The sequence below is a fragment of the Hyla sarda genome, unplaced genomic scaffold (assembly GCF_029499605.1).
Source record: "Hyla sarda isolate aHylSar1 unplaced genomic scaffold, aHylSar1.hap1 scaffold_88, whole genome shotgun sequence".
Classification (NCBI taxonomy): Eukaryota; Metazoa; Chordata; class Amphibia; order Anura; family Hylidae; genus Hyla; species Hyla sarda.
Genome location: NW_026610908.1, coordinates 141,215 through 283,311, shown reverse-complemented (window position 1 = coordinate 283,311; position 142,097 = coordinate 141,215). Strand labels below are relative to the sequence as shown.

The 142,097-nt window shown below is 48.8% G+C and overlaps 12 protein-coding genes across 12 annotated transcripts; 7 read left to right on the top strand and 5 right to left on the bottom strand.

The window, feature by feature from the left end:
* Window positions 1-1,401: 1,401 nt before the first annotated feature.
* On the bottom strand, window positions 1,402-1,875 carry LOC130348355 (histone H4). Its single transcript, XM_056554757.1, has one exon. It carries the CDS (start codon window positions 1,741-1,743, stop codon window positions 1,432-1,434), a length of 312 nt encoding a protein of 103 aa, XP_056410732.1. The 5' UTR covers window positions 1,744-1,875; the 3' UTR covers window positions 1,402-1,431.
* Window positions 1,876-32,796: 30,921 nt separating this feature from the next.
* LOC130348332 (histone H1B-like) lies at window positions 32,797-33,498 on the top strand. Its single transcript, XM_056554737.1, has one exon. The coding sequence runs from the start codon at window positions 32,819-32,821 to the stop codon at window positions 33,476-33,478; it is 660 nt and encodes a 219-aa protein (XP_056410712.1). The 5' UTR covers window positions 32,797-32,818; the 3' UTR covers window positions 33,479-33,498.
* An 893-nt stretch (window positions 33,499-34,391) lies between these two features.
* LOC130348373 (histone H3) lies at window positions 34,392-34,802 on the top strand. The gene has a single exon (XM_056554773.1). The coding sequence runs from the start codon at window positions 34,392-34,394 to the stop codon at window positions 34,800-34,802; it is 411 nt and encodes a 136-aa protein (XP_056410748.1).
* A 2,087-nt stretch (window positions 34,803-36,889) lies between these two features.
* Window positions 36,890-37,356, bottom strand: LOC130348363 (histone H2A type 1). The gene has a single exon (XM_056554763.1). The coding sequence runs from the start codon at window positions 37,354-37,356 to the stop codon at window positions 36,964-36,966; it is 393 nt and encodes a 130-aa protein (XP_056410738.1). The 3' UTR covers window positions 36,890-36,963.
* Window positions 37,357-37,655: 299 nt separating this feature from the next.
* On the top strand, window positions 37,656-38,557 carry LOC130348340 (histone H2B 1.1). Its single transcript, XM_056554744.1, has one exon. It carries the CDS (start codon window positions 37,697-37,699, stop codon window positions 38,075-38,077), a length of 381 nt encoding a protein of 126 aa, XP_056410719.1. The 5' UTR covers window positions 37,656-37,696; the 3' UTR covers window positions 38,078-38,557.
* A 19,183-nt stretch (window positions 38,558-57,740) lies between these two features.
* On the top strand, window positions 57,741-128,301 carry LOC130348372 (uncharacterized). Its single transcript, XM_056554772.1, has 6 exons — window positions 57,741-59,540; window positions 83,980-84,019; window positions 103,135-103,532; window positions 106,472-106,641; window positions 126,939-127,053; window positions 127,960-128,301. The coding sequence occupies exons 1-6, from the start codon at window positions 59,255-59,257 to the stop codon at window positions 128,286-128,288; spliced, it is 1,338 nt and encodes a 445-aa protein (XP_056410747.1). The 5' UTR covers window positions 57,741-59,254; the 3' UTR covers window positions 128,289-128,301.
* Window positions 61,291-61,686, bottom strand: LOC130348361 (histone H2B 1.1). Its single transcript, XM_056554761.1, has one exon. The coding sequence runs from the start codon at window positions 61,669-61,671 to the stop codon at window positions 61,291-61,293; it is 381 nt and encodes a 126-aa protein (XP_056410736.1). The 5' UTR covers window positions 61,672-61,686.
* LOC130348331 (histone H1B-like) lies at window positions 101,544-102,245 on the top strand. Its single transcript, XM_056554736.1, has one exon. The coding sequence runs from the start codon at window positions 101,566-101,568 to the stop codon at window positions 102,223-102,225; it is 660 nt and encodes a 219-aa protein (XP_056410711.1). The 5' UTR covers window positions 101,544-101,565; the 3' UTR covers window positions 102,226-102,245.
* On the top strand, window positions 106,403-107,304 carry LOC130348339 (histone H2B 1.1). The gene has a single exon (XM_056554743.1). The coding sequence runs from the start codon at window positions 106,444-106,446 to the stop codon at window positions 106,822-106,824; it is 381 nt and encodes a 126-aa protein (XP_056410718.1). The 5' UTR covers window positions 106,403-106,443; the 3' UTR covers window positions 106,825-107,304.
* A 1,698-nt stretch (window positions 128,302-129,999) lies between the features above and the next one.
* LOC130348371 (histone H2B 1.1) lies at window positions 130,000-130,620 on the bottom strand. The gene has a single exon (XM_056554771.1). It carries the CDS (start codon window positions 130,391-130,393, stop codon window positions 130,013-130,015), a length of 381 nt encoding a protein of 126 aa, XP_056410746.1. The 5' UTR covers window positions 130,394-130,620; the 3' UTR covers window positions 130,000-130,012.
* Window positions 130,621-130,706: 86 nt separating this feature from the next.
* LOC130348370 (histone H2A type 1) lies at window positions 130,707-131,119 on the top strand. Its single transcript, XM_056554769.1, has one exon. The coding sequence runs from the start codon at window positions 130,707-130,709 to the stop codon at window positions 131,097-131,099; it is 393 nt and encodes a 130-aa protein (XP_056410744.1). The 3' UTR covers window positions 131,100-131,119.
* Window positions 131,120-132,880: 1,761 nt separating this feature from the next.
* On the bottom strand, window positions 132,881-133,349 carry LOC130348324 (histone H4). Its single transcript, XM_056554728.1, has one exon. It carries the CDS (start codon window positions 133,190-133,192, stop codon window positions 132,881-132,883), a length of 312 nt encoding a protein of 103 aa, XP_056410703.1. The 5' UTR covers window positions 133,193-133,349.
* Between the last annotated feature and the right edge of the window lie 8,748 nt (window positions 133,350-142,097).

The following is a 142,097-nucleotide window of genomic DNA, read 5'->3' as shown; positions in this document are numbered from 1 at the left end:
TTTCCCCGCGACAAAGACAGTAATGTAATCACGTGTACAGGGACGAGACAAAGCGAGAAAGTCAATCTCCAATGAGCGTAAACTATCGGGGTTATTGCTCCACCTACAAAGTTAACCCTTCATTGTCCCTCGTTATTTATGCTCTGTTTCCCCTTCAGTCCCCGGAGCGCTCTCTGCTTCACTAGTCCCAATCCCTATATACGCTTACACGGTGCACTATAGTAGAGCGCCCCCATATTTAGTCTCCATTCGGGGCTGCATTGGCTTTATATTACGTTTACAAGAAATAAGCCCAATTCTCCAGATGGATAAAACGCCATGTGCACAACCTATTAACTAAAGGGTTACATTAACCCCCAAATCTCTGGTAAATTAATTGTTTCCTTATATCTATCCATAGATCGTCTATCGCAGCAGTATAAATCGTTAGTTTATACAGATCAGATACATTGTGTTACAATAGCGACACCTGGTGGTGAGAGCTTTGTATTCTAATCTTTACATGTTACCAAATAGTAACAAGTATTTCCCAGGTGCTGATACAAATTACAGAGGCGCAAATAGATACAACTGTGGATGGTGACTAAAACTTATAATAACACAGCACAATAATTTCAGCTGCTCTTATACACCCTGCTTATCCTATACCAGATATAAGTGTCCTAAGGGGATCTAGAACAAATAAATGCATCTGCATTGTCCTCGATATAACATAAAGTGATGTAATGTAGAAGGTTTGTATATTAGGGTGAGGAGTGACATATTTATCGCCAGGATCCTGAATTATATCTCTTTGTTGGAGCTGCGGGGCAGGAGCTGTCACCTCTGACCGGGCTTCGGGAGTCTTCGGGCCGCCAGGAGAGGAGAGATGCCGCAATATAGAACATGATCCGGCGAGAAAGAGGAGGGAAGCGGGTGTCGGCTAGTAATGTATTCTCCGCATTGTACAGTGTTAGTACAGAACTCCCGGGCAGCGATCATAATCTGGGCCATGTAATGTTATACTACGGTCCCTCCACATGTTTAGGGGAAGGAGTCTCCACATCTATTATATTCATCGCTCTGTATAGAATCACATCTCCCACCTGATCTGCTACTAGTTCCCCCATCACTGAACACATCGGCCGATCTATATTTACAGCAAAGGAAACTATGGAGCTACTAAACTAAACACTTTGAGCACCATATACCGGAGCCACAGCTCGGGCCATTAAGATAAGATCCTTGCAAATCCCAAAATCGGGTTTCCTCTTCAATATGCAGCTTCTATATCTTAACCACGATTATTGTACAGACAAGGACAATACACTACGACAGATTTCCGATAACACAAAGCAGTGTAAACACAGAATTGTAGCTTTTCTATAGAACATGTGGGCGGCTCTGAGAAGAGCCTTTGGGTTGATGAGATGGAGCCGAGTAGAAGCAGAATTAACCTCCGAAGCCGTAAAGAGTGCGGCCCTGGCGCTTGAGGGCGTACACGACGTCCATAGCGGTGACGGTCTTCCTCTTGGCGTGCTCGGTGTAGGTGACGGCGTCACGGATGACGTTCTCCAGGAAAACCTTCAGGACACCGCGAGTCTCTTCATAGATGAGGCCGGAGATACGCTTCACACCTCCCCTGCGAGCTAGACGGCGGATTGCAGGCTTAGTGATGCCCTGGATGTTATCACGGAGCACCTTCCTGTGCCGCTTGGCTCCGCCCTTACCGAGACCTTTTCCTCCTTTGCCGCGTCCCGACATCCTGCTGGTTGAGAATTGAATGAATAAAGTTTGAGGCGCGGAGTCCTAGCTTATATAGCACATGTGCGGACCAGAAGGAGAACTTTAACAAGATGACGTCAACATGGGCGTTTCCTTTTACTGAATTTACATTACCGGCCCCTCCCCTTCTCTTTTGATTGGCTGAATACAGAATCGTTGGTGATTTTGAATTTCCCGCTCACCCTGTAATTCTCCGCTCTGGGAGAGAAGACAATTGTCCCGTGTTATGTGATCTCACGTTCAGGCGGCTCATTCTCAGGCTGCGGATGCCGGCACTCTCCGTATACAGTGACCGGGAATAATCACCAGGGCCCGTCCTGACATCTCCTGTTCTTATATAGAGGAAGAGGAGAGAAATCACCAAAGCTCCGGTATCAGCCAATCGATACTATGTATCAGGACTATAGCTCCGTACAGTGTTAACTCTTTAGTGTCCACATGTTCTGTTTCTTGTTTTATATCTGTACGGAGACTGCGGTGTGTAATGGCTGGGACTGTATATATTATATATAATTACACTGCAGTCACCATTCTATGTCCATTCTGATCTCTCACATATTGTCTCCGTTCATTCTCATCCTACATCGTCATTGACTTATATTTACCCATGAAATTAGATACTAACGAACTCTTAATTAATTACATCCAAATGTTCTCTTTGTAGCGTCAATCATCCTATTTAGTTCTATTAAGTTCATTGATGTTACTTTGATTAATTGGTCTTTTCACTCTCATTCCTAAATGTCATCTCCTGCCGGGGCTCGTTCCTACGATCGGTCTCCTATACGGTATAATATATTGGGTTACATAGAAAACTATTTACTGCCATGTTGTGGTAGCTGAACACAGTACAAGAAAAAAACGTTTGAATAGTCTTTACATTCTTCAGCCTTACCACTAGGTGGGGACAAAGTACAGTGCAGCCTCTTCTAGGGATTCAGGCGAGAAAGGAAAAGTGTTGAACAGTGTCTTCTGCCATCTAGTTGCCGCAGAGCAGATTTCAGCGAAGTTCAATATAAAGTTACTAATTTTGGCCAAGTTTCTTTTCTCATTCTGCTATAATTTTAGCCCTTAATTAATTTGATTGTAATAGTGTTTAATAGAAATATGTATTTTTTGTTACAATTTTTTTTCCAATCTCCTTTTTACATTAACCCCTCAATGATGTTGTATTTTTTTTTATATATTTGTTTTCTCTTTTAACTTTTCACAAAAAAAAAAAAAAAAATCTATATCTCTGTCAATGTTTCATCTACAGACCCATATGAAGGCTTGTTATTTGTGAGACCAACTACACTTTGTAATGGCATCCTTCATTTTACTACTAAGTCTACAGCAAAGCCAAAAAAAAGAGAAAATTATAGGGTGAAATAAACAAAAAAAAGTAAAAAAAAAAGTTTAAAAATGATTATTTATTATTATTATTTTTTTTTTTTTTGGGGGGGTCCAAGTTTAAGGGGGAGGGGAAGTGATGGCTGCACATTCACATGTCATACATTGTAATTTTCATACTTGTGCTGAGAAGCAATAGAACAATCAAGTGTTACTATACATTTCACTCAAACTGTACAAGCCAACTCGTCACTTCACGGTCACCTGATTCAAGTGAGTCCCTAACTTAACAACTTCTCCTTTTAATGACATGGGTGGGTGCTGCGGAGCATCTTGGTGTCACCCCATTAGGTTGGTGTCACGCCAGTGTGAGGTGATGAGGAGACTGAGGATAGGGTACGGGTTGGCTGGGTTGTGATGTATGAGGTGAAGAGAAGACTAAGGATAGGGTACGGGGGGGGGGGGGGGGGTTGGTGGCGGTGTATGAGGTGATAAGGAGACTGAGGATAGGGTACGGGGGGGGGGGCTGGGTGGTGGTGTATGAGGTGATGAGGAGACTGAGGATAGGTTACAGGGGGGGCTGGGTGGTGGTGTATGAGGAGAATGAGGATGGGGTGCAGGGGGGCTGGGTTGTGGTGTATGAGGTGATGAGGAGACTGAGAATGCAGTATGGGGGGCTGGGTGGTGGTATATGAGGGGATGAGGAGACTGAGGATGGGGTACTGGGGGGGCTGTGTGGTGGTGTATGAGGTAATGAGAAGACTAAAGATAGGGTACAGGGGGGCTTGGTGGTGGTAAATGAGGTGATGAGGAGACTGAGAATGGGGTACGGGGGGGGGGGGGGCTTGGAGGTGGTGTATGATGAGAATGAGGATGGGATGCAGGGGGACTGGGTTTTGGTGTATGAGGTGATGAGGAGACTGAGGATGGGGTACTGGGGGGCTGGGTGGCGGTGTATGAGGTCATGAGGAGACTGAGGATGGGGTATGGGGGGGCTGGGTGGTGGTGTATGAGGTGATGATGAGACTGAGAATGGGGTACTGGGTGGGCTGGGTGGTAATGTATGAGGAGACTGAGGATGGGATACGGGGGGGGGGCATGGGAGGTGGTGTATGATGAGAATGAGGACGGGGTGCAGGGGGCCTGGGTTGTGGTGTATGAGGTGATGAGGAGGCTGAGGTTGGGGTACTGGGGGGGGGGCTTGGTGGTGGTGTATGAGGAAACTGAGGATGGGGTGCAGGGGGGAGCTGGGTGGTGGTGTATGAGGTTATGAGAAGACTGAGGATAGGGTACGGGGGGCGGTTGGGTTGTGATGTATGAGGTGATGAGGAGACTAAGGATAGGGTATGGGGGGCTTGGTGGCGGTGTATGAGGTGATGAGGAGACTGATGGGGTACGGGGGGGCTTGGAGGTGGTGTATGATGAGAAGGAGGATGGGGTGCAGGGGGGCTGGGTTTGGTGTATGAGGAGACTGAGGATGGGGTACTGGGGGGGCTGGGTGGTGGTGTATGAGGTCATGAGGAGACTGAGGATGGGGTGCAGGGGGGTTGGGTGGTGGTGTATGAGGTGATGAGGAGACTGAGGATGGGGTATGGGGGGGCTGGGTGGTGGTGTATGAGGTGATAATGAGAATGAGAATGGGGTACTGGGTGGCAATGTATGAGGTGATGAGGAGACTGAGGATAGGGTACTGGGGGGCTGAGTGGCGGTGTATCAGGAGACTGAGGATGGGGTACAGGGGGGGCTGGGAGGTGGTGCATGATGTGATGTTGAGACTGAGGATGGGGTATGGGGGGCTGGGAGGTGGTGTATGAGGTGATGAGGAGACTGAGGATGGGGTACAGGGGGGGCTGGGAGGTGGTGTATGATGAGAATGAGGACGGGGTACTGGGTGGGCTGGGTGGTAATGTATGAGGTGATGAGGAGACTGAGTATAGGGTATGAGGGGGGGGCTTGGTGGTGGTGTATGACGTGATGAGGAGACTGAGGATATGGTACTGGGGGACTGAGTGGCGGTATATCAGGAGACTGAGGATGCGGTACGGGGGGGGGGCATGGGAGGTGGTGTATGATGAGAATGAGGACGGGGTGCAGGGGGCCTGGGTTGTGGTGTATGAGGTGATGAGGAGGCTGAGAATGGGGTACTGGGGGGGTTGGGTGGTGGTGTATGAGGTGATGAGGAGACTAAGGATGGGGTATGGTGGGGCTGGGTGGTGGTGTATGAGGTGATGATGAGAATGAGAATGGGGTACTGGGTGGGCTGGGTGGTAATGTATGAGGTGATGAGGAGACTGAGTATAGGGTATGAGGGGGGGGGCTGGGTGGTGGTGTATGAGGTGATGAGGAGTCTGAGGATAGGGTACTGGGGGGCTGAGTGGCGGTGTATCAGGAGACTGAGGATGGGGTACAGGGGGGGCTTGGAGGTGGTGTATGAGGTGATGAGGAGACTGAGGATGGGGTATGGGGGGGCTGGGAGGTGGTGTATGAGGTGATGAGGAGACTGAGGTTGGGGTACTGGGGGGCTGGGTGGCGGTGTATGAGGAGACTGAGGATGGGATACGGGGGGGGGGGGCATGGGAGGTGGTGTATGATGAGAATGAGGACCGGGTGCAGGGGGCCTGGGTTGTGGTGTATGAGGTGATGAGGAGACTGAGGATAGGGTACGGGGGGCGGCAGGGTTGTGATGTATGAGGTGATGAGGAGACTAAGGATAGGGTACGGGGGGCTTGGTGGCGGTGTATGAGGTGATGAGGAGACTGATGATGGGGTACGGGGGGGCTTGGAGGTGGTGTATGATGAGAAGGAGGATGGGGTGCAGGGGGGGCTGGGTTTGGTGTATGAGGTGATGAGGAGACTGAGGATGGGGTACTGGGGGGGCTGGGTGGTGGTGTATGAGGTCATGAGGAGACTGAGGATGGGGTGCAGGGGGGTTGGGTGGTGGTGTATGAGGTGATGATGAGAATGAGAATGGGGTACTGGGTGGGCTGGGTTTTAATGTATGAGGTGATGAGGAGACTGAGTATAGGGTATGAAGGGGGGGGCTGGGTGGTGGTGTATGACGTGATGAGGAGACTGAGGATATGGTACTGGGGGGCTGAGTGGCGGTATATCAGGAGACTGAGGATGGGGTACGGGGGGGCATGGGAGGTGGTGTATGATGAGAATGAGGAAGGGGTACTGGGTGGGCTGGGTGGTAATGTATGAGGTGATGAGGAGACTGAGTATAGGGTATGAGGGGGGGGGCTGGGTGGTGGTGTATGAGGTGATGAGGAGACTGAGGATAGGGTACTGGGGGGCTGAGTGGCGGTATATCAGGAGACTGAGGATGGGGTGCAGGGGTGCAGGGGGGTTGGGTGGTGGTGTATGAGGTGATGATGAAAATGAGAATGGGGTACTGGGTGGGCTGGGTGGTAATGTATTAGGTGATGAGGAGACTGAGTATAGGGTATGAGGGGGGGGCTGGGTGGTGGTGTATGACATGATGAGGAGACTGAGGATATGGTACTGGGGGGCTGAGTGGCGGTATATCAGGAGACTGAGGATGGGGTACGGGGGGGGGGGGGCATGGGAGGTGGTGTATGATGAGAATGAGGACGGGGTGCAGGGGGCCTGGGTTGTGGTGTATGAGGTGATGAGGAGGCTGAAAATGGGGTACTGGGGGGTTGGGTGGTGGTGTATGAGGTGATGATGAGAATGAGAATGGGGTACTGGGTGGGCTGGGTGGTAATGTATGAGGTGATGAGGAGACTGAGTATAGGGTATGAGGGGGGCGGCTGGGTGGTGGTGTATGAGGTGATGAGGAGACTGAGGATAGGGTACTGGGGGGCTGAGTGGCGGTGTATCAGGAGACTGAGGATGGGGTACAGGGGGGGCTTGGGGGTGGTGTATGAGGTGATGAGGAGACTGAGGATGGGGTATGACTCTGTCCATTTTGCCCCATATGAAGCAAAACACTGTCCGGTTGATGGCCTTGCAAATGGTGGTATGGGGAGGCCAGGCCTGTGCGGTATACTGGAGCACAGGCAAAACTTCACTCTGCAGGACAAGTGCCTTGCCTTCAATCGTGAGCTTTCTGGAGCTCTACAGTCCGATTTTAGAGTTCATCTTTCCTAGTCGGTCCTCTGCCGAAGTCCTCGCAGGTCTGGACGAGTGCAGTCACCGTACGCTGGTCAGCGCAGAAGACGGTCATGTCGTCCATGTAGAGCGAGCATTTCACCTCGTAGCGATCTGGTCCTGGTGCGGTGATCCCTCTGATCTATCCATTCTGCCGGATAGTCTCAGCGAAGAGCTCTATAACACAAACAAAAAGAAGAGGTGAAAGAGGGCAGCCTTGTCTAACCCCTGAAAGGATGGGAAAGGGGTTAGTCTTCCAGCTATTCACCAACACCGTGCTGTAAATATCAAAATACATGACGTTAACAAAAGAGCAACACATCTTCCCCAGACCTAGCCTGCGCAAAGCCCTGCCAATGAATGCGTGGGAGACACGGTCGAACGCCTTCTCCTGATCTAAGCTGACCAGGGCGGCGCGGCCACCGCTGTCCTGGATGTAATGGACCGTGTCTCTCACAAGGGCAAGGCTGTCAGCAATCCTGCGACCAGGAATGCCGCAGGTCTGGTTCGGATAGACGATCTGCCCGATGACAGATTTCAACCTGTTGGCCAGCACCTTGGCAAGGATCTTGTAGTCCACGTTCAGGAGAAAGATGGGACGCCAGTTTTTCAGGTCACATCTCTCCCCCTTCCGCTTATACAAGATCGTGATCATCCCCTCCCTCAACGACTGAGGCATTCTGCCCCCCACCACCATCTCCACGTACACCTCCAACAGGTCCGGACAGATCAGGTCACCCAGCACTACATAGAGCTCGGCCGGGAGACCGTCACTGCCCGGGGTCCTTCCAGGCTTAAAGGATTTAGCGGCAGAGAGCAGCTCCCCCACTGTCAAGGGATCGTCCATAGCTGCCGCACCTGCGGGATCAACCACGTTAGTGATACCTGACAGGAACCCCTCGGCGGCTTCGGGGTCGGATGACTTGGGGGTGTAGAGGTTGCTGTAGAAGTCGGAGACAACCCCCACTACCTCCTCCTTGCCCCTTCTCATGTGTCCGGTCTCACCTCGTAGCTCAGTCAGGGGCGTGTGGCCAGCATGGAGCTTCCTGAAAAAGAAAGAGTTACACTTCTCACCCTTCTCCAGGTTCTCCACCTTGGAACGAAAGACGATTCGCTTGGATTCCTCCTCAAAGTGCCTTTTCAAGCTCTTTTTGGTCTCCTCCAGCTCCTCCCTGATGTCCCAGCCACACTGGAGCAGGTCCTGCAGGGACCGCAGCTCGCGCTGCAGCTTCCTGAAGTCCCACTTCTTCGCACACGCCTGTTGTCTGCCTTTTGCCTGAAAGAAACAGCGGAACTCGACTTTAACATATTCCCACCAATCACTGATGCAGTTAAACAGACATTTGTCATTACGCCATACAAGGTACGCATCCCTAAGTTCCTCCATGACCTCCCTCTGCTCCAACAGGGCACAATTCAACTTCCAGGAGCCTGGGCCAGGTGGGAATCCATGGCCCAGAGTCCCCCAGAATCGAATGGCCCTGTGGTCAGAGAAGAAGCAGGGGACCATAAAGTACAACACCTTTCTGACTGCTCTCGAAGTGAAGATGAAGTCTATCCAAGAACGGAGCGAGCCATCGGGGTGGCTCCACGTATAGTTTACGGAGCCGTTCCTGATGGACCCACCAACGTCCTGCAAGGATGCCTCTGTCATCATCTCAATCAACAGCTTAGACGTCACGTCCAGGTTGGCGGATGTGCCAGAACTGCGCCCGTCTACCTCAATGGGGCAGTTGAAGTCACCACCCAACACTACTGCCCTAGTGGTGGCGAGCTCAGCCCGCAGGGCCTGGAGAACCTCCAGTCAGACATCCCTCTCAGGGGAGGCAAACACGTTGATGAGCCGCACGAGCTCACCCGCCCAGGAACCGTCTGCGACGAGAAGTCTGACACAGACGAGCTCCCGGACGGAATCAAGTGCAAAGTTGCCTCCCCTGATCAGGATGGCCACCCCCGCAGACCTACTGTCACCCCCACCAGACCAGTAGAAAGGGCGGTGAGGCCACTGCCTGGCCAGATGTTTGTAAGACCTAGAAGCAGACAAAGCACATTCCTGCAGGATTTAAACATCACACCTCTGAGAATCTAAGAACTTAAGGACAGTCTGAAATCTAAACCTAGCTCTAATACTCCTCACATTAATGCAGAAGATGTTGAGATCAGCCATGGGAATAAAAAGAGAGGTTAGTTCAGATACTAGTTACCACTCTGGTCGGGCGGGTCCTCTTCTCTGGCGCCTGTCAGCTCCTGTGGCTTCTCATAGCGCCCTTCCAAGAACTCGTCGTTGGCCGGAGTGTCTAGGATTTTCTTGACTTCTGGGTCCTGCAGCAGCTCCTCCATAGACTGAGCTTGGACTTGCTCCTCTTGGACCTGTTCCACTTGGGCCTGCTCCATCTCCTCCTCTCCATCTGAAGCTTGAAGGCTCTCGCAGACCTGCTCCATCTCCTCCTCTTCATCTGAAACTTGAGGGGTCTCGAAGGTCTAGATAATCTTTCTCTTGTGGGACTCATCTGATGTATTTTTTTTTTCAACTATCATTTTTATTGAGCGAAAAAGACAAAAGGGAATGAAGTCCACTCGCAGGTGGGGTGTTTGTAGTATGCTCAGTTTTTGCAATTCAAAACAAAACAGAACAACAAATGAGAAATAGTATACACAATTTCTGTTAACCTGACACATGGGGAGGGGGACGACATGAAATCACAGCATCTCGGGGGGGGGGAGAAAGGGGGACAAATATGATGAGCGAGAAGGTTAAGTGTAGGGGGGGGGGAGAGGGAGAAGCTGGAGTAATGCCACTATAAGCGGCAATCAATTTCAGGTGGGGATAAGTGAGCAGAAGGGTTGGGTAAATGGGGGATGGGGTAGTAGGCAGTAGCTGAGTGAGGGGGAAGGGAAAAAGGGGGGGGGCTGTAAGTGAATGAAGAGAAGAAGGTAAGCGAGAGAGAAGGAATAGGAGGTCAGGGTGGAAAGAGGGTAAAAGAGGAAGATGAGGGTGGGGTGAGTAGGGCGGGGGGATAAGGGCAGAGAGCCTAAGGGGGGGGGGTAAAGGGGGGGGATGAGGGGAGAGGGCGGGCCTCAGCAGCCATGGAGTCTCATGAGGAATAGGGGGAGTCTAGCCAAGGCTGCCAGGTCTTGAGGAATGAGTCATAGGATCTATTTACACGACTGGACATTACCTCAAACCTGCAGATCTGGGAAATTTTGGTGTACCAATCCTGCATTGAGGGGAGCGAGGTTTGCAACCAGTGTAAGGGAATCAGTGACTTAGCAGCCGCCAGAAGTTGGGAGATCAGAGTGTTGGATGCGGGGGTATAGGAGATGGAGGGGCACCCCAGCAGGACCGATTCCGGTGTGAGTTGAATAGTGGTACCAGTAATGTCGGCCAGCTTGGCCTCCACCTCCTTCCAGAACAAGGCTATGCTGGGGCAATGCCACCAGACATGTGAGTGTGTGCCTACCTGGGCTTTGCATCTCCAGCATAGACCGGAGGGGGCGAGACCGTGGGCATGTAGGAACTCATGCACCTTGTACCAGTGGGAGAGGATCTTAAAGTGATTTTCTTGCAGACGGACACATCTGGAAGGGCCGATCGTGAAGGAGAGAATACGATCCACCTCCATGTCACTCAGGGGGAGCTGAAGCTCGTCTCCCACGAGGCCAGGTAACCCAGCCTTCCCCGAGGCCTCGCCCGCCTCCAGGCTAATTTCGAGTCAGTAAGCCTCCATGGCCTATCCCCTGTGGAAAGCAAGAAGCTTTCAAATTCAGTAAGTGCTCTGAGGGGCAAATGTTTTTTGGCGAAAGCAGTACAGCATAAGACGATATGGTTTAGGTGCAGGAAGGTCAGATTTACCTCAGGGAATAGTTGGCATATATCCCCTGCGGCCGGAATCCCACCGTCAGAGAACAACTGCGAGACTGTAACCCCTGATAACCTCCTCCACAAAGGAGTAAAGGTGGGTGAATCCATCCCCACGACCACAGGAATAAAATGCGAAGGAAGAAGAGGAGAAATTCCAGGGGAGAGGAAAGGCGAGAGAAAGGACCAGGAGGAGATAATGCCCTCAATTAATAAATGATTGCTTTTTGCATTATATTTGGCGTGGGACGCAGGGGGCAACCAGACATCCGCTAGTGGGTCAGCATCAGCAGGCGCCTGGGGGAGAGTCAAACCACACGGCGCATGAGATGGGTGGGTGTACCATACCCATCGCTGGAGCTGAATCCCCCTATAAAGGTCACGGACATCCGGCAGCCCGATGCCCCCCTCCGACCTCAGGCGGGTGAGCAGTGTATGTGACATGCGGGCCCTTTTTCGCTTCCATACGAATCCGGAAAAAAGCCTTCTAATTGCAATGAAAAAGCGATCAGGAATTGCTATGGGAACCATGGTGAGTTTGTATGTGATTTTGGGGAGGACATAACATTGGATGACATTGCGTCTACCTAACCAAGAGATCAGGGGCAAATCATATTCCTCCAGAATATTTTTGATGTCTGTCAATAATGGAGCAAAGTTAGCATCGTATAAAGAGGCAGTTTGTGCGGTGATATGTACTCCCAGGTATTTAATATGCGTATCTGACATTTAAAATCAGATTGAGAGCGGAGCAGCCGGGATGTTCTAGGGGGCAAGGTAATGTTCAATAGTTCCGACTTCGATACATTCACCTTGAAGTTGGAAACTGCACCGAAGTCGTCAAATAGTTGAACCAGGGGGGGTAGGTCCTCCAGAGGGCTCGCCAATAGGAACAAAAGGTCGTCAGCAAATGCCAGCACTTTCATTTTGGCGCTCGGTGTGTGGAATCCACTGAGACCTGACCACTGGCGCACCCTCTGCAGCAATGTCTCCATCACAAGGATGAACAGAGTCGGGAACAGGGGGCAGCCCTGCCTGGTGCCGTTTTTTATGTGTAAGGGGGGTGAGATGGAGTCATTTACCAGTAGGGAAGCGGAGGGGGGAGAGTATAGGGACATAATTGCAGAAATAAACCAGTCTGGAAACTAAAACTTCCTTAGGGTCGCCTCCATGAATTGCCAATCAACTCTGTCAAAGGCCTTCTCGGCGTCTACTCCAAGAAGAGCCAGAGGCCGTCCAGAGAGCTGTGCCTGAGAGATAGCCTGCAAGAGCTTTTCAGTGTTGGTACGGCTTTCTCTACCTGGTACGAAGCCGGCCTGCTCCTCTCCTATTAGGTGGGGGAGTAATTTTTTGATGCGGAGGGAAAGGAGTTTTGCCCACAGCTTAACCTCTTCAGGACCCATGACGTATGCATACGTCATCACACCCTGGGTCTTAACCCCTTAAGGACATAGGGCGTATCCATACGCCCCCGTTTCCAAGTCCTTAAGGACCGAGGGCGTATGGATACGCCCTGAGCATTTCCGGCCCCCACCGCTAGCCGGAGGGGAGCCGGGGCCGGATGCCTGCTGAAATCGTTCAGCAAGCATCCCGGCATATCGCCCAGGGGGGTCAATTCAGTCCAGCGATCTGCGGCGGATTCCGGGTCAATCAGGTCTCCAGTGACCCGATGACCCGGAATTACTGGCTGATCGGGGCCGTCAGAGACGGCCCCGAACAGCCAGAGCCTGCAGGAGTGAGGTGGCACTGGTGCCACCTCACGATCGCCCTGATTCGTCGGCCGGATTACCGGCCGACCAATCAGGGTGCCTGCTGCGGGTGTCACTCCCACAACCCGTTCCGCCCCTCTTCCGGAGGACGTGAGCGGGTGCGGGAAGACGACCCCGGGTGCTGGGGACCCCGATCCCCGGCGCCCCTGTTGGGATCGGGGCCCCAGGAGCGACGGCGGTGGTGAGGGACTGACCTGCAGTGTGGATCGTTGGAGGTGAGTGACAGCCTCCTGCTGTTGCTTAGCAACAGCTCCCAGCATGCACCAAGGGCATGCTGGGAGCTGTAGTTATGCAACAGCAGGAGGCAGACCACCACAACTCCCAGCATGCCCTTATGGGCATGCTGGGACTTGTAGTTTTGCAACAGCTGGAGGCACATTCTTTCTATGGAAAAGTGTACCTTCAGCTGTTGTGTAACTACAACTCCCAGCTTGCACAATCAGCTAAAGTGCATGCTGGGAGTTGTAGTGGTGCATCTGGTGGTTGCATAACTACAACTCCCAGCATGCCCGTTGGCTGTCGGTGACTGCTGAGAGTTGTAGTTTTGCAACAGCTGAAGGCACACTGAGTTAAGTAGTAAACCAGTGTGTCTCCAGCTGTTGCATAACTACAATCCCCAGCATCCCCAGCCAATGTAGTATGCCCCCGGCTGTTGCATAACTACAAGACAATTTAGCCAAACAACAAAAACGGCAAAACAATATGTGCCGTATGTAGGTCCCGGGGGTACCAATAAATAGCCAAAAACAAAGAGACCCACAATACTAATATTATTTCAAAAAGTATAACAATCTTTATTAGACAATAAAAAACAGTTTTTAAAAAATTAGAAAAAGGCAAAGGATGACCTTACACAGGAGACAACAGGTGCCAGTGGGCCTGGTATGGGTAATGTGGGTATTCAATCAAGAGTATACATAATATAAGGCTAGCGTAGCTGCATGTTTACAATATCGTAACAATAGGTATAATATCTAACATACATTGAGGTAACAATGCTTCCTATGTTACCTCAATGTATGTTAGATATTATACCTATTGTTACGATATTGTAAACATGCAGCTACGCTAGCCTTATATTATGTATACTCTTGATTGAATACCCACATTACCCATACCAGGCCCACTGGCACCTGTTGTCTCCTGTGTAAGGTCATCCTTTGCCTTTTTCTAATTTTTTAAAAACAGTTTTTTATTGTCTAATAAAGATTGTTATACTTTTTGAAATAATATTAGTATTGTGGGTCTCTTTGTTTTTGGCTATTTATAACTACAAGACCCAGCATGCCCTTCCGCTGTCCGTACATGCTGGGGGTTGTAGCTTTTGCAACAGCTGAAGGCACACTGGTTGCAAAACACTGAGTTTGTTACCAAACTCGGTGTTTCACAACCTGTGTGTCTCCAGCTGTTGCAAAACTACAACTCCCAGCATGCACTGATAGACCGTACATGCTGGGAGTTGTAGTTTTGCAACAGCTGGATGTTCCCCCCCCCCAATATGAACGTACGGGGTACACTCACATGGGCGGAGGATTACAGTAAGTATCCGGCTGCAAGTTTGAGCTGCAGCAAATTTTCTGCCGCTGCTCAAACTGCCAGCGAGAAACTACTGTGAACCCCCCGCCCGTGCGACTGTACCCTAAATCACTACACTACACTAACACAAAATAAAATAAAAAGTAAAAAACACTACATATACACATACCCCTACACAGCCCCCCTCCCCAATAAAAATGAAAAACGTCTGGTACGTCACTGTTTCCAAAACGGAGCCTCCAGCGGTTGCAAAACTACAACTCCCAGCATGCACTGATAGACCGTACATGCTGGGAGTTGTAGTTTTGCAACAGCTGGATGTTCCCCCCCCCCCCAATATGAACGTACGGGGTACACTCACATGGGCGGAGGATTACAGTAAGTATCCGGCTGCAAGTTTGAGCTGCAGCAAATTTTCTGCCGCTGCTCAAACTGCCAGCGAGAAACTACTGTGAACCCCCGCCCATGTGACTGTACCCTAAAAACACTACACTAACACACAATAAAATAAAAAGTAAAAAACACTACATATACACATACCCCTACACAGCCCCCCTCCCCTCCCCAATAAAAATGAAAAACGTCTGGTACGCCACTGTTTCCAGAACGGAGCCTCCAGCTGTTGCAAAACAACTACTCCCAGTATTGCCAGATAGCCACTGACTGTCCAGGCATGCTGGGAGTTTTACAACAGCTGGAGGCACCCTGTTTGGGAATCACTGGCGTAGAATTCCCCTATGTCCACCCCTATGCAATCCCTAATTTAGGCCTCAAATGCGCATGGCGCTCTCACTTTGGAGCCCTGTCGTATTTCAAGGCAACAGTTTAGGGACACATATGGGGTATTGCCGTACTCGGGAGAAATTGGGCTTCAAATTTTGGGGGATATTTTCTGCTATTACCCTTTTTAAAAATGTTAAATATTTGGGAAAACAAGCATTCCCTTACGTCCTAAACAGCAGCACAAGTGGTGAAGTGGGGTGTTCTGCCCCTGTGAAGCTGGCAGGACGGTGGGATTTTTAATTCCGCCCAAGCAATTTAAATTAATTAGCCCCCCCCCATAAAAGGCCTCCTCCCCTAGGCCATCTTGCTTTTTTTCTGTCCTGTGTAAGGACAGCAGGACGGTGCAGGCTCCTTTGGAGCCTGCCTGGATGTCTCCCCTGTATTGGGGAGATATTTTTGGGGCGCAGTACCTTTTTCAACTGCCCCCTGTTTTTTTCTTTTTATATTATCTGGGCCTCCGGCCTGGTTTATCGTAAAACTATTTGTTTTGACTATTTTATGTTGCTATAGGGATCCGGTGATCCCTCATAGCATTAGGGATGCCGCCGCAGGTTTTTTCTTACCCGCCTGGCGTCCCACGTGTCCCGGCGCACGCTCGCCTCCATTACACTGTGCGAGCCGTGGACCGGAAGTACGTCATCTGACGACTTCCGGTCCCGGCCTCACTTTCTTCAGCGCTTTGCGCTGCCTTTTAAGTTTTATATTTAGGTGAAAATTCAGGCGTGGGCCCTTTCCTAGTTAGGGAAGGGCTCAGTGGATAATTTTTATTAAAATTCCCTTCCGGGTGTTTCAGCCTATTGCAGGCTGGTCTTTCTCTGAAGGGGGCAGGGCTTCCGGGCCCCTTCCCATATAAAGACAGCTGAGACCTTCATTCAGTCTCTGCTGCCATCATAGCTAGTCCTATTTACAAGCCTAGCATTAGTGGTTAGAGCTCCTATCTGCATTATAGGTATCTCTCCCTCTCTATTTGGCGTTAGGGCGATAATAATTTTATTTATTATCCCTAACTTATTTTCTTTCTTTCCAGAGTCATGTCTACTCCTTCCTCTAGTGACCCACACTCTGGTGGTCGTAAGGCTAGCGCCAAAAAAACGCCATCTAACTTGCGCCAATTGCGGCACTCCGCTTCCGGACGCTTACGAATATAACAGGTGTCCCGGTTGCCGTCCACCCTCTAATCCAGCTGAACCTACTGTCCAGGACATGTTCATCTGGATGAAGGAGTTTATGGGAAATTCCATATCTGAAATTAAGAGTGCTCTTGTTCCCAAAAGAGCTAGAACTGAATCCACTCCTCCTTCTGTGGCGGAAGAATCCGTTATGTCGGTCGATGTATTGGACCAGAGGTCATCTGTACAGTCTGAACAGCCTGTTGAGGTGAAGATGTTTCCGCCTCTTTTCCCTGCGGAAAAGACGCAGAGATTACTTAGGTCCATCCGGTCAAGGGACCAGGATGTTGACCAAGGGGAAGCCTCTGCATCCACCTCTAGAGAACCTTGGGTTTTCAAGGTGAATGATGCACGCAAAAAGATGATGAAGGCTGAGTGGAAGCACCCAGATAAACCTGCGCTTGTCACTCGTACCTTCAAATTGATGTACCCTCTCTCGGACGCGGAATCTGATTCCTGGATGCCACCTCCTAAGGTTGATATGGCAGTAAATAAACTGTCCAAGAGAGTCTTGGTTCCCGCGGATGATGGAAGCAACCTCCAGGACCCGCTTGATAGGAAGGTGGATTCCCTTCTCAGACGGACATATTCGGCAGCATCAGCGTCTGCCTCTGTGGCTATTGCCTCGGGAGAAGTGTCTGACTTCGTGAAGGAGCGTGTGGAGCGCATACAGACTGAGATTGACAACAATGTCCCCAGGGAAGACATCTTGGACAGCTTCAAGACACTCCTCCTTGGTATAGACTTCCTCTGCGAGGCCTCCCAGCAAAACCTTAAGCTAGCTGCCAAGTCCATGGCACTCGCTTCTGCTAGCAGACGTCCCTTGTGGTTACGCCCTTGGGTAGCGGACAACACCTCCAAGTTTAACTTGTGTGGGATGCCTTTCGAGCCTACTTGGCTATTTGGTTCTGAGCTGGATCGCATAATGGAAGGTTATGCTGACAAAAAAGGCAGGTGCCTTCCTGTTCAGGCCTTTCGGGGTAAAGGTAGAGCAAGAGGGGGGAAGTCTCAGGGCCCTCCTAGATCCCAGAGACGTCAGTCCTTTCAAAAACGTGGTGGAGGTCGCGGCCGCGGTAAAGACCGGAAGGCCGAGCTATGACTCTCCACTGACATCCACCAACGTTTTCCCTCTCCCTTCCCCTCAAGTGTTTGTTGCAGAGAATCTATCTGCCCATCCTCCTCCAGTAGGAGGACGTTTAAGTTTATTCCTTACAACCTGGATGCAAGAAATCCAGGATCCCTGGGTTCTGAAGGTTATTCAGTCGGGGTACAGGATAGAATTTACCTCCCCTCCCCCAAGGAAGTTTGTCTTAACAAAGTTACTTCCTCAGCTAAAACAGGCTGTCATAGAAACCTCAGTTCTCCAATACTTGGAAAAGCAAGCTTTGGAAGAAGTTCCCCCAGATCAAAGAGGATCTGGCGTCTACTCCCCAATATTTTTGGTTCCCAAACCAAATGGCGACTGGCGCATGATAATAGACCTGCGCTACCTAAACCGATTTATAAGGAAAAGGCGGTTCAGAATGGAAACCATTCGCTCGGTGGTCAGTATCCTGAACCCACAAGATCTCATGGTCACTATAGACTTGAAGGATGCATACCTTCATGTCCCTATATTTCCTGCCCACAGGAAGTTCTTAAGAATCGCCATCACCATAAAAGGTATGGTAAGGCATTTCCAATTTGCTGTTCTACCGTTCGGCATTACCTCCGCTCCCCACACCTTCACAAAGGTGGTGGCTCCAGTTGTCTCTGCTCTAAGACTAAAAGGCCTAGAGATTGTTCCTTATCTAGACGACTGGCTTTTAAAAGCCGCAACTCTAGACATTCTTCAAGCTCATCTTCAACTGACCCTGGATTTTCTTCAACACCTAGGGTGGCTCATAAATTGGGAAAAATCCGAGATCATTCCATCTACCTCAAGAAGGTTCCTGGGGTTTGTCCTAGACTCCTCTCGGATGACGCTGTCTCTCACCCCAGAAAGGAGAGAGCGCGTCATAAGAGCCGCAGAGTTTTTGTCGGTACCTCGCAGAGTGCCCATCAGAACTCTAATGAAGATGTTGGGCCACATGTCAGCGTCTGCAGAAGCAGTCCCCTGGGCCCTGTGGCACCTCCGACCTCTCCAAGATCAGGTCTTGACTGCCTGGAATTGCAACCCCAGTGGGTTGGACAAAAAATGCACCCTGTCGTCCGAAGTCCGTGCCTCTCTCAGGTGGTGGACAAACCTGACACATGGGAAGTCCTTGATTCAACCTCTGTGGATCACTCTGACCACGGACGCCTCCCTTCTAGGGTGGGGAGCCCATCTGGACGACCATCCGGTTCAGGGTACCTGGACCCCTCAGGAAAGGTTACTCTCATCCAACATGAGAGAACTGAGAGCAGTTCGTCTTGCGCTCCTCCACTTTGCTCCCCATATCTTAGGGAAAGCAATAAGAGTCCGGTCAGACAACACCACTGTAGTGGCTTATATCAACAGACAGGGTGGCACAAAGTCCCAAGTGCTCCTCAGGGAGACCGGACTTATTCTATCGTGGGCAGAGCTCAACCTATCCCACCTTGTTGCAGTCCACATCAAGGGGGATCTCAACGTAGTGGCAGATCGTCTAAGTCGCAGGCTTGCAGTCCAGGGAGAATGGTCTCTCAACGAGAAGATCTTCAGGAGGATAACCCTGAAGTGGGGTACACCAGAAATAGACCTCATGGCAACCCGGCTGAATGCCAAAGTGAGCAAGTTTTGTTCCCTTTACAAGGAGGACAATCCGGTGGCGATAGACGCTCTGTCCATCCCATGGAGGTTCAGGCTGGCCTACATATTCCCTCCACTTTCCATGATACCCAGGGTATTGATGAAAGTCAGGCAAGACCAGACCTCAGTGATTGCCATCATCCCATTCTGGCCGAAGAGGTCTTGGTTCACCCAACTCATGAGGATGAGTCAGGGGTGTTATTGGAGGCTTCCCCACGTGCAGAACCTTGTGTCTCACAACACAGGCTCCTGCCTAGATCTGAGGAGACTCAATCTGACAGCCTGGAGATTGACAGGACCCTACTAAGGAGTGGGCTTCCTGCGGAGGTCTTGAGAACTATTGCACACTCTAGAGCAGAGTCTACAAACAAGGTTTACTCCAGGATAAAGAAGATTTTCCTTCAATGGTGTGCAACGAAAGAGGTAGTTACCTCAGATCCTCCTCTTTCTGCAATACTGCGTTTTCTCCAGGATGGCCTTGACAAGGGTCTTAGCCCATCCACCTTAAAGGTTCAGGTCGCAGCACTCTCTGCCTTCCTAGGCAGGTCTCTATCACAAGAATCCCTAGTTAGAAGATTCCTCAAAGGGGCTGAAAGACTTAAACCTACAGTTCTCAGACCTATTCCCAGTTGGGATTTAACCACTGTTCTCAGGGGGTTATGCTCTCCCCCCTTTGAACCTCTGGAAGAAGTAGACTTTAGGTATTTATCCCTTAAAGTCACTTTTTTATTGGCCATAACCTCAGCCAAGAGAGTGGGTGAGCTTCAGGCCCTTTCGGCTTTCGAGCCTTATACTGTTTTTCTACAGGACAGAGTCCTGTTGAGGTTTTTACCTACCTTCCTTCCTAAGGTTCCGACTTTCTCCAATACCAACCAGGTTATTTCTCTTCCAGTTCTACTGCCTAATCCATCCTCTCCTGAAGAAGCGGTTGACCACACTCTGGACATCTCTAGAGCTCTCAGAGTCTATATCTCAAGAACTGGAGAATTCAGGAAGTCGGAACACCTCCTTGTTTCTTTTTCTGGAAAGAACAAGGGCTTGAAAGCCTCTAAACCTACCCTAAGTAGGTGGATTAAGGAGGCAATCCGAGAGACCTTCATAGTCCAGGAGCTAACTCCTCCTGCCTTTGTCACTGCCCATTCCACTAGGGCAGTCTCTACTTCCTTTGCTGAGAAAAGGTCTGTTCCTCTGGAACAGATTTGTGCTGCTGCTTCTTGGAGCACCCACAATACTTTTTTGAGTCATTACAGGGTTAATGCCAAACGATCGGAAGAGTTGGCCTTTGGGCAGTCAATCCTAAGTGCCACTCTGCCGTAGTCCCTCCCTATTTGTGTTGTTACTCGCTAAGTCCCCACTTGTGCTGCTGGTTAGGACGTAAGGGAAGCGTTAATTTTTAACGTAAATTTGTTTTCCCTTAGTCCTAACAGCAGCACACAAATTTCCCACCCTAAACTTTTTTGTTACTTGTTATTAAGCGAGATGGCCTAGGGGAGGAGGCCTTTTATGGGGGGGGGGGGGGGCTAATTAATTTAAATTGCTTGGGCGGAATTAAAAATTCCACCGTCCTGCCAGCTTCACAGGGGCAGAACACCCCACTTCACCACTTGTGCTGCTGTTAGGACTAAGGGAAAACAAATTTACGTTGAAAATTAACGCTTTTAGGTAAAAAAAAATTTTTTTTTTTTACATATACAAAAGTCATGAAACACCTGTGGGGTATAAAGGTTCACTTAACCCCTTGTTACGTTCCCCGAGGGGTCTAGTTTCCAAAATGGTATGCCATGTGTTTTTCTTTGCTGTCCTGGCACCATAGGGGCTTCCTAAATGCGGCATGCCCCCAGAGTAAAATTTGCTTTCAAAAAGCCAAATGTGACTCCTTCTCTTCTGAGACCTGTAGTGCGCCAGCAGAGCAATTTTCACGCCCATATGGGGTGTTTTCTGAATCGGGAGAAATTGTGATTCAAATTTTGGGGGGTATTTTCTGCTATTACACTTTTTAAAAATGTAATATTTTTGGGAAACTAAGCATTTTAGGTAAAAAAAAAAAAATTTTTTACATATGCAAAAGTCGTGAAAAACCTGTGGGGTATTAAGGTTCACTTAACCCCTTGTTACGTTCCCCGAGGAGTCTAGTTTTCAAAATGGTATGCCATGTGTGTTTTTTTGCTGTCCTGGCACCATAGGGGCTTCCTAAAGGTGACATGCCCCCCAAAAACCATTTGTCGCTCCTTCCCTTCTGAGCCCTCTACTGCGCCCGCCGAACAATTAACATAGACATATGAGGTATGTGCTTACTCGAGAGAAATTGGGTTTCAAATACAAGTAAAAATTTTCTCCTTTTTACCCCTTGCAAAAATTCAAAAATTGGGTCTACAAGAACATGCGAGTGTAAAAAATGAAGATTTTGAATTTTCTCCTTCACTTTGCTGCTATTCCTGTGAAACACCTAAAGGGTTAATACACTTACTGAATGTCATTTTGATTACTTTGGGGGGTGTAGTTTTTATAATGGGGTCTTTTATGGGGTATTTCTAATATGAAGACCCTTCAAATCCACTTCAAAACTGAACTGGTCCATGAAAAATAGCGAGTTTGAAAATTTTGTGAAAAATTTCCAAATTGCTGCTGAACTTTGAAGCCCTCTGGTGTCTTCCAAAAGTAAAAACTCATAAATTTTATGATGCAAACATAAAGTAGACATATTGTATATGTGAATCCCCAAAAAAAATATTTTGAATATCCATTTTCCTTACAAGCAGAGAGCTTCAAAGTTAGAAAAATGCTAAATTTTCATTTTTTTCATCAAATTTGGGGATTTTTCACCAAGAAAGGATGGAAGTTACAATAAAATTTTACCACTAAGTTAAAGTAGAATATGTCACGAAAAAAAACAATCTCGGAATCAGAATGATAACTAAAAGCATTCCAGAGTTATTAATGTTTAAAGTAACAGTGGTCAGAATTGCAAAAAACGCTCCGGTCCTTAAGGTGAAAAAGGGCTCGGTCCTTAAGGGGTTAAGGACCCATGACGTATGCATACGTCATGTCTTTTCCTGGTCTCCGCTGCTCACCCGGCGGAGATCGGAAGCGGATCCCTGCTGAAATCCTTCAGCAGGGATCCAGGGCAAACGCCGAGGGGGGCCATGTAGGTTTGCGATTAGCCCTTGCGATTAGCCCTTGCGATTTGCGGTGATACCGGGCTGATCGGGTCTCTGGGACCCGACCGCCCGGTAATTTCGCATGATCCCGGCTGTCACAGACAGCCAGGACCATGCTGAAGCCTAGGAGCGAGGTGGCAAGCCTGCCACCTCCTCCGATCCCCTGCAATTCTTCGGTTAGTTAACCGACCAATCACAGGGGGAGGGGGGGGGGGAGTGGTTACTTCCTCCCGTCCTGCCCGGCCCCTTGAAGTCCGGAGAGGACGGGAGGAAGACCGGAGGACGCGGCGGGGGACGGGGGAGTGCTGGGGACCGGCCCCGGTACTTACCTCGTCCCTGAAGACACGGATCCCGGCAAGGAAGATGGCGGCGACAGGTGAGTAGATCTTCAGCCGCGGTCGGGCCCTCTACAGCAATGCACGTCACCGTAAAGCGACATGCATTGCTGTAATGGGACCCTATATACTACAACTCCCAGCATGCCCAGACAGCCCTTGGCATCTGGGCATGCTGGGAGTTGCAGTTTTGCAACATCTGGAGGTCCACAGTTTGGAGACCACTGTGCCCTTCCAGATGTTGCAAAACTACACATCCTCAGCATGCCCTTACTGTCCAGGCATGCTGGGAGTTGTAGTTCTGTAACATCTGGCCCTGGACAGTTTTGGCATACTGGGAGTTGAAGTTTTGCAACATCTGGAAGGGCACAGATTGGGAACCACTGTATTAGTGGTCTGCAAACTGTAGTCCTCCAGATGTTGCAAACTACAACTCCAAGCATGCTGGGAGTTGTAGTTCGGCAACATCTGGCTCTAAAGATGTTGCCGAACTACTACTCCCAGCATGCCTGAGAATGTTTGGGAGTTGTGGTTTTGCAACAACTGGAGGCACACTGGTTGGGAAACATTGTCTGTTTCTTAACTCAGTGTTTCCCAACCCGTGTGCCTCCAGCTGTTGCAAAACTATAACTACCAGCATGCACTGATAGACTGTGCATGCTGGGAGTTGTAGTTTTGCAACAGCTGGAGGTCCCCACCTTGTGAATGTACAGGGTACATTCACATGGGCAGGGGGCTTACAGTGAGTATCAGGCTGCAAGTTTGCGATGCAGCAAATTTTGCGCCGCAGCTCAAACTCGCAGCGGGAAAATTGCTGTAACCCCCCCTGCCCGTGTGACTGTACCCTAAAAACACTACACTACACTAAACACAAAATAAAATAAAAAGTAAAAAACACTACATATACACATACCCCTACACAGCCCCCCTCCCCAATAAAAATGAAAAATGTCTGGTACGCCACTGTTTTCAAAATGGAGCCTCCAGCTGTTGCAAAACAACAACTCTCAGTATTGCCGGACAGCCGTTGACTGTCCAAGCATGCTGGGAGTTTTGCAACAGCTGGAGGCACCCTGTTTGGGAATCACTGGCGTAGAATACCCCTATGTCCACCCCTATGCAAATCCCTAATTCAGGCCTCAAATGCGCATGGCGCTCTCACTTCGGAGCCCTGTTGTATTTCAAGGCAACAGTTTAGGGTCACATATGGGGTATCGCCGTACTCGGGAGAAATTGCCTTACAAATTTTGGGGGGCTTTTTCTCCTTTCACCCCTTATGAAAAGGTGAAGTTGGGGTCTACACCAGCATGTTAGTGTAAAAAAAATATTTTTTTTTTACACTAACATGCTGGTGTTGCCCTATACTTTTCAATTTGACAAGAGGTAAAAGGGAAAAAAGCCCCCCAAAATTTGTAATGCAACTTCTCCCGACTATGGAGATACCCCATATGTGGGCGCAAAGTGCTCTGGGGGCGCACAACAAGGCTCAGAAGGGAGAGTGCACCATGTACATTTGAGGTGATTTGCACAGGGGTGGCTGACTGTTACAGTGGTTTTGACTAACGCAAAAAAAAAAAAAAAAAAACACATGTGACCCCATTTCGGAAACTACACCCCTCACGGAATGTAATGAGGGGTGCAGTGAGAATTTACACCCCACTGGTGTCTGACAGATCTTTGGAACAGTGGGCTGCACAAATTAAAAATGTTGCACAGCCCACTGTTCCAAAGATCTGACAGACACCAGTGGGGGGTAAATGCTCACTGTACCCCTTGTTACGTTCCTCAAGGGGTCTAGTTTCCAAAATGGTATGCCATGTGGGGGTTATTTTGCTGTTCTAGCACCATTGGGGCTTCCTAAATGTGACAAGCCCCCCCCGAGCAAAATTTGCTCTCAAAAAGCTAAATATGACTCCTTCTCTTGTGTGCATTGTAGTTCGCCCGTAGTGCGCTTCAGGTCAACTTATGGGGTACCTTCATACTCGGAAGAGATGGGGTTACAAATTTTGGGGGTATTTTCTGCTATTAACCCTTGCAAAAATGTGAAATTTGGGGGTAAACACACATTTTATTGACATTTTTTTTATTTTTTTTTTACATATGCAAAAGTCGTGAAACACCTGTGGGGTATTAAGGCTCACTTTATTCCTTGTTATGTTCCTCCAGGGGTCTAGTTTCCAAAATGGTATGGAATGTGGGTATTTTTTGCTGTTCTGGCACCATAGGGGCTTCCTAAATGCGACATGCCCCCGAGCAAAATTTGCTCTCAAAAAGCCAAATATGACTCCTTCTCTTCTGAGCATTGTAGTTCGTCCATAGTGCGCTTCAGGTCAACTTATGGGGTACCTTCATACTCGGAAGAGATGGGGTTACAAATTTTGGGGGTATTTTCTGCTATTAACCCTTGCAAAAATGTGAAATTTGGGGGTAAACACACATTTTATTGACATTTTTTTTATTTTTTTTTACATATGCAAAAGTCATGAAACACCTGTGGGGTATTAAGGCACACTTTATTCCTTGTTACGTTCCTCAAGGAGTATAGTTTCCAAAATGGTATGCCATGTGTTTTTTTTTTCCTGTTCTAGCACCATAGGGGCTTCCTAACTGCAACATGCCCCCCAAAAACCATTTCAGAAAAACGTACGCTCCAAAATCCCCTTGTCGCTCCTTCCCTTCTGAGCCCTCTACTGTGCCCGCCGAACACTTTACATAGACATATGAGGTATGTGCTTACTCGAGAGAAATTGGGCTACAAATATAAGAATACATTTTCTCCTTTTACCCCTTGTAAAAATTCAAAAATTGGGTCTACAAGAACATGCGAGTGTAAAAAATGAAGATTGTGAATTTTCTCCTTCACTTTGCTGCTATTCCTGTGAAACACCTAAAGGGTTAAAATGCTGACTGAATGTCATTTTGAATACTTTGGGGGTGCAGTTTTTATAATGGGGTCATTTGTGGGGTATTTCTAAGATGAAGACCCTTCAAATCCACTTCAAACCTGAACTGGTCCCTGAAAAATTGTGATTTTGGAAATTTTGTGAAAAATTGGAAAATTGCTGCTGAACTTGCTGAAATTTTGGGATTTTTCACCAAGAAAGGATGCAAGTTACCATAAAATTTTACCACTATGTTAAAGTAGAATATGTCACGAAAAAACAATCTCGGAATCAGAATGATAACTAAAAGCATTCCAGAGTTATTAATGTTTAAAGTGACAGTGGTCAGATGTGCAAAAAATGGCCAGGTCCTAAGGTGTAAAATGGCTGGGTCCTTAAGGGGTTAAGATCCATATTTAATAGTGAAATCGGGCAAAAGCTGCCACAATCACTCGGATCCTTCCCCTCTTTGGCCAGTAGGGAGATGTGTGCCTCTAAGGATTGCCTAGGTAATTGGGAGCCCTCAAACAGCGAGTTGCACCATTCAGTCAAATGGGGGGTCAGTACGTCTCGGTACCTCGTATAGTACTGGAGGGGGAGGCCGTCAGGGCCCGGGCTCTTGCCTGGAGGGAAAGAGGTCAGAACACGCCCAACCTCATCATCAGTGATGGGGGCTAACAGGCTCTCGGCCATCCCCTCCTCCACACGAGGCAGGGAGAGGTGTTGTAACAAGTCCTCAATGAGTGAGGTCTTCGTTTTACAGGTGTAGAGGAATCTATCGTGGCGTCTAAATTGTACAATTTAGAGTAAAACTTCTGGAAAGCCACCGCAATAGCCTCAGTTGTGGTGCAAGAGTCGCCCCGTTCGTCCCTAACATGGTGGATATGCTGTTTCGCCTTAGCTTTCTTAAGCAGGGACGACATGAGCTTGCCTCCTTTATTACCATGAGTGTACAAGCGGTGTCTAAAGTTAAGATATGCCTTAGAGGATTTATAGTTTAGGAGTGACAATAATTGTTCCCTGAGTGAACGTAGGTCATCCTGGACGGGGCCAGTGCATGTGGTCTTGTGTAATCTTTCTAAGCTAGCTATTTTAAGTAGGAGAGTGTCTATCTCTTTCTGGTATGTCTTTTTCAATTTTGAGCCCCAGGCGATGAAGATCCCCCTGATGTAGGCTTTATGGGCCTCCCAGACTATAGGGTAGGTAAGGGGAGAAGGAGGTAGGGAGGGGGGGTAGGACTAATTGAGTTAGGAGAATGGGAATGTAAGAGTGATGGGATAAGAAGGCGAAGGGATGGTGCAGCTTTCAGAAAGGATGGAAAGCAAGGCGAGAAGAAGAGAAGGGGGGGCAGAGGTAGAATTAAGTGGGCAAAGGGTAGAGAAGAGGAAGGGAGACGAATGATGCATGGATGATGAAAAGCGAAATGAATAGGGGATAAAGGTAATAGTAGAGGTACAGATATAACACCTAAGGGAGATAAAGTAAGCTCTGTTGGCCACCAACAGTGAAAGGGCCAGACAGTAACTAGGTCACCATGCCGAATTTCAGGGCTAGGAAAATCTCGATCTAGATGAAGGAGGGATCAGTAGCAGTCACCCGTCCGTGGGATTTCATCGGTGGCTCCTCGGAATGCCAGGGCATTCCATGCCAGGGATCTGCCCGGTGCATCTCAAGCAATGCAGACCAGGTATTTGGGATGGGGCAGGAGAGTCAGGGAGGGGGGGCGATGGGGGGGTGAGGAGACAGGGTGAAGTCCTCGTATCCACGCTGCAATCCCGGGCACTAAAATTCTCTCAATCCTCCACGCAGAGGCAAGGTGGGCAAAACAAAATAACAGGAGAGTTCTAGTTACAGCATCAATCAGGAAAAGTCACTGGTCAGCCATCCATATAGGCTGGAGATGAGGGCCATCAAAAAAGTCAGAAGGGGTTACTTATCTCAACCCTCTGGGGCAGGCGTCTTCACCGGGGTCTTCTTCTGCTTCGGAGACTTGGAGCGAGCGACCATCTTCCACTCTCCCAAGTTCGGCAGCTGCGGGAGCGGCACATGATCTGACAGCGGCATCCACGATGGTACCTCAACAGGGACGATGTCCAGGACTCGCCAGGCGCTCCGCAGGTCGTCAGGGGTCCTAATGGTGATCATCTTCCCTCCTTTTAGAACCGAAAGCCCGAACGGGAACAACCAGGCGTACGTCAGGTTTTTCTCCCAGAGTTTTTCGAGGAGGGGGGCGCATGATACGTCTCTTCATCAGCGTAGTAGGAGCAATGTCCTGATATAGGGAAATGTCATCTGCTCCGTGATGGATGGGTCTCTTTTCCCTCGCAGCTTGTAAGATGGCAGCAGTATCCACAAACGACAAGAGACCACAGATAACATCCCTGGGGGTTCAGCTGGCTTCGGCCGAGGCCGGAGGGCCCTGTGAATGCGCTCTATGCCGATGGAGCCAGCGCGCTCGTCCCCCAGCAATCCAGCAAAGATCTCACGGGCAATTTTAGGCAGCACATCAGGCGCCCAGGATTCCAGAAGTCCTTTGAAGCGAATATTTTTCCGCCTACTGCGATTTTCCTGGTCTTCGATCAAGGTAAGGGCATTATTGACATGCGTCTCCATGGCTTCGGTTCTGGTGGCAAGTGCAGCAGAGTGTGTGGCGAGCTCCGTGCATGCCGACTCGAGGGCCTCCGTGCGAAAGCTGATGGCCCGAACCTCCGATTTGATTTCCGCCAGGTCCGCTCTCACTGGCTTCAGGGCTTGTGTTAGAGCCTTCTTCATGAATGATTTGAAGAAGGCTGGCGTAATAGCCTCCACTCTGCCGCCCTCTGAATCGCTGTCCTGGCCTCCTTCTTCTTCAGGGTTACAGCGTGTGGTGGGATCAGGCGCCATCTTGAGCGCTCGTGCATGAGACCGGTCGCAGCGTTTAGCAAAGAAAGTCGTAACAGCTGCTTGGCTTTTCTGTTTAGGCATCGCAGGTGGGTCACCAGGTATATAGCGACCAATTTTCACCATTCCTGGTGAGATAAAGTGGGAATAAAAGGGTGCTCAGGAGGTGCGAGGCAGGAGCGCTCAGACTCGCACAGCCATACCAGTCCGCGGCCAGACTCCGCCCCCCACTCATCTGATGTATTGTCCCTTCCTTTCCTCTTCCTCTGTATGGTACCTGGGGGAAGAAGCAAAGGAAAATCCTCCAAAGAGTGGGCGCCAGCAGCTGAAGGGGGTTTAGGTGCTGCTGAGCCAGGGGAGAAAGGAGGCTGGGTGGGGCGGGTAGCAGGAGAGAGTGCCCGGGCAGGGGAGGACGGGGCAGCGGTGGGACGGGATGCGAGCGGTCTGCTTGGTCCTGGCCATGATCCTCTGTACACGTACACAGCGGAGAAGTGATGGGAAGAGAGGAAAGAGCAGAATATTTATACTCCTGGTCTCATCCTTATTGGCTCATGTAAACCACACCCCTTCTTCCCATTGGCTGATTCATACAAACTAGAGCCCGCCAAAACACATGAGACATCTGTGATGGATCTTTGTTCTGAAGCGGCGGGGCCCATCCTCAGCGATGATAGCGCCCCCCATGTATGACACGATGCCGGGTCCCGGGCGTTCACACTGATTCCCCGCTCCTCGGATACAGACTCCTTTATGCCTACAATTCCTCGGAGCTCTATCTGCTTCACTATTTCCAATCTCTATATACATGGGGCAGTACAGTAGAGTGACCCCATGATCGAACAAAATGCCCAGTAATTCTCAGAATGGGTTAGTAACTTCATATGTGCACAACCTATTAAGTAGAGTAGAGGGTTAAAATCAGCACAATGTTTCTGGTTAATCAATATTAATAATTTCCAATAAATATTTTCTATCAGTCACTGCACGAAATTCTTACAGTTTCAGGATAGACAAATCAGTTACAGTGAGTGTTACAATAGCGACACCTGGTGGTGAGAGCTTTGTATTCTAACCTTTGCATGTTGCCAGATTGTAACAAGTCTTTACATTTCCTCAAGAACTGACACTAAAATTGTTACAGAGGCGCAAATAGATACAACTAGATGTTATATGAACACCACAATACCAGGCTCTCTAATATGGAGAATATAGTCAAGCCGGGAGCTTGTGTCTCTTCTTGAGGATCTAGGACAAAGGCATATGCATTGTAATGTGTATGTGTGTGTGTGTATGTGTATGTGTATATATATATATATATATATATATATATATATATATATATATATATATATATATATATATATATATATATACACACATACACACACACACACACACACACACACACACACACATACACATTTCTCACCCACTCTAATTTGTTTTATATAAAACGCAGGTTATACTACAGTGTATGTAATGAGTATTTAAAAGCTAAATTTTAATAATCGGTTCAAAGGTTTTGGGGTAAAATTAAGAGGTCAAAGTGTCTCCTGATGATATGCATGATTGGCAATGCGCCCCAGGACTTCTGTAAACCCTCGGCCTCCTCCCCTTACATCCTGGGCTCTAATCCCTCAGTATATCTGCGCTCCTGTCCTGTTCTGCCCCAGTAAACCCCAACAGGATTCCCCAAATACACCAGACTATGATGGCGCTTCCTTCTCTTCAGGATCTCTGCTGTCTGGAGGAAAATACACGGGCTCCGGGGAGTGTTAGGTCGGTAAGAGAGGAGGAAGATGCCGCAGGTATAAGATATGATCCGACTGAAGCTCTGGATGTGGAAATGGTGGGGTCGGCGGGTGATCTCCGGGCTGCTCAGCGGTGAGAAGAGAGCGGGAGAAAGGAGACAGGGATAGCGGGAACCGGCGAGGACAGCGGAGGGAGCGGAGAGCAGTGAGGGGGTCAGAGGGGCTGAAGATGAAGAATAAGGGAAGAGAACAAAGGAGAAGATTCTGAGAAGGAAAGTAATAATCCTGATCCAGATACAAGACGATCCGGACTTTCTGTAGGATCCTTCACAGACTGAATTGTATCCGCAGATCCCTCGTCTATTCAGTGATGATCTCTGGGATCTATTACAGAATTGAAGATTCCTATCTATTATTATGTATAGACGATATAACATTATAGTGACGTCATACACGTCTTGGAGGTAAAGCTCTATACTGCCCATTACTCTATTACAGTCTCTGCTCATTAACCCCTAATTCTCCTGAGAAGTCTCGTTGAGAGCAGAAAGGGGAGTTACAAAAGTATACAATGTAACAACAATGTATTAATAAGAATAAACAAATGAATAAATAACTAATGTATCAACGTGGAAACTAACAGACAGGAGTCCATCATAAAGAGTGAATAAGATGTGTTGGTCCTGGAGAGACTGCACAAAACAAAGAATTTATTACTTTATAATGTTGCCCCGTTGTGGATGGGCTGTGGTCTGGTGTCATCTATATAATACATGACATGGACATTCTGTAACACAGTAGGTGACATGTCCCTAATGTACATGGGCCGTGACGTCATCGTTCTCTCTGCACATTTACAATGGAAGTATAAATGACATCATTCTATCAGAGACAGGAGGATTTATGGTTATAGAGAGTTATACCGTGTTATATCCCGTTCCGAACCTGTAGGGTGGAGTCTAGTTTGTGGACTTACCTGTTACATCTGTATGAATTCACATTGTTATCTATATAAACCATTTATATTAATATGATGCATTATAATTCCGTGCATTGTATAAGGTAAACATAATATTTTATTACATTATTAATTAGAAGATAATAAAGAAGAGTTTTATTGTCCGCCCGGGCTGGAGTTCCTCTTGGATGTCGGCAGTCTGATGCTTGCTGTGCGGCTCTCCACCTTTCCCGAGCACAGGAGCTGGGATTCAGCAGGCGGACTGGCTTCATACAATTGTTGTGTGGAATACAAATATGACATGGAAGTATCAGTGCAGCGGCCGGGATAGGGCTTTCTCTCCCAGGTATAATGTTCTCTGTTATCAGGACCATATATACAACCAATATAAGAATCCCCGATGTCATCCTGGTAATATACAAGCAGGTCCTGTAATGGAGATAATCTGTGAGAGAAATCACAATAGGATCCTCGGGGTCATCACTTAACAGACGAGGGATCTGGGGATAGAAGACATTCTGTGAGGTGGAAGGATCCTACAGAGAATACGGAGTCTCTTGTATCTGGATCAGGATTCTGACTTCTTTGTTCTCTTCACTTCTCCTTCCATCTTCAGCCCCTCTGACCCCCGTCACTGCTCTCCGCTCCCTCCGCTCTGTCCTTGCCGGTTCCCGCTATCACTGTCTCCTTTCTCACCGCTGAGCAGCCCGGACACGATCCTCCGACCCGACCACTTCTACTTCCAGAGCTTCAGTCGGGGACCGGATCAGATCTTATAACTGCGGCATCTCCTTCCTCAGTTCCCGGCCCGAACACTCCCCGAAGCCGGATCAGCTGTGACAGCTCCTGCCCGGTGGCTTCAAAACACGTTGGAGATTACAAAGAATAACAACAGGGAGATCACATAATTCCCCATCATGGAGAATCTGTATCCCCTTCCCCCTGACCTCCTGCACAGCCGGGATGTGAGAGAATATCCCCAGGGGTAGGAGCCCCAGCTCTAGGTCCAAATCCTCCTCCTCCCCCCCGCACCCGGGCCAAGTGCTCTCTGCAGACATGAGGAGACATCTGCGGGTGTTATGGGTCGGGAAGCTGTAAGGAAGATGAAGGAGAGAACAGTCATCACATCTACTTGTAGACAACTCCCCCCATCATCTCCGGGTCAGTAAATGGACACGTTGTCCGTATTATATCTATATATCAGGACAGGGAGCCGGCAGTGAGCGGAGGCGCCGCCTGTGTTACCCTCCGGGGCTCTCAGCAGCTCCAGGCCGTCTCCGCATCGTACAATCAGCTTCCTGGACGGTAGATGTTGTATTAAAGATCCGTGTGATGGTGACCGGTGCCGGGAATAGAAGGAACGATCCCCAGCAGCAGATTTATATTCCCGGATACACAGTGATGTGCAGATCGGGAAGACTGTGGCGGAGATCCCGGGGCCTCCTCCCGGCTCCTCCCCGGCACCTCCGCCAGTGACGGGTATAAACTGCTAGGGGGAATGTTGGGGAGGAGGAAGACACGGAGAAGGGGATCTCTCCTGTCCGGTTCTAGCCGGTAAAGATCTTTTATCCCGGGCAGGGAAGCACAAGGTTGTAGCGGAACTTTGGCCGGGTCCAGACGGGATGGGGCGGGGCCTGTTCTCTGTGTCAGCCAATAGCAGCTCCGGACGGTGACATCTCAGCAGCCAATCATTGCGCAGCCGCTGCACATATAAGAGGCGCCAGCAGCTCCGGTCTCAGCATTTATCGTTCACGATATTTCTGTAGTTTTGATTTCTAAGATGGCAGAAACCGCACCAGCCGCTGCTCCTCCCGCCGAACCGGCCGCAAAATCCAAGAAGCAGCCGAAGAAATCAGCCGCAGGGGCCGCCAAGAAAAGTCACAAACCCTCCGGTCCCAGCGTGTCCGAGCTGCTCGTTAAAGCCGTGTCCGCCTCTAAGGAGCGCAGTGGGGTGTCTCTGGCCGCCCTGAAGAAGGCTCTGGCTGCCGGAGGATACGATGTAGACAAGAACAACAGCCGCCTGAAGCTGGCCATCAAGGGGCTGGTGACCAAGGGAACCCTGCTCCAGGTGAAAGGCAGCGGCGCCTCCGGATCCTTCAAGATCAACAAGAACCAGCAGGAGACTAAGGACAAGGCGGCCAAGAAGAAGCCGGCGGCTGCGGCCAAGAGACCTGCAGCAGCTAAGAAAGCGACCAAATCCCCTAGGAAGCCAAAGAAGGCTCCGAGCGCGGCCAAGAGCCCGAAGAAAGCCAAGAAGCCTGCAGCGGCCAAGAGCCCGAAGAAAGCCAAGAAGCCTGCAGCGGCCAAGAGCCCCAAGAAGCCGAAGGCTGCTCCTAAGAAGGTGGCCAAGAGCCCGGCTAAGAAGGCGGCCAAACCCAAAGCTGCCAAGAGCCCGGCTAAGAAGGTGACTAAAGCCAAGAAGAGCGCGGCTAAGAAATAATCGGGAGACTCGTCCTGTACTTATCCCACAAAGGCTCTTTTCAGAGCCACCACCTCCTCCAGACAGAGCTGTACGATCAATGCCCGTGTCACCCCCGGGATACATAAAGGATATAATACAGTGATATAAATCCCTTCTATATTATCATCACTTTATTATATTTTATCAATCCCAATACATCTGCCTTTACTAATTCTAGATCCCCTTATGAACACTCAGCTGAGTCTGATCTGTAACCAACCATTGTATCTTTCTGCCGCTGTAACACTTGTAGGGTCAGCGCTTGGGGGAAGTATAAATATTGTTACAAATCGGCAACACAAAGATTATAAATCTCTCCACCAGGTGTCACTATTGTAACACATTGTAGATCCTATGTATAAACTATAAGGATTTACACTGCTGTGATAGACGCCCTAAGGATAAACGGGATTATGGAAATTATTGACTTGCCAGACATTGGGGGATAAATGTAACCCTTTGGGTAATAGGTTGTGCACATATTATTTCCCCCATCCTGAGGGTTAGTTTGCTGCTTAGTTTTATTACTATATAAAGTCATGCAGTCCCGAATAGAGTCTGAATATAGGGGAGCGGCAGGCAATCAGTGTGAACACCCGAAATGCGGTACCGCATCATGTCTGAGGGGACACGGGGGAGGGCGCTATTATCGGGAGTTACGACAATCCGCAGGGAAGGGCAGAATAGGGCGAGGATGGGTCCTGCCTCTTTCTAACAAAGATCAATTGTTGACGTCACATGTATTTTGGCGGGCTCATTGGTTGTAAGAATCAGCCAATGGGATGCAGGGGTGGGGTTTACATGAGCCAATGGGGATGAGACCAGGAGTATAAATGTTCCGCTCTTTCCTCTCTTCTCATCACTTCTCCGCTGTGTACGTGTACAGAGAATCATGGCCAGGACCAAGCAGACCGCTCGTAAATCCACCGGAGGGAAAGCTCCCCGCAAGCAGCTGGCTACTAAGGCCGCCAGGAAGAGCGCTCCCGCCACTGGTGGGGTGAAGAAGCCTCACCGCTACCGTCCAGGTACAGTGGCTCTCCGTGAGATCCGCCGCTACCAGAAGTCCACCGAGCTGCTGATCCGGAAGCTCCCCTTCCAGCGCCTGGTAAGAGAGATCGCCCAGGACTTCAAGACCGATCTTCGCTTCCAGAGCTCGGCGGTCATGGCCCTGCAGGAGGCCAGCGAGGCTTACCTGGTGGGACTCTTTGAGGACACCAATCTGTGCGCCATCCACGCCAAGAGGGTCACAATCATGCCCAAAGACATCCAGCTGGCCCGCAGGATCCGTGGGGAGAGAGCTTAGATCTAATCGGGACCCGCATACAACACAAAGGCTCTTTTCAGAGCCACCAAATTATCTATAGAACGAGCTGATTCCTGATCCTCTCCATTGTTCTGCTCCTATACTCCGCCTGTCCTCATAAGCAGGATCCCGGGATTGTCCTCTGCAGTTAACCCTCAGTGCTGAGTTATGTTCAGTTACTATAGTGATGTAGATCGTGTCCCCCGCAGTGTAATGCGCCTGTGTGTGATCGGTGCTGCTGGCTTCAGTCTCCCGACACTTGGGATCGTAATTGGTGCATAGAGGGGAAACGAGCGGACACTAAAGGGTTAACTCTAGGTGGAGTTATAGACACGAATGTTCGCTCATTGGATGATCAACGCAGTTAACTTGAAATTCCCGCTCTTCTGATCGTTTCTCCCTTTGTCTCGTCCTCTTCCCTGTACACGTGACTACATTCCTCTGGTTTCTGTAAATAGGAAGAAAAAGGCGGCGGATGGGAAACTGTTGGGGCCGATCAGGGGGATTCTAGTGAGGCTGATGCGGTAGGAGAGGGGACACTATGTCCGGGGCTGACATCACAATGGTGGGTGAATTCGGGGTCGTCCCTGTCCTATTCCAGACCTGATACCGATCACACCCTGCAGCCTGACACTGCTGAGAATGCGGCGGGGAAAGCTATCCTGTATTTTATACATTGTCATTTTGTTATTTAATGTAATAAATTCCGATATTATGTCACTCTGCTGCAAGAGATCGCCCAGTGTGAACACTAACCGTGCGGTTGTTTTACAATCCATTTTACTTGTCAGCGATCACCGTGTATTTAGACCTGATGAAGTCTTAGTGGGGGGGGAGAGATTCCTGGGCCCGTCATTGATGAAATCCTTCCCGATCTGGATATAACGCGTGTCAGTGTGAGGAAAGTTACAGGGGAGAGAGAAAAAAGAAATAAAAAATTATATATATAATATACGTACACACACACCATTTATCATAAAAGTAATCTCAGGACCCTGTGGTTACTAATATTATTGGTTAAAATAGACCCCACCGATCTCTCCCCTTCAGGCTTCCATGCGCGGCCGATTTATTCACAAGCTGAGCCGAGATAGGGTGAGCGGTGAGTGTACACCGGCCTTTTACTATTAGTTCAGGACTATAATTTACGAATATTGCGCATAGGACTCACATTTTAATTGGTAGCATACACACAGTGCGATATCATACATCGTGTCCAACCAAAACTATTCAAATGGTGTTTCATGTTTCTTTATTGGAATTAATATTGAGACATTTTGTTAGTAACAAGTTTTTCCTAGTGTCTCATTCGTTAAATCACAACAAAATCTAGCGGGATTGTTACTTTTTATAACAGATCGGTGAAGTGAAGGAAATTCTGAGCTGTCTGTTTTATTAGTGCAATAATGGGTTAAGTATTTAATGTTTATGTGATTACTATCTATTTTAACCAATAATTCTAGTAGCTAAAGGGCTCTGAGATGACTATTATGTTTCATGATCAATGTTATTGTACTCCGAGCGACCCAGCTGAGAATATTTAGTTTACTACAACTTCCCTCATTTTATTCTTAATTATATTTGTGTCATTTATATTTTTATTTATTCATTATTCTCATTCTACAGCGATAGTTGTAGAATGAGCGGGAAAATAAGTTTTATAGCCGGATACTGAGCGCTTATTGGCTGATCTCTGGGGCGATTATTCCCGGGCACTGTATACAGCGAGTGCCGGGATCTTTATGTAACCAGCGATGGAGAAGCGATGACCCCTGATCGGCTGGATGGAAGCCTCGCTGTGTATTGCGGCTGGAGATCCGATGTGTTCAGGAGCTTCCATTACACAGGAGGCTACAGTATAGGGGGCGCCATCTCTACACTGCGGTCCTGTCTATTGTAGAGGATCCGTAAACTACATCGTGAGAACAATCTTAAAGCGTAGTAGTTACAAAAGAGAATTACCCCCTCACATACCAACTACATTCTGCACAACCCGCACGGTGTCCTATATTAGATAAAATGTGCAGGATGTTCTGTTTAGTCCCTATAACAGCCCAGATCCCTATCACACCCGAGATCAGCGGCGCCAGCTCTGTAGGAGACAATGTGGTGGCTCTAAGAAGAGCCTTTGGTGTTCGGGATGATCTGGGATAAGCGGTGATCACTTGCTCTTGGCCGCTTTGCTGCTCTCGGTCTTCTTGGGCAGCAGCACGGCCTGGATATTGGGCAGGACGCCTCCCTGGGCGATGGTCACCCCACCCAGCAGCTTGTTCAGCTCCTCGTCATTGCGCACGGCCAGCTGCAGGTGACGGGGGATGATGCGGGTCTTCTTGTTGTCCCGGGCGGCGTTACCGGCCAATTCCAGGATCTCAGCAGTTAAATACTCCAGCACAGCGGCAAGGTAGACCGGAGCACCGGCGCCCACCCTCTCGGCGTAGTTCCCTTTGCGGAGAAGCCTGTGTACACGACCGACGGGGAACTGGAGTCCTGCCCGGGATGAGCGGGTCTTTGCCTTAGCCCGAACCTTCCCTCCTTGTTTGCCACGTCCAGACATAATGATAAGTAAAACCTAAAACGCTCAAAAGAAGCCTTTCTGTGATGTAACCGTAATTTCCTTTCTGCTGCTTTTTATAGGTTTCTGCTCCGCCCTCCGGCTCCTGTGATTGGGTAGATTTGAATCCGGCCAATGGTGACGAGAATTAACGAGACACCAATAAACTGCACTGGGTGGGGCTTATGACGCTCCCACAGGTCACATGATTTGCTCCTCCAGTAGAACAGCGAGCAGACAGCATTTCTCATTTGCATGGGCTGCCTATAAATACGGCTGCGGTGGGAGGAGGAGGCATCATTATTCTCTCTGTTCTAGTGAAGGATTATTGTGATTGATCATAATGCCTGATCCCGCCAAGTCTGCACCAGCGCCCAAGAAAGGCTCCAAGAAAGCCGTGACCAAGACTCAGAAGAAGGATGGTAAGAAGCGGAGGAAGACCAGGAAGGAAAGCTATGCCATCTACGTGTACAAGGTGCTCAAGCAGGTCCACCCTGACACCGGCATATCCTCCAAGGCCATGGGCATCATGAACTCCTTTGTCAATGATATCTTCGAGCGCATCGCAGGGGAAGCCTCCCGCCTGGCTCACTACAACAAGCGCTCCACCATCACCTCCCGGGAGATCCAGACCGCCGTGCGCCTGCTGCTGCCTGGAGAGCTGGCCAAGCACGCCGTGTCCGAGGGCACCAAGGCAGTCACCAAGTACACCAGCGCCAAGTAACCTGCTCCGCCTCCTGCTGTCACCCCAAAGGCTCTTCTAAGAGCCGCCACATTGTCTATAATAGAGCTGGGGCTTCTATCTGCTACAATTATCTTTATTTGTGACCGAGTTTATACCGGTGCAGCCGCTTTATACTGTATATATTGTGCTGCTCCGGGATCGCGGTCTGTGATATATAATCTGACTGCAGGTTACATCAGTACCGTATATATACGTCATATGGTAACGGCAGAATAAGTAATTGTGTCTCCTGCACTGACCGGACATATAAGTATCACAGTGGTGATCGGTATCGCCGGGATTCCCGTAGCTTTTCTGCGGTTCCGTTTAGATGCCGGGACATCTATACAAATCGTGAGATTCAGGTCCTTGTGTCTCCCGGAAACGATCAGATCTCTTATCAGTTCAGTCCTTTATACATATTCCCACCATCAGATCTGATCGCGAACAGACTGGGCAGGAAACAATCGATCAGACACATTACAGGGAGGGTCTGCGCCATCTCTAGTCCCAGGAAGATCTCATCCCCCCCATGTATCTATCGGCTCCTCGTGGACAGTGATTTCCCGATCTTGCTGATCGCTTCTCCCGATATTTTACTCTTCATCCATATAAAATGTGAAACAATAAAGTGAGAAGAGAGGAAGATGGACGGAGATTATACCTGATCGTTTATAGATTTGCAGAGATCGTCCGGGAAATTCTCTCCTAGACCTCCGGCCCCTGATTGTTATTGCGGTAATAATCTGCTGGGTGTGATCAGGGGTCTATGGGGGATGAGATCTTCCTGGGACTAGAACTGACAGTAACTTTCTTATATATCCATATAAACAATAAATGTACAATGTAATAAAAATAGAAAACAAATAAAAGGGGTAAAATACAACTGGATCACTGGATGGTAAAAGGCAGAAATGCAAATCAATAAAACATCCAGTAAATAGATGATGCGGCTCCTCTGATCAGATGTACAGGGGATAAAGCTGCTGTGCGGAGATCAGTAGTGTGTACTGGGCTGTAGGATAAAATGTATGAAATAACACAGGGAACCAACCGTGTGCACAGACTGATGGTTACAGCCGCCGACCGGGATCCCGTCGATACAGGAGAGATCTAGTGTTGAGCGGCATAGGCCATATTGGAATTCGCGAATATATGGACGAATATTCGTCATATATTCGCGAATATTCGTATAGTCGTAATATTCTCGTTTTATTTTCGCATATGCAAAAATAACATATGCGAAAATTAGCACATACAAAATTCGTATATGCGCAAATTTGCATATGCGAAAATTCGCATACCAGTCTCACACAGTAGTATTAGAGCCTTATTTACACCACACAAGCTGGAAGCAGAGAGGGATGATCACTGTGATGTGTACTGTGAAACAAAAACAAAAAAAAAAACGAATATTCGTAATTACGAATATATAGCGCTATATCAGTGAATATGCGATATTCGCGAATAAAATTCGTATTGCGAATATTCGCGAGCAACACTAGAGAGATCTCGGTTTAATCCTTGGTGGGAAACTATATATTTTTTCTATTCTGTTCAGATGATTAATATTAGCGCTTCAAAGCCTCAATTATAATGTTTCTAAATAGAATAATTACCGATGTAACAACAAAGTGAACTGATCAAAGACAAAACACCTGAAAGGTCACTGCAGGGGTTAATAGGATATGAAGATTGGCAGTGAGTTTACGTGAAGACAGATGGAAACTATACTACAAACCACCACTAGAGGTCCCCAGAGGACAGGAGATGAGGCTGATGGATTCAGTCCTCATTGTGAATGCAGTAAATGCTTCTGAGGCTTCATCCAGACCGGATGATATTTGTGTTATAACTTTTAGATCTAAAACATTTCCAGGCGCTTCCAGTTTTTCAAATCTGTTAGATTAATGGGCTGGTACCTGTTTACTTGGAGGGATATAAGTGGAATCTCATGTGTTAGGCACAATAGTGTGAGGCAATCTGCTTCATCAGTTCTCTTATGTTCATTTCATCCCAAAAGCAAAGAACTACACAGCTCAAAAACATAAAGGGAACACTCAAATAACACAATGTAACTCCAAATCAATGACACTTCTGTGAAATCCCACTGTCCACTCAGGAAGCAACACTGATTGCAGGGGCATACCTAGAGCATTTGGAACCCAGGGCGGACCATTTGTTTGGCACCCCCCCTCTAATTACACCCCCTCCTTCCCCCCAATTACACCCCCTCAACCCCTTGGGGACCGAGCCCATTTTGACTCTAAGGACCAGAGCATTTTTTGCAATTCAAACCACTGTCACTTTAAGCATTAATAACTCTGAGATGCTTTTACCTTTCATTCTGATTCCGAGATTGGTTTTACGTGACATATTCTACTTTAACAAGGTGTTTCACAAGAATAGCAGCAAAGTGGAGGAGAAAAATCAAAGTCTGCATTTTTTACACTAACATATTCTTGTAGACCCATATTTATTTTTTTATTTTTATTTTTTACAAGGGGGTAAAAGGAGAAAAAATCCCCCAAAATTTGTAACCCAATTTTTCTCGAGCAAGAAAATACCTCATATGTGGATGTAAAGTGCTCTGTGGGTGAACTAGAGGGCTCAGAAGAGAAGGAACGACAATGGGATATTAAAGAGCAAATTTTGCTGAAATGGTTTTTAGGGGGCATGTCACATTTAGGAAAACCCCATGGTGCCAGAGCAGCAAAAAACACCCCACATGGCATACTATTTTGGAAACTACACCCCTCAAGGAACATAAAAAAGGGGTACAGTGAGCATTTACACCACACTGGCGTTTGACAGATCTTTGTAACAGTGGGTTGTCCAAATGAAAAATTACATTCTTCATTTTCACGGACCACTGTTCCAAAAATCTGTCAGACACCTGTGGGGTGTAAATGCTCACTAAAACCCCTTGTTAAGTTCCATGAGTGGGGAAGTTTCCGAAATAGGGTCACATGTGGTTGTTTTTGTTTGCATTTATTTCAGAACCGCTGTAACCAGCAGCCACCCCTGTGCAAATCACCAGTTTAGGCTTCAAATGCACATAGTGCGCTCTCACTCCTGAGCCTTGTTGTGCGCCCGCAGAGCATTTTACGCCCACATATGGGGTAGTTCCGTACTTGGGAGAAAGTGTGTTACAAATTTTGGGGGTCTTTTTTCCATTTACCTCTTATGAAAATGAAATGTATGGGGCAACACCAGCATGTTGGTGTAAAAAAAAAACAAAAAACAATTACACTAACATGCTGGTGTAGACCCTAACTTTACATTTTCATAAGGGGTAAAAGAAGAAAAAGCCACCAAAAATTTGTAGCGCAATTTTGCTGTAATAGTTTTTGGGGGGCATGTTGCATTTAGGAAGCCCCCATGTTGACAGAACAGCAAAAAAAAAAAAAAAAAAACACCCCACATGGCATACTATTTTGGAAACTACAACCCTCAAGGAACGTAACAAGGGGTACAGTGAGCCTTAACACCCCACAGGTGTTTGACGAATTTTCAATAAAGTTGGACGTGAAAATGAAAAAATATTTTTTTTTCCCTAAAATGCTGATATTACCCCAATTTTTTTATTTTCACAAGGGGTAATAGGTGAAAATGTCCTCCAAAATTTGAAACTCCACTACTCTCGAGTAAGGAAATATATTATATGTGGATGTAAAGTGATCTGCGGGTGCACTAGAGGGCTCAGAAGGGAAGGAGCAGCATTGGGCTTATGGAAAGCAAATTTTGCTGAAATGGTTTTTGGGGGGCATGTCCTATTTAGGAAGACCCCATGGTGCCTGAACAGCGAAAAACACCCCACATGACACACCATTTGGGAAACTTAACCCCTCAAGGAACATAAAAAAGGGGTACAGTGAGCATTTACACCCCACTGGCGTTTGACAGATCTTTGTAACAGTGGGCTGTCCAAATGAAAAATTACATTCTTCATTTTCACGGACCACTGTTCCAAAAATCTGTCAGACACCTGTGGGGTGTAAATGCTCACCAAACCCCTTGTTACGTTCCATGAGTGGGGAAGTTTCCGAAATGGGGTCACATGTGGGTGTTTATTTGTTTGCGTTTATTTCAGAATCACTGTAATCAGCAGCCACCCCTGTGCAAATCACCAGTTTAGGCCTCAAATGCACATAGTGCGCCCTCACTCCTGAGCCTTGTTGTGCGCCCGCAAAGCATTTTATGCCCACATATGGGGTATTTCCGTACTTGGAAGAAAGTGTGTTACAAATTTTGGGGGTCTTTTTTTCCCTTTACCTCTTATATAAATGAAAAGTATATGGCAACACCAGCATGTTGGTGTAGAAAAAAAAATAATAATAATTACACTTCTTTCAGAAGATATGAAGGCTTTGGGAGGATTATGATGATTCTCTGAATAACCACTGATGCGCCATGGCCATGCGAGATTCTCTCTTTATTTTATAGTCTTTCTTTTATTTTTTATTTAAATTTTTTATTTCATCATTATTTCTCTTTTCATTTTACTTTCTTTCCCTTTCTCTCCTCCTACTTCATCTCTACAGTGTTTCTCCTTTATATATAAGGTTGCAAATTTCACTTTATATATTGTAAAGTGCTCATGCTCACTGTACATATGTCGTATTTTTCTTCTGTATTAAAATACAATATTCTTTAAATAAAGAGTTATACAAAAAAAAATTACATTAACATGCTGGTGTAGACCCCAACTTTACATTTTCATAAGGGGTAAAATGAGAAAAAGCCACCAAAAATTTGTAGCGCAATTTCTCCTGAGTACAGAAATACCCCATATGTGGCCCTAAACTGTTGCCTTGAAATTCGTCAGGGCTCCGAAGTGAGAGAGCGCCATGTGCATTTGAGGCCTAAATTAGGGATTTTCATAGAGGTGGACCTGGATGCAAGCATTACACTTGTTTCCTCTACTAAAAATACTGTATGTCAGTTTTCCCCAAACAGGTTGTCTCCAGCTGTTGCAAAGCTCCCAACATTCCTGGACAGTCAATGGCTGTCGGGCAATGCTGGGAGTTTTTATTTTGCAACAGCTGTAGGCTCCGTTTTCTAAAATCTGACGTACAAGACGTTTTTTTTATATATATTTTTTTTTGGGGGGGGCACAGTGTAAGGGTGTAGTGTATATGTAATGTTTTACTCTTTATTTTGGGTTAGTGAAGTGTAGTGTTTTTAGGGTACATTCACACGAGCGGAGGTTTACAGTGTGTTTCTCTCAAACTTTTAGCGGGAAACATGCTGTAAACCCCCGCCCGTGTGAATGTACCCTGTACATTAATGTTGGGGAGGGGGTTGGTGGGGGACTACAACTCCCAGCATGCACTGACAGACCGTGCATGCTGGGAGTTGTAGATATGCAACAGCTGGAGGCACACTGGTTGGGACTGGGAAACACTGAGTTGAGTAACAGAATACCGCAGTGTTTCCACACCACTGTATGTTTCCTAACTCAGTGTTTCCCAACCCGTGTGCCTCCAGCTGTGGCAAAACTACAACTTCCAGCATGCATGGTCTGTCAGTGCATGCTGGGAGTTATAGTTTTGCAACAGAAGGAGGCACACAGGTTGGGAAATACTGAGTTAGGAAAAATACAATGTTTCCCAACTAGTGTGTCTCCAGTTGTTGCAATACCACAACTCCCAGCATGCCCAGACAGCTGAAGGACATGTTGGGAGTTATAGTTATGCCACAACTGAAGGAGAACAGTTTAGAGACAACTGTGTAGTGGTCTCCAAACTGTAGTCCTCCAGATGTTGCAAAACTTCAAAGCATGCCAAGACTGCCCAGGCATGCTGGGAGCTGTAGTTCGGCAACAACTGAAGGGCCAGATGTTGCCAAAGTACAACTCCCAGCATGCCTGGACAGTCTTGGCATGCTTTGAATTGACATCTGGAGTGCTACAGTTTGGACACCACTGTTTAGTGATCTCCAAACTGTGCCCTTCCAGATGTTGCAAAACTACAACCCCCAGTATGCTGAGACTTTCTAGGCATGCTGGGGGTTGTAGTTCTGCAACATCTTCTCGGTCTGGATAAGACCGCCATGGGAATTTCTTAACATCTGCAGGACAAACATGTCAGACTCAGACTCTGTGTAGAGGAGGGCATTGTTTCAGTGCCCTCCTCTACACAATCTTTCCATCTATAGGCCCACAAACTGTAATAATGCCCTCCTTGGTGTCCTTCAAAGTAAAAGGACAGGTAGGTAGCTGGGTAAATAGGAAACTAGGTAGGTAGATCAGGAAGCCAGATTTATAGTTAGGTGACAAGCCAGGTAGGTAGGGGGCTAGCATGGTAGTTAGGCAGCCATGTAGGCCAGGAATGTACATAGTTAGGTAGCTGGTTATGTAGGTAGTTAGATAGCCTGGTATGTAGGTAAGTAGTCAGGCATCCAGGTATAAAGTTAGGTACTCCCCCCGCTTCCCCCTTTACCTGTAGGTATAGGCAGCAGAGTTAACCCCCCTTTCCCTGTAGGTATAGATAGCAGAGTTACCCCCCCCCCCTTTCCCTGTAGGTATAGACAGCAGACTTAACCCCCCCTTCCCCATCAGTATAGGCAGCAGAGTTAAAACCTCTCCCCAATAATTATTGAAACAGAGTTCACCCACATTTCTTCTTAGGTATATGCAGCAGAGTCCCCCCACCCCCTTTCCCCATAGGTACAGGCAGCATTACCCCCCCCCCTTTCCCCATAGGTATAGGCAGAGTTATCACCCCTCTTCCCCATTGGTATAGGCAGAATTACCCCCCTCTTCCCCATAGGTATAGGCAGAGTTACCCTCCCCTTTTCCCCATAGGTATAGGCAGAAATACCCCTCCTTCCTCCCCTTTCCCCATAGTTATAGGCAGGGTTACCCCCCTTTCCCCATAGGAATAGGAAGAGTTACCCCCTCCTCCCCACTTTCCCCATTGGTATAGGCAGAGTTACCCACCTCTTTCCCATAGGTATAGGCAGAGTTACACCCCCCTCTCTTTCCCATAGGTATAGGCAGAGAAACACCCCCCCCTCTTTCCCATAAGTATATGCAGAGTTACATCCCCCCCCCTCTTTCACACAGGTATATGCAGAGTTACCCCCCTCCCCCTCTTCCGTATAGGTATATGCAGAGTTAAACAAAATATATATGTATGCTCACCTGATGTCCCACGCATGGTTCTCCTCAGCAGAAGGGGCCCACGTCTTCTCCCCTACACAGTACAGGTGCCGATGAGTGACGTCATCAGTGCCTGTACTGCGTGCTGCGTGGGGACGGAGGTCATGTCTCCTCTGTGTAAGCTGCAGCTGTGTATCACACATACCGGAGAAGGCAGCGATGTCTTCTGGGGATCTGGGGAGTGTCCCGGATCCTCAGCAGCGGCAGCGGTGGTGGGCCCTTAACCCGGTCGGGTCCTTGGACGACATCCAATCGGACCGGCCAGTCAGTCCGCCCCTGGCATCCACCTGTGAGTGGCACCCGGGGCGGGCCGCCCCCCCCCCCCCCCCCCTTGGTATGCCACTGACTGATTGACAATGAATTTAACATGCTGTTGTGCAAATGGAACAGACAACAGATGGACATTAAAGTAATTAGCAAGATGCCCACAATAAAGAAGTGGTTCTGCAGATGATGACCACATACCACTTCTCAGTTCCTATGGTTCCTGGCTGATGTTTTGGTCAGCCAGGAAGCATAGTAACCACTCTAGTGGTAGTGTGGTGAACCACAATGAATGGCGGGACCACGGGGTGTAGCGGTGTAGGTGGATGGTATTAACCTCAGGGGCAAGGTGTTATTAACCCCTAATGTTTGTTACGCCAGAGTGTTTTTTTACCCCTCTTTTGCGGGGGGGGGGGGGGGGGGGGAGGGGTTGGGGGTGTATCAGGAACCACCCAAATGATATCTCCACTATCCCAATGGCTAGTGCACGACCGGGTTATGGTTTAACGGAGGCTTTACTGAGGTCAGACAGTTGTTATAGTCTCTACAGCTCGGCCAGAATCCCAGAGAGTTGGCCAGAAACACGGAAGGACCCAGCAGCTTGCTGGGACTAATTATACTTGTAACAGACTGTAGATTCTTGACTTTAGGCTTGACTAGACTGTAGGTAGTGGCAGCAGACACAGACTTGACTTACTTGAAGTGACTGTAGATTTGAGGCCTTCCAGGTAGCTGGACACTAGCACTGAGACATCTGGTCTCCACTTTTCCACAGCTAGAGTGATGGTAGAAGAGCTCAGAGATCTTGTGCTGGTAGAGAGTGATTGTAATGGCTGACCCTCTTATAAATGGGGGCTGAGCAAGAAGCCCATAGGTCAATATGCAGGTCATGTGTTAAAAAAAAATTGAAAAAACAATGCCATTTTTGGCTTCTGCTTCTACGCAGTGCACTTTTCGGTAAAAAAATACACCTTATCCTTATTCTGCAGGTCCATACAGTTACAAAGATACCCAATTTATGTAAGTTTTAGTTTATTATACAGGTATCCCTCAACATACAATATTAATCCGTTCCAAATGAACAATCGTTTGTTGAAACCATTGTATGTTGAGGGATCTGTGCAATCCCAGATCTGTGCAATGTAAAGGTTTTCTATCCGAGTATGGAGGTACCCCATAAGTGGACCTGAAGTGCACTATGGGCGAACTATAATGCTCAGAAGAGAAGGAGTAATTTTTGGCTTTTTGAGAGCAAATTGTGCTCGGGGGGCATATCGCATTTAGGAAGCCCCTATGGTGCCAGGACAGCAAGAAAAACCCACATGGCATACCATTTTGGAAACTAGACCCCTTGAGGAACGTAACAAGGTATTAAGTGAGCCTTAATACCCCACAGGGGTTTCACGACTTTTGCATATGTAAAAAATGTTTGTGTTTTTTTCACTAAAATGTGTGTTTCCCCCCAAATTTCACATTTTTGCAAGGGTTAATAGCAGAAAAGACCCCCCAAAATTTGTAACCCAATTTCTTATGAGAATGGAGGTACCCCATAAGTGGACCTGAAGTGAACTGCAGGGGTGCTACGATGCTCAGAAGAGAAAGAGTCACATTTGCAAACTTTGCTGAAATGGGGGGGACATGTCACATTTGGGAAGCGCCTATGGTGCCAGAACAGCAAAAAAAAAAAAACACATGGCATACTATTTTGGAAACTAGACCCCTTGAGGAACGTAACAAGGGGTAAAGTAAGCCTTAATACCCCATAGGGGTTTCACGACTTTTGCATATGTAAAAAAATATATATTTTTTTTCACTAAAATGTTTTTTTTTTTTCCAAAATGTTACATTTTTACAAGGGTTAATAGCAGAAAAGACCCCCCCCCCAAATTTGTAAATACATTTTTTTGGAGTAAGGACATACCGTATATACTCGAGTATAAGCAGACCCGAGTATAAGCCGAGACCCCTAATTTCAACCCAAAATCCCAGGAAAAGTTATTGACTCGAGTATAAGCCTAGGGTGGGAAATACCTCATTCCCCCCTGTCATCATCCAGACCTGTCATTAACATCCTCATCATCCCCTTGTCATCATCCCACACATCCCCCCTTCATCATCCCCTTGTCATCATCCCACACATCCCCTTATCATCCCACACATCCCCCCTTCATCATCCCCTTGTCATCATCCCACACATCCCCTTATCATCCCACACATCCCCCCTTCATCATCCCCTTGTCATCATCCCACACATCCCCCCTTCATCATCCCCTTGTCATCATCCCACACATCCCCCCCTTCATCATCCCCTTGTCATCATCCCACACATCCCCCCTTCATCATCCCCTTGTCATCATCCCACACATCCCCCCTTCATCATCCCCTTATCATCCCACACATCCCCCCTTCATCATCCCCTTGTAATCATCCCACACCCCCCCCCCTTCATCATCCCCACCCCCCTTCATCATCCCCACACCCCCCCCCCTTCATCATCCTCTTCTCATCATTCGCCCTCAGTGGTCTTCAACCTGCGGACCTCCAGAGGTTTCAAAACTACAACTCCCAGCAAGCCCGGGCAGCCATCGGCTGTCCGGGCTTGCTGGGAGTTGTAGTTTTGAAACCTCCGGAGGTCCGCAGGTTGAAGACCACTGCGGCCTTCAACATGCGGACCTCCAGAGGTTTCAAAACTACAACTCCCAGCAAGCCCGGGCAGCCATCGGCTGTCCGGGCTTGCTGGGAGTTGTAGTTTTGAAACCTCCGGAGGTCCGCAGGTTGAAGACCACTGCGGCCTTCAACATCATCCAGCCCCCTCTCACCCCATTTAGTTCTGAGTACTCACCTCCGCTCGGCGCTGGTCCGGTCCTGCAGGGCTGTCCGGTAAGGAGGTGGTCCGGTGAGGAGGTGGTCCGGGCTGCTATCTTCACCGGGGGCGCCTCTTCTCCGCGCTTCCGGCCCGGAATAGAGCCGTTGCCTAGACAACGACGCATCTGCGTCGTTGTCAAGGCAACGTGACTATTCTGAGGCCGGGCCCGAAGCGCTTAGAAGAGGCCTCCCCGGTGAAGATAGCAGCCCGGACCACCTCCTCACCGGACCACCTCCTTACCGGACAGCCCTGCAGGACCGGACCAGCGCCGAGCGGAGGTGAGTACTCAGAACTAAAGGGGGTGAGAGGGGGCTGGATGATGTTGAAGGCCGCAGTGGTCTTCAACCTGCGGACCTCCGGAGGTTTCAAAACCTCTGGAAGTCCGCAGGTTGAAGACCACTGCGGGTGGGGGAGTTCACTCGAGTATAAGCCGAGGGGGGTGTTTTCAGCACAAAAAATCGTGCTGAAAAACTCGGCTTATACTCGAGTATATACGGTACCTTGATTTTTGATGATTTTCGCTCCGTGGGTGCACACCAGGTCTTGGAGTGGGAGGTCAGTCAGAGGCCTTGAGCTTATTATAGCAGCCAGGATGTGGGACCCCTCCTCAAGGAGCGTTAATGGGGGGAGCACTGAGCCCTAAAATAGGGGAACGCTATGGGGGACAACGGGCCGTAACTGGGGTAGACAAATGGGGTACAGAGGCCCGTAATATGGGGTACAGTGGGCCAGAAAACTATAAATCATAAAATAATAAAACAGCATATGTTCCCAGAATGATGACCCAGAGCATAGCCAAAACTAAAAAAAACTATGCCCTCCCCAAACCCTATGCTCTGAATCATCATTCTGGGAATGTGATGTGTGTGGCCGTCCCTAACCAGTTGCCTAAAATGCGCACCCGCTCAGGTGGAGAGAGAGCGCTGCGCAATTAAGGCAACATAATAAGTCCCCGATGATAGTGAGTCAGTGACCTATGACCCATTTCTGAAAAAACACCCCCAGAGGTCTTATCAGGTTTTTTTTCCAGATTTTTTTTTGCAATTTAGTGATTTATGGGGTTAACAATTTTGAATGTACTCTGGACTTGGTACATTGTTCAAATTATGGAAAATTGAAATGAAAAGGGAAAAATTAGTACTCCATGAAAGTGTGATACTCCCTGAAGCAGCCTATGCAGAGGCCCGGATTATCGGGGCAAGTGTTGCACTGATAGGTGGTGTCCTTCCGTCTCTGCATTTTTTCTGGCGCCTATAACTCCAGACCCTTGGGAAGTCCGGCCTGCTCTTTCCCGGTCAGCGAAGATCAGGAACCTTAGGACTTCTTCTTGGTACTGGAGGAATGTCCCTGTGTTGCCAGCGTACTGGGATAGTACAAAAGCGTTGTACATGGCAACCTGTACCAAGTAGACCGCAACTTTTTTGTAGCATGCCCGTGTTTTCCGCATGGCGTTATATGGCTTGAGGACTTGATCTGAGAGATCAACTCCCCCCATATACCGATTGTACTCCAGAATACAATCGGGCTTGAGGACCGGTCCCACGGTACCTCCCACAGGGACAGGGGTGCTGCCATTCCCATGAATAGTGGTGAGTATAAGGACACCCCTCTTATCCTTATACCTGACCAGCAACAGGTTATCATGGGTGAGGGCACGGGACTCACCCTTGGGAATAGGCATCTTAACAAAATTTAGAGGGAGATCTCTCTGGTTCTTCCGCACAGTCCCACAAGTGGACGTGGATCTGGCGGCAAGGGATGTGAAGAGAGGGATGTTGATGATGTGTCCATGGATGCCACGTGGGTGCCAGCTAGAAGAGAAGAAGAGGGGGAAAGTTTAGATGGGGAGACAGAGAGGAGGAGGAGACGAGTTGGAAGCAGGGGGAGGTCGTCGCAAGGAGCTAGTGGCACAGTCAGACAGCATGCATCGGCACCCGGGGTCAGCCAGACGGGACACCAATCAACGCATGCTGTTGCCACCACCAGAATGCCGTCATCGCAGAGCTTAGCAGTGTGGCATTTTTTGTGTGTGTCTGCCTCTCACAACAACGAGGCCATTTGCAACCTGTGCCAGAAGTAACTGAGTCGTGGGAAGTCCAACACCCACCTAGGCACAACTGCTTTGCAAAGGCACATGATGTCACATCACAAACGCCTATGGGATCAACACGTCAGTACAAGCAGCACACAAAGTCAAAGCCGCCATCCTCCTCCTGGTCCAGCATCTTCAGCCAGGTCAACCACTGCTGCCCTCCTTGCCCCCTCTCAACCATCCGCCTCTCCTTCTCTCGCCTTGAGCAGTTCCTGCTCATCTGCCCACAGGAGATGTTTGAGCGCAAGAAGACAATGTCTCAAAGTCACTCTCTAGCCCGGCATCTGACAGCTGGCTTATCGGAACTGCTAGCCCGCCAGCTTTTACCATACAAGCTGGTGGAGTCTGAGGCCTTTAAAAAATTTGTAGCCATTGGGACACTGCAGTGGAAGGTACCCGGACAAATTTTTTTTGCACAAAAGGCAATCCCCAACCTTTACTCCATTGTGCAAAAGGAAATTATGGCATGTCTGGCACACAGTGTAGGGGTAAGGGTCCATCTGACCATTGATACCTGGTCTGCAAAGCATGGTCAGGGCAGGTATATCACCTACACTGCTCATTGGGTAAACCTGGTGACAGCTGCCAAGCATGGGATGCATGGCTCTGCAGAGGAGTTGGTGACACCGCCACGACTTGCAGGCAGGCCTGCTGCCACCTCCTCTACTCCTCCTACTCCATCCTCTTCCATAACATCCTCGTCCGAGTCCTCTTCCACTGCTGCATCTTGCTCCACATCACCGGCAACCCCCCAGCTCCCCAGGTGCTATTCCACATCCCGGATACGGCAGTGTCACGCCATTTTGGGATTGACTTGCCTCAAAGCAGAGAGTCACACCGCACCAGCGCTCCTGTAAACCCAGAGCACGGGTGGACCAGTGGCTGACTCCGCACCAACTGGAGATCGGCAAGGTGGTTTGTGACAATGGAACAAATTTGTTGGCGGCATTGAGGTTGGGCAAGTTGACACATGTGCCGTGCATGGCACATGTGTGTAATCTGATTGTACAACGCTTTGTGCTCAAGTACCTAGTCTTACAGGATGCCCTGAAGCAGTCCAGGAAGATGTGTGGCCATTTCAGGCGTTCCTACACGGCCATGGTGCACTTGTTAGGTATCCAGCGGCAAAACAACATGCCAGTGAGGTGCTTGATTTGCGACAGCCCGACACATTGGAATTCAACACTCCTAATGTTCGACCGCCTGCTCCAACAAGAAAAAGCCATCAACAAATATTTTTATGACCGGGGTGCTAGGACATCTGGGAATTGTTTTGCCACGTTACTGGAGGCTCATGCGCAATGCCTGTAGGCTCATGCGTCCTTTTGAGGAGGTGACAAACCTGGTCAGTTGCACCGAAGGCACCATCAGCGACATCATACCATTTGTTTTCTTCCTGGAGCGTGCCCTGCAAAGAGTGCTGTATCAGGCAGTAGATGCACATGAAGAGAAAGAGTTGTGGACACCATCACCACCAGAAACAGACTTATCAGCATCGCTTGCTGGACCTGCGGCAACGCTGGAAGAGGATTGTGAGGAAGAGGAGTCAGAGGAGGAATGTGGCTTTGAAGAGGAGGAGGAAGACCAACCACAGCAGGCATCCCAGGGTGTTCCTTGTCACCTATCTGGTTACTGTGGTGTTGTACGTGGCTGGGGGGAAGAAGATTATACCTTCCCTGACATCTCTGAGGACGAGGAACGGGACATGAGTAGCTCGGCATCCGTCCTTGTGCATATGGGGTCTTTCATGCTGTCGTGCCTGTTGAAGGACCCTTGTATAAAAAGTATGAAGGAGAACGACCTGTACTGGGTGTCCACGCTACTAGTCCCCCGGTATAAACATAAAGTGCCTGACATGTTACCGGATTACAGCAAGGCGGAAAGGATTCAGCAGGTCCAAAATAAATTAAGAAGTATGCTGTTCACAGCATATAAGGGTCATGTCACAGCACAACAGGCATCTAACAGGGGAAGAGGTGAAAGTAATCCTCCTCCCACGAACACGCCGGCTGTACAGACATGCTGTTGATGGAGGACATGCAGAGCTTTTTAAGTCCTACACATTGCCAAAGCCCTTCGGGGTCCACCATCAGAGAACGACTTGACCGACAGGTAGCAGACTACCTGGCCTTAACCGCAGATATCGACACTCTGAGGAGTGATGAACCCCTTGACTACTGGTTTTGCTGGCTTGACCTGCGGCCTGAGCTATCCCAATTTGCGCTCAAACTTCTGGCCTGTCCCGCTTCAAGTGTCCTGTCAGAAAGGACCTTCAGTGCAGCAGGAGGTATTGTCACCTTGGTCAAAAAAGTCTGGATTACCTCACCTTTCTTAAGATGAATGAGGGATGGATCCCGAAGGGACTGACACTAGGTGATACATTTGACTGAACAAGGCCTGATCAGATGACCTGCCTTGGCCTAAAAATGGTCCACACGCTGCTGTATTTGAACTCTGAATGCTGGATAACTTGCGTGACTTATCCGCCACCAACTAGGGTTCAAGCTGCAATGTTTTAGGGCACTTTCTGCCTGGCAACAGTGGCGTTGCGACCCGGGTGCAGGGGGTGTGGCCCGTACCGGGTGACACCAACCTAAGGGGGTGACACCAAGACCCTCCGCAGCACCCAGCCCCCCCTCCTCAGCTACACCGACACCCCCCATCTTTGCCCAACCAGCCTCCCGTCCGTCAGCACCCCCCCCCCCCCGCCTTCACCTGCGCTGTGTGTGCGGTGCGCCCGTCCGTCAGCAACCCCCCCTTTCACCTGCACTGTGCGCCCGTCCGTCATCACACCCCCCCCTCACCTTCACCAGCACTGTGCCCGGCCTCCGCTCCCACGTCTGCGCCGGCCTTACGTCACACCGCATGGCCGCATAGGAGGACGTCAGTTACGTCACTCGCAGGGCGCCCGGTGAGAAGGAACGCTGCGCTGGATGGGTGAGTGTGTGTGTGTCTGACTCTCTGTCTGTCTCTATCTATGTTTGTGTGTGTGAGACCGTGTGTATGTGACTGTGTGACTCTGTGTATGTGTGACTCTCTGAGTGTGTGTGACTGTGTGACTCTGTGTGTGTTTGTGCGACTCTGTGTTTGTGTGACTGTGTGTGTGTGACTGTGTGACTCTGTGTGTGTGTCTGTGTGAGTGTGTGTCTCTCTGACTGTGTGTGAGTGTGTGTCTCTCTGACTGTGTGTGAGTTTGTGTGTGTGTCTCTCTGTGTTGTATGTTTTTTTTTTATTTGTGTGTGTGTGTGTGTGTGTGTGTGTGGGGGGGGGGGGGGGGGGTTGTACCAGCGATCTAATGTGGGGAGACTTTGACCCATTGTGGGGAACCTGCAAGGGATCCTGCGGCCTAATGTGGGGAAACTACTACCAAATGTGTGAAGTCTATGCTACCAAATGTGGGGAGTCTATGCTACCTTATGTGGGGAATCTGTGCTACCTAATGTGGGGAATCTGTGCTACCTAATGTGGGGAAATTTCTACCTAATGTGGGGAATCTGTGCTACCTAATGTGGGGGAACTGGTACCAAATGTGGGGAATCTATGCTGCCTAATGTGGGGAAAAGATGCTACCTAATGTGGGGAAACTGCTACCTACCTAATGTGGGGGAACTGCTGGCCAGTAGCACCCTCATCATCCTCCAGCAACACCCCCCCAGTAGTAGCACCCCCATCATCCATTAGCAACACCACCAATACCCCCCTCCCGTGGTAATAGCATCAGCTAACGGATGTTGAGGGGTGTTACTGCGGTTGTGGTATTATATTCAGAGGGTGCACTGTATGGCAACGTTATATTCAGAGGGCGCAGTTTGTGGTAGTATTATATTCAGAGGGTGCAGTGGGTGGTAGTATTATATTCAGAGGGCGCAGTTTGTGGTAGTATTATTAGAGATGAGCGAACTTACAGTAAATTTGATTCGTCACGATCTTCTCGGCTCGGCAGTTGATAACTTATCCTGCGTAAATTAGTTCAGCTTTCCGGTGCTCCGGTGGGCTGGAAAAGGTGCATGCATTCCTAGAAAAGAGTCTCCTAGGACTGTATCCACCTTTTTCAGCCCACGGGAGCCCCTGAAAGCTGAACTAATTTATGCAGGAAAAATCATCAACTGCCGAGCCGAGAAGTTTGTGATGAGTTGAATTTACTGTAGTTCGCTCATCTCTAAGTGTTATATTCAGAGGGCGCAGTGGGTGGTAGTATTATATTCAGAGGGTACCGTATGTGGCGGTATTATATTCAGGGGTACAGTATGTGCAGATTTATATTTAGGGGTACAGTATGTGGCAGATTTATATTCAGGGGTACAGTATGTGGCCAATTTATATTCAGAGGGTACAGTATGTGGCAGATTTATATTCAGAGGGCACAGTTTGTGGTAGTATTATATTCAGAGGGCGCTGTGGGTGGTAGTATTATATTCAGAGGGTACAGTATGTGGTAGTATTATATTCAGTGGGTACAGTGTGTTGCGGTATTATATTCAGGGGTATAGTATGTTTCAGATTTATATTCAGGGGTACAGTATGTGGCAGATTTATATTCAGAGGGTACAATGTGTGGCAGATTTATGTTCAGAGGACACAGTGTGTGATAGTATTATATTCAGAGGGTACAGTATGTGGTATTAATATATTCAGAGGGTACAGTGTGTGGCGGTATTATATTCAGGGGTACAGTATGTGGCAGATTTATATTCAGAGTGTACAGTATGTGTTGGTATTATATTCAGAATGTACATTGTGTGGTAGTATTATATTCAGTGGGTACGGTGTATGGAAGGTTTATAATCAAAGAGTATAGTGTATAGTAGTATTATATTTAGAGGATACAGTGTCTGGCAGGTTTATAATAATACTTGTTTTCATATAGAGGATGAGAATGCGCTGACATAGTGAGGAGACGTCTGGGCGTCACATTCTGCAGAGAGAAGTTTTAGCTGGAACAAGTCTTGGCGGTATGTACCATCCGAATTAGATAAGGGAAGACTATAGAGAAGACGTCACCTATAGTCACTGATATCATTGTACATTCTGCTCTCTATGTCCTATCAGAGCTGTAGTCGCTTGTCAGTTCTACAGTTATGGTGAGTGAAACTACAACTCCCAGCATAACCTCACTACTGCTCAAAGGGGTACTCTACTGGAAAATATTTTTTTTTAATCAACTGGTGCTACAAAGTTAAACAGATTTGTAAATTACTTCTATTTAAACATAATCCTTCCAGTACTTATTAGCTGCTGTATAAGCGATTCACAGGAAGTTATTTTCTTTTTTAATTTATTTTCTGTCTGACCACAGTGCTCTGTGCTGACACATCTGTCCATGTCAAGAACTAACCATAGTAGGAGCAAATCCCCATAGCAAACCTATCCTGCTCTGGACAGTTCCTGACATGGACAGAGGTGTCAGCAAATAGCACTGTGGTCAGACTGGAAAGAACTACACAACTTCCTGTGGAGCATACACCAGCTTATAAGTACTGTAAGTATCACCATCTCATTCACACAAACCAAACTTCTATTTATTTATTTTTTTACCAAATATTCACAAATCACTTACCAAACCTCCTGGATGTCCTATTATTTCATGTACAAACTCTGCAACCAGTAATCTTGCACGTTACCTGGATCTATGTCTTTAGGACTATAATGAGTTCTGTATCAAGGTATGAGCCGCTCACCACATACATGCCCTCCTCACCACCTGTGCCGTGGACCGGCTGGTACCGCCTCCAGCCTATTATTAGACAAGAACAAAGGCGAGGTCCGGCACCTGGATGGTTGCAGATAAAAGCTTGCATTATTTTATTGAAGATATCGCAGTACAAGGCAAAACGTCTGACACGTTTCGCACATGACCATGCTTAATCGTATGTCTACGATTAAGCACGGTCACGTGCGAAACGCGCCAGACGTTCTGCCTTGTATTGCAATATCTTCAATAAAATAACGCAAGCTTTTATCTGCAACAATCCTGGTGCCGGACCTCGTCTTTGTTTATATATATATATATATATATATATATATATATATATATATATATATATATATATATACAGTGGTCCCTCAACATACAATGGTAATTCGTTCCAAACGAGCCATCGTTTGTCGAATCCATGGTGTGTTGAGGGATTCATATAATGTAAAGTATAGGAAGCTGTGTCACCTGTCCCCGCTGCTCGCGATGGTGACCCCGGGCCTCCGCTGTCTTCTCCTGGTCTTTTCCGGTCCTCTGCTGTCTTCTCCGGTCCTCTCCTGGTCTTCTCCGCTGTCTTCTCCGGTCCTCTCCTGGTCTTCTCCGCTGTCTTCTCCAGTCCTCTCCTGGTCTTCTCCGGTCCTCTCCTGGTGCTCTCCGCTGTCTTCTCCAGTCCTCTCCTGGTCTTCTCCGCAGTCTTCTCCGGTCCTCTGCTGTCTTCCGCAAGCCCTTACTAGGCCTGCGTAGCGATTTCATTACGCCGCTGAGTACGCCATTCCTATTGGATGGCGTGCGCAGCAGCGTATTGACGTCATTGGAGAGGGCCGAGAAGACACCGGAAGACCAGCGCTGGACCCAGAGGGCGCCCTGGAGCATCGTGGAGGGGTAAGTAATACTTACCGCACCACACGAGGAACATTAAGCTGCAATCCGGCAGCAGCTTAAGCATTTTGCGCTGCCGGAGAGCACTTAATGCGATGGCCCCGACATAAAAAAAGCATCATATGTCAATTTGATCATATGTCGGGCCATAGTAGGTCGGGGGGTCACTGCATATATAGATAGGTAGATAAAGTCATCAATAGTGTTGAGCGGCATAGGCCATATTCGAATTCGCTAATATTCGCGAATATATGGACGAATATTTGTCACATATCTTTTTGAATATTCGAATATTCGTTATATTCTCGGTTTATTTTCGCATATGCGAATATACACGTAAGCGAAAATTAGCATATGTGAATATTCGCAAATACAAAGTTAGCACACAAGAAAATTCGCACATGCGAAAATTGGCATATGCTACTTTTCGCATATTCAGCCTTCTTTACACCACACAAGCTGGAAGCAGAGAGGGGTGATCACTGTGATGTGTACTGTGAAGACAAAAAAAAAAATAAAATAAAATAATAATAAAAAAAAAAAAAAGAATATTCGTAATTACGAATATATAGCGCTATATTCGCGAATATGCGATATTCGCGAAAAATATTCGAATTGCGAATATTCGCGAGCAACACTAGTCATCAATATATAGAATCTAGGCTAAGGGAGTGTTCAGTCCTGTTTTCTGTTCATTGTGCAACAGCGACATCTACTGTCAGTTTACTGCAATCACATTACTAGATATCAGGTTCCCGCTAATTCTGTTTCTTTTGCGGTCACCTCATTATTCTATAAATGATTACATTCTAATAACATCTACTGATCAACAATCACAACGTTAACCCTTTAACCACGAGAGATACATGAGATCTGATCTCACTGCTGGTCTCATAACTCAGTCCCGCTTCGCTTCCCGTTCGGCCTGGATTTCTATTGATCTTTTCCACATTGAATCAGACTTTTTATTACATTTTTCCTTTTATCGTTATTTTATGTAAATAGTTATTGTATATGATCTTACTCTGCTGTAAAATATCGTCCAATGAGAACTCTGACCGGAGTCTTAGCGATTGTTTTATAAACAATTTAACCCCTCAGCATTCAAGGGATGTTTAGACCTAATAAAGCGCTTAGTGTGAACAGCAAACGTCTCCTCTATTAGTTGTTTTTTCTAGAATAAAGCGGTTCTTATTCTGCGTTATACATTGGGATATCTGATCTTCTATACCAGTGTGGAGAGATCCCAGTGTCCGTCCTTCATGAAGACTTCGGCCGGAGAACTTCTGGAATGTAATCTTATCCATCTAGATTTGGAATTAACGCTTGATCGTGTGAATATATCGCTAATAACAGAGTAGCTCAGTAATAGTCCGGTCCCTGACTTTGCTATTACGGTGCAGAGCTGGATTGTTGTAATAATCTGCTGGGTGTGACCAGGGGTCTATGGGGGATGAAGCTTCAGACATAGAGCTGATGTGATGAGCGGCTTTTTCTTCCACAGAGATGACTGCGGTTTCGTTACATTTTAGAGACTTGCGGTACCTGCTGTGCCCCGAGCACAGATTATTAGGTCCCGTCCATCCCTATAGGACTCGTTTCCTTGTAGAATCTTGGCGGCCCCGATAATCACTGAGATACACAGATGTCCCTGTCAGTGATGTCCCCGTCAGTGGTCCCAGCCATTGGACACCGCAGTCTCCTTACAGCTGTGAATTAATGTCTTTGACTGATATAATGAAAATAAAACAAGGAACAGAAAATGTGGACACTAAAGAGTTAATGTACGGATCTATAGCTCTGATACTTAGTACCGATCGGATGATAACGGAGCTTTGGGGATTTTTTCTTTTCTCCTCCTCATCCATGTAATAACAGGAGCCCCCTCATTGGTGCTTATTCCCGGTGACTGTATACGGAGAGTGCCGGCATCCGCAGCCTGAGAAGGAGCCGCCTGTATATGAGATCACATAACACGGGACAATTGTCTTCTCTCCCAGAGCGGAGAATTACAGGGTGAGCGGGAAATTCAAAATCAACTAAGCTTTTGTGTTCAGCCAATCAAAAGAGAAGGGGAGGGGCCTGGAATGTAAATTATTAAAGGAAACGCCCATGATGACGTCATCTTGTTTGAGTTCTCCGTCTGGTCCGCCATGTGCTATATAAACCAGGACTCCGCTCCTCAGACATAATTCATTCTATTCTCAATCAGCAGGATGTCGGGACGCGGTAAAGGAGGGAAAGGTCTCGGTAAGGGCGGAGCCAAGCGGCACAGGAAGGTGCTCCGGGATAACATCCAGGGCATCACCAAGCCTGCCATCCGCCGTCTAGCTCGCAGGGGAGGTGTGAAGCGCATCTCCGGCCTCATCTATGAAGAGACTCGCGGTGTCCTGAAAGTCTTCCTGGAGAACGTCATCCGTGACGCCGTCACCTACACCGAGCACGCCAAGAGGAAGACCGTCACCGCTATGGACGTGGTGTACGCCCTCAAGCGCCAGGGCCGCACTCTCTACGGCTTTGGAGGTTAATTCTAATCCTGAAATCATCTCCTCCCCCCAAAGGCTCTTCTCAGAGCCGCCCACATGTTCTATAGAAAGGCTACAATTCCTTGTGTCTTCCCTACTGAGTGGTTGTGTGGTCGGTGTTGTGCTTTGGTGGTTGCGGTGTTTTTTTTCCCTCAATTCTAACTTAGTCTGCCGGTATTTCCCGCTCCTTCTCTGATTATCTGCCCCGGGAGATTTCCACTAAATGTTCTGACTACTGCCCTCACCATCTACATCATTCTTCCCCTCCTCCAGATTTCATTACTTCCCTCCCCCACCAAATCACTATCTCCCTAAAGAGTCCGTGTTATAGAGGATGCAGATCTCCTGATAACGGGATATAAATGCGTCTTATCCGGATACCACTGGATAGACGAGTCTTCGCTCTATAGCACCTGTAAGTTAATTAATGGAGCAGTTCACACCGAACTAAATTGCTGCGGCTTTATTCTAGTGTAGATGCAGGTTCCTCTATATCACTCCTCAGCACGTTGCAGGCTGGCGCAGTGTGCGCTTCTCCCTGTGATACCGATCCTCACTGATGTCCCGGACTGTGATAGCGGCACAAACCCCCATACACCGGACTATGATAGCGCTATGTTCTACTACCCAGCGGGAACAGCGAGAATCGGAGTCCCGGTGATCACTGACTGTTCCTCTAACAATTCCTGTATAAAGTTTTGGCAATGATTCCGGAGAAATAATTGTAGAAATGAGCGGGAAACTCCCAATATGTATAACACTACATGTCCGCCAATTATTCCTCAGCTTAATAACTATACATATCATCCAGCATCATGAGCGGGGAGAGGTACCGGTCCCCGCCACTCACCCCTGGCAGGTGCATGTTAATCTGGTTTACACAGACTAATAGGGGCAGATTTGGAGCTGATGGTATCGTCTATTATGGATCTTTATCCCTGCGCCCGGATACATTGTTATATCTCCATCAGTCGGTGACATTTGGGGAGCTATAGCCCTGAGCGTTGTAATTGTCTCATTATTGTAGTGCACATGCCGCTAAAGGGTTAACAATGAGCCGTGCGCGCGGTCCCGTCCGATGCCTAATGCTCATTGGCTGATCACAGGATGTTCAGGATTTGAATTTCCGCTTCCCCCAGACCCGATAACAATGGAGAGATCTCCCCGAGATGTAGAGCCTGATTCAGTGTCTGACTACTACCCTCATCATCCTTGTTTCTCTATTGTACCCCCTAGTCAGTGCACAAAGATTATGGCAGCAGGATGCGCGTCTCATTATAAACCCCGGCGATTCCGATCAATAGATTCCCCGGTCAGTAAATTAGGATTTATAGCGTTACCGCAACAATCCACTCCAGTAAGGCTGTGTGATCGATCAGGACCGCGGAGATTATAGAAGAAATAATCGGGGAATCTGGTGGAGGAGATACTGATCACAAGACAGATCGGGCAATGGGTTAACTACGGAGAACTGATCTACAGCGCCCCCCGCTCCACCACAGGAGAATATACATCCTGCAGTCAGTGAGAACCGCAGCCGCCGCTCTGATCTCACCCGATCCCGGAGCAGAATATATATAGTCTCAATAGACTGTACTGACAGAATAGCGGCCACATATACAGAAGAGAATACGGGGAATACAGACAGGAGAAGCCCCAGCTCTATTATAGACAATGTGGGTGGCTCTTAGAAGAGCCTTTGGGGTGACAGCAGGAGGCGGAACAGGTTACTTGGCGCTGGTGTACTTGGTGACGGCCTTGGTGCCCTCTGACACGGCGTGCTTGGCCAGCTCTCCAGGCAGCAGCAGGCGCACGGCGGTCTGGATCTCCCGGGAGGTGATGGTGGAGCGCTTGTTGTAGTGAGCCAGACGGGAGGCTTCCCCTGCGATGCGCTCGAAGATATCGTTGACAAAGGAGTTCATGATGCCCATGGCCTTGGAGGAGATGCCGGTGTCAGGGTGGACCTGCTTGAGCACCTTGTACACGTAGATGGCATAGCTTTCCTTCCTGGTCTTCCTCCGCTTCTTGCCGTCCTTTTTCTGAGTCTTGGTCACGGCTTTCTTGGAGCCTTTCTTGGGCGCTGGTGCAGACTTGGCGGGATCAGGCATGATTATCAATCTCAAGAATTCCTAACTTAAACAAAGAGGATAATGATGTCGCTTACTCCCTCTGCAGCCGTATTTATAGGCAGCCCATGCAAAAGAGCAATGCCGTCAGCCTCTTGCTCTACTGGAAGAGCAAATCATGTGACCTCAGTGCTGTCATACGCCCCGCCCAGTGCCGCCTATTGGAGAGTCTTCAATTCCAGTTTCATTAGCCGGATTCAAATCTACCCAATCACAGGAGCCGGAGGGCGGAGCTGAGAACTATAAAGCCAGCAGAACGTGTGGGAATGATCACATTATTCTGAAATAAGTTGTCATGTCTGGACGCGGCAAACAAGGAGGGAAGGTTCGGGCTAAGGCCAAGACCCGCTCATCCCGGGCAGGACTCCAGTTCCCCGTCGGTCGTGTGCACAGGCTTCTTCGCAAAGGGAACTACGCCGAGAGGGTGGGCGCCGGTGCTCCGGTCTACCTGGCCGCTGTGCTGGAGTATTTAACCGCTGAGATCCTGGAATTGGCCGGTAATGCCGCCCGGGACAACAAGAAGACCCGCATCATCCCCCGTCACCTGCAGCTGGCCGTGCGCAATGACGAGGAGCTGAACAAGCTGCTGGGTGGGGTGACCATCGCCCAGGGAGGCGTCCTGCCCAACATCCAGGCCGTGCTGCTGCCCAAGAAGACCGAGAGCAGCAAAGCGGCCAAGAGCAAGTGATCACCGCTTATCCCAGACCATCCCGAACACCAAAGGCTCTTCTAAGAGCCACCACATTGTCTCCTACAGAGCTGGCACCGCTGATCTTGTCTGATAAGGATTAGATTTCTTATGACATGTTCTTTATACGGGGTTATAGTAGAACTGATGAGTTTCTTTCATTAACAGTATGAGAGGGATTGGACACCTTCACTTTTATATAAAAAAAATAAAATAACTACCAGAAAACTTCCTATAGCAGAATGTGACCCTCAGCACAAGGACAGTTTCCTCCTCACTCCATCCCCGCTACCCTCACTAAGGGGGACGGGTACAGTTTCTACATATGGATTTTGAGGTGCAGCCAGCCTTTCCCCGCGACAAAGACAGTAATGTAATCACGTGTACAGGGACGAGACAAAGCGAGAAAGTCAATCTCCAATGAGCGTAAACTATCGGGGTTATTGCTCCACCTACAAAGTTAACCCTTCATTGTCCCTCGTTATTTATGCTCTGTTTCCCCTTCAGTCCCCGGAGCGCTCTCTGCTTCACTAGTCCCAATCCCTATATACGCTTACACGGTGCACTATAGTAGAGCGCCCCCATATTTAGTCTCCATTCGGGGCTGCATTGGCTTTATATTACGTTTACAAGAAATAAGCCCAATAATTCTCCAGATGGATAAAACGCCATGTGCACAACCTATTAACTAAAGGGTTACATTAACCCCCAAATCTCTGGTAAATTAATTGTTTCCTTATATCTATCCATAGATCGTCTATCGCAGCAGTATAAATCGTTAGTTTATACAGATCAGATACATTGTGTTACAATAGCGACACCTGGTGGTGAGAGCTTTGTATTCTAATCTTTACATGTTACCAAATAGTAACAAGTATTTCCCAGGTGCTGATACAAATTACAGAGGCGCAAATAGATACAACTGTGGATGGTGACTAAAACTTATAATAACACAGCACAATAATTTCAGCTGCTCTTATACACCCTGCTTATCCTATACCAGATAAGTGTCCTAAGGGGATCTAGAACAAATAAATGCATCTGCATTGTCCTCGATATAACATAAAGTGATGTAATGTAGAAGGTTTGTATATTAGGGTGAGGAGTGACATATTTATCGCCAGGATCCTGAATTATATCTCTTTGTTGGAGCTGCGGGGCAGGAGCTGTCACCTCTGACCGGGCTTCGGGAGTCTTCGGGCCGCCAGGAGAGGAGAGATGCCGCAATATAGAACATGATCCGGCGAGAAAGAGGAGGGAAGCGGGTGTCGGCTAGTAATGTATTCTCCGCATTGTACAGTGTTAGTACAGAACTCCCGGGCAGCGATCATAATCTGGGCCATGTAATGTTATACTACGGTCCCTCCACATGTTTAGGGGAAGGAGTCTCCACATCTATTATATTCATCGCTCTGTATAGAATCACATCTCCCACCTGATCTGCTACTAGTTCCCCCATCACTGAACACATCGGCCGATCTATATTTACAGCAAAGGAAACTATGGAGCTACTAAACTAAACACTTTGAGCACCATATACCGGAGCCACAGCTCGGGCCATTGAGATAAGATCCTTGCAAATCCCAAAATCGGGTTTCCTCTTCAATATGCAGCTTCTATATCTTAACCACGATTATTGTACAGACAAGGACAATACACTACGACAGATTTCCGATAACACAAAGCAGTGTAAACACAGAATTGTAGCTTTTCTATAGAACATGTGGGCGGCTCTGAGAAGAGCCTTTGGGTTGATGAGATGGAGCCGAGTAGAAGCAGAATTAACCTCCGAAGCCGTAAAGAGTGCGGCCCTGGCGCTTGAGGGCGTACACGACGTCCATAGCGGTGACGGTCTTCCTCTTGGCGTGCTCGGTGTAGGTGACGGCGTCACGGATGACGTTCTCCAGGAAAACCTTCAGGACACCGCGAGTCTCTTCATAGATGAGGCCGGAGATACGCTTCACACCTCCCCTGCGAGCTAGACGGCGGATTGCAGGCTTAGTGATGCCCTGGATGTTATCACGGAGCACCTTCCTGTGCCGCTTGGCTCCGCCCTTACCGAGACCTTTTCCTCCTTTGCCGCGTCCCGACATCCTGCTGGTTGAGAATTGAATGAATAAAGTTTGAGGCGCAGAGTCCTAGCTTATATAGCACATGTGCGGACCAGAAGGAGAACTTTAACAAGATGACGTCAACATGGGCGTTTCCTTTTACTGAATTTACATTACCGGCCCCTCCCCTTCTCTTTTGATTGGCTGAATACAGAATCGTTGGTGATTTTGAATTTCCCGCTCACCCTGTAATTCTCCGCTCTGGGAGAGAAGACAATTGTCCCGTGTTATGTGATCTCACGTTCAGGCGGCTCATTCTCAGGCTGCGGATGCCGGCACTCTCCGTATACAGTGACCGGGAATAATCACCAGGGCCCGTCCTGAATTCTCCTGTTCTTATATAGAGGAAGAGGAGAGAAATCACCAAAGCTCCGGTATCAGCCAATCGATACTATGTATCAGGACTATAGCTCCGTACAGTGTTAACTCTTTAGTGTCCACATGTTCTGTTTCTTGTTTTATATCTGTACGGAGACTGCGGTGTGTAATGGCTGGGACTGTATATATTATATATAATTACACTGCAGTCACCATTCTATGTCCATTCTGATCTCTCACATATTGTCTCCGTTCATTCTCATCCTACATCGTCATTGACTTATATTTACCCATGAAATTAGATACTAACGAACTCTTAATTAATTACATCCAAATGTTCTCTTTGTAGCGTCAATCATCCTATTTAGTTCTATTAAGTTCATTGATGTTACTTTGATTAATTGGTCTTTTCACTCTCATTCCTAAATGTCATCTCCTGCCGGGGCTCGTTCCTACGATCGGTCTCCTATACGGTATAATATATTGGGTTACATAGAAAACTATTTACTGCCATGTTGTGGTAGCTGAACACAGTACAAGAAAAAAACGTTTGAATAGTCTTTACATTCTTCAGCCTTACCACTAGGTGGGGACAAAGTACAGTGCAGCCTCTTCTAGGGATTCAGGCGAGAAAGGAAAAGTGTTGAACAGTGTCTTCTGCCATCAAGTTGCCGCAGAGCAGATTTCAGCGAAGTTCAATATAAAGTTACTAATTTTGGCCAAGTTTCTTTTCTCATTCTGCTATAATTTTAGCCCTTAATTAATTTGATTGTAATAGTGTTTAATAGAAATATGTATTTTTTGTTACTATTTTTTTTCCAATCTCCTTTTTACATTAACCCCTCAATGATGTTGTATTTTTTTATATATATTTGTTTTCTCTTTTAACTTTTCACAAAAAAAAAAAAAAATCTATATCTCTGTCAATGTTTCATCTACAGACCCATATTAAGGCTTGTTATTTGTGAGACCAACTACACTTTGTAATGGCATCCTTCATTTTACTACTAAGTCTACAGCAAAGCCAAAAAAAAGAGAAAATTATAGGGTGAAATAAACAAAAAAAAGTAAAAAAAAAAGTTTAAAAATGATTATTTATTATTATTATTATTTTTTTTTTTTGGGGGGGTCCAAGTTTAAGGGGGAGGGGAAGTGATGGCTGCACATTCACATGTCATACATTGTAATTTTCATACTTGTGCTGAGAAGCAATAGAACAATCAAGTGTTACTATACATTTCACTCAAACTGTACAAGCCAACTCGTCACTTCACGGTCACCTGATTCAAGTGAGTCCCTAACTTAACAACTTCTCCTTTTAATGACATGGGTGGATGCTGCGGAGCATCTTGGTGTCACCCCATTAGGTTGGTGTCACGCCAGTGTGAGGTGATGAGGAGACTGAGGATAGGGTACGGGGGGGGGGGGGGGGGTTTGGTGGCGGTGTATGAGGTGATAAGGAGACTGAGGATAGGGTACGGGGGGGGGGCTGGGTGGTGGTGTATGAGGTGATGAGGAGACTGAGGATAGGTTACAGGGGGGGCTGGGTTGTGGTGTATGAGGAGAATGAGGATGGGGTGCAGGGGGGCTGGGTTGTGGTGTATGAGGTGATGAGGAGACTGAGAATGCAGTATGGGGGGCTGGGTGGTGGTATATGAGGGGATGAGGAGACTGAGGATGGGGTACTGGGGGGGCTGTGTGGTGGTGTATGAGGTAATGAGAAGACTAAAGATAGGGTACAGGGGGGCTTGGTGGTGGTAAATGAGGTGATGAGGAGACTGAGAATGGGGTACGGGGGGGGGGGGCTTGGAGGTGGTGTATGATGAGAATGAGGATGGGATGCAGGGGGACTGGGTTTTGGTGTATGAGGTGATGAGGAGACTGAGGATGGGGTACTGGGGGGCTGGGTGGCGGTGTATGAGGTCATGAGGAGACTGAGGATGGGGTGCAGGGGGGTTGGGTGGTGGTGTATGAGGTGATGAGGAGACTGAGGATGGGGTATGGGGGGGCTGGGTGGTGGTGTATGAGGTGATGAGGAGACTGAGGATGGGGTATGGGGGGGCTGGGTGGTGGTGTATGAGGTGATGATGAGACTGAGAATGGGGTACTGGGTGGGCTGGGTGGTAATGTATGAGGAGACTGAGGATGGGATACAGGGGGGGGCATGGGAGGTGGTGTATGATGAGAATGAGGACGGGGTGCAGGGGGCCTGGGTTGTGGTGTATGAGGTGATGAGGAGGCTGAGGTTGGGGTACTGGGGGGGGGGGCTTGGTGGTGGTGTATGAGGAAACTGAGGATGGGGTGCAGGGGGGAGCTGGGTGGTGGTGTATGAGGTTATGAGAAGACTGAGGATAGGGTACGGGGGGCGGTTGGGTTGTGATGTATGAGGTGATGAGGAGACTAAGGATAGGGTATGGGGGGCTTGGTGGCGGTGTATGAGGTGATGAGGAGACTGATGGGGTACGGGGGGGCTTGGAGGTGGTGTATGATGAGAAGGAGGATGGGGTGCAGGGGGGCTGGGTTTGGTGTATGAGGAGACTGAGGATGGGGTACTGGGGGGGCTGGGTGGTGGTGTATGAGGTCATGAGGAGACTGAGGATGGGGTGCAGGGGGGTTGGGTGGTGGTGTATGAGGTGATGAGGAGACTGAGGATGGGGTATGGGGGGGCTGGGTGGTGGTGTATGAGGTGATGATGAGAATGAGAATGGGGTACTGGGTGGCAATGTATGAGGTGATGAGGAGACTGAGGATAGGGTACTGGGGGGCTGAGTGGCGGTGTATCAGGAGACTGAGGATGGGGTACAGGGGGGGCTGGGAGGTGGTGCATGATGTGATGTTGAGACTGAGGATGGGGTATGGGGGGCTGGGAGGTGGTGTATGAGGTGATGAGGAGACTGAGGATGGGGTACAGGGGGGGGCTGGGAGGTGGTGTATGATGAGAATGAGGACGGGGTACTGGGTGGGCTGGGTGGTAATGTATGAGGTGATGAGGAGACTGAGTATAGGGTATGAGGGGGGGCTGGGTGGTGGTGTATGACGTGATGAGGAGACTGAGGATATGGTACTGGGGGGCTGAGTGGCGGTATATCAGGATACTGAGGATGGGGTGCAGGGGGGTTGGGTGGTGGTGTATGAGGTGATGATGAGAATGAGAATGGGGTACTGGGTGGGCTGGGTGGTAATGTATGAGGTGATGAGGAGACTGAGTATAGGGTATGAGGGGGGGGCTTGGTGGTGGTGTATGACGTGATGAGGAGACTGAGGATATGGTACTGGGGGACTGAGTGGCGGTATATCAGGAGACTGAGGATGCGGTACGGGGGGGGGCATGGGAGGTGGTGTATGATGAGAATGAGGACGGGGTGCAGGGGGCCTGGGTTGTGGTGTATGAGGTGATGAGGAGGCTGAGAATGGGGTACTGGGGGGTTGGGTGGTGGTGTATGAGGTGATGAGGAGACTAAGGATGGGGTATGGTGGGGCTGGGTGGTGGTGTATGAGGTGATGATTAGAATGAGAATGGGGTACTGGGTGGGCTGGGTGGTAATGTATGAGGTGATGAGGAGACTGAGTATAGGGTATGAGGGGGGGGGCTGGGTGGTGGTGTATGAGGTGATGAGGAGTCTGAGGATAGGGTACTGGGGGGCTGAGTGGCGGTGTATCAGGAGACTGAGGATGGGGTACAGGGGGGGCTTGGAGGTGGTGTATGAGGTGATGAGGAGACTGAGGATGGGGTATGGGGGGGCTGGGAGGTGGTGTATGAGGTGATGAGGAGACTGAGGTTGGGGTACTGGGGGGCTGGGTGGCGGTGTATGAGGAGACTGAGGATGGGATCCGGGGGGGGGGGGGCATGGGAGGTGGTGTATGATGAGAATGAGGACCGGGTGCAGGGGGCCTGGGTTGTGGTGTATGAGGTGATGAGGAGGCTGAGGATGGGGTACTGGGGGGGGGGGGCTGGGTGGTGGTGTATGAGGAGACTGAGGATGGGGTGCAGGGGGGGCTGGGTGGTGGTGTATGAGGTTATGAGGAGACTGAGGATAGGGTACGGGGGGCGGCAGGGTTGTGATGTATGAGGTGATGAGGAGACTAAGGATAGGGTACGGGGGGCTTGGTGGCGGTGTATGAGGTGATGAGGAGACTGATGATGGGGTACGGGGGGGCTTGGAGGTGGTGTATGATGAGAAGGAGGATGGGGTGCAGGGGGGGCTGGGTTTGGTGTATGAGGTGATGAGGAGACTGAGGATGGGGTACTGGGGGGGCTGGGTGGTGGTGTATGAGGTCATGAGGAGACTGAGGATGGGGTGCAGGGGGGTTGGGTGGTGGTGTATGAGGTGATGATGAGAATGAGAATGGGGTACTGGGTGGGCTGGGTTTTAATGTATGAGGTGATGAGGAGACTGAGTATAGGGTATGAAGGGGGGGGCTGGGTGGTGGTGTATGACGTGATGAGGAGACTGAGGATATGGTACTGGGGGGCTGAGTGGCGGTATATCAGGAGACTGAGGATGGGGTACGGGGGGGCATGGGAGGTGGTGTATGATGAGAATGAGGAAGGGGTACTGGGTGGGCTGGGTGGTAATGTATGAGGTGATGAGGAGACTGAGTATAGGGTATGAGGGGGGGGGCTGGGTGGTGGTGTATGAGGTGATGAGGAGACTGAGGATAGGGTACTGGGGGGCTGAGTGGCGGTATATCAGGAGACTGAGGATGGGGTGCAGGGGGTGCAGGGGGGTTGGGTGGTGGTGTATGAGGTGATGATGAAAATGAGAATGGGGTACTGGGTGGGCTGGGTGGTAATGTATTAGGTGATGAGGAGACTGAGTATAGGGTATGAGGGGGGGGCTGGGTGGTGGTGTATGACATGATGAGGAGACTGAGGATATGGTACTGGGGGGCTGAGTGGCGGTATATCAGGAGACTGAGGATGGGGTACGGGGGGGGGGCATGGGAGGTGGTGTATGATGAGAATGAGGACGGGGTGCAGGGGGCCTGGGTTGTGGTGTATGAGGTGATGAGGAGGCTGAAAATGGGGTACTGGGGGGTTGGGTGGTGGTGTATGAGGTGATGATGAGAATGAGAATGGGGTACTGGGTGGGCTGGGTGGTAATGTATGAGGTGATGAGGAGACTGAGTATAGGGTATGAGGGGGGGGGGCTGGGTGGTGGTGTATGAGGTGATGAGGAGACTGAGGATAGGGTACTGGGGGGCTGAGTGGCGGTGTATCAGGAGACTGAGGATGGGGTACAGGGGGGGCTTGGGGGTGGTGTATGAGGTGATGAGGAGACTGAGGATGGGGTATGACTCTGTCCATTTTGCCCCATATGAAGCAAAACACTGTCCGGTTGATGGCCTTGCAAATGGTGGTATGGGGAGGCCAGGCCTGTGCGGTATACTGGAGCACAGGCAAAACTTCACTCTGCAGGACAAGTGCCTTGCCTTCAATCGTGAGCTTTCTGGAGCTCTACAGTCCGATTTTAGAGTTCATCTTTCCTAGTCGGTCCTCTGCCGAAGTCCTCGCAGGTCTGGACGAGTGCAGTCACCGAACGCTGGTCAGCGCAGAAGACGGTCATGTCGTCCATGTAGAGCGAGCATTTCACCTCGTAGCGATCTGGTCCTGGTGCGGTGATCCCTCTGATCTATCCATTCTGCCGGATAGTCTCAGCGAAGAGCTCTATAACACAAACAAAAAGAAGAGGTGAAAGAGGGCAGCCTTGTCTAACCCCTGAAAGGATGGGAAAGGGGTTAGTCTTCCAGCTATTCACCAACACCGTGCTGTAAATATCAAAATACATGACGTTAACAAAAGAGCAACACATCTTCCCCAGACCTAGCCTGCGCAAAGCCCTGCCAATGAATGCATGGGAGACACGGTCGAACGCCTTCTCCTGATCTAAGCTGACCAGGGCGGCGCGGCCACCGCTGTCCTGGATGTAATGGACCGTGTCTCTCACAAGGGCAAGGCTGTCAGCAATCCTGCGACCAGGAATGCCGCAGGTCTGGTTCGGATAGACGATCTGCCCGATGACAGATTTCAACCTGTTGGCCAGCACCTTGGCAAGGATCTTGTAGTCCACGTTCAGGAGAAAGATGGGACGCCAGTTTTTCAGGTCACATCTCTCCCCCTTCCGCTTATACAAGATCGTGATCATCCCCTCCCTCAACGACTGAGGCATTCTGCCCCCCACCACCATCTCCACGTACACCTCCAACAGGTCCGGACAGATCAGGTCACCCAGCACTACATAGAGCTCGGCCGGGAGACCGTCACTGCCCGGGGTCCTTCCAGGCTTAAAGGATTTAGCGGCAGAGAGCAGCTCCCCCACTGTCAAGGGATCGTCCATAGCTGCCGCACCTGCGGGATCAACCACGTTAGTGATACCTGACAGGAACCCCTCGGCGGCTTCGGGGTCGGATGACTTGGGGGCGTAGAGGTTGCTGTAGAAGTCGGAGACAACCCCCACTACCTCCTCCTTGCCCCTTCTCATGTGTCCGGTCTCACCTCGTAGCTCAGTCAGGGGCGTGTGGCCAGCATGGAGCTTCCTGAAAAAGAAAGAGTTACACTTCTCACCCTTCTCCAGGTTCTCCACCTTGGAACGAAAGACGATTCGCTTGGATTCCTCCTCAAAGTGCCTTTTCAAGCTCTTTTTGGTCTCCTCCAGCTCCTCCCTGATGTCCCAGCCACACTGGAGCAGGTCCTGCAGGGACCGCAGCTCGCGCTGCAGCTTCCTGAAGTCCCACTTCTTCGCACACGCCTGGTGTCTGCCTTTTGCCTGAAAGAAACAGCGGAACTCGACTTTAACATATTCCCACCAATCACTGATGCAGTTAAACAGACATTTGTCATTACGCCATACAAGGTACGCATCCCTAAGTTCCTCCATGACCTCCCTCTGCTCCAACAGGGCACAATTCAACTTCCAGGAGCCTGGGCCAGGTGGGAATCCATGGCCCAGAGTCCCCCAGAATCGAATGGCCCTGTGGTCAGAGAAGAAGCAGGGGACCATAAAGTACAACACCTTTCTGACTGCTCTCGAAGTGAAGATGAAGTCTATCCAAGAACGGAGCGAGCCATCGGGGCGGCTCCACGTATAGTTTACGGAGCCGTTCCTGATGGACCCACCAACGTCCTGCAAGGATGCCTCTGTCATCATCTCAATCAACAGCTTAGACGTCACGTCCAGGTTGGCGGATGTGCCAGAACTGCGCCCGTCTACTTCAATGGGGCAGTTGAAGTCACCACCCAACACTACTGCCCTAGTGGTGGCGAGCTCAGCCCGCAGGGCCTGGAGAACCTCCAGTCAGACATCCCTCTCAGGGGAGGCAAACACGTTGATGAGCCGCACGAGCTCACCCGCCCAGGAACCGTCTGCGACGAGAAGTCTGACACAGACGAGCTCCCGGACGGAATCAAGTGCAAAGTTGCCTCCCCTGATCAGGATGGCCACCCCCGCAGACCTACTGTCACCCCCACCAGACCAGTAGAAAGGGCGGTGAGGCCACTGCCTGGCCAGATGTTTGTAAGACCTAGAAGCAGACAAAGCACATTCCTGCAGGATTTAAACATCACACCTCTGAGAATCTAAGAACTTAAGGACAGTCTGAAATCTAAACCTAGCTCTAATACTCCTCACATTAATGCAGAAGATGTTGAGATCAGCCATGGGAATAAAAAGAGAGGTTAGTTCAGATACTAGTTACCACTCTGGTCGGGCGGGTCCTCTTCTCTGGCGCCTGTCAGCTCCTGTGGCTTCTCATAGCGCCCTTCCAAGAACTCGTCGTTGGCCGGAGTGTCTAGGATTTTCTTGACTTCTGGGTCCTGCAGCAGCTCCTCCATAGACTGAGCTTGGACTTGCTCCTCTTGGACCTGTTCCACTTGGGCCTGCTCCATCTCCTCCTCTCCATCTGAAGCTTGAAGGCTCTCGCAGACCTGCTCCATCTCCTCCTCTTCATCTGAAACTTGAGGGGTCTCGAAGGTCTAGATAATCTTTCTCTTGTGGGACTCATCTGATGTATTTTTTTTTTCAACTATCATTTTTATTGAGCGAAAAAGACAAAAGGGAATGAAGTCCACTCGCAGGTGGGGTGTTTGTAGTATGCTCAGTTTTTGCAATTCAAAACAAAACAGAACAACAAATGAGAAATAGTATACACAATTTCTGTTAACCTGACACATGGGGAGGGGGACGACATGAAATCACAGCATCTCGGGGGGGGGGAGAAAGGGGGACAAATATGATGAGCGAGAAGGTTAAGTGTAGGGGGGGGGGAGAGGGAGAAGCTGGAGTAATGCCACTATAAGCGGCAATCAATTTCAGGTGGGGATAAGTGAGCAGAAGGGTTGGGTAAATGGGGGATGGGGTAGTAGGCAGTAGCTGAGTGAGGGGGAAGGGAAAAAGGGGGGGGGGCTGTAAGTGAATGAAGAGAAGAAGGTAAGCGAGAGAGAAGGAATAGGAGGTCAGGGTGGAAAGAGGGTAAAAGAGGAAGATGAGGGTGGGGTGAGTAGGGCGGGGGGATAAGGGCAGAGAGCCTAAGGGGGGGGGGGGGGGTAAAGGGGGGGGATGAGGGGAGAGGGCGGGCCTCAGCAGCCATGGAGTCTCATGAGGAATAGGGGGAGTCTAGCCAAGGCTGCCAGGTCTTGAGGAATGAGTCATAGGATCTATTTACACGACTGGACATTACCTCAAACCTGCAGATCTGGGAAATTTTGGTGTACCAATCCTGCATTGAGGGGAGCGAGGTTTGCAACCAGTGTAAGGGAATCAGTGACTTAGCAGCCGCCAGAAGTTGGGAGATCAGAGTGTTGGATGCGGGGGTATAGGAGATGGAGGGGCACCCCAGCAGGACCGATTCCGGTGTGAGTTGAATAGTGGTACCAGTAATGTCGGCCAGCTTGGCCTCCACCTCCTTCCAGAACAAGGCTATGCTGGGGCAATGCCACCAGACATGTGAGTGTGTGCCTACCTGGGCTTTGCATCTCCAGCATAGACCGGAGGGGGCGAGACCGTGGGCATGTAGGAACTCATGCACCTTGTACCAGTGGGAGAGGATCTTAAAGTGATTTTCTTGCAGACGGACACATCTGGAAGGGCCGATTGTGAAGGAGAGAATACGATCCACCTCCATGTCACTCAGGGGGAGCTGAAGCTCGTCTCCCACGAGGCCAGGTAACCCAGCCTTCCCCGAGGCCTCGCCCGCCTCCAGGCTAATTTCGAGTCAGTAAGCCTCCATGGCCTATCCCCTGTGGAAAGCAAGAAGCTTTCAAATTCAGTAAGTGCTCTGAGGGGCAAATGTTTTTTGGCGAAAGCAGTACAGCATAAGACGATATGGTTTAGGTGCAGGAAGGTCAGATTTACCTCAGGGAATAGTTGGCATATATCCCCTGCGGCCGGAATCCCACCGTCAGAGAACAACTGCGAGACTGGAACCCCTGATAACCTCCCCCACAAAGGAGTAAAGGTGGGTGAATCCATCCCCACGACCACAGGAATAAAATGCGAAGGAAGAAGAGGAGAAATTCCAGGGGAGAGGAAAGGCGAGAGAAAGGACCAGGAGGAGATAATGCCCTCAATTAATAAATGATTGCTTTTTGCATTATATTTGGCGTGGGACGCAGGGGGCAACCAGACATCCGCTAGTGGGTCAGCATCAGCAGGCGCCTGGGGGAGAGTCAAACCACACGGCGCATGAGATGGGTGGGTGTACCATACCCATCGCTGGAGCTGAATCCCCCTATAAAGGTCACGGACATCCGGCAGCCCGATGCCCCCCTCCGACCTCAGGCGGGTGAGCAGTGTATGTGACATGCGGGCCCTTTTTCGCTTCCATACGAATCCGGAAAAAAGCCTTCTAATTGCAATGAAAAAGCGATCAGGAATTGCTATGGGAACCATGGTGAGTTTGTATGTGATTTTGGGGAGGACATAACATTGGATGACATTGCGTCTACCTAACCAAGAGATCAGGGGCAAATCATATTCCTCCAGAATATTTTTGATGTCTGTCAATAATGGAGCAAAGTTAGCATCGTATAAAGAGGCAGTTTGTGCGGTGATATGTACTCCCAGGTATTTAATATGCGTATCTGACATTTAAAATCAGATTGAGAGCGGAGCAGCCGGGATGTTCTAGGGGGCAAGGTAATGTTCAATAGTTCCGACTTCGATACATTCACCTTGAAGTTGGAAACTGCACCGAAGTCGTCAAATAGTTGAACCAGGGGGGGTAGGTCCTCCAGAGGGCTCGCCAATAGGAACAAAAGGTCGTCAGCAAATGCCAGCACTTTCATTTTGGCGCTCGGTGTGTGGAATCCACTGAGACCTGACCACTGGCGCACCCTCTGCAGCAATGTCTCCATCACAAGGATGAACAGAGTCGGGAACAGGGGGCAGCCCTGCCTGGTGCCGTTTTTTATGTGTAAGGGGGGTGAGATGGAGTCATTTACCAGTAGGGAAGCGGAGGGGGGAGAGTATAGGGACATAATTGCAGAAATAAACCAGTCTGGAAACTAAAACTTCCTTAGGGTCGCCTCCATGAATTGCCAATCAACTCTGTCAAAGGCCTTCTCGGCGTCTACTCCAAGAAGAGCCAGAGGCCGTCCAGAGAGCTGTGCCTGAGAGATAGCCTGCAAGAGCTTTTCAGTGTTGGTACGGCTTTCTCTACCTGGTACGAAGCCGGCCTGCTCCTCTCCTATTAGGTGGGGGAGTAATTTTTTGATGCGGAGGGAAAGGAGTTTTGCCCACAGCTTAACCTCTTCAGGACCCATGACGTATGCATACGTCATCACACCCTGGGTCTTAACCCCTTAAGGACATAGGGCGTATCCATACGCCCCCGTTTCCAAGTCCTTAAGGACCGAGGGCGTATGGATACGCCCTGAGCATTTCCGGCCCCCACCGCTAGCCGGAGGGGAGCCGGGGCCGGATGCCTGCTGAAATCGTTCAGCAAGCATCCCGGCATATCGCCCAGGGGGGTCAATTCAGTCCAGCGATCTGCGGCGGATTCCGGGTCAATCAGGTCTCCAGTGACCCGATGACCCGGAATTACTGGCTGATCGGGGCCGTCAGAGACGGCCCCGAACAGCCAGAGCCTGCAGGAGTGAGGTGGCACTGGTGCCACCTCACGATCGCCCTGATTCGTCGGCCGGATTACCGGCCGACCAATCAGGGTGCCTGCTGCGGGTGTCACTCCCACAACCCGTTCCGCCCCTCTTCCGGAGGACGTGAGCGGGTGCGGGAAGACGACCCCGGGTGCTGGGGACCCCGATCCCCGGCGCCCCTGTTGGGATCGGGGCCCCAGGAGCGACGGCGGTGGTGAGGGACTGACCTGCAGTGTGGATCGTTGGAGGTGAGTGACAGCCTCCTGCTGTTGCTTAGCAACAGCTCCCAGCATGCACCAAGGGCATGCTGGGAGCTGTAGTTATGCAACAGCAGGAGGCAGACCACCACAACTCCCAGCATGCCCTTATGGGCATGCTGGGACTTGTAGTTTTGCAACAGCTGGAGGCACATTCTTTCTATGGAAAAGTGTACCTTCAGCTGTTGTGTAACTACAACTCCCAGCTTGCACAATCAGCTAAAGTGCATGCTGGGAGTTGTAGTGGTGCATCTGGTGGTTGCATAACTACAACTCCCAGCATGCCCGTTGGCTGTCGGTGACTGCTGAGAGTTGTAGTTTTGCAACAGCTGAAGGCACACTGAGTTAAGTAGTAAACCAGTGTGTCTCCAGCTGTTGCATAACTACAATCCCCAGCATCCCCAGCCAATGTAGTATGCCCCCGGCTGTTGCATAACTACAAGACAATTTAGCCAAACAACAAAAACGGCAAAACAATATGTGCCGTATGTAGGTCCCGGGGGTACCAATAAATAGCCAAAAACAAAGAGACCCACAATACTAATATTATTTCAAAAAGTATAACAATCTTTATTAGACAATAAAAAACAGTTTTTAAAAAATTAGAAAAAGGCAAAGGATGACCTTACACAGGAGACAACAGGTGCCAGTGGGCCTGGTATGGGTAATGTGAGTATTCAATCAAGAGTATACATAATATAAGGCTAGCGTAGCTGCATGTTTACAATATCGTAACAATAGGTATAATATCTAACATACATTGAGGTAACAATGCTTCCTATGTTACCTCAATGTATGTTAGATATTATACCTATTGTTACGATATTGTAAACATGCAGCTACGCTAGCCTTATATTATGTATACTCTTGATTGAATACCCACATTACCCATACCAGGCCCACTGGCACCTGTTGTCTCCTGTGTAAGGTCATCCTTTGCCTTTTTCTAATTTTTTAAAAACAGTTTTTTATTGTCTAATAAAGATTGTTATACTTTTTGAAATAATATTAGTATTGTGGGTCTCTTTGTTTTTGGCTATTTATAACTACAAGACCCAGCATGCCCTTCCGCTGTCCGTACATGCTGGGGGTTGTAGCTTTTGCAACAGCTGAAGGCACACTGGTTGCAAAACACTGAGTTTGTTACCAAACTCGGTGTTTCACAACCTGTGTGTCTCCAGCTGTTGCAAAACTACAACTCCCAGCATGCACTGATAGACCGTACATGCTGGGAGTTGTAGTTTTGCAACAGCTGGATGTCCCCCCCCCCAATATGAACGTACGGGGTACACTCACATGGGCGGAGGATTACAGTAAGTATCCGGCTGCAAGTTTGAGCTGCAGCAAATTTTCTGCCGCTGCTCAAACTGCCAGCGAGAAACTACTGTGAACCCCCCGCCCGTGCGACTGTACCCTAAATCACTACACTACACTAACACAAAATAAAATAAAAAGTAAAAAACACTACATATACACATACCCCTACACAGCCCCCCTCCCCAATAAAAATGAAAAACGTCTGGTACGTCACTGTTTCCAAAACGGAGCCTCCAGCGGTTGCAAAACTACAACTCCCAGCATGCACTGATAGACCGTACATGCTGGGAGTTGTAGTTTTGCAACAGCTGGATGTTCCCCCCCCCCCCCCCAATATGAACGTACGGGGTACACTCACATGGGCGGAGGATTACAGTAAGTATCCGGCTGCAAGTTTGAGCTGCAGCAAATTTTCTGCCGCTGCTCAAACTGCCAGCGAGAAACTACTGTGAACCCCCGCCCATGTGACTGTACCCTAAAAACACTACACTAACACACAATAAAATAAAAAGTAAAAAACACTACATATACACATACCCCTACACAGCCCCCCTCCCCTCCCCAATAAAAATGAAAAACGTCTGGTACGCCACTGTTTCCAGAACGGAGCCTCCAGCTGTTGCAAAACAACTACTCCCAGTATTGCCAGATAGCCACTGACTGTCCAGGCATGCTGGGAGTTTTACAACAGCTGGAGGCACCCTGTTTGGGAATCACTGGCGTAGAATTCCCCTATGTCCACCCCTATGCAATCCCTAATTTAGGCCTCAAATGCGCATGGCGCTCTCACTTTGGAGCCCTGTCGTATTTCAAGGCAACAGTTTAGGGACACATATGGGGTATCGCCGTACTCGGGAGAAATTGGGCTTCAAATTTTGGGGGATATTTTCTGCTATTACCCTTTTTAAAAATGTTAAATATTTGGGAAAACAAGCATTCCCTTACGTCCTAAACAGCAGCACAAGTGGTGAAGTGGGGTGTTCTGCCCCTGTGAAGCTGGCAGGACGGTGGGATTTTTAATTCCGCCCAAGCAATTTAAATTAATTAGCCCCCCCCATAAAAGGCCTCCTCCCCTAGGCCATCTTGCTTTTTTTCTGTCCTGTGTAAGGACAGCAGGACGGTGCAGGCTCCTTTGGAGCCTGCCTGGATGTCTCCCCTGTATTGGGGAGATATTTTTGGGGCGCAGTACCTTTTTCAACTGCCCCCTGTTTTTTTCTTTTTATATTATCTGGGCCTCCGGCCTGGTTTATCTTAAAACTATTTGTTTTGACTATTTTATGTTGCTATAGGGATCCGGTGATCCCTCATAGCATTAGGGATGCCGCCGCAGGTTTTTTCTTACCCGCCTGGCGTCCCACGTGTCCCGGCGCACGCTCGCCTCCATTACACTGTGCGAGCCGTGGACCGGAAGTACGTCATCTGACGACTTCCGGTCCCGGCCTCACTTTCTTCAGCGCTTTGCGCTGCCTTTTAAGTTTTATATTTAGGTGAAAATTCAGGCGTGAGCCCTTTCCTAGTTAGGGAAGGGCTCAGTGGATAATTTTTATTAAAATTCCCTTCCGGGTGTTTCAGCCTATTGCAGGCTGGTCTTTCTCTGAAGGGGGCAGGGCTTCCGGGCCCCTTCCCATATAAAGACAGCTGAGACCTTCATTCAGTCTCTGCTGCCATCATAGCTAGTCCTATTTACAAGCCTAGCATTAGTGGTTAGAGCTCCTATCTGCATTATAGGTATCTCTCCCTCTCTATTTGGCGTTAGGGCGATAATAATTTTATTTATTATCCCTAACTTATTTTCTTTCTTTCCAGAGTCATGTCTACTCCTTCCTCTAGTGACCCACACTCTGGTGGTCGTAAGGCTAGCGCCAAAAAAACGCCATCTAACTTGCGCCAATTGCGGCACTCCGCTTCCGGACGCTTACGAATATAACAGGTGTCCCGGTTGCCGTCCACCCTCTAATCCAGCTGAACCTACTGTCCAGGACATGTTCATCTGGATGAAGGAGTTTATGGGAAATTCCATATCTGAAATTAAGAGTGCTCTTGTTCCCAAAAGAGCTAGAACTGAATCCACTCCTCCTTCTGTGGCGGAAGAATCCGTTATGTCGGTCGATGTATTGGACCAGAGGTCATCTGTACAGTCTGAACAGCCTGTTGAGGTGAAGATGTTTCCGCCTCTTTTCCCTGCGGAAAAGACGCAGAGATTACTTAGGTCCATCCGGTCAAGGGACCAGGATGTTGACCAAGGGGAAGCCTCTGCATCCACCTCTAGAGAACCTTGGGTTTTCAAGGTGAATGATGCACGCAAAAAGATGATGAAGGCTGAGTGGAAGCACCCAGATAAACCTGCGCTTGTCACTCGTACCTTCAAATTGATGTACCCTCTCTCGGACGCGGAATCTGATTCCTGGATGCCACCTCCTAAGGTTGATATGGCAGTAAATAAACTGTCCAAGAGAGTCTTGGTTCCCGCGGATGATGGAAGCAACCTCCAGGACCCGCTTGATAGGAAGGTGGATTCCCTTCTCAGACGGACATATTCGGCAGCATCAGCGTCTGCCTCTGTGGCTATTGCCTCTGGAGAAGTGTCTGACTTCGTGAAGGAGCGTGTGGAGCGCATACAGACTGAGATTGACAACAATGTCCCCAGGGAAGACATCTTGGACAGCTTCAAGACACTCCTCCTTGGTATAGACTTCCTCTGCGAGGCCTCCCAGCAAAACCTTAAGCTAGCTGCCAAGTCCATGGCACTCGCTTCTGCTAGCAGACGTCCCTTGTGGTTACGCCCTTGGGTAGCGGACAACACCTCCAAGTTTAACTTGTGTGGGATGCCTTTCGAGCCTACTTGGCTATTTGGTTCTGAGCTGGATCGCATAATGGAAGGTTATGCTGACAAAAAAGGCAGGTGCCTTCCTGTTCAGGCCTTTCGGGGTAAAGGTAGAGCAAGAGGGGGGAAGTCCCAGGGCCCTCCTAGATCCCAGAGACGTCAGTCCTTTCAAAAACGTGGTGGAGGTCGCGGCCGCGGTAAAGACCGGAAGGCCGAGCTATGACTCTCCACTGACATCCACCAACGTTTTCCCTCTCCCTTCCCCTCAAGTGTTTGTTGCAGAGAATCTATCTGCCCATCCTCCTCCAGTAGGAGGACGTTTAAGTTTATTCCTTACAACCTGGATGCAAGAAATCCAGGATCCCTGGGTTCTGAAGGTTATTCAGTCGGGGTACAGGATAGAATTTACCTCCCCTCCCCCAAGGAAGTTTGTCTTAACAAAGTTACTTCCTCAGCTAAAACAGGCTGTCATAGAAACCTCAGTTCTCCAATACTTGGAAAAGCAAGCTTTGGAAGAAGTTCCCCCAGATCAAAGAGGATCTGGCGTCTACTCCCCAATATTTTTGGTTCCCAAACCAAATGGCGACTGGCGCATGATAATAGACCTGCGCTACCTAAACCGATTTATAAGGAAAAGGCGGTTCAGAATGGAAACCATTCGCTCGGTGGTCAGTATCCTGAACCCACAAGATCTCATGGTCACTATAGACTTGAAGGATGCATACCTTCATGTCCCTATATTTCCTGCCCACAGGAAGTTCTTAAGAATCGCCATCACCATAAAAGGTATGGTAAGGCATTTCCAATTTGCTGTTCTACCGTTCGGCATTACCTCCGCTCCCCACACCTTCACAAAGGTGGTGGCTCCAGTTGTCTCTGCTCTAAGACTAAAAGGCCTAGAGATTGTTCCTTATCTAGACGACTGGCTTTTAAAAGCCGCAACTCTAGACATTCTTCAAGCTCATCTTCAACTGACCCTGGATTTTCTTCAACACCTAGGGTGGCTCATAAATTGGGAAAAATCCGAGATCATTCCATCTACCTCAAGAAGGTTCCTGGGGTTTGTCCTAGACTCCTCTCGGATGACGCTGTCTCTCACCCCAGAAAGGAGAGAGCGCGTCATAAGAGCCGCAGAGTTTTTGTCGGTACCTCGCAGAGTGCCCATCAGAACTCTAATGAAGATGTTGGGCCACATGTCAGCGTCTGCAGAAGCAGTCCCCTGGGCCCTGTGGCACCTCCGACCTCTCCAAGATCAGGTCTTGACTGCCTGGAATTGCAACCCCAGTGGGTTGGACAAAAAATGCACCCTGTCGTCCGAAGTCCGTGCCGCTCTCAGGTGGTGGACAAACCTGACAGATGGGAAGTCCTTGATTCAACCTCTGTGGATCACTCTGACCACGGACGCCTCCCTTCTAGGGTGGGGAGCCCATCTGGACGACCATCCGGTTCAGGGTACCTGGACCCCTCAGGAAAGGTTACTCTCATCCAACATGAGAGAACTGAGAGCAGTTCGTCTTGCGCTCCTCCACTTTGCTCCCCATATCTTAGGGAAAGCAATAAGAGTCCGTGTCACGATGCCGGCTGGCAGGTAGTGGATCCTCTGTGCCAGAGAGGGATTGGCGTGGACCGTGCTAGTGGACCGGTTCTAAGCCACTACTGGTTTTCACCAGAGCCCGCCGCAAAGCGGGATGGTCTTGCTGCGGCGGTAGTGACCAGGTCGTATCCACTAGCAACGGCTCACCTCTCTGGCTGCTGAAGATAGGCGCGGTACAAGGGAGTAGGCAAAAGCAAGGTCGGACGTAGCAGAAGGTCGGGGCAGGCAGCAAGGATCGTAGTCAGGGGCAACGGCAGAAGGTCTGGAAACACAGGCAAGGAACACACAAGGAACGCTTTCACTGGCACTAAGGCAACAAGATCCGGCGAGGGAGTGAAGGGGAAGTGAGGTGATATAGGGAAGTGCACAGGTGTAAACACTAATTGGAACCACTGCGCCAATCAGCGGCGCAGTGGCCCTTTAAATCGCAGAGACCCGGCGCGCGCGCGCCCTAGGGAGCGGGGCCGCGCGCGCCGGGACAGAACAGACGGAGAGCGAGTCAGGTAGGGGAGCCGGGGTGCGCATCGCGAGCGGGCGCTACCCGCATCGCGAATCGCATCCCGGCTGGCAGCGGAATCGCAGCGCCCCGGGTCAGAGGACGTGACCGGAGCGCTGCCGCGGGGAGAGTGAAGCGAGCGCTCCGGGGAGGAGCGGGGACCCGGAGCGCTCGGCGTAACAGTACCCCCCCCCTTGGGTCTCCCCCTCTTCTTAGAGCCTGAGAACCTGAGGAGCAGACTTTTGTCTAGGATGTTGTCCTCAGGTTCCCAGGATCTCTCTTCAGGACCACAACCCTCCCAGTCCACTAAAAAAAAATTTCTCCCTCTGACCTTTTTGGCAGCTAAAATTTCTTTGACCGAGAAGATGTCCGAGGAGCCGGAAACAGGAGTGGGAGGAACAGACTTGGGAGAAAAACGGTTGAGGATGAGTGGTTTGAGAAGAGAGACATGAAAGGCATTAGGGATACGAAGAGAGGGAGGAAGAAGAAGTTTATAAGAGACAGGATTAATTTGACACAAAATTTTGAAAGGACCAAGATAGCGTGGTCCCAACTTGTAGCTAGGGACACGGAAGCGGACATATTTAGCGGAGAGCCATACCTTGTCTCCAGGGGAAAAAACGGGGGGAGCTCTTCTTTTCTTATCCGCGAACTTCTTCATGCGTGATGAAGCCTGTAAGAGAGAATTTTGGGTCTCTCTCCATATGATGGAAAGGTCACGAGAAATTTCATCCACAGCGGGCAGACCAGAGGGCAAGGGAGTAGGGAGGGGGGGAAGAGGGTGACGGCCGTACACCACGAAAAATGGGGATTTGGAGGAAGACTCAGAGACCCTGAAGTTATACGAGAATTCGGCCCATGGGAGGAGATCTGCCCAGTCATCCTGGCGGGAGGAAACAAAATGTCGCAAATAATCACCCAAGATCTGGTTAATCCTTTCTACTTGTCCATTGGACTGGGGATGATATGCAGAAGAAAAATTTAATTTAATCTTGAGTTGTTTACAGAGAGCCCTCCAGAATTTAGACACGAATTGGACGCCTCTATCCGAGACAATCTGCGTAGGCAATCCGTGAAGACGAAAAATGTGTACAAAAAATTGTTTAGCCAACTGAGGCGCAGAAGGAAGACCAGGAAGAGGGATGAAATGTGCCATTTTGGAGAATCGATCAACGACCACCCAAATAACAGTGTTGCCACGGGAAGGGGGTAAATCAGTAATAAAATCCATACCAATCAGAGACCAAGGCTGTTCGGGGACAGGCAGAGGATGAAGAAAACCAGCGGGCTTCTGGCGAGGAGTCTTATCCCGGGCACAGATAGTGCAGGCTCGCACAAAGTCCACAACATCCGTCTCCAGAGTCGGCCACCAATAGAAGCGGGAGATGAGTTGCACAGATTTCTTGATACCCGCATGACCTGCGAGATGGGAGGAGTGACCCCATTTGAGGATTCCGAGGCGTTGGCGAGGAGAAACAAAGGTCTTTCCTGGAGGAGTCTGCCTGATGGAGGCAGGAGAAGTGGAGATCAGGCAGTCAGGTGGAATGATGTGTTGCGGAGAGAGTTCAACTTCTGAGGCATCCGAGGAACGAGAGAGAGCATCGGCCCTAATGTTCTTATCAGCAGGACGAAAGTGAATCTCAAAATTAAATCGGGCAAAGAACAGAGACCACCGGGCCTGGCGAGGATTCAGCCGTTGGGCAGACTGGAGGTAGGAGAGGTTCTTGTGGTCGGTGTAGATAATAACAGGAGAACTTGATCCCTCCAGCAGATGCCTCCATTCCTCAAGTGCTAATTTAATGGCTAGAAGCTCTCGATCCCCGATGGAGTAGTTCCTCTCCGCTGGAGAGAAGGTCCTAGAGAAAAAACCACAAGTGACAGCATGCCCGGAAGAATTTTTTTGTAGAAGAACAGCTCCAGCTCCCACTGAGGAGGCATCAACCTCCAATAGGAAGGGTTTGGAAGGGTCAGGTCTGGAGAGGACGGGAGCCGAAGAAAAGGCAGACTTGAGTCGTTTAAAGGCGTCTTCTGCTTGAGGAGGCCAGGACTTGGGATCAGCATTTTTTTTGGTTAAAGCCACGATAGGAGCCACAATGGTAGAAAAATGTGGAATAAATTGCCTGTAATAATTGGCGAACCCCAAAAAGCGTTGGATAGCACGGAGTCCGGAGGGGCGTGGCCAATCTAAGACGGCAGAGAGTTTGTCTGGATCCATCTGTAGTCCCTGGCCAGAGACCAAATATCCTAGAAAAGGAAGAGATTGGCATTCAAACAGACATTTCTCAATTTTGGCATAGAGTTGGTTGTCACGAAGTCTCTGAAGAACCATACGGACATGCTGGCGGTGTTCTTCTAGATTGGCAGAAAAAATTAGGATATCGTCCAGATATACAACAACACAGGAGTATAACAGATCACGAAAAATTTCATTGACAAAGTCTTGGAAGACGGCAGGGGCGTTGCACAGTCCAAAGGGCATGACCAGATACTCAAAGTGTCCATCTCTGGTGTTAAATGCCGTTTTCCACTCGTCCCCCTCTCTGATGCGGATGAGGTTATAGGCGCCTCTTAAGTCCAATTTAGTGAAGATGTGGGCACCTTGGAGGCGATCAAAGAGTTCAGAGATGAGGGGTAAGGGGTAGCGGTTCTTAACCGTGATTTTATTAAGACCGCGGTAGTCAATGCAAGGACGTAGGGAGCCATCCTTTTTGGACACAAAGAAAAATCCGGCTCCGGCAGGAGAGGAGGATTTACGGATAAAGCCCTTTTTTAGATTCTCCTGGACGTATTCGGACATGGCAAGAGTCTCTGGGGCAGAGAGAGGATAAATTCTGCCCCGGGGTGGAGTAGTGCCCGGGAGGAGGTCGATAGGGCAATCATAAGGCCTGTGAGGAGGTAGAGTCTCAGCTTGTTTTTTGCAGAAAACATCCGCGAAGTCCATATAGGCCTTAGGGAGACCGGTTACTGGAGGAACCACAGAGTTACGGCAAGGGTTACTGGGAACCGGTTTTAGACAGTTCTTGGAACAAGAGGACCCCCAACTCTTGATCTCCCCAGTGGACCAATCCAGGGTAGGGGAATGAAGTTGAAGCCAGGGAAGTCCAAGGAGAATTTCCGAGGTGCAATTGGGAAGGACCAAAAGTTCAATCCTCTCATGATGAGATCCGATGCTCATAAGAAGGGGCTCCGTGCGGAAACGTATGGTACAGTCCAATCTTTCATTATTTACACAATTGATGTAGAGGGGTCTGGCGAGACTGGTCACCGGGATGTTGAACCTGTTGACGAGAGAGGCCAAAATAAAATTTCCTGCAGATCCAGAGTCCAAGAAAGCCACTGTAGAGAAGGAGAAGGCAGAGGCAGACATCCGCACAGGCACAGTAAGACGTGGAGAAGCTGAGTAGACATCAAGGACTGTCTCACCTTTGTGCGGAGTCAGCGTACGTCTTTCCAGGCGGGGAGGACGGATAGGACAATCTCTCAGGAAGTGTTCGGTACTAGCACAGTACAGGCAGAGGTTCTCCATACGGCGTCGTGTCCTCTCTTGAGGTGTCAGGCGAGACCGGTCGACCTGCATAGCCTCCACGGCGGGAGGCACAGGAACAGATTGCAGGGGACCAGAGGAGAGAGGAGCCGAGGAGAAGAAACGCCTCGTGCGAAAAGAGTCCATATCTTGGCGGAGTTCCTGACGCCTTTCGGAAAAACGCATGTCAATGCGAGTGGCTAGGTGAATAAGTTCATGTAGATTAGCAGGAATTTCTCGTGCGGCCAGAACATCTTTAATGTTGCTGGATAGGCCTTTTTTGAAGGTCGCGCAGAGGGCCTCATTATTCCAGGACAATTCTGAAGCAAGAGTACGGAATTGTACGGCATACTCGCCAAGGGAAGAATTACCCTGGACCAGGTTCAACAGGGCAGTCTCAGCAGAAGAGGCTCGGGCAGGTTCCTCAAAGACACTTCGGATTTCCGAGAAGAAGGAGTGTACAGAGGCAGTGACGGGGTCATTGCGGTCCCAGAGCGGTGTGGCCCATGACAGGGCTTTTCCGGACAGAAGGCTGACTACGAAAGCCACCTTAGACCTTTCAGTGGGAAACAGGTCCGACATCATCTCCAGATGCAGGGAACATTGGGAAAGAAAGCCACGGCAAAACTTAGAGTCCCCATCAAATTTATCCGGCAAGGATAAGCGTATCCCAGGAGCGGCCACTCGCTGCGGAGGAGGTGCAGGAGCTGGCGGAGGAGATGACTGCTGAAGCTGTGGTAGTAACTGTTGTAGCATAACGGTCAGTTGAGACAGCTGTTGGCCTTGTTGCGCTATCTGTTGTGACTGCTGGGCGACCACCGTGGTGAGGTCAGCGACAACTGGCAGAGGAACTTCAGCGGGATCCATGGCCGGATCTACTGTCACGATGCCGGCTGGCAGGTAGTGGATCCTCTGTGCCAGAGAGGGATTGGCGTGGACCGTGCTAGTGGACCGGTTCTAAGCCACTACTGGTTTTCACCAGAGCCCGCCGCAAAGCGGGATGGTCTTGCTGCGGCGGTAGTGACCAGGTCGTATCCACTAGCAACGGCTCACCTCTCTGGCTGCTGAAGATAGGCGCGGTACAAGGGAGTAGGCAAAAGCAAGGTCGGACGTAGCAGAAGGTCGGGGCAGGCAGCAAGGATCCTAGTCAGGGGCAACGGCAGAAGGTCTGGAAACACAGGCAAGGAACACACAAGGAACGCTTTCACTGGCACTAAGGCAACAAGATCCGGCGAGGGAGTGAAGGGGAAGTGAGGTGATATAGGGAAGTGCACAGGTGTAAACACTAATTGGAACCACTGCGCCAATCAGCGGCGCAGTGGCCCTTTAAATCGCAGAGACCCGGCGCGCGCGCGCCCTAGGGAGCGGGGCCGCGCGCGCCGGGACAGAACAGACGGAGAGCGAGTCAGGTAGGGGAGCCGGGGTGCGCATCGCGAGCGGGCGCTACCCGCATCGCGAATCGCATCCCGGCTGGCAGCGGAATCGCAGCGCCCCGGGTCAGAGGACGTGACCGGAGCGCTGCCGCGGGGAGAGTGAAGCGAGCGCTCCGGGGAGGAGCGGGGACCCGGAGCGCTCGGCGTAACAGTCCGGTCAGACAACACCACTGTAGTGGCTTATATCAACAGACAGGGTGGCACAAAGTCCCAAGTGCTCCTCAGGGAGACCGGACTTATTCTATCGTGGGCAGAGCTCAACCTATCCCACCTTGTTGCAGTCCACATCAAGGGGGATCTCAACGTAGTGGCAGATCGTCTAAGTCGCAGGCTTGCAGTCCAGGGAGAATGGTCTCTCAACGAGAAGATCTTCAGGAGGATAACCCTGAAGTGGGGTACACCAGAAATAGACCTCATGGCAACCCGGCTGAATGCCAAAGTGAGCAAGTTTTGTTCCCTTTACAAGGAGGACAATCCGGTGGCGATAGACGCTCTGTCCATCCCATGGAGGTTCAGGCTGGCCTACATATTCCCTCCACTTTCCATGATACCCAGGGTATTGATGAAAGTCAGGCAAGACCAGACCTCAGTGATTGCCATCATCCCATTCTGGCCGAAGAGGTCTTGGTTCACCCAACTCATGAGGATGAGTCAGGGGTGTTATTGGAGGCTTCCCCACGTGCAGAACCTTGTGTCTCACAACACAGGCTCCTGCCTAGATCTGAGGAGACTCAATCTGACAGCCTGGAGATTGACAGGACCCTACTAAGGAGTGGGCTTCCTGCAGAGGTCTTGAGAACTATTGCACACTCTAGAGCAGAGTCTACAAACAAGGTTTACTCCAGGATAAAGAAGATTTTCCTTCAATGGTGTGCAACGAAAGAGGTAGTTACCTCAGATCCTCCTCTTTCTGCAATACTGCGTTTTCTCCAGGATGGCCTTGACAAGAGTCTTAGCCCATCCACCTTAAAGGTTCAGGTCGCAGCACTCTCTGCCTTCCTAGGCAGGTCTCTATCACAAGAATCCCTAGTTAGAAGATTCCTCAAAGGGGCTGAAAGACTTAAACCTACAGTTCTCAGACCTATTCCCAGTTGGGATTTAACCACTGTTCTCAGGGGGTTATGCTCTCCCCCCTTTGAACCTCTGGAAGAAGTAGACTTTAGGTATTTATCCCTTAAAGTCACTTTTTTATTGGCCATAACCTCAGCCAAGAGAGTGGGTGAGCTTCAGGCCCTTTCGGCTTTCGAGCCTTATACTGTTTTTCTACAGGACAGAGTCCTGTTGAGGTTTTTACCTACCTTCCTTCCTAAGGTTCCGACTTTCTCCAATACCAACCAGGTTATTTCTCTTCCAGTTCTACTGCCTAATCCATCCTCTCCTGAAGAAGCGGTTGACCACACTCTGGACATCTCTAGAGCTCTCAGAGTCTATATCTCAAGAACTGGAGAATTCAGGAAGTCGGAACACCTCCTTGTTTCTTTTTCTGGAAAGAACAAGGGCTTGAAAGCCTCTAAACCTACCCTAAGTAGGTGGATTAAGGAGGCAATCCGAGAGACCTTCATAGTCCAGGAGCTAACTCCTCCTGCCTTTGTCACTGCCCATTCCACTAGGGCAGTCTCTACTTCCTTTGCTGAGAAAAGGTCTGTTCCTCTGGAACAGATTTGTGCTGCTGCTTCTTGGAGCACCCACAATACTTTTTTGAGTCATTACAGGGTTAATGCCAAACGATCGGAAGAGTTGGCCTTTGGGCAGTCAATCCTAAGTGCCACTCTGCCGTAGTCCCTCCCTATTTGTGTTGTTACTCGCTAAGTCCCCACTTGTGCTGCTGGTTAGGACGTAAGGGAAGCGTTAATTTTTAACGTAAATTTGTTTTCCCTTAGTCCTAACAGCAGCACACAAATTTCCCACCCTAAACTTTTTTGTTACTTGTTATTAAGCGAGATGGCCTAGGGGAGGAGGCCTTTTATGGGGGGGGGGGGGGGCTAATTAATTTAAATTGCTTGGGCGGAATTAAAAATTCCACCGTCCTGCCAGCTTCACAGGGGCAGAACACCCCACTTCACCACTTGTGCTGCTGTTAGGACTAAGGGAAAACAAATTTACGTTGAAAATTAACGCTTTTAGGTAAAAAAAAAATTATTTTTTTTACATATACAAAAGTCATGAAACACCTGTGGGGTATAAAGGTTCACTTAACCCCTTGTTACGTTCCCCGAGGGGTCTAGTTTCCAAAATGGTATGCCATGTGTTTTTCTTTGCTGTCCTGGCACCATAGGGGCTTCCTAAATGCGGCATGCCCCCAGAGTAAAATTTGCTTTCAAAAAGCCAAATGTGACTCCTTCTCTTCTGAGACCTGTAGTGCGCCAGCAGAGCAATTTTCACGCCCATATGGGGTGTTTTCTGAATCGGGAGAAATTGTGATTCAAATTTTGGGGGGTATTTTCTGCTATTACACTTTTTAAAAATGTAATATTTTTGGGAAACTAAGCATTTTAGGTAAAAAAAAAATTTTTTTTTACATATGCAAAAGTCGTGAAAAACCTGTGGGGTATTAAGGTTCACTTAACCCCTTGTTACGTTCCCCGAGGAGTCTAGTTTTCAAAATGGTATGCCATGTGTGTTTTTTTGCTGTCCTGGCACCATAGGGGCTTCCTAAAGGTGACATGCCCCCCAAAAACCATTTGTCGCTCCTTCCCTTCTGAGCCCTCTACTGCGCCCGCCGAACAATTAACATAGACATATGAGGTATGTGCTTACTCGAGAGAAATTGGGTTTCAAATACAAGTAAAAATTTTCTCCTTTTTACCCCTTGCAAAAATTCAAAAATTGGGTCTACAAGAACATGCGAGTGTAAAAAATGAAGATTTTGAATTTTCTCCTTCACTTTGCTGCTATTCCTGTGAAACACCTAAAGGGTTAATACACTTACTGAATGTCATTTTGATTACTTTGGGGGGTGTAGTTTTTATAATGGGGTCTTTTATGGGGTATTTCTAATATGAAGACCCTTCAAATCCACTTCAAAACTGAACTGGTCCATGAAAAATAGCGAGTTTGAAAATTTTGTGAAAAATTTCCAAATTGCTGCTGAACTTTGAAGCCCTCTGGTGTCTTCCAAAAGTAAAAACTCATAAATTTTATGATGCAAACATAAAGTAGACATATTGTATATGTGAATCCCAAAAAAAAATATTTTGAATATCCATTTTCCTTACAAGCAGAGAGCTTCAAAGTTAGAAAAATGCAAAATTTTCATTTTTTTCATCAAATTTGGGGATTTTTCACCAAGAAAGGATGGAAGTTACAATAAAATTTTACCACTAAGTTAAAGTAGAATATGTCACGAAAAAACAATCTCGGAATCAGAATGATAACTAAAAGCATTCCAGAGTTATTAATGTTTAAAGTAACAGTGGTCAGAATTGCAAAAAACGCTCCGGTCCTTAAGGTGAAAAAGGGCTCGGTCCTTAAGGGGTTAAGGACCCATGACGTATGCATACGTCATGTCTTTTCCTGGTCTCCGCTGCTCACCCGGCGGAGATCGGAAGCGGATCCCTGCTGAAATCCTTCAGCAGGGATCCAGGGCAAACGCCGAGGGGGGCCATGTAGGTTTGCGATTAGCCCTTGGGATTAGCCCTTGCGATTTGCGGTGATACCGGGCTGATCAGGTCTCTGGGACCCGACCGCCCGGTAATTTCGCATGATCCCGGCTGTCACAGACAGCCAGGACCATGCTGAAGCCTAGGAGCGAGGTGGCAAGCCTGCCACCTCCTCCGATCCCCTGCAATTCTTCGGTTAGTTAACCGACCAATCACAGGGGGAGGGGGGGGGGAGCGGTTACTTCCTCCCGTCCTGCCCGGCCCCTTGAAGTCCGGAGAGGACGGGAGGAAGACCGGAGGACGCGGCGGGGGACTGGGGAGTGCTGGGGACCGGCCCCGGTACTTACCTCGTCCCTGAAGACACGGATCCCGGCAAGGAAGATGGCGGCGACAGGTGAGTAGATCTTCAGCCGCGGTCGGGCCCTCTACAGCAATGCACGTCACCGTAAAGCGACATGCATTGCTGTAATGGGACCCTATATACTACAACTCCCAGCATGCCCAGACAGCCCTTGGCATCTGGGCATGCTGGGAGTTGCAGTTTTGCAACATCTGGAGGTCCACAGTTTGGAGACCACTGTGCCCTTCCAGATGTTGCAAAACTACACATCCTCAGCATGCCCTTACTGTCCAGGCATGCTGGGAGTTGTAGTTCTGTAACATCTGGCCCTTCAGATGTTGCAGAACTACAACTCCCAGCATGCCTGGACAGTTTTGGCATACTGGGAGTTGAAGTTTTGCAACATCTGGAAGGGCACAGATTGGGAACCACTGTATTAGTGGTCTGCAAACTGTAGTCCTCCAGATGTTGCAAACTACAACTCCAAGCATGCTGGGAGTTGTAGTTCGGCAACATCTGGCTCTAAAGATGTTGCCGAACTACTACTCCCAGCATGCCTGAGAATGTTTGGGAGTTGTGGTTTTGCAACAACTGGAGGCACACTGGTTGGGAAACATTGTCTGTTTCTTAACTCAGTGTTTCCCAACCCGTGTGCCTCCAGCTGTTGCAAAACTATAACTACCAGCATGCACTGATAGACTGTGCATGCTGGGAGTTGTAGTTTTGCAACAGCTGGAGGTCCCCACCTTGTGAATGTACAGGGTACATTCACATGGGCAGGGGGCTTACAGTGAGTATCAGGCTGCAAGTTTGCGATGCAGCAAATTTTGCGCCGCAGCTCAAACTCGCAGCGGGAAAATCGCTGTAACCCCCCCTGCCCGTGTGACTGTACCCTAAAAACACTACACTACACTAAACACAAAATAAAATAAAAAGTAAAAAACACTACATATACACATACCCCTACACAGCCCCCCTCCCCAATAAAAATGAAAAATGTCTGGTACGCCACTGTTTTCAAAATGGAGCCTCCAGCTGTTGCAAAACAACAACTCTCAGTATTGCCGGACAGCCGTTGACTGTCCAAGCATGCTGGGAGTTTTGCAACAGCTGGAGGCACCCTGTTAGGGGTATTCTACGCCAGTGATTCCCAATGTCCACCCCTATGCAAATCCCTAATTCAGGCCTCAAATGCGCATGGCGCTCTCACTTCGGAGCCCTGTTGTATTTCAAGGCAACAGTTTAGGGTCACATATGGGGTATCGCCGTACTCGGGAGAAATTGCCTTACAAATTTTGGGGGGCTTTTTCTCCTTTCACCCCTTATGAAAAGGTGAAGTTGGGGTCTACACCAGCATGTTAGTGTAAAAAAAATATTTTTTTTTACACTAACATGCTGGTGTTGCCCTATACTTTTCAATTTGACAAGAGGTAAAAGGGAAAAAAGCCCCCCAAAATTTGTAATGCAACTTCTCCCGACTATGGAGATACCCCATATGTGGGCGCAAAGTGCTCTGGGGGCGCACAACAAGGCTCAGAAGGGAGAGTGCACCATGTACATTTGAGGTGATTTGCACAGGGGTGGCTGACTGTTACAGTGGTTTTGACTAACGCAAAAAAAAAAAAAAAAAACACATGTGACCCCATTTCGGAAACTACACCCCTCACGGAATGTAATGAGGGGTGCAGTGAGAATTTACACCCCACTGGTGTCTGACAGATCTTTGGAACAGTGGGCTGCACAAATTAAAAATGTTGCACAGCCCACTGTTCCAAAGATCTGACAGACACCAGTGGGGGGTAAATGCTCACTGTACCCCTTGTTACGTTCCTCAAGGGGTCTAGTTTCCAAAATGGTATGCCATGTGGGGGTTATTTTGCTGTTCTAGCACCATTGGGGCTTCCTAAATGTGACAAGCCCCCCCGAGCAAAATTTGCTCTCAAAAAGCTAAATATGACTCCTTCTCTTGTGTGCATTGTAGTTCGCCCGTAGTGCGCTTCAGGTCAACTTATGGGGTACCTTCATACTCGGAAGAGATGGGGTTACAAATTTTGGGGGTATTTTCTGCTATTAACCCTTGCAAAAATGTGAAATTTGGGGGTAAACACACATTTTATTGACATTTTTTTTATTTTTTTTTTACATATGCAAAAGTCGTGAAACACCTGTGGGGTATTAAGGCTCACTTTATTCCTTGTTACGTTCCTCCAGGGGTCTAGTTTCCAAAATGGTATGGAATGTGGGTATTTTTTGCTGTCCTGGCACCATAGGGGCTTCCTAAATGCGACATGCCCCCGAGCAAAATTTGCTCTCAAAAAGCCAAATATGACTCCTTCTCTTCTGAGCATTGTAGTTCGTCCATAGTGCGCTTCAGGTCAACTTATGGGGTACCTTCATACTCGGAAGAGATGGGGTTACAAATTTTGGGGGTATTTTCTGCTATTAACCCTTGCAAAAATGTGAAATTTGGGGGTAAACACACATTTTATTGACATTTTTTTTATTTTTTTTTTACATATGCAAAAGTCATGAAACACCTGTGGGGTATTAAGGCACACTTTATTCCTTGTTACGTTCCTCAAGGAGTATAGTTTCCAAAATGGTATGCCATGTGTTTTTTTTTTCCTGTTCTAGCACCATAGGGGCTTCCTAACTGCAACATGCCCCCCAAAAACCATTTCAGAAAAACATACGCTCCAAAATCCCCTTGTCGCTCCTTCCCTTCTGAGCCCTCTACTGTGCCCGCCGAACACTTTACATAGACATATGAGGTATGTGCTTACTCGAGAGAAATTGGGCTACAAATATAAGAATACATTTTCTCCTTTTACCCCTTGTAAAAATTCAAAAATTGGGTCTACAAGAACATGCGAGTGTAAAAAATGAAGATTGTGAATTTTCTCCTTCACTTTGCTGCTATTCCTGTGAAACACCTAAAGGGTTAAAATGCTGACTGAATGTCATTTTGAATACTTTGGGGGTGCAGTTTTTATAATGGGGTCATTTGTGGGGTATTTCTAAGATGAAGACCCTTCAAATCCACTTCAAACCTGAACTGGTCCCTGAAAAATTGTGATTTTGGAAATTTTGTGAAAAATTGGAAAATTGCTGCTGAACTTGCTGAAATTTTGGGATTTTTCACCAAGAAAGGATGCAAGTTACCATAAAATTTTACCACTATGTTAAAGTAGAATATGTCACAAAAAAACAATCTCGGAATCAGAATGATAACTAAAAGCATTCCAGAGTTATTAATGTTTAAAGTGACAGTGGTCAGATGTGCAAAAAATGGCCAGGTCCTAAGGTGTAAAATGGCTGGGTCCTTAAGGGGTTAAGATCCATATTTAATAGTGAAATCGGGCAAAAGCTGCCACAATCACTCGGATCCTTCCCCTCTTTGGCCAGTAGGGAGATGTGTGCCTCTAAGGATTGCCTAGGTAATTGGGAGCCCTCAAACAGCGAGGTGCACCATTCAGTCAAATGGGGGGTCAGTACGTCTCGGTACCTCGTATAGTACTGGAGGGGGAGGCCGTCAGGGCCCGGGCTCTTGCCTGGAGGGAAAGAGGTCAGAACACGCCCAACCTCATCATCAGTGATGGGGGCTAACAGGCTCTCGGCCATCCCCTCCTCCACACGAGGCAGGGAGAGGTGTTGTAACAAGTCCTCAATGAGTGAGGTCTTCGTTTTACAGGTGTAGAGGAATCTATCGTGGCGTCTAAATTGTACAATTTAGAGTAAAACTTCTGGAAAGCCACCGCAATAGCCTCAGTTGTGGTGCAAGAGTCGCCCCGTTCGTCCCTAACATGGTGGATATGCTGTTTCGCCTTAGCTTTCTTAAGCAGGGACGACATGAGCTTGCCTCCTTTATTACCATGAGTGTACAAGCGGTGTCTAAAGTTAAGATATGCCTTAGAGGATTTATAGTTTAGGAGTGACAATAATTGTTCCCTGAGTGAACGTAGGTCATCCTGGACGGGGCCAGTGCATGTGGTCTTGTGTAATCTTTCTAAGCTAGCTATTTTAAGTAGGAGAGTGTCTATCTCTTTCTGGTATGTCTTTTTCAATTTTGAGCCCCAGGCGATGAAGATCCCCCTGATGTAGGCTTTATGGGCCTCCCAGACTATAGGGTAGGTAAGGGGAGAAGGAGGTAGGGAGGGGGGGTAGGACTAATTGAGTTAGGAGAATGGGAATGTAAGAGTGATGGGATAAGAAGGCGAAGGGATGGTGCAGCTTTCAGAAAGGATGGAAAGCAAGGCGAGAAGAAGAGAAGGGGGGGGCAGAGGTAGAATTAAGTGGGCAAAGGGTAGAGAAGAGGAAGGGAGACGAATGATGCATGGATGATGAAAAGCGAAATGAATAGGGGATAAAGGTAATAGTAGAGGTACAGATATAACACCTAAGGGAGATAAAGTAAGCTCTGTTGGCCACCAACAGTGAAAGGGCCAGACAGTAACTAGGTCACCATGCCGAATTTCAGGGCTAGGAAAATCTCGATCTAGATGAAGGAGGGATCAGTAGCAGTCACCCGTCCGTGGGATTTCATCGGTGGCTCCTCGGAATGCCAGGGCATTCCATGCCAGGGATCTGCCCGGTGCATCTCAAGCAATGCAGACCAGGTATTTGGGATGGGGCAGGAGAGTCAGGGAGGGGGGGCGATGGGGGGGTGAGGAGACAGGGTGAAGTCCTCGTATCCACGCTGCAATCCCGGGCACTAAAATTCTCTCAATCCTCCACGCAGAGGCAAGGTGGGCAAAACAAAATAACAGGAGAGTTCTAGTTACAGCATCAATCAGGAAAAGTCACTGGTCAGCCATCCATATAGGCTGGAGATGAGGGCCATCAAAAAAGTCAGAAGGGGTTACTTATCTCAACCCTCTGGGGCAGGCGTCTTCACCGGGGTCTTCTTCTGCTTCGGAGACTTGGAGCGAGCGACCATCTTCCACTCTCCCAAGTTCGGCAGCTGCGGGAGCGGCACATGATCTGACAGCGGCATCCACGATGGTACCTCAACAGGGACGATGTCCAGGACTCGCCAGGCGCTCCGCAGGTCGTCAGGGGTCCTAATGGTGATCATCTTCCCTCCTTTTAGAACCGAAAGCCCGAACGGGAACAACCAGGCGTACGTCAGGTTTTTCTCCCAGAGTTTTTCGAGGAGGGGGGCGCATGATGCGTCTCTTCATCAGCGTAGTAGGAGCAATGTCCTGATATAGGGAAATGTCATCTGCTCCGTAGTGGATGGGTCTCTTTTCCCTCGCAGCTTGTAAGATGGCAGCAGTATCCACAAACGACAAGAGACCACAGATAACATCCCTGGGGGTTCAGCTGGCTTCGGCCGAGGCCGGAGGGCCCTGTGAATGCGCTCTATGACGATGGAGCCAGCGCGCTCGTCCCCCAGCAATCCAGCAAAGATCTCACGGGCAATTTTAGGCAGCGCATCAGGCGCCCAGGATTCCAGAAGTCCTTTGAAGCGAATATTTTTCCGCCTACTGCGATTTTCCTGGTCTTCGATCAAGGTAAGGGCATTATTGACATGCGTCTCCATGGCTTCGGTTCTGGTGGCAAGTGCAGCAGAGTGTGTGGCGAGCTCCGTGCATGCCGACTCGAGGGCCTCCGTGCGAAAGCTGATGGCCCGAACCTCCGATTTGATTTCCGCCAGGTCCGCTCTCACTGGCTTCAGGGCTTGTGTTAGAGCCTTCTTCATGAATGATTTGAAGAAGGCTGGCGTAATAGCCTCCACTCTGCCGCCCTCTGAATCGCTGTCCTGGCCTCCTTCTTCTTCAGGGTTACAGCGTGTGGTGGGATCAGGCGCCATCTTGAGCGCTCGTGCATGAGACCGGTCGCAGCGTTTAGCAAAGAAAGTCGTAACAGCTGCTTGGCTTTTCTGTTTAGGCATCGCAGGTGGGTCACCAGGTATATAGCGACCAATTTTCACCATTCCTGGTGAGATAAAGTGGGAATAAAAGGGTGCTCAGGAGGTGCGAGGCAGGAGCGCTCAGACTCGCACAGCCATACCAGTCCGCGGCCAGACTCCGCCCCCCACTCATCTGATGTATTGTCCCTTCCTTTCCTCTTCCTCTGTATGGTACCTGGGGGAAGAAGCAAAGGAAAATCCTCCAAAGAGTGGGCGCCAGCAGCTGAAGGGGGTTTAGGTGCTGCTGAGCCAGGGGAGAAAGGAGGCTGGGTGGGGCGGGTAGCAGGAGAGAGTGCCCGGGCAGGGGAGGACGGGGCAGCGGTGGGACGGGATGCGAGCGGTCTGCTTGGTCCTGGCCATGATCCTCTGTACACGTACACAGCGGAGAAGTGATGGGAAGAGAGGAAAGAGCAGAATATTTATACTCCTGGTCTCATCCTTATTGGCTCATGTAAACCACACCCCTTCTTCCCATTGGCTGATTCATACAAACTAGAGCCCGCCAAAACACATGAGACATCTGTGATGGATCTTTGTTCTGAAGCGGCGGGGCCCATCCTCAGCGATGATAGCGCCCCCCATGTATGACACGATGCCGGGTCCCGGGCGTTCACACTGATTCCCCGCTCCTCGGATACAGACTCCTTTATGCCTACAATTCCTCGGAGCTCTATCTGCTTCACTATTTCCAATCTCTATATACATGGGGCAGTACAGTAGAGTGACCCCATGATCGAACAAAATGCCCAGTAATTCTCAGAATGGGTTAGTAACTTCATATGTGCACAACCTATTAAGTAGAGTAGAGGGTTAAAATCAGCACAATGTTTCTGGTTAATCAATATTAATAATTTCCAATAAATATTTTCTATCAGTCACTGCACGAAATTCTTACAGTTTCAGGATAGACAAATCAGTTACAGTGAGTGTTACAATAGCGACACCTGGTGGTGAGAGCTTTGTATTCTAACCTTTGCATGTTGCCAGATTGTAACAAGTCTTTACATTTCCTCAAGAACTGACACTAAAATTGTTACAGAGGCGCAAATAGATACAACTAGATGTTATATGAACACCACAATACCAGGCTCTCTAATATGGAGAATATAGTCAAGCCGGGAGCTTGTGTCTCTTCTTGAGGATCTAGGACAAAGGCATATGCATTGTAATGTGTATGTGTGTGTGTGTATGTATATATATATATATATATATATATATATATATATATATATATATATATATATATATATATATATACACACATACACACACACACACACACACACACACACACACACATACACATTTCTCACCCACTCTAATTTGTTTTATATAAAACGCAGGTTATACTACAGTGTATGTAATGAGTATTTAAAAGCTAAATTTTAATAATCGGTTCAAAGGTTTTGGGGTAAAATTAAGAGGTCAAAGTGTCTCCTGATGATATGCATGATTGGCAATGCGCCCCAGGACTTCTGTAAACCCTCGGCCTCCTCCCCTTACATCCTGGGCTCTAATCCCTCAGTATATCTGCGCTCCTGTCCTGTTCTGCCCCAGTAAACCCCAACAGGATTCCCCAAATACACCAGACTATGATGGCGCTTCCTTCTCTTCAGGATCTCTGCTGTCTGGAGGAAAATACACGGGCTCCGGGGAGTGTTAGGTCGGTAAGAGAGGAGGAAGATGCCGCAGGTATAAGATATGATCCGACTGAAGCTCTGGATGTGGAAATGGTGGGGTCGGCGGGTGATCTCCGGGCTGCTCAGCGGTGAGAAGAGAGCGGGAGAAAGGAGACAGGGATAGCGGGAACCGGCGAGGACAGCGGAGGGAGCGGAGAGCAGTGAGGGGGTCAGAGGGGCTGAAGATGAAGAATAAGGGAAGAGAACAAAGGAGAAGATTCTGAGAAGGAAAGTAATAATCCTGATCCAGATACAAGACGATCCGGACTTTCTGTAGGATCCTTCACAGACTGAATTGTATCCGCAGATCCCTCGTCTATTCAGTGATGATCTCTGGGATCTATTACAGAATTGAAGATTCCTATCTATTATTATGTATAGACGATATAACATTATAGTGACGTCATACACGTCTTGGAGGTAAAGCTCTATACTGCCCATTACTCTATTACAGTCTCTGCTCATTAACCCCTAATTCTCCTGAGAAGTCTCGTTGAGAGCAGAAAGGGGAGTTACAAAAGTATACAATGTAACAACAATGTATTAATAAGAATAAACAAATGAATAAATAACTAATGTATCAACGTGGAAACTAACAGACAGGAGTCCATCATAAAGAGTGAATAAGATGTGTTGGTCCTGGAGAGACTGCACAAAACAAAGAATTTATTACTTTATAATGTTGCCCCGTTGTGGATGGGCTGTGGTCTGGTGTCATCTATATAATACATGACATGGACATTCTGTAACACAGTAGGTGACATGTCCCTAATGTACATGGGCCGTGACGTCATCGTTCTCTCTGCACATTTACAATGGAAGTATAAATGACATCATTCTATCAGAGACAGGAGGATTTATGGTTATAGAGAGTTATACCGTGTTATATCCCGTTCCGAACCTGTAGGGTGGAGTCTAGTTTGTGGACTTACCTGTTACATCTGTATGAATTCACATTGTTATCTATATAAACCATTTATATTAATATGATGCATTATAATTCCGTGCATTGTATAAGGTAAACATAATATTTTATTACATTATTAATTAGAAGATAATAAAGAAGAGTTTTATTGTCCGCCCGGGCTGGAGTTCCTCTTGGATGTCGGCAGTCTGATGCTTGCTGTGCGGCTCTCCACCTTTCCCGAGCACAGGAGCTGGGATTCAGCAGGCGGACTGGCTTCATACAATTGTTGTGTGGAATACAAATATGACATGGAAGTATCAGTGCAGCGGCCGGGATAGGGCTTTCTCTCCCAGGTATAATGTTCTCTGTTATCAGGACCATATATACAACCAATATAAGAATCCCCGATGTCATCCTGGTAATATACAAGCAGGTCCTGTAATGGAGATAATCTGTGAGAGAAATCACAATAGGATCCTCGGGGTCATCACTTAACAGACGAGGGATCTGGGGATAGAAGACATTCTGTGAGGTGGAAGGATCCTACAGAGAATACGGAGTCTCTTGTATCTGGATCAGGATTCTGACTTCTTTGTTCTCTTCACTTCTCCTTCCATCTTCAGCCCCTCTGACCCCCGTCACTGCTCTCCGCTCCCTCCGCTCTGTCCTTGCCGGTTCCCGCTATCACTGTCTCCTTTCTCACCGCTGAGCAGCCCGGACACGATCCTCCGACCCGACCACTTCTACTTCCAGAGCTTCAGTCGGGGACCGGATCAGATCTTATAACTGCGGCATCTCCTTCCTCAGTTCCCGGCCCGAACACTCCCCGAAGCCGGATCAGCTGTGACAGCTCCTGCCCGGTGGCTTCAAAACACGTTGGAGATTACAAAGAATAACAACAGGGAGATCACATAATTCCCCATCATGGAGAATCTGTATCCCCTTCCCCCTGACCTCCTGCACAGCCGGGATGTGAGAGAATATCCCCAGGGGTAGGAGCCCCAGCTCTAGGTCCAAATCCTCCTCCTCCCCCCCGCACCCGGGCCAAGTGCTCTCTGCAGACATGAGGAGACATCTGCGGGTGTTATGGGTCGGGAAGCTGTAAGGAAGATGAAGGAGAGAACAGTCATCACATCTACTTGTAGACAACTCCCCCCATCATCTCCGGGTCAGTAAATGGACACGTTGTCCGTATTATATCTATATATCAGGACAGGGAGCCGGCAGTGAGCGGAGGCGCCGCCTGTGTTACCCTCCGGGGCTCTCAGCAGCTCCAGGCCGTCTCCGCATCGTACAATCAGCTTCCTGGACGGTAGATGTTGTATTAAAGATCCGTGTGATGGTGACCGGTGCCGGGAATAGAAGGAACGATCCCCAGCAGCAGATTTATATTCCCGGATACACAGTGATGTGCAGATCGGGAAGACTGTGGCGGAGATCCCGGGGCCTCCTCCCGGCTCCTCCCCGGCACCTCCGCCAGTGACGGGTATAAACTGCTAGGGGGAATGTTGGGGAGGAGGAAGACACGGAGAAGGGGATCTCTCCTGTCCGGTTCTAGCCGGTAAAGATCTTTTATCCCGGGCAGGGAAGCACAAGGTTGTAGCGGAACTTTGGCCGGGTCCAGACGGGATGGGGCGGGGCCTGTTCTCTGTGTCAGCCAATAGCAGCTCCGGACGGTGACATCTCAGCAGCCAATCATTGCGCAGCCGCTGCACATATAAGAGGCGCCAGCAGCTCCGGTCTCAGCATTTATCGTTCACGATATTTCTGTAGTTTTGATTTCTAAGATGGCAGAAACCGCACCAGCCGCTGCTCCTCCCGCCGAACCGGCCGCAAAATCCAAGAAGCAGCCGAAGAAATCAGCCGCAGGGGCCGCCAAGAAAAGTCACAAACCCTCCGGTCCCAGCGTGTCCGAGCTGCTCGTTAAAGCCGTGTCCGCCTCTAAGGAGCGCAGTGGGGTGTCTCTGGCCGCCCTGAAGAAGGCTCTGGCTGCCGGAGGATACGATGTAGACAAGAACAACAGCCGCCTGAAGCTGGCCATCAAGGGGCTGGTGACCAAGGGAACCCTGCTCCAGGTGAAAGGCAGCGGCGCCTCCGGATCCTTCAAGATCAACAAGAACCAGCAGGAGACTAAGGACAAGGCGGCCAAGAAGAAGCCGGCGGCTGCGGCCAAGAGACCTGCAGCAGCTAAGAAAGCGACCAAATCCCCTAGGAAGCCAAAGAAGGCTCCGAGCGCGGCCAAGAGCCCGAAGAAAGCCAAGAAGCCTGCAGCGGCCAAGAGCCCGAAGAAAGCCAAGAAGCCTGCAGCGGCCAAGAGCCCCAAGAAGCCGAAGGCTGCTCCTAAGAAGGTGGCCAAGAGCCCGGCTAAGAAGGCGGCCAAACCCAAAGCTGCCAAGAGCCCGGCTAAGAAGGTGACTAAAGCCAAGAAGAGCGCGGCTAAGAAATAATCGGGAGACTCGTCCTGTACTTATCCCACAAAGGCTCTTTTCAGAGCCACCACCTCCTCCAGACAGAGCTGTACGATCAATGCCCGTGTCACCCCCGGGATACATAAAGGATATAATACAGTGATATAAATCCCTTCTATATTATCATCACTTTATTATATTTTATCAATCCCAATACATCTGCCTTTACTAATTCTAGATCCCCTTATGAACACTCAGCTGAGTCTGATCTGTAACCAACCATTGTATCTTTCTGCCGCTGTAACACTTGTAGGGTCAGCGCTTGGGGGAAGTATAAATATTGTTACAAATCGGCAACAAAAAGATGATAAATCTCTCCACCAGGTGTCACTATTGTAACACATTGTAGATCCTATGTATAAACTATAAGGATTTACACTGCTGTGATAGACGCCCTAAGGATAAACGGGATTATGGAAATTATTGACTTGCCAGACATTGGGGGATAAATGTAACCCTTTGGGTAATAGGTTGTGCACATATTATTTCCCCCATCCTGAGGGTTAGTTTGCTGCTTAGTTTTATTACTATATAAAGTCATGCAGTCCCGAATAGAGTCTGAATATAGGGGAGCGGCAGGCAATCAGTGTGAACACCCGAAATGCGGTACCGCATCATGTCTGAGGGGACACGGGGGAGGGCGCTATTATCGGGAGTTACGACAATCCGCAGGGAAGGGCAGAATAGGGCGAGGATGGGTCCTGCCTCTTTCTAACAAAGATCAATTGTTGACGTCACATGTATTTTGGCGGGCTCATTGGTTGTAAGAATCAGCCAATGGGATGCAGGGGTGGGGTTTACATGAGCCAATGGGGATGAGACCAGGAGTATAAATGTTCCGCTCTTTCCTCTCTTCTCATCACTTCTCCGCTGTGTACGTGTACAGAGAATCATGGCCAGGACCAAGCAGACCGCTCGTAAATCCACCGGAGGGAAAGCTCCCCGCAAGCAGCTGGCTACTAAGGCCGCCAGGAAGAGCGCTCCCGCCACTGGTGGGGTGAAGAAGCCTCACCGCTACCGTCCAGGTACAGTGGCTCTCCGTGAGATCCGCCGCTACCAGAAGTCCACCGAGCTGCTGATCCGGAAGCTCCCCTTCCAGCGCCTGGTAAGAGAGATCGCCCAGGACTTCAAGACCGATCTTCGCTTCCAGAGCTCGGCGGTCATGGCCCTGCAGGAGGCCAGCGAGGCTTACCTGGTGGGACTCTTTGAGGACACCAATCTGTGCGCCATCCACGCCAAGAGGGTCACCATCATGCCCAAAGACATCCAGCTGGCCCGCAGGATCCGTGGGGAGAGAGCTTAGATCTAATCGGGACCCGCATACAACACAAAGGCTCTTTTCAGAGCCACCAAATTATCTATAGAACGAGCTGATTCCTGATCCTCTCCATTGTTCTGCTCCTATACTCCGCCTGTCCTCATAAGCAGGATCCCGGGATTGTCCTCTGCAGTTAACCCTCAGTGCTGAGTTATGTTCAGTTACTATAGTGATGTAGATCGTGTCCCCCGCAGTGTAATGCGCCTGTGTGTGATCGGTGCTGCTGGCTTCAGTCTCCCGACACTTGGGATCGTAATTGGTGCATAGAGGGGAAACGAGCGGACACTAAAGGGTTAACTCTAGGTGGAGTTATAGACACGAATGTTCGCTCATTGGCTGATCAACGCAGTTAACTTGAAATTCCCGCTCTTCTGATCGTTTCTCCCTTTGTCTCGTCCTCTTCCCTGTACACGTGACTACATTCCTCTGGTTTCTGTAAATAGGAAGAAAAAGGCGGCGGATGGGAAACTGTTGGGGCCGATCAGGGGGATTCTAGTGAGGCTGATGCGGTAGGAGAGGGGACACTATGTCCGGGGCTGACATCACAATGGTGGGTGAATTCGGGGTCGTCCCTGTCCTATTCCAGACCTGATACCGATCACACCCTGCAGCCTGACACTGCTGAGAATGCGGCGGGGAAAGCTATCCTGTATTTTATACATTGTCATTTTGTTATTTAATGTAATAAATTCCGATATTATGTCACTCTGCTGCAAGAGATCGCCCAGTGTGAACACTAACCGTGCGGTTGTTTTACAATCCATTTTACTTGTCAGCGATCACCGTGTATTTAGACCTGATGAAGTCTTAGTGGGGGGGGGGAGATTCCTGGGCCCGTCATTGATGAAATCCTTCCCGATCTGGATATAACGCGTGTCAGTGTGAGGAAAGTTACAGGGGAGAGAGAAAAAAGAAATAAAAAAATTATATATATAATATACGTACACACACACCATTTATCATAAAAGTAATCTCAGGACCCTGTGGTTACTAATATTATTGGTTAAAATAGACCCCACCGATCTCTCCCCTTCAGGCTTCCATGCGCGGCCGATTTATTCACAAGCTGAGCCGAGATAGGGTGAGCGGTGAGTGTACACCGGCCTTTTACTATTAGTTCAGGACTATAATTTACGAATATTGCGCATAGGACTCACATTTTAATTGGTAGCATACACACAGTGCGATATCATACATCGTGTCCAACCAAAACTATTCAAATGGTGTTTCATGTTTCTTTATTGGAATTAATATTGAGACATTTTCTTAGTAACAAAGTTTTTCCTAGTGTCTCATTCGTTAAATCACAACAAAATCTAGCGGGATTGTTACTTTTTATAACAGATCGGTGAAGTGAAGGAAATTCTGAGCTGTCTGTTTTATTAGTGCAATAATGGGTTAAGTATTTAATGTTTATGTGATTACTATCTATTTTAACCAATAATTCTAGTAGCTAAAGGGCTCTGAGATGACTATTATGTTTCATGATCAATGTTATTGTACTCCGAGCGACCCAGCTGAGAATATTTAGTTTACTACAACTTCCCTCATTTTATTCTTAATTATATTTGTCATTTATATTTTTATTTATTCATTATTCTCATTCTACAGCGATAGTTGTAGAATGAGCGGGAAAATAAGTTTTATAGCCGGATACTGAGCGCTTATTGGCTGATCTCTGGGGCGATTATTCCCGGGCACTGTATACAGCGAGTGCCGGGATCTTTATGTAACCAGCGATGGAGAAGCGATGACCCCTGATCGGCTGGATGGAAGCCTCGCTGTGTATTGCGGCTGGAGATCCGATGTGTTCAGGAGCTTCCATTACACAGGAGGCTACAGTATAGGGGGCGCCATCTCTACACTGCGGTCCTGTCTATTGTAGAGGATCCGTAAACTACATCGTGAGAACAATCTTAAAGCGTAGTAGTTACAAAAGAGAATTACCCCCTCACATACCAACTACATTCTGCACAACCCGCACGGTGTCCTATATTAGATAAAATGTGCAGGATGTTCTGTTTAGTCCCTATAACAGCCCAGATCCCTATCACACCCGAGATCAGCGGTGCCAGCTCTGTAGGAGACAATGTGGTGGCTCTTAGAAGAGCCTTTGGTGTTCGGGATTATCTGGGATAAGCGGTGATCACTTGCTCTTGGCCGCTTTGCTGCTCTCGGTCTTCTTGGGCAGCAGCACGGCCTGGATATTGGGCAGGACGCCTCCCTGGGCGATGGTCACCCCACCCAGCAGCTTGTTCAGCTCCTCGTCATTGCGCACGGCCAGCTGCAGGTGACGGGGGATGATGCGGGTCTTCTTGTTGTCCCGGGCGGCGTTACCGGCCAATTCCAGGATCTCAGCAGTTAAATACTCCAGCACAGCGGCAAGGTAGACCGGAGCACCGGCGCCCACCCTCTCGGCGTAGTTCCCTTTGCGGAGAAGCCTGTGTACACGACCGACGGGGAACTGGAGTCCTGCCCGGGATGAGCGGGTCTTTGCCTTAGCCCGAACCTTCCCTCCTTGTTTGCCACGTCCAGACATAATGATAAGTAAAACCTAAAACGCTCAAAAGAAGCCTTTCTGTGATGTAACCGTAATTTCCTTTCTGCTGCTTTTTATAGGTTTCTGCTCCGCCCTCCGGCTCCTGTGATTGGGTAGATTTGAATCCGGCCAATGGTGACGAGAATTAACGAGACACCAATAAACTGCACTGGGTGGGGCTTATGACGCTCCCACAGGTCACATGATTTGCTCCTCCAGTAGAACAGCGAGCAGACAGCATTTCTCATTTGCATGGGCTGCCTATAAATACGGCTGCGGTGGGAGGAGGAGGCATCATTATTCTCTCTGTTCTAGTGAAGGATTATTGTGATTGATCATAATGCCTGATCCCGCCAAGTCTGCACCAGCGCCCAAGAAAGGCTCCAAGAAAGCCGTGACCAAGACTCAGAAGAAGGATGGTAAGAAGCGGAGGAAGACCAGGAAGGAAAGCTATGCCATCTACGTGTACAAGGTGCTCAAGCAGGTCCACCCTGACACCGGCATATCCTCCAAGGCCATGGGCATCATGAACTCCTTTGTCAATGATATCTTCGAGCGCATCGCAGGGGAAGCCTCCCGCCTGGCTCACTACAACAAGCGCTCCACCATCACCTCCCGGGAGATCCAGACCGCCGTGCGCCTGCTGCTGCCTGGAGAGCTGGCCAAGCACGCCGTGTCCGAGGGCACCAAGGCAGTCACCAAGTACACCAGCGCCAAGTAACCTGCTCCGCCTCCTGCTGTCACCCCAAAGGCTCTTCTAAGAGCCGCCACATTGTCTATAATAGAGCTGGGGCTTCTATCTGCTACAATTATCTTTATTTGTGACCGAGTTTATACCGGTGCAGCCGCTTTATACTGTATATATTGTGCTGCTCCGGGATCGCGGTCTGTGATATATAATCTGACTGCAGGTTACATCAGTACCGTATATATACGTCATATGGTAACGGCAGAATAAGTAATTGTGTCTCCTGCACTGACCGGACATATAAGTATCACAGTGGTGATCGGTATCGCCGGGATTCCCGTAGCTTTTCTGCGGTTCCGTTTAGATGCCGGGACATCTATACAAATCGTGAGATTCAGGTCCTTGTGTCTCCCGGAAACGATCAGATCTCTTATCAGTTCAGTCCTTTATACATATTCCCACCATCAGATCTGATCGCGAACAGACTGGGCAGGAAACAATCGATCAGACACATTACAGGGAGGGTCTGCGCCATCTCTAGTCCCAGGAAGATCTCATCCCCCCCATGTATCTATCGGCTCCTCGTGGACAGTGATTTCCCGATCTTGCTGATCGCTTCTCCCGATATTTTACTCTTCATCCATATAAAATGTGAAACAATAAAGTGAGAAGAGAGGAAGATGGACGGAGATTATACCTGATCGTTTATAGATTTGCAGAGATCGTCCGGGAAATTCTCTCCTAGACCTCCGGCCCCTGATTGTTATTGCGGTAATAATCTGCTGGGTGTGATCAGGGGTCTATGGGGGATGAGATCTTCCTGGGACTAGAACTGACAGTAACTTTCTTATATATCCATATAAACAATAAATGTACAATGTAATAAAAATAGAAAACAAATAAAAGGGGTAAAATACAACTGGATCACTGGATGGTAAAAGGCAGAAATGAAAATCAATAAAACATCCAGTAAATAGATGATGCGGCTCCTCTGATCAGATGTACAGGGGATAAAGCTGCTGTGCGGAGATCAGTAGTGTGTACTGGGCTGTAGGATAAAATGTATGAAATAACACAGGGAACCAACCGTGTGCACAGACTGATGGTTACAGCCGCCGACCGGGATCCCGTCGATACAGGAGAGATCTAGTGTTGAGCGGCATAGGCCATATTGGAATTCGCGAATATATGGACGAATATTCGTCATATATTCGCGAATATTCGTATAGTCGTAATATTCTCGTTTTATTTTCGCATATGCAAAAATAACATATGCGAAAATTAGCACATACAAAATTCGTATATGCGCAAATTTGCATATGCGAAAATTCGCATACCAGTCTCACACAGTAGTATTAGAGCCTTATTTACACCACACAAGCTGGAAGCAGAGAGGGATGATCACTGTGATGTGTACTGTGAAACAAAAACCAAAAAAAAACGAATATTCGTAATTACGAATATATAGCGCTATATCAGTGAATATGCGATATTCGCGAATAAAATTCGTATTGCGAATATTCGCGAGCAACACTAGAGAGATCTCGGTTTAATCCTTGGTGGGAAACTATATATTTTTTCTATTCTGTTCAGATGATTAATATTAGCGCTTCAAAGCCTCAATTATAATGTTTCTAAATAGAATAATTACCGATGTAACAACAAAGTGAACTGATCAAAGACAAAACACCTGAAAGGTCACTGCAGGGGTTAATAGGATATGAAGATTGGCAGTGAGTTTACGTGAAGACAGATGGAAACTATACTACAAACCACCACTAGAGGTCCCCAGAGGACAGGAGATGAGGCTGATGGATTCAGTCCTCATTGTGAATGCAGTAAATGCTTCTGAGGCTTCATCCAGACCGGATGATATTTGTGTTATAACTTTTAGATCTAAAACATTTCCAGGCGCTTCCAGTTTTTCAAATCTGTTAGATTAATGGGCTGGTACCTGTTTACTTGGAGGGATATAAGTGGAATCTCATGTGTTAGGCACAATAGTGTGAGGCAATCTGCTTCATCAGTTCTCTTATGTTCATTTCATCCCAAAAGCAAAGAACTACACAGCTCAAAAACATAAAGGGAACACTCAAATAACACAATGTAACTCCAAATCAATGACACTTCTGTGAAATCCCACTGTCCACTCAGGAAGCAACACTGATTGCAGGGGCATACCTAGAGCATTTGGAACCCAGGGCGGACCATTTGTTTGGCACCCCCCCTCTAATTACACCCCCTCCTTCCCCCCAATTACACCCCCTCAACCCCTTGGGGACCGAGCCCATTTTGACTCTAAGGACCAGAGCATTTTTTGCAATTCAAACCACTGTCACTTTAAGCATTAATAACTCTGAGATGCTTTTACCTTTCATTCTGATTCCGAGATTGGTTTTACGTGACATATTCTACTTTAACAAGGTGTTTCACAAGAATAGCAGCAAAGTGGAGGAGAAAAATCAAAGTCTGCATTTTTTACACTAACATATTCTTGTAGACCCATATTTATTTTTTTATTTTTATTTTTTACAAGGGGGTAAAAGGAGAAAAAATCCCCCAAAATTTGTAACCCAATTTTTCTCGAGCAAGAAAATACCTCATATGTGGATGTAAAGTGCTCTGTGGGTGAACTAGAGGGCTCAGAAGAGAAGGAACGACAATGGGATATTAAAGAGCAAATTTTGCTGAAATGGTTTTTAGGGGGCATGTCACATTTAGGAAAACCCCATGGTGCCAGAGCAGCAAAAAACACCCCACATGGCATACTATTTTGGAAACTACACCCCTCAAGGAACATAAAAAAGGGGTACAGTGAGCATTTACACCACACTGGCGTTTGACAGATCTTTGTAACAGTGGGTTGTCCAAATGAAAAATTACATTCTTCATTTTCACGGACCACTGTTCCAAAAATCTGTCAGACACCTGTGGGGTGTAAATGCTCACTAAAACCCCTTGTTAAGTTCCATGAGTGGGGAAGTTTCCGAAATAGGGTCACATGTGGTTGTTTTTGTTTGCATTTATTTCAGAACCGCTGTAACCAGCAGCCACCCCTGTGCAAATCACCAGTTTAGGCTTCAAATGCACATAGTGCGCTCTCACTCCTGAGCCTTGTTGTGCGCCCGCAGAGCATTTTACGCCCACATATGGGGTAGTTCCGTACTTGGGAGAAAGTGTGTTACAAATTTTGGGGGTCTTTTTTCCATTTACCTCTTATGAAAATGAAATGTATGGGGCAACACCAGCATGTTGGTGTAAAAAAAAAAAAAAAACAATTACACTAACATGCTGGTGTAGACCCTAACTTTACATTTTCATAAGGGGTAAAAGAAGAAAAAGCCACCAAAAATTTGTAGCGCAATTTTGCTGTAATAGTTTTTGGGGGGCATGTTGCATTTAGGAAGCCCCCATGTTGACAGAACAGCAAAAAAAAAAAAAAAAAAACACCCCACATGGCATACTATTTTGGAAACTACAACCCTCAAGGAACGTAACAAGGGGTACAGTGAGCCTTAACACCCCACAGGTGTTTGACGAATTTTCAATAAAGTTGGACGTGAAAATGAAAAAATATTTTTTTTTTCCCTAAAATGCTGATATTACCCCAATTTTTTTATTTTCACAAGGGGTAATAGGTGAAAATGTCCTCCAAAATTTGAAACTCCACTACTCTCGAGTAAGGAAATATATTATATGTGGATGTAAAGTGATCTGCGGGTGCACTAGAGGGCTCAGAAGGGAAGGAGCAGCATTGGGCTTATGGAAAGCAAATTTTGCTGAAATGGTTTTTGGGGGGCATGTCCTATTTAGGAAGACCCCATGGTGCCTGAACAGCGAAAAACACCCCACATGACACACCATTTGGGAAACTTAACCCCTCAAGGAACATAAAAAAGGGGTACAGTGAGCATTTACACCCCACTGGCGTTTGACAGATCTTTGTAACAGTGGGCTGTCCAAATGAAAAATTACATTCTTCATTTTCACGGACCACTGTTCCAAAAATCTGTCAGACACCTGTGGGGTGTAAATGCTCACCAAACCCCTTGTTACGTTCCATGAGTGGGGAAGTTTCCGAAATGGGGTCACATGTGGGTGTTTATTTGTTTGCGTTTATTTCAGAATCACTGTAATCAGCAGCCACCCCTGTGCAAATCACCAGTTTAGGCCTCAAATGCACATAGTGCGCCCTCACTCCTGAGCCTTGTTGTGCGCCCGCAAAGCATTTTATGCCCACATATGGGGTATTTCCGTACTTGGAAGAAAGTGTGTTACAAATTTTGGGGGTCTTTTTTTCCCTTTACCTCTTATATAAATGAAAAGTATATGGCAACACCAGCATGTTGGTGTAGAAAAAAAAATAATAATAATTACACTTCTTTCAGAAGATATGAAGGCTTTGGGAGGATTATGATGATTCTCTGAATAACCACTGATGCGCCATGGCCATGCGAGATTCTCTCTTTATTTTATAGTCTTTCTTTTATTTTTTATTTAAATTTTTTATTTCATCATTATTTCTCTTTTCATTTTACTTTCTTTCCCTTTCTCTCCTCCTACTTCATCTCTACAGTGTTTCTCCTTTATATATAAGGTTGCAAATTTCACTTTATATATTGTAAAGTGCTCATGCTCACTGTACATATGTCGTATTTTTCTTCTGTATTAAAATACAATATTCTTTAAATAAAGAGTTATACAAAAAAAAATTACATTAACATGCTGGTGTAGACCCCAACTTTACATTTTCATAAGGGGTAAAATGAGAAAAAGCCACCAAAAATTTGTAGCGCAATTTCTCCTGAGTACAGAAATACCCCATATGTGGCCCTAAACTGTTGCCTTGAAATTCGTCAGGGCTCCGAAGTGAGAGAGCGCCATGTGCATTTGAGGCCTAAATTAGGGATTTTCATAGAGGTGGACCTGGATGCAAGCATTACACTTGTTTCCTCTACTAAAAATACTGTATGTCAGTTTTCCCCAAACAGGTTGTCTCCAGCTGTTGCAAAGCTCCCAACATTCCTGGACAGTCAATGGCTGTCGGGCAATGCTGGGAGTTTTTATTTTGCAACAGCTGTAGGCTCCGTTTTCTAAAATCTGACGTACAAGACGTTTTTTTTATATATATTTTTTTTTTGGGGGGGCACAGTGTAAGGGTGTAGTGTATATGTAATGTTTTACTCTTTATTTTGGGTTAGTGAAGTGTAGTGTTTTTAGGGTACATTCACACGAGCGGAGGTTTACAGTGTGTTTCTCTCAAACTTTTAGCGGGAAACATGCTGTAAACCCCCGCCCGTGTGAATGTACCCTGTACATTAATGTTGGGGAGGGGGTTGGTGGGGGACTACAACTCCCAGCATGCACTGACAGACCGTGCATGCTGGGAGTTGTAGATATGCAACAGCTGGAGGCACACTGGTTGGGACTGGGAAACACTGAGTTGAGTAACAGAATACCGCAGTGTTTCCACACCACTGTATGTTTCCTAACTCAGTGTTTCCCAACCCGTGTGCCTCCAGCTGTGGCAAAACTACAACTTCCAGCATGCATGGTCTGTCAGTGCATGCTGGGAGTTATAGTTTTGCAACAGAAGGAGGCACACAGGTTGGGAAATACTGAGTTAGGAAAAATACAATGTTTCCCAACTAGTGTGTCTCCAGTTGTTGCAATACCACAACTCCCAGCATGCCCAGACAGCTGAAGGACATGTTGGGAGTTATAGTTATGCCACAACTGAAGGAGAACAGTTTAGAGACAACTGTGTAGTGGTCTCCAAACTGTAGTCCTCCAGATGTTGCAAAACTTCAAAGCATGCCAAGACTGCCCAGGCATGCTGGGAGCTGTAGTTCGGCAACAACTGAAGGGCCAGATGTTGCCAAAGTACAACTCCCAGCATGCCTGGACAGTCTTGGCATGCTTTGAATTGACATCTGGAGTGCTACAGTTTGGACACCACTGTTTAGTGATCTCCAAACTGTGCCCTTCCAGATGTTGCAAAACTACAACCCCCAGTATGCTGAGACTTTCTAGGCATGCTGGGGGTTGTAGTTCTGCAACATCTTCTCGGTCTGGATAAGACCGCCATGGGAATTTCTTAACATCTGCAGGACAAACATGTCAGACTCAGACTCTGTGTAGAGGAGGGCATTGTTTCAGTGCCCTCCTCTACACAATCTTTCCATCTATAGGCCCACAAACTGTAATAATGCCCTCCTTGGTGTCCTTCAAAGTAAAAGGACAGGTAGGTAGCTGGGTAAATAGGAAACTAGGTAGGTAGATCAGGAAGCCAGATTTATAGTTAGGTGACAAGCCAGGTAGGTAGGGGGCTAGCATGGTAGTTAGGCAGCCATGTAGGCCAGGAATGTACATAGTTAGGTAGCTGGTTATGTAGGTAGTTAGATAGCCTGGTATGTAGGTAAGTAGTCAGGCATCCAGGTATAAAGTTAGGTACTCCCCCCGCTTCCCCCTTTACCTGTAGGTATAGGCAGCAGAGTTAACCCCCCTTTCCCTGTAGGTATAGATAGCAGAGTTACCCCCCCCCCCTTTCCCTGTAGGTATAGACAGCAGACTTAACCCCCCCTTCCCCATCAGTATAGGCAGCAGAGTTAAAACCTCTCCCCAATAATTATTGAAACAGAGTTCACCCACATTTCTTCTTAGGTATATGCAGCAGAGTCCCCCCACCCCCTTTCCCCATAGGTACAGGCAGCATTACCCCCCCCCCCCTTTCCCCATAGGTATAGGCAGAGTTATCACCCCTCTTCCCCATTGGTATAGGCAGAATTACCCCCCTCTTCCCCATAGGTATAGGCAGAGTTACCCTCCCCTTTTCCCCATAGGTATAGGCAGAAATACCCCTCCTTCCTCCCCTTTCCCCATAGTTATAGGCAGGGTTACCCCCCTTTCCCCATAGGAATAGGAAGAGTTACCCCCTCCTCCCCACTTTCCCCATTGGTATAGGCAGAGTTACCCACCTCTTTCCCATAGGTATAGGCAGAGTTACACCCCCCTCTCTTTCCCATAGGTATAGGCAGAGAAACACCCCCCCCTCTTTCCCATAAGTATATGCAGAGTTACATCCCCCCCCCCTCTTTCACACAGGTATATGCAGAGTTACCCCCCTCCCCCTCTTCCGTATAGGTATATGCAGAGTTAAACAAAATATATATGTATGCTCACCTGATGTCCCACGCATGGTTCTCCTCAGCAGAAGGGGCCCACGTCTTCTCCCCTACACAGTACAGGTGCCGATGAGTGACGTCATCAGTGCCTGTACTGCGTGCTGCGTGGGGACGGAGGTCATGTCTCCTCTGTGTAAGCTGCAGCTGTGTATCACACATACCGGAGAAGGCAGCGATGTCTTCTGGGGATCTGGGGAGTGTCCCGGATCCTCAGCAGCGGCAGCGGTGGTGGGCCCTTAACCCGGTCGGGTCCTTGGACGACATCCAATCGGACCGGCCAGTCAGTCCGCCCCTGGCATCCACCTGTGAGTGGCACCCGGGGCCGCCCCCCCCCCCCCCCCCCCTTGGTATGCCACTGACTGATTGACAATGAATTTAACATGCTGTTGTGCAAATGGAACAGACAACAGATGGACATTAAAGTAATTAGCAAGATGCCCACAATAAAGAAGTGGTTCTGCAGATGATGACCACATACCACTTCTCAGTTCCTATGGTTCCTGGCTGATGTTTTGGTCAGCCAGGAAGCATAGTAACCACTCTAGTGGTAGTGTGGTGAACCACAATGAATGGCGGGACCACGGGGTGTAGCGGTGTAGGTGGATGGTATTAACCTCAGGGGCAAGGTGTTATTAACCCCTAATGTTTGTTACGCCAGAGTGTTTTTTTTCCCCTCTTTTGCGGGGGGGGGGGGGGGGGGGAGGGGTTGGGGGTGTATCAGGAACCACCCAAATGATATCTCCACTATCCCAATGGCTAGTGCACGACCGGGTTATGGTTTAACGGAGGCTTTACTGAGGTCAGACAGTTGTTATAGTCTCTACAGCTCGGCCAGAATCCCAGAGAGTTGGCCAGAAACACGGAAGGACCCAGCAGCTTGCTGGGACTAATTATACTTGTAACAGACTGTAGATTCTTGACTTTAGGCTTGACTAGACTGTAGGTAGTGGCAGCAGACACAGACTTGACTTACTTGAAGTGACTGTAGATTTGAGGCCTTCCAGGTAGCTGGACACTAGCACTGAGACATCTGGTCTCCACTTTTCCACAGCTAGAGTGATGGTAGAAGAGCTCAGAGATCTTGGGCTGGTAGAGAGTGATTGTAATGGCTGACCCTCTTATAAATGGGGGCTGAGCAAGAAGCCCATAGGTCAATATGCAGGTCATGTGTTAAAAAAAAATTGAAAAAACAATGCCATTTTTGGCTTCTGCTTCTACGCAGTGCACTTTTCGGTAAAAAAATACACCTTATCCTTATTCTGCAGGTCCATACAGTTACAAAGATACCCAATTTATGTAAGTTTTAGTTTATTATACAGGTATCCCTCAACATACAATATTAATCCGTTCCAAATGAACAATCGTTTGTTGAAACCATTGTATGTTGAGGGATCTGTGCAATCCCAGATCTGTGCAATGTAAAGGTTTTCTATCCGAGTATGGAGGTACCCCATAAGTGGACCTGAAGTGCACTATGGGCGAACTATAATGCTCAGAAGAGAAGGAGTAATTTTTGGCTTTTTGAGAGCAAATTGTGCTCGGGGGGCATATCGCATTTAGGAAGCCCCTATGGTGCCAGGACAGCAAGAAAAACCCACATGGCATACCATTTTGGAAACTAGACCCCTTGAGGAACGTAACAAGGTATTAAGTGAGCCTTAATACCCCACAGGGGTTTCACGACTTTTGCATATGTAAAAAATGTTTGTGTTTTTTTCACTAAAATGTGTGTTTCCCCCCAAATTTCACATTTTTGCAAGGGTTAATAGCAGAAAAGACCCCCCAAAATTTGTAACCCAATTTCTTATGAGAATGGAGGTACCCCATAAGTGGACCTGAAGTGAACTGCAGGGGTGCTACGATGCTCAGAAGAGAAAGAGTCACATTTGCAAACTTTGCTGAAATGGGGGGGACATGTCACATTTGGGAAGCGCCTATGGTGCCAGAACAGCAAAAAAAAAAAAACACATGGCATACTATTTTGGAAACTAGACCCCTTGAGGAACGTAACAAGGGGTAAAGTAAGCCTTAATACCCCATAGGGGTTTCACGACTTTTGCATATGTAAAAAAATATATATTTTTTTTCACTAAAATGTTTTTTTTTTTTTCCAAAATGTTACATTTTTACAAGGGTTAATAGCAGAAAAGACCCCCCCCCCAAATTTGTAAATACATTTTTTTGGAGTAAGGACATACCGTATATACTCGAGTATAAGCAGACCCGAGTATAAGCCGAGACCCCTAATTTCAACCCAAAATCCCAGGAAAAGTTATTGACTCGAGTATAAGCCTAGGGTGGGAAATACCTCATCCCCCCCTGTCATCATCCAGACCTGTCATTAACATCCTCATCATCCCCTTGTCATCATCCCACACATCCCCCCTTCATCATCCCCTTGTCATCATCCCACACATCCCCTTATCATCCCACACATCCCCCCTTCATCATCCCCTTGTCATCATCCCACACATCCCCTTATCATCCCACACATCCCCCCTTCATCATCCCCTTGTCATCATCCCACACATCCCCCCTTCATCATCCCCTTGTCATCATCCCACACATCCCCCCCTTCATCATCCCCTTGTCATCATCCCACACATCCCCCCTTCATCATCCCCTTGTCATCATCCCACACATCCCCCCTTCATCATCCCCTTATCATCCCACACATCCCCCCTTCATCATCCCCTTGTAATCATCCCACACCCCCCCCCCCTTCATCATCCCCACCCCCCTTCATCATCCCCACACCCCCCCCCCCTTCATCATCCTCTTCTCATCATTCGCCCTCAGTGGTCTTCAACCTGCGGACCTCCAGAGGTTTCAAAACTACAACTCCCAGCAAGCCCGGGCAGCCATCGGCTGTCCGGGCTTGCTGGGAGTTGTAGTTTTGAAACCTCCGGAGGTCCGCAGGTTGAAGACCACTGCGGCCTTCAACATGCGGACCTCCAGAGGTTTCAAAACTACAACTCCCAGCAAGCCCGGGCAGCCATCGGCTGTCCGGGCTTGCTGGGAGTTGTAGTTTTGAAACCTCCGGAGGTCCGCAGGTTGAAGACCACTGCGGCCTTCAACATCATCCAGCCCCCTCTCACCCCATTTAGTTCTGAGTACTCACCTCCGCTCGGCGCTGGTCCGGTCCTGCAGGGCTGTCCGGTAAGGAGGTGGTCCGGTGAGGAGGTGGTCCGGGCTGCTATCTTCACCGGGGGCGCCTCTTCTCCGCGCTTCCGGCCCGGAATAGAGCCGTTGCCTAGACAACGACGCATCTGCGTCGTTGTCAAGGCAACGTGACTATTCTGAGGCCGGGCCCGAAGCGCTTAGAAGAGGCCTCCCCGGTGAAGATAGCAGCCCGGACCACCTCCTCACCGGACAGCCCTGCAGGACCGGACCAGCGCCGAGCGGAGGTGAGTACTCAGAACTAAAGGGGGTGAGAGGGGGCTGGATGATGTTGAAGGCCGCAGTGGTCTTCAACCTGCGGACCTCCGGAGGTTTCAAAACCTCTGGAAGTCCGCAGGTTGAAGACCACTGCGGGTGGGGGAGTTCACTCGAGTATAAGCCGAGGGGGGTGTTTTCAGCACGAAAAATCGTGCTGAAAAACTCGGCTTATACTCGAGTATATACGGTACCTTGATTTTTGATGATTTTCGCTCCGTGGGTGCACACCAGGTCTTGGAGTGGGAGGTCAGTCAGAGGCCTTGAGCTTATTATAGCAGCCAGGATGTGGGACCCCTCCTCAAGGAGCGTTAATGGGGGGAGCACTGAGCCCTAAAATAGGGGAACGCTATGGGGGACAACGGGCCGTAACTGGGGTAGACAAATGGGGTACAGAGGCCCGTAATATGGGGTACAGTGGGCCAGAAAACTATAAATCATAAAATAATAAAACAGCATATGTTCCCAGAATGATGACCCAGAGCATAGCCAAAACTAAAAAAAACTATGCCCTCCCCAAACCCTATGCTCTGAATCATCATTCTGGGAATGTGATGTGTGTGGCCGTCCCTAACCAGTTGCCTAAAATGCGCACCCGCTCAGGTGGAGAGAGAGCGCTGCGCAATTAAGGCAACATAAAAAGTCCCCGATGATAGTGAGTCAGTGACCTATGACCCATTTCTGAAAAAACACCCCCAGAGGTCTTATCAGGTTTTTTTTCCAGATTTTTTTTTGCAATTTAGTGATTTATGGGGTTAACAATTTTGAATGTACTCTGGACTTGGTACATTGTTCAAATTATGGAAAATTGAAATGAAAAGGGAAAAATTAGTACTCCATGAAAGTGTGATACTCCCTGAAGCAGCCTATGCAGAGGCCCGGATTATCGGGGCAAGTGTTGCACTGATAGGTGGTGTCCTTCCGTCTCTGCATTTTTTCTGGCGCCTATAACTCCAGACCCTTGGGAAGTCCGGCCTGCTCTTTCCCGGTCAGCGAAGATCAGGAACCTTAGGACTTCTTCTTGGTACTGGAGGAATGTCCCTGTGTTGCCAGCGTACTGGGATAGTACAAAAGCGTTGTACATGGCAACCTGTACCAAGTAGACCGCAACTTTTTTGTAGCATGCCCGTGTTTTCCGCATGGCGTTATATGGCTTGAGGACTTGATCTGAGAGATCAACTCCCCCCATATACCGATTGTACTCCAGAATACAATCGGGCTTGAGGACCGGTCCCACGGTACCTCCCACAGGGACAGGGGTGCTGCCATTCCCATGAATAGTGGTGAGTATAAGGACACCCCTCTTATCCTTATACCTGACCAGCAACAGGTTATCATGGGTGAGGGCACGGGACTCACCCTTGGGAATAGGCATCTTAACAAAATTTAGAGGGAGATCTCTCTGGTTCTTCCGCACAGTCCCACAAGTGGACGTGGATCTGGCGGCAAGGGATGTGAAGAGAGGGATGTTGATGATGTGTCCATGGATGCCACGTGGGTGCCAGCTAGAAGAGAAGAAGAGGGGGAAAGTTTAGATGGGGAGACAGAGAGGAGGAGGAGACGAGTTGGAAGCAGGGGGAGGTCGTCGCAAGGAGCTAGTGGCACAGTCAGACAGCATGCATCGGCACCCGGGGTCAGCCAGACGGGACACCAATCAACGCATGCTGTTGCCACCACCAGAATGCCGTCATCGCAGAGCTTAGCAGTGTGGCATTTTTTGTGTGTGTCTGCCTCTCACAACAACGAGGCCATTTGCAACCTGTGCCAGAAGTAACTGAGTCGTGGGAAGTCCAACACCCACCTAGGCACAACTGTTTTGCAAAGGCACATGATGTCACATCACAAACGCCTATGGGATCAACACGTCAGTACAAGCAGCACACAAAGTCAAAGCCGCCATCCTCCTCCTGGTCCAGCATCTTCAGCCAGGTCAACCACTGCTGCCCTCCTTGCCCCCTCTCAACCATCCGCCTCTCCTTCTCTCGCCTTGAGCAGTTCCTGCTCATCTGCCCACAGGAGATGTTTGAGCGCAAGAAGACAATGTCTCAAAGTCACTCTCTAGCCCGGCATCTGACAGCTGGCTTATCGGAACTGCTAGCCCGCCAGCTTTTACCATACAAGCTGGTGGAGTCTGAGGCCTTTAAAAAATTTGTAGCCATTGGGACACTGCAGTGGAAGGTACCCGGACAAATTTTTTTTGCACAAAAGGCAATCCCCAACCTTTACTCCATTGTGCAAAAGGAAATTATGGCATGTCTGGCACACAGTGTAGGGGTAAGGGTCCATCTGACCATTGATACCTGGTCTGCAAAGCATGGTCAGGGCAGGTATATCACCTACACTGCTCATTGGGTAAACCTGGTGACAGCTGCCAAGCATGGGATGCATGGCTCTGCAGAGGAGTTGGTGACACCGCCACGACTTGCAGGCAGGCCTGCTGCCACCTCCTCTACTCCTCCTACTCCATCCTCTTCCATAACATCCTCGTCCGAGTCCTCTTCCACTGCTGCATCTTGCTCCACATCACCGGCAACCCCCCAGCTCCCCAGGTGCTATTCCACATCCCGGATACGGCAGTGTCACGCCATTTTGGGATTGACTTGCCTCAAAGCAGAGAGTCACACCGCACCAGCGCTCCTGTAAACCCAGAGCACGGGTGGACCAGTGGCTGACTCCGCACCAACTGGAGATCGGCAAGGTGGTTTGTGACAATGGAACAAATTTGTTGGCGGCATTGAGGTTGGGCAAGTTGACACATGTGCCGTGCATGGCACATGTGTGTAATCTGATTGTACAACGCTTTGTGCTCAAGTACCTAGTCTTACAGGATGCCCTGAAGCAGTCCAGGAAGATGTGTGGCCATTTCAGGCGTTCCTACACGGCCATGGTGCACTTGTTAGGTATCCAGCGGCAAAACAACATGCCAGTGAGGTGCTTGATTTGCGACAGCCCGACACATTGGAATTCAACACTCCTAATGTTCGACCGCCTGCTCCAACAAGAAAAAGCCATCAACAAATATTTTTATGACCGGGGTGCTAGGACATCTGGGAATTGTTTTGCCACGTTACTGGAGGCTCATGCGCAATGCCTGTAGGCTCATGCGTCCTTTTGAGGAGGTGACAAACCTGGTCAGTTGCACCGAAGGCACCATCAGCGACATCATACCATTTGTTTTCTTCCTGGAGCGTGCCCTGCAAAGAGTGCTGTATCAGGCAGTAGATGCACATGAAGAGAAAGAGTTGTGGACACCATCACCACCAGAAACAGACTTATCAGCATCGCTTGCTGGACCTGCGGCAACGCTGGAAGAGGATTGTGAGGAAGAGGAGTCAGAGGAGGAATGTGGCTTTGAAGAGGAGGAGGAAGACCAACCACAGCAGGCATCCCAGGGTGTTCCTTGTCACCTATCTGGTTACTGTGGTGTTGTACGTGGCTGGGGGGAAGAAGATTATACCTTCCCTGACATCTCTGAGGACGAGGAACGGGACATGAGTAGCTCGGCATCCGTCCTTGTGCATATGGGGTCTTTCATGCTGTCGTGCCTGTTGAAGGACCCTTGTATAAAAAGTATGAAGGAGAACGACCTGTACTGGGTGTCCACGCTACTAGTCCCCCGGTATAAACATAAAGTGCCTGACATGTTACCGGATTACAGCAAGGCGGAAAGGATTCAGCAGGTCCAAAATAAATTAAGAAGTATGCTGTTCACAGCATATAAGGGTCATGTCACAGCACAACAGGCATCTAACAGGGGAAGAGGTGAAAGTAATCCTCCTCCCACGAACACGCCGGCTGTACAGACATGCTGTTGATGGAGGACATGCAGAGCTTTTTAAGTCCTACACATTGCCAAAGCCCTTCGGGGTCCACCATCAGAGAACGACTTGACCGACAGGTAGCAGACTACCTGGCCTTAACCGCAGATATCGACACTCTGAGGAGTGATGAACCCCTTGACTACTGGTTTTGCTGGCTTGACCTGCGGCCTGAGCTATCCCAATTTGCGCTCAAACTTCTGGCCTGTCCCGCTTCAAGTGTCCTGTCAGAAAGGACCTTCAGTGCAGCAGGAGGTATTGTCACCTTGGTCAAAAAAGTCTGGATTACCTCACCTTTCTTAAGATGAATGAGGGATGGATCCCGAAGGGACTGACACTAGGTGATACATTTGACTGAACAAGGCCTGATCAGATGACCTGCCTTGGCCTAAAAATGGTCCACACGCTGCTGTATTTGAACTCTGAATGCTGGATAACTTGCGTGACTTATCCGCCACCAACTAGGGTTCAAGCTGCAATGTTTTAGGGCACTTTCTGCCTGGCAACAGTGGCGTTGCGACCCGGGTGCAGGGGGTGTGGCCCGTACCGGGTGACACCAACCTAAGGGGGTGACACCAAGACCCTCCGCAGCACCCAGCCCCCCCTCCTCAGCTACACCGACACCCCCCATCTTTGCCCAACCAGCCTCCCGTCCGTCAGCACCCCCCCCCCCCCGCCTTCACCTGCGCTGTGTGTGCGGTGCGCCCGTCCGTCAGCAACCCCCCCTTTCACCTGCACTGTGCGCCCGTCCGTCATCACACCCCCCCCTCACCTTCACCAGCACTGTGACCGGCCTCCGCTCCCACGTCTGCGCCGGCCTTACGTCACACCGCATGGCCGCATAGGAGGACGTCAGTTACGTCACTCGCAGGGCGCCCGGTGAGAAGGAACGCTGCGCTGGATGGGTGAGTGTGTGTGTGTCTGACTCTCTGTCTGTCTCTATCTATGTTTGTGTGTGTGAGACCGTGTGTATGTGACTGTGTGACTCTGTGTATGTGTGACTCTCTGAGTGTGTGTGACTGTGTGACTCTGTGTGTGTTTGTGCGACTCTGTGTTTGTGTGACTGTGTGTGTGTGACTGTGTGACTCTGTGTGTGTGTCTGTGTGAGTGTGTGTCTCTCTGACTGTGTGTGAGTGTGTGTCTCTCTGACTGTGTGTGAGTTTGTGTGTGTGTCTCTCTGTGTTGTATGTTTTTTTTTTATTTGTGTGTGTGTGTGTGTGTGTGTGTGGGGGGGGGGGGGGTTGTACCAGCGATCTAATGTGGGGAGACTTTGACCCATTGTGGGGAACCTGCAAGGGATCCTGCGGCCTAATGTGGGGAAACTACTACCAAATGTGTGAAGTCTATGCTACCAAATGTGGGGAGTCTATGCTACCTTATGTGGGGAATCTGTGCTACCTAATGTGGGGAATCTGTGCTACCTAATGTGGGGAAATTTCTACCTAATGTGGGGAATCTGTGCTACCTAATGTGGGGGAACTGGTACCAAATGTGGGGAATCTATGCTGCCTAATGTGGGGAAAAGATGCTACCTAATGTGGGGAAACTGCTACCTACCTAATGTGGGGGAACTGCTGGCCAGTAGCACCCTCATCATCCTCCAGCAACACCCCCCCAGTAGTAGCACCCCCATCATCCATTAGCAACACCACCAATACCCCCCTCCCGTGGTAATAGCATCAGCTAACGGATGTTGAGGGGTGTTACTGCGGTTGTGGTATTATATTCAGAGGGTGCACTGTATGGCAACGTTATATTCAGAGGGCGCAGTTTGTGGTAGTATTATATTCAGAGGGTGCAGTGGGTGGTAGTATTATATTCAGAGGGCGCAGTTTGTGGTAGTATTATTAGAGATGAGCGAACTTACAGTAAATTTGATTCGTCACGATCTTCTCGGCTCGGCAGTTGATAACTTATCCTGCGTAAATTAGTTCAGCTTTCCGGTGCTCCGGTGGGCTGGAAAAGGTGCATGCATTCCTAGAAAAGAGTCTCCTAGGACTGTATCCACCTTTTTCAGCCCACGGGAGCCCCTGAAAGCTGAACTAATTTATGCAGGAAAAATCATCAACTGCCGAGCCGAGAAGTTTGTGATGAGTTGAATTTACTGTAGTTCGCTCATCTCTAAGTGTTATATTCAGAGGGCGCAGTGGGTGGTAGTATTATATTCAGAGGGTACCGTATGTGGCGGTATTATATTCAGGGGTACAGTATGTGCAGATTTATATTTAGGGGTACAGTATGTGGCAGATTTATATTCAGGGGTACAGTATGTGGCCAATTTATATTCAGAGGGTACAGTATGTGGCAGATTTATATTCAGAGGGCACAGTTTGTGGTAGTATTATATTCAGAGGGCGCTGTGGGTGGTAGTATTATATTCAGAGGGTACAGTATGTGGTAGTATTATATTCAGTGGGTACAGTGTGTTGCGGTATTATATTCAGGGGTATAGTATGTTTCAGATTTATATTCAGGGGTACAGTATGTGGCAGATTTATATTCAGAGGGTACAATGTGTGGCAGATTTATGTTCAGAGGACACAGTGTGTGATAGTATTATATTCAGAGGGTACAGTATGTGGTATTAATATATTCAGAGGGTACAGTGTGTGGCGGTATTATATTCAGGGGTACAGTATGTGGCAGATTTATATTCAGAGTGTACAGTATGTGTTGGTATTATATTCAGAATGTACATTGTGTGGTAGTATTATATTCAGTGGGTACGGTGTATGGAAGGTTTATAATCAAAGAGTATAGTGTATAGTAGTATTATATTTAGAGGATACAGTGTCTGGCAGGTTTATAATAATACTTGTTTTCATATAGAGGATGAGAATGCGCTGACATAGTGAGGAGACGTCTGGGCGTCACATTCTGCAGAGAGAAGTTTTAGCTGGAACAAGTCTTGGCGGTATGTACCATCCGAATTAGATAAGGGAAGACTATAGAGAAGACGTCACCTATAGTCACTGATATCATTGTACATTCTGCTCTCTATGTCCTATCAGAGCTGTAGTCGCTTGTCAGTTCTACAGTTATGGTGAGTGAAACTACAACTCCCAGCATAACCTCACTACTGCTCAAAGGGGTACTCTACTGGAAAATATTTTTTTTTAATCAACTGGTGCTACAAAGTTAAACAGATTTGTAAATTACTTCTATTTAAACATAATCCTTCCAGTACTTATTAGCTGCTGTATAAGCGATTCACAGGAAGTTATTTTCTTTTTTAATTTATTTTCTGTCTGACCACAGTGCTCTGTGCTGACACATCTGTCCATGTCAAGAACTAACCATAGTAGGAGCAAATCCCCATAGCAAACCTATCCTGCTCTGGACAGTTCCTGACATGGACAGAGGTGTCAGCAAATAGCACTGTGGTCAGACTGGAAAGAACTACACAACTTCCTGTGGAGCATACACCAGCTTATAAGTACTGTAAGTATCACCATCTCATTCACACAAACCAAACTTCTATTTATTTATTTTTTTACCAAATATTCACAAATCACTTACCAAACCTCCTGGATGTCCTATTATTTCATGTACAAACTCTGCAACCAGTAATCTTGCACGTTACCTGGATCTATGTCTTTAGGACTATAATGAGTTCTGTATCAAGGTATGAGCCGCTCACCACATACATGCCCTCCTCACCACCTGTGCCGTGGACCGGCTGGTACCGCCTCCAGCCTATTATTAGACAAGAACAAAGGCGAGGTCCGGCACCTGGATGGTTGCAGATAAAAGCTTGCATTATTTTATTGAAGATATCGCAGTACAAGGCAAAACGTCTGACACGTTTCGCACATGACCATGCTTAATCGTATGTCTACGATTAAGCACGGTCACGTGCGAAACGCGCCAGACGTTCTGCCTTGTATTGCAATATCTTCAATAAAATAACGCAAGCTTTTATCTGCAACAATCCTGGTGCCGGACCTCGTCTTTGTATATATATATATATATATATATATATATATATATATATATATATATATATATATACAGTGGTCCCTCAACATACAATGGTAATTCGTTCCAAACGAGCCATCGTTTGTCGAATCCATGGTGTGTTGAGGGATTCATATAATGTAAAGTATAGGAAGCTGTGTCACCTGTCCCCGCTGCTCGCGATGGTGACCCCGGGCCTCCGCTGTCTTCTCCTGGTCTTTTCCGGTCCTCTGCTGTCTTCTCCGGTCCTCTCCTGGTCTTCTCCGCTGTCTTCTCCGGTCCTCTCCTGGTCTTCTCCGCTGTCTTCTCCAGTCCTCTCCTGGTCTTCTCCGGTCCTCTCCTGGTGCTCTCCGCTGTCTTCTCCAGTCCTCTCCTGGTCTTCTCCGCAGTCTTCTCCGGTCCTCTGCTGTCTTCCGCAAGCCCTTACTAGGCCTGCGTAGCGATTTCATTACGCCGCTGAGTACGCCATTCCTATTGGATGGCGTGCGCAGCAGCGTATTGACGTCATTGGAGAGGGCCGAGAAGACACCGGAAGACCAGCGCTGGACCCAGAGGGCGCCCTGGAGCATCGTGGAGGGGTAAGTAATACTTACCGCACCACACGAGGAACATTAAGCTGCAATCCGGCAGCAGCTTAAGCATTTTGCGCTGCCGGAGAGCACTTAATGCGATGGCCCCGACATAAAAAAAGCATCATATGTCAATTTGATCATATGTCGGGCCATAGTAGGTCGGGGGGTCACTGCATATATAGATAGGTAGATAAAGTCATCAATAGTGTTGAGCGGCATAGGCCATATTCGAATTCGCTAATATTCGCGAATATATGGACGAATATTTGTCACATATCTTTTTGAATATTCGAATATTCGTTATATTCTCGGTTTATTTTCGCATATGCGAATATACACGTAAGCGAAAATTAGCATATGTGAATATTCGCAAATACAAAGTTAGCACACAAGAAAATTCGCACATGCGAAAATTGGCATATGCTACTTTTCGCATATTCAGCCTTCTTTACACCACACAAGCTGGAAGCAGAGAGGGGTGATCACTGTGATGTGTACTGTGAAGACAAAAAAAAAAATAAAATAAAATAATAATAAAAAAAAAAAAAAGAATATTCGTAATTACGAATATATAGCGCTATATTCGCGAATATGCGATATTCGCGAAAAATATTCGAATTGCGAATATTCGCGAGCAACACTAGTCATCAATATATAGAATCTAGGCTAAGGGAGTGTTCAGTCCTGTTTTCTGTTCATTGTGCAACAGCGACATCTACTGTCAGTTTACTGCAATCACATTACTAGATATCAGGTTCCCGCTAATTCTGTTTCTTTTGCGGTCACCTCATTATTCTATAAATGATTACATTCTAATAACATCTACTGATCAACAATCACAACGTTAACCCTTTAACCACGAGAGATACATGAGATCTGATCTCACTGCTGGTCTCATAACTCAGTCCCGCTTCGCTTCCCGTTCGGCCTGGATTTCTATTGATCTTTTCCACATTGAATCAGACTTTTTATTACATTTTTCCTTTTATCGTTATTTTATGTAAATAGTTATTGTATATGATCTTACTCTGCTGTAAAATATCGTCCAATGAGAACTCTGACCGGAGTCTTAGCGATTGTTTTATAAACAATTTAACCCCTCAGCATTCAAGGGATGTTTAGACCTAATAAAGCGCTTAGTGTGAACAGCAAACGTCTCCTCTATTAGTTGTTTTTTCTAGAATAAAGCGGTTCTTATTCTGCGTTATACATTGGGATATCTGATCTTCTATACCAGTGTGGAGAGATCCCAGTGTCCGTCCTTCATGAAGACTTCGGCCGGAGAACTTCTGGAATGTAATCTTATCCATCTAGATTTGGAATTAACGCTTGATCGTGTGAATATATCGCTAATAACAGAGTAGCTCAGTAATAGTCCGGTCCCTGACTTTGCTATTACGGTGCAGAGCTGGATTGTTGTAATAATCTGCTGGGTGTGACCAGGGGTCTATGGGGGATGAAGCTTCAGACATAGAGCTGATGTGATGAGCGGCTTTTTCTTCCACAGAGATGACTGCGGTTTCGTTACATTTTAGAGACTTGCGGTACCTGCTGTGCCCCGAGCACAGATTATTAGGTCCCGTCCATCCCTATAGGACTCGTTTCCTTGTAGAATCTTGGCGGCCCCGATAATCACTGAGATACACAGATGTCCCTGTCAGTGATGTCCCCGTCAGTGGTCCCAGCCATTGGACACCGCAGTCTCCTTACAGCTGTGAATTAATGTCTTTGACTGATATAATGAAAATAAAACAAGGAACAGAAAATGTGGACACTAAAGAGTTAATGTACGGATCTATAGCTCTGATACTTAGTACCGATCGGATGATAACGGAGCTTTGGGGATTTTTTCTTTTCTCCTCCTCATCCATGTAATAACAGGAGCCCCCTCATTGGTGCTTATTCCCGGTGACTGTATACGGAGAGTGCCGGCATCCGCAGCCTGAGAAGGAGCCGCCTGTATATGAGATCACATAACACGGGACAATTGTCTTCTCTCCCAGAGCGGAGAATTACAGGGTGAGCGGGAAATTCAAAATCAACTAAGCTTTTGTGTTCAGCCAATCAAAAGAGAAGGGGAGGGGCCTGGAATGTAAATTATTAAAGGAAACGCCCATGATGACGTCATCTTGTTTGAGTTCTCCGTCTGGTCCGCCATGTGCTATATAAACCAGGACTCCGCTCCTCAGACATAATTCATTCTATTCTCAATCAGCAGGATGTCGGGACGCGGTAAAGGAGGGAAAGGTCTCGGTAAGGGCGGAGCCAAGCGGCACAGGAAGGTGCTCCGGGATAACATCCAGGGCATCACCAAGCCTGCCATCCGCCGTCTAGCTCGCAGGGGAGGTGTGAAGCGCATCTCCGGCCTCATCTATGAAGAGACTCGCGGTGTCCTGAAAGTCTTCCTGGAGAACGTCATCCGTGACGCCGTCACCTACACCGAGCACGCCAAGAGGAAGACCGTCACCGCTATGGACGTGGTGTACGCCCTCAAGCGCCAGGGCCGCACTCTCTACGGCTTTGGAGGTTAATTCTAATCCTGAAATCATCTCCTCCCCCCAAAGGCTCTTCTCAGAGCCGCCCACATGTTCTATAGAAAGGCTACAATTCCTTGTGTCTTCCCTACTGAGTGGTTGTGTGGTCGGTGTTGTGCTTTGGTGGTTGCGGTGTTTTTTTTCCCTCAATTCTAACTTAGTCTGCCGGTATTTCCCGCTCCTTCTCTGATTATCTGCCCCGGGAGATTTCCACTAAATGTTCTGACTACTGCCCTCACCATCTACATCATTCTTCCCCTCCTCCAGATTTCATTACTTCCCTCCCCCACCAAATCACTATCTCCCTAAAGAGTCCGTGTTATAGAGGATGCAGATCTCCTGATAACGGGATATAAATGCGTCTTATCCGGATACCACTGGATAGACGAGTCTTCGCTCTATAGCACCTGTAAGTTAATTAATGGAGCAGTTCACACCGAACTAAATTGCTGCGGCTTTATTCTAGTGTAGATGCAGGTTCCTCTATATCACTCCTCAGCACGTTGCAGGCTGGCGCAGTGTGCGCTTCTCCCTGTGATACCGATCCTCACTGATGTCCCGGACTGTGATAGCGGCACAAACCCCCATACACCGGACTATGATAGCGCTATGTTCTACTACCCAGCGGGAACAGCGAGAATCGGAGTCCCGGTGATCACTGACTGTTCCTCTAACAATTCCTGTATAAAGTTTTGGCAATGATTCCGGAGAAATAATTGTAGAAATGAGCGGGAAACTCCCAATATGTATAACACTACATGTCCGCCAATTATTCCTCAGCTTAATAACTATACATATCATCCAGCATCATGAGCGGGGAGAGGTACCGGTCCCCGCCACTCACCCCTGGCAGGTGCATGTTAATCTGGTTTACACAGACTAATAGGGGCAGATTTGGAGCTGATGGTATCGTCTATTATGGATCTTTATCCCTGCGCCCGGATACATTGTTATATCTCCATCAGTCGGTGACATTTGGGGAGCTATAGCCCTGAGCGTTGTAATTGTCTCATTATTGTAGTGCACATGCCGCTAAAGGGTTAACAATGAGCCGTGCGCGCGGTCCCGTCCGATGCCTAATGCTCATTGGCTGATCACAGGATGTTCAGGATTTGAATTTCCGCTTCCCCCAGACCCGATAACAATGGAGAGATCTCCCCGAGATGTAGAGCCTGATTCAGTGTCTGACTACTACCCTCATCATCCTTGTTTCTCTATTGTACCCCCTAGTCAGTGCACAAAGATTATGGCAGCAGGATGCGCGTCTCATTATAAACCCCGGCGATTCCGATCAATAGATTCCCCGGTCAGTAAATTAGGATTTATAGCGTTGCCGCAACAATCCACTCCAGTAAGGCTGTGTGATCGATCAGGACCGCGGAGATTATAGAAGAAATAATCGGGGAATCTGGTGGAGGAGATACTGATCACAAGACAGATCGGGCAATGGGTTAACTACGGAGAACTGATCTACAGCGCCCCCCGCTCCACCACAGGAGAATATACATCCTGCAGTCAGTGAGAACCGCAGCCGCCGCTCTGATCTCACCCGATCCCGGAGCAGAATATATATAGTCTCAATAGACTGTACTGACAGAATAGCGGCCACATATACAGAAGAGAATACGGGGAATACAGACAGGAGAAGCCCCAGCTCTATTATAGACAATGTGGGTGGCTCTTAGAAGAGCCTTTGGGGTGACAGCAGGAGGCGGAACAGGTTACTTGGCGCTGGTGTACTTGGTGACGGCCTTGGTGCCCTCGGACACGGCGTGCTTGGCCAGCTCTCCAGGCAGCAGCAGGCGCACGGCGGTCTGGATCTCCCGGGAGGTGATGGTGGAGCGCTTGTTGTAGTGAGCCAGACGGGAGGCTTCCCCTGCGATGCGCTCGAAGATATCGTTGACAAAGGAGTTCATGATGCCCATGGCCTTGGAGGAGATGCCGGTGTCAGGGTGGACCTGCTTGAGCACCTTGTACACGTAGATGGCATAGCTTTCCTTCCTGGTCTTCCTCCGCTTCTTGCCGTCCTTTTTCTGAGTCTTGGTCACGGCTTTCTTGGAGCCTTTCTTGGGCGCTGGTGCAGACTTGGCGGGATCAGGCATGATTATCAATCTCAAGAATTCCTAACTTAAACAAAGAGGATAATGATGTCGCTTACTCCCTCTGCAGCCGTATTTATAGGCAGCCCATGCAAAAGAGCAATGCCGTCAGCCTCTTGCTCTACTGGAAGAGCAAATCATGTGACCTCAGTGCTGTCATACGCCCCGCCCAGTGCCGCCTATTGGAGAGTCTTCAATTCCAGTTTCATTAGCCGGATTCAAATCTACCCAATCACAGGAGCCGGAGGGCGGAGCTGAGAACTATAAAGCCAGCAGAACGTGTGGGAATGATCACATTATTCTGAAATAAGTTGTCATGTCTGGACGCGGCAAACAAGGAGGGAAGGTTCGGGCTAAGGCCAAGACCCGCTCATCCCGGGCAGGACTCCAGTTCCCCGTCGGTCGTGTGCACAGGCTTCTTCGCAAAGGGAACTACGCCGAGAGGGTGGGCGCCGGTGCTCCGGTCTACCTGGCCGCTGTGCTGGAGTATTTAACCGCTGAGATCCTGGAATTGGCCGGTAATGCCGCCCGGGACAACAAGAAGACCCGCATCATCCCCCGTCACCTGCAGCTGGCCGTGCGCAATGACGAGGAGCTGAACAAGCTGCTGGGTGGGGTGACCATCGCCCAGGGAGGCGTCCTGCCCAACATCCAGGCCGTGCTGCTGCCCAAGAAGACCGAGAGCAGCAAAGCGGCCAAGAGCAAGTGATCACCGCTTATCCCAGACCATCCCGAACACCAAAGGCTCTTCTAAGAGCCACCACATTGTCTCCTACAGAGCTGGCACCGCTGATCTTGTCTGATAAGGATTAGATTTCTTATGACATGTTCTTTATACGGGGTTATAGTAGAACTGATGAGTTTCTTTCATTAACAGTATGAGAGGGATTGGACACCTTCACTTTTATATAAAAAAAATAAAATAACTACCAGAAAACTTCCTATAGCAGAATGTGACCCTCAGCACAAGGACAGTTTCCTCCTCACTCCATCCCCGCTACCCTCACTAAGGGGGACGGGTACAGTTTCTACATATGGATTTTGAGGTGCAGCCAGCCTTTCCCCGCGACAAAGACAGTAATGTAATCACGTGTACAGGGACGAGACAAAGCGAGAAAGTCAATCTCCAATGAGCGTAAACTATCGCGGTTATTGCTCCACCTACAAAGTTAACCCTTCATTGTCCCTCGTTATTTATGCTCTGTTTCCCCTTCAGTCCCCGGAGCGCTCTCTGCTTCACTAGTCCCAATCCCTATATACGCTTACACGGTGCACTATAGTAGAGCGCCCCCATATTTAGTCTCCATTCGGGGCTGCATTGGCTTTATATTACGTTTACAAGAAATAAGCCCAATAATTCTCCAGATGGATAAAACGCCATGTGCACAACCTATTAACTAAAGGGTTACATTAACCCCCAAATCTCTGGTAAATTAATTGTTTCCTTATATCTATCCATAGATCGTCTATCGCAGCAGTATAAATCGTTAGTTTATACAGATCAGATACATTGTGTTACAATAGCGACACCTGGTGGTGAGAGCTTTGTATTCTAATCTTTACATGTTACCAAATAGTAACAAGTATTTCCCAGGTGCTGATACAAATTACAGAGGCGCAAATAGATACAACTGTGGATGGTGACTAAAACTTATAATAACACAGCACAATAATTTCAGCTGCTCTTATACACCCTGCTTATCCTATACCAGATAAGTGTCCTAAGGGGATCTAGAACAAATAAATGCATCTGCATTGTCCTCGATATAACATAAAGTGATGTAATGTAGAAGGTTTGTATATTAGGGTGAGGAGTGACATATTTATCGCCAGGATCCTGAATTATATCTCTTTGTTGGAGCTGCGGGGCAGGAGCTGTCACCTCTGACCGGGCTTCGGGAGTCTTCGGGCCGCCAGGAGAGGAGAGATGCCGCAATATAGAACATGATCCGGCGAGAAAGAGGAGGGAAGCGGGTGTCGGCTAGTAATGTATTCTCCGCATTGTACAGTGTTAGTACAGAACTCCCGGGCAGCGATCATAATCTGGGCCATGTAATGTTATACTACGGTCCCTCCACATGTTTAGGGGAAGGAGTCTCCACATCTATTATATTCATCGCTCTGTATAGAATCACATCTCCCACCTGATCTGCTACTAGTTCCCCCATCACTGAACACATCGGCCGATCTATATTTACAGCAAAGGAAACTATGGAGCTACTAAACTAAACACTTTGAGCACCATATACCGGAGCCACAGCTCGGGCCATTGAGATAAGATCCTTGCAAATCCCAAAATCGGGTTTCCTCTTCAATATGCAGCTTCTATATCTTAACCACGATTATTGTACAGACAAGGACAATACACTACGACAGATTTCCGATAACACAAAGCAGTGTAAACACAGAATTGTAGCTTTTCTATAGAACATGTGGGCGGCTCTGAGAAGAGCCTTTGGGTTGATGAGATGGAGCCGAGTAGAAGCAGAATTAACCTCCGAAGCCGTAAAGAGTGCGGCCCTGGCGCTTGAGAGCGTACACGACGTCCATAGCGGTGACGGTCTTCCTCTTGGCGTGCTCTGTGTAGGTGACGGCGTCACGGATGACGTTCTCCAGGAAAACCTTCAGGACACCGCGAGTCTCTTCATAGATGAGGCCGGAGATACGCTTCACACCTCCCCTGCGAGCTAGACGGCGGATTGCAGGCTTAGTGATGCCCTGGATGTTATCACGGAGCACCTTCCTGTGCCGCTTGGCTCCGCCCTTACCGAGACCTTTTCCTCCTTTGCCGCGTCCCGACATCCTGCTGGTTGAGAATTGAATGAATAAAGTTTGAGGCGCGGAGTCCTAGCTTATATAGCACATGTGCGGACCAGAAGGAGAACTTTAACAAGATGACGTCAACATGGGCGTTTCCTTTTACTGAATTTACATTACCGGCCCCTCCCCTTCTCTTTTGATTGGCTGAATACAGAATCGTTGGTGATTTTGAATTTCCCGCTCACCCTGTAATTCTCCGCTCTGGGAGAGAAGACAATTGTCCCGTGTTATGTGATCTCACGTTCAGGCGGCTCATTCTCAGGCTGCGGATGCCGGCACTCTCCGTATACAGTGACCGGGAATAATCACCAGGGCCCGTCCTGACATCTCCTGTTCTTATATAGAGGAAGAGGAGAGAAATCACCAAAGCTCCGGTATCAGCCAATCGATACTATGTATCAGGACTATAGCTCCGTACAGTGTTAACTCTTTAGTGTCCACATGTTCTGTTTCTTGTTTTATATCTGTACGGAGACTGCGGTGTGTAATGGCTGGGACTGTATATATTATATATAATTACACTGCAGTCACCATTCTATGTCCATTCTGATCTCTCACATATTGTCTCCGTTCATTCTCATCCTACATCGTCATTGACTTATATTTACCCATGAAATTAGATACTAACGAACTCTTAATTAATTACATCCAAATGTTCTCTTTGTAGCGTCAATCATCCTATTTAGTTCTATTAAGTTCATTGATGTTACTTTGATTAATTGGTCTTTTCACTCTCATTCCTAAATGTCATCTCCTGCCGGGGCTCGTTCCTACGATCGGTCTCCTATACGGTATAATATATTGGGTTACATAGAAAACTATTTACTGCCATGTTGTGGTAGCTGAACACAGTACAAGAAAAAAACTTTTGAATAGTCTTTACATTCTTCAGCCTTACCACTAGGTGGGGACAAAGTACAGTGCAGCCTCTTCTAGGGATTCAGGCGAGAAAGGAAAAGTGTTGAACAGTGTCTTCTGCCATCAAGTTGCCGCAGAGCAGATTTCAGCGAAGTTCAATATAAAGTTACTAATTTTGGCCAAGTTTCTTTTCTCATTCTGCTATAATTTTAGCCCTTAATTAATTTGATTGTAATAGTGTTTAATAGAAATATGTATTTTTTGTTACTATTTTTTTTCCAATCTCCTTTTTACATTAACCCCTCAATGATGTTGTATTTTTTTATATATATTTGTTTTCTCTTTTAACTTTTCACAAAAAAAAAAAAAAATCTATATCTCTGTCAATGTTTCATCTACAGACCCATATTAAGGCTTGTTATTTGTGAGACCAACTACACTTTGTAATGGCATCCTTCATTTTACTACTAAGTCTACAGCAAAGCCAAAAAAAAGAGAAAATTATAGGGTGAAATAAACAAAAAAAAGTAAAAAAAAAAGTTTAAAAATGATTATTTATTATTATTATTTTTTTTTTTTTTTGGGGGGGTCCAAGTTTAAGGGGGAGGGGAAGTGATGGCTGCACATTCACATGTCATACATTGTAATTTTCATACTTGTGCTGAGAAGCAATAGAACAATCAAGTGTTACTATACATTTCACTCAAACTGTACAAGCCAACTCGTCACTTCACGGTCACCTGATTCAAGTGAGTCCCTAACTTAACAACTTCTCCTTTTAATGACATGGGTGGATGCTGCGGAGCATCTTGGTGTCACCCCATTAGGTTGGTGTCACGCCAGTGTGAGGTGATGAGGAGACTGAGGATAGGGTACGGGTTGGCTGGGTTGTGATGTATGAGGTGAAGAGAAGACTAAGGATAGGGTACGGGGGGGGGGGGGGGTTTGGTGGCGGTGTATGAGGTGATAAGGAGACTGAGGATAGGGTACGGGGGGGGGGGCTGGGTGGTGGTGTATGAGGTGATGAGGAGACTGAGGATAGGTTACAGGGGGGGCTGGGTGGTGGTGTATGAGGAGAATGAGGATGGGGTGCAGGGGGGCTGGGTTGTGGTGTATGAGGTGATGAGGAGACTGAGAATGCAGTATGGGGGGCTGGGTGGTGGTATATGAGGGGATGAGGAGACTGAGGATGGGGTACTGGGGGGGCTGTGTGGTGGTGTATGAGGTAATGAGAAGACTAAAGATAGGGTACAGGGGGGCTTGGTGGTGGTAAATGAGGTGATGAGGAGACTGAGAATGGGGTACGGGGGGGGGGGGGGCTTGGAGGTGGTGTATGATGAGAATGAGGATGGGATGCAGGGGGACTGGGTTTTGGTGTATGAGGTGATGAGGAGACTGAGGATGGGGTACTGGGGGGCTGGGTGGCGGTGTATGAGGTCATGAGGAGACTGAGGATGGGGTGCAGGGGGGTTGGGTGGTGGTGTATGAGGTGATGAGGAGACTGAGGATGGGGTATGGGGGGGCTGGGTGGTGGTGTATGAGGTGATGAGGAGACTGAGGATGGGGTATGGGGGGGCTGGGTGGTGGTGTATGAGGTGATGATGAGACTGAGAATGGGGTACTGGGTGGGCTGGGTGGTAATGTATGAGGAGACTGAGGATGGGATACGGGGGGGGGCATGGGAGGTGGTGTATGATGAGAATGAGGACGGGGTGCAGGGGGCCTGGGTTGTGGTGTATGAGGTGATGAGGAGGCTGAGGTTGGGGTACTGGGGGGGGGGGGCTTGGTGGTGGTGTATGAGGAAACTGAGGATGGGGTGCAGGGGGGAGCTGGGTGGTGGTGTATGAGGTTATGAGAAGACTGAGGATAGGGTACGGGGGGCGGTTGGGTTGTGATGTATGAGGTGATGAGGAGACTAAGGATAGGGTATGGGGGGCTTGGTGGCGGTGTATGAGGTGATGAGGAGACTGATGGGGTACGGGGGGGCTTGGAGGTGGTGTATGATGAGAAGGAGGATGGGGTGCAGGGGGGCTGGGTTTGGTGTATGAGGAGACTGAGGATGGGGTACTGGGGGGGCTGGGTGGTGGTGTATGAGGTCATGAGGAGACTGAGGATGGGGTGCAGGGGGGTTGGGTGGTGGTGTATGAGGTGATGAGGAGACTGAGGATGGGGTATGGGGGGGCTGGGTGGTGGTGTATGAGGTGATGATGAGAATGAGAATGGGGTACTGGGTGGCAATGTATGAGGTGATGAGGAGACTGAGGATAGGGTACTGGGGGGCTGAGTGGCGGTGTATCAGGAGACTGAGGATGGGGTACAGGGGGGGCTGGGAGGTGGTGCATGATGTGATGTTGAGACTGAGGATGGGGTATGGGGGGCTGGGAGGTGGTGTATGAGGTGATGAGGAGACTGAGGATGGGGTACAGGGGGGGGCTGGGAGGTGGTGTATGATGAGAATGAGGACGGGGTACTGGGTGGGCTGGGTGGTAATGTATGAGGTGATGAGGAGACTGAGTATAGGGTATGAGGGGGGGCTGGGTGGTGGTGTATGACGTGATGAGGAGACTGAGGATATGGTACTGGGGGGCTGAGTGGCGGTATATCAGGATACTGAGGATGGGGTGCAGGGGGGTTGGGTGGTGGTGTATGAGGTGATGATGAGAATGAGAATGGGGTACTGGGTGGGCTGGGTGGTAATGTATGAGGTGATGAGGAGACTGAGTATAGGGTATGAGGGGGGGGCTTGGTGGTGGTGTATGACGTGATGAGGAGACTGAGGATATGGTACTGGGGGACTGAGTGGCGGTATATCAGGAGACTGAGGATGCGGTACGGGGGGGGGCATGGGAGGTGGTGTATGATGAGAATGAGGACGGGGTGCAGGGGGCCTGGGTTGTGGTGTATGAGGTGATGAGGAGGCTGAGAATGGGGTACTGGGGGGGTTGGGTGGTGGTGTATGAGGTGATGAGGAGACTAAGGATGGGGTATGGTGGGGCTGGGTGGTGGTGTATGAGGTGATGATGAGAATGAGAATGGGGTACTGGGTGGGCTTGGTGGTAATGTATGAGGTGATGAGGAGACTGAGTATAGGGTATGAGGGGGGGGCTGGGTGGTGGTGTATGAGGTGATGAGGAGTCTGAGGATAGGGTACTGGGGGGCTGAGTGGCGGTGTATCAGGAGACTGAGGATGGGGTACAGGGGGGGCTTGGAGGTGGTGTATGAGGTGATGAGGAGACTGAGGATGGGGTATGGGGGGGCTGGGAGGTGGTGTATGAGGTGATGAGGAGACTGAGGTTGGGGTACTGGGGGGCTGGGTGGCGGTGTATGAGGAGACTGAGGATGGGATCCGGGGGGGGGGGCATGGGAGGTGGTGTATGATGAGAATGAGGACCGGGTGCAGGGGGCCTGGGTTGTGGTGTATGAGGTGATGAGGAGGCTGAGGATGGGGTACTGGGGGGGGGGGGCTGGGTGGTGGTGTATGAGGAGACTGAGGATGGGGTGCAGGGGGGGCTGGGTGGTGGTGTATGAGGTTATGAGGAGACTGAGGATAGGGTACGGGGGGCGGCAGGGTTGTGATGTATGAGGTGATGAGGAGACTAAGGATAGGGTACGGGGGGCTTGGTGGCGGTGTATGAGGTGATGAGGAGACTGATGATGGGGTACGGGGGGGCTTGGAGGTGGTGTATGATGAGAAGGAGGATGGGGTGCAGGGGGGGCTGGGTTTGGTGTATGAGGTGATGAGGAGACTGAGGATGGGGTACTGGGGGGGCTGGGTGGTGGTGTATGAGGTCATGAGGAGACTGAGGATGGGGTGCAGGGGGGTTGGGTGGTGGTGTATGAGGTGATGATGAGAATGAGAATGGGGTACTGGGTGGGCTGGGTTTTAATGTATGAGGTGATGAGGAGACTGAGTATAGGGTATGAAGGGGGGGGCTGGGTGGTGGTGTATGACGTGATGAGGAGACTGAGGATATGGTACTGGGGGGCTGAGTGGCGGTATATCAGGAGACTGAGGATGGGGTACGGGGGGGCATGGGAGGTGGTGTATGATGAGAATGAGGAAGGGGTACTGGGTGGGCTGGGTGGTAATGTATGAGGTGATGAGGAGACTGAGTATAGGGTATGAGGGGGGGGGCTGGGTGGTGGTGTATGAGGTGATGAGGAGACTGAGGATAGGGTACTGGGGGGCTGAGTGGCGGTATATCAGGAGACTGAGGATGGGGTGCAGGGGGTGCAGGGGGGTTGGGTGGTGGTGTATGAGGTGATGATGAAAATGAGAATGGGGTACTGGGTGGGCTGGGTGGTAATGTATTAGGTGATGAGGAGACTGAGTATAGGGTATGAGGGGGGGGCTGGGTGGTGGTGTATGACATGATGAGGAGACTGAGGATATGGTACTGGGGGGCTGAGTGGCGGTATATCAGGAGACTGAGGATGGGGTACGGGGGGGGGGCATGGGAGGTGGTGTATGATGAGAATGAGGACGGGGTGCAGGGGGCCTGGGTTGTGGTGTATGAGGTGATGAGGAGGCTGAAAATGGGGTACTGGGGGGTTGGGTGGTGGTGTATGAGGTGATGATGAGAATGAGAATGGGGTACTGGGTGGGCTGGGTGGTAATGTATGAGGTGATGAGGAGACTGAGTATAGGGTATGAGGGGGGGGGCTGGGTGGTGGTGTATGAGGTGATGAGGAGACTGAGGATAGGGTACTGGGGGGCTGAGTGGCGGTGTATCAGGAGACTGAGGATGGGGTACAGGGGGGGCTTGGGGGTGGTGTATGAGGTGATGAGGAGACTGAGGATGGGGTATGACTCTGTCCATTTTGCCCCATATGAAGCAAAACACTGTCCGGTTGATGGCCTTGCAAATGGTGGTATGGGGAGGCCAGGCCTGTGCGGTATACTGGAGCACAGGCAAAACTTCACTCTGCAGGACAAGTGCCTTGCCTTCAATCGTGAGCTTTCTGGAGCTCTACAGTCCGATTTTAGAGTTCATCTTTCCTAGTCGGTCCTCTGCCGAAGTCCTCGCAGGTCTGGACGAGTGCAGTCACCGAACGCTGGTCAGCGCAGAAGACGGTCATGTCGTCCATGTAGAGCGAGCATTTCACCTCGTAGCGATCTGGTCCTGGTGCGGTGATCCCTCTGATCTATCCATTCTGCCGGATAGTCTCAGCGAAGAGCTCTATAACACAAACAAAAAGAAGAGGTGAAAGAGGGCAGCCTTGTCTAACCCCTGAAAGGATGGGAAAGGGGTTAGTCTTCCAGCTATTCACCAACACCGTGCTGTAAATATCAAAATACATGACGTTAACAAAAGAGCAACACATCTTCCCCAGACCTAGCCTGCGCAAAGCCCTGCCAATGAATGCATGGGAGACACGGTCGAACGCCTTCTCCTGATCTAAGCTGACCAGGGCGGCGCGGCCACCGCTGTCCTGGATGTAATGGACCGTGTCTCTCACAAGGGCAAGGCTGTCAGCAATCCTGCGACCAGGAATGCCGCAGGTCTGGTTCGGATAGACGATCTGCCCGATGACAGATTTCAACCTGTTGGCCAGCACCTTGGCAAGGATCTTGTAGTCCACGTTCAGGAGAAAGATGGGACGCCAGTTTTTCAGGTCACATCTCTCCCCCTTCCGCTTATACAAGATCGTGATCATCCCCTCCCTCAACGACTGAGGCATTCTGCCCCCCACCACCATCTCCACGTACACCTCCAACAGGTCCGGACAGATCAGGTCACCCAGCACTACATAGAGCTCGGCCGGGAGACCGTCACTGCCCGGGGTCCTTCCAGGCTTAAAGGATTTAGCGGCAGAGAGCAGCTCCCCCACTGTCAAGGGATCGTCCATAGCTGCCGCACCTGCGGGATCAACCACGTTAGTGATACCTGACAGGAACCCCTCGGCGGCTTCGGGGTCGGATGACTTGGGGGCGTAGAGGTTGCTGTAGAAGTCGGAGACAACCCCCACTACCTCCTCCTTGCCCCTTCTCATGTGTCCGGTCTCACCTCGTAGCTCAGTCAGGGGCGTGTGGCCAGCATGGAGCTTCCTGAAAAAGAAAGAGTTACACTTCTCACCCTTCTCCAGGTTCTCCACCTTGGAACGAAAGACGATTCGCTTGGATTCCTCCTCAAAGTGCCTTTTCAAGCTCTTTTTGGTCTCCTCCAGCTCCTCCCTGATGTCCCAGCCACACTGGAGCAGGTCCTGCAGGGACCGCAGCTCGCGCTGCAGCTTCCTGAAGTCCCACTTCTTCGCACACGCCTGGTGTCTGCCTTTTGCCTGAAAGAAACAGCGGAACTCGACTTTAACATATTCCCACCAATCACTGATGCAGTTAAACAGACATTTGTCATTACGCCATACAAGGTACGCATCCCTAAGTTCCTCCATGACCTCCCTCTGCTCCAACAGGGCACAATTCAACTTCCAGGAGCCTGGGCCAGGTGGGAATCCATGGCCCAGAGTCCCCCAGAATCGAATGGCCCTGTGGTCAGAGAAGAAGCAGGGGACCATAAAGTACAACACCTTTCTGACTGCTCTCGAAGTGAAGATGAAGTCTATCCAAGAACGGAGCGAGCCATCGGGGCGGCTCCACGTATAGTTTACGGAGCCGTTCCTGATGGACCCACCAACGTCCTGCAAGGATGCCTCTGTCATCATCTCAATCAACAGCTTAGACGTCACGTCCAGGTTGGCGGATGTGCCAGAACTGCGCCCGTCTACCTCAATGGGGCAGTTGAAGTCACCACCCAACACTACTGCCCTAGTGGTGGCGAGCTCAGCCCGCAGGGCCTGGAGAACCTCCAGTCAGACATCCCTCTCAGGGGAGGCAAACACGTTGATGAGCCGCACGAGCTCACCCGCCCAGGAACCGTCTGCGACGAGAAGTCTGACACAGACGAGCTCCCGGACGGAATCAAGTGCAAAGTTGCCTCCCCTGATCAGGATGGCCACCCCCGCAGACCTACTGTCACCCCCACCAGACCAGTAGAAAGGGCGGTGAGGCCACTGCCTGGCCAGATGTTTGTAAGACCTAGAAGCAGACAAAGCACATTCCTGCAGGATTTAAACATCACACCTCTGAGAATCTAAGAACTTAAGGACAGTCTGAAATCTAAACCTAGCTCTAATACTCCTCACATTAATGCAGAAGATGTTGAGATCAGCCATGGGAATAAAAAGAGAGGTTAGTTCAGATACTAGTTACCACTCTGGTCGGGCGGGTCCTCTTCTCTGGCGCCTGTCAGCTCCTGTGGCTTCTCATAGCGCCCTTCCAAGAACTCGTCGTTGGCCGGAGTGTCTAGGATTTTCTTGACTTCTGGGTCCTGCAGCAGCTCCTCCATAGACTGAGCTTGGACTTGCTCCTCTTGGACCTGTTCCACTTGGGCCTGCTCCATCTCCTCCTCTCCATCTGAAGCTTGAAGGCTCTCGCAGACCTGCTCCATCTCCTCCTCTTCATCTGAAACTTGAGGGGTCTCGAAGGTCTAGATAATCTTTCTCTTGTGGGACTCATCTGATGTATTTTTTTTTTCAACTATCATTTTTATTGAGCGAAAAAGACAAAAGGGAATGAAGTCCACTCGCAGGTGGGGTGTTTGTAGTATGCTCAGTTTTTGCAATTCAAAACAAAACAGAACAACAAATGAGAAATAGTATACACAATTTCTGTTAACCTGACACATGGGGAGGGGGACGACATGAAATCACAGCATCTCGGGGGGGGGGGGAGAAAGGGGGACAAATATGATGAGCGAGAAGGTTAAGTGTAGGGGGGGGGGAGAGGGAGAAGCTGGAGTAATGCCACTATAAGCGGCAATCAATTTCAGGTGGGGATAAGTGAGCAGAAGGGTTGGGTAAATGGGGGATGGGGTAGTAGGCAGTAGCTGAGTGAGGGGGAAGGGAAAAAGGGGGGGGGGCTGTAAGTGAATGAAGAGAAGAAGGTAAGCGAGAGAGAAGGAATAGGAGGTCAGGGTGGAAAGAGGGTAAAAGAGGAAGATGAGGGTGGGGTGAGTAGGGCGGGGGGATAAGG

Coding starts and splice junctions, on each gene's coding strand:
- LOC130348370 (XM_056554769.1), top strand. CDS start 130,707: ATGTCTGGACGCGGCAAACAAGGAGGGAAGGTTCGGGCTAAGGCCAAG.
- LOC130348361 (XM_056554761.1), bottom strand. CDS start 61,671: ATGCCTGATCCCGCCAAGTCTGCACCAGCGCCCAAGAAAGGCTCCAAG.
- LOC130348355 (XM_056554757.1), bottom strand. CDS start 1,743: ATGTCGGGACGCGGCAAAGGAGGAAAAGGTCTCGGTAAGGGCGGAGCC.
- LOC130348372 (XM_056554772.1), top strand. CDS start 59,255: ATGTCGGGACGCGGTAAAGGAGGGAAAGGTCTCGGTAAGGGCGGAGCC. Junction 59,541..83,979: donor CGCCCTCAAGCGCCAGGGCC/GCACTCTCTACG, acceptor CCGAGGAACGAG/AGAGAGCATCGGCCCTAATG. Junction 127,054..127,959: donor GGCCGGAGAACTTCTGGAAT/GTAATCTTATCC, acceptor CATAATTCATTC/TATTCTCAATCAGCAGGATG.
- LOC130348340 (XM_056554744.1), top strand. CDS start 37,697: ATGCCTGATCCCGCCAAGTCTGCACCAGCGCCCAAGAAAGGCTCCAAG.
- LOC130348371 (XM_056554771.1), bottom strand. CDS start 130,393: ATGCCTGATCCCGCCAAGTCTGCACCAGCGCCCAAGAAAGGCTCCAAG.
- LOC130348373 (XM_056554773.1), top strand. CDS start 34,392: ATGGCCAGGACCAAGCAGACCGCTCGTAAATCCACCGGAGGGAAAGCT.
- LOC130348332 (XM_056554737.1), top strand. CDS start 32,819: ATGGCAGAAACCGCACCAGCCGCTGCTCCTCCCGCCGAACCGGCCGCA.
- LOC130348339 (XM_056554743.1), top strand. CDS start 106,444: ATGCCTGATCCCGCCAAGTCTGCACCAGCGCCCAAGAAAGGCTCCAAG.
- LOC130348363 (XM_056554763.1), bottom strand. CDS start 37,356: ATGTCTGGACGTGGCAAACAAGGAGGGAAGGTTCGGGCTAAGGCAAAG.
- LOC130348331 (XM_056554736.1), top strand. CDS start 101,566: ATGGCAGAAACCGCACCAGCCGCTGCTCCTCCCGCCGAACCGGCCGCA.
- LOC130348324 (XM_056554728.1), bottom strand. CDS start 133,192: ATGTCGGGACGCGGCAAAGGAGGAAAAGGTCTCGGTAAGGGCGGAGCC.